General features: G+C 46.6%; 5 protein-coding genes, 1 long non-coding RNA gene and 1 other non-coding gene across 8 annotated transcripts in view; 4 read left to right on the plus strand and 3 right to left on the minus strand.

Annotated features, from left to right (window-relative positions):
* Nucleotides 1-13101: 13101 nt before the first annotated feature.
* trnai-uau (transfer RNA isoleucine (anticodon UAU)) lies at nt 13102-13195 on the minus strand. The gene is made up of 2 exons: nt 13158-13195; nt 13102-13137 (listed from the first exon to the last, which is right to left on the minus strand). It is a non-coding gene; the product is annotated as a tRNA-Ile (tRNA).
* A 2020-nt stretch (nt 13196-15215) lies between these two features.
* Nucleotides 15216-23215, minus strand: LOC137895958 (uncharacterized). The gene is made up of 5 exons (XR_011105566.1): nt 23059-23215; nt 17554-17718; nt 17245-17316; nt 17097-17162; nt 15216-15820 (listed from the first exon to the last, which is right to left on the minus strand). It is a non-coding gene; the product is annotated as an uncharacterized lncRNA (long non-coding RNA).
* Nucleotides 23216-31404: 8189 nt separating this feature from the next.
* On the minus strand, nt 31405-63247 carry haao (3-hydroxyanthranilate 3,4-dioxygenase). Its single transcript, XM_068741327.1, has 12 exons — nt 63119-63247; nt 59987-60126; nt 59730-59873; nt 59484-59562; nt 44429-44512; nt 42300-42406; nt 40450-40539; nt 40314-40357; nt 40083-40228; nt 38351-38419; nt 38177-38259; nt 31405-31827 (listed from the first exon to the last, which is right to left on the minus strand). Exons 3-12 carry the CDS (start codon nt 59816-59818, stop codon nt 31755-31757), a joined length of 864 nt encoding a protein of 287 aa, XP_068597428.1. The 5' UTR covers nt 59819-59873; nt 59987-60126; nt 63119-63247; the 3' UTR covers nt 31405-31754.
* Nucleotides 63248-64380: 1133 nt separating this feature from the next.
* Nucleotides 64381-82347, plus strand: papolg (poly(A) polymerase gamma). The gene is made up of 24 exons (XM_068740995.1): nt 64381-64406; nt 65482-65640; nt 66895-66961; nt 67057-67138; nt 68006-68115; nt 71403-71456; nt 72711-72822; nt 74095-74184; nt 74316-74454; nt 74578-74650; nt 76406-76526; nt 76700-76784; nt 77659-77712; nt 77809-77928; nt 78120-78229; nt 80050-80171; nt 80249-80406; nt 80475-80572; nt 80618-80817; nt 80895-80978; nt 81065-81124; nt 81202-81305; nt 81403-81503; nt 81583-82347. Exons 1-24 carry the CDS (start codon nt 64390-64392, stop codon nt 81747-81749), a joined length of 2487 nt encoding a protein of 828 aa, XP_068597096.1. The 5' UTR covers nt 64381-64389; the 3' UTR covers nt 81750-82347.
* Nucleotides 82348-87639: 5292 nt separating this feature from the next.
* rel (v-rel avian reticuloendotheliosis viral oncogene homolog) lies at nt 87640-109864 on the plus strand. The gene is made up of 10 exons (XM_068741176.1): nt 87640-87651; nt 88901-89040; nt 89405-89553; nt 89727-89818; nt 105750-105890; nt 107120-107224; nt 107340-107558; nt 107667-107732; nt 107840-107914; nt 108037-109864. Exons 1-10 carry the CDS (start codon nt 87645-87647, stop codon nt 108909-108911), a joined length of 1869 nt encoding a protein of 622 aa, XP_068597277.1. The 5' UTR covers nt 87640-87644; the 3' UTR covers nt 108912-109864.
* A 23776-nt stretch (nt 109865-133640) lies between these two features.
* pex13 (peroxisomal biogenesis factor 13) lies at nt 133641-138200 on the plus strand. Of its 2 annotated transcripts, none has more exons than XM_068741415.1 (4): nt 133641-133785; nt 134912-135624; nt 136869-136991; nt 137478-138200. In XM_068741415.1, the coding sequence occupies exons 1-4, from the start codon at nt 133712-133714 to the stop codon at nt 137825-137827; spliced, it is 1260 nt and encodes a 419-aa protein (XP_068597516.1). In that variant the 5' UTR covers nt 133641-133711; the 3' UTR covers nt 137828-138200. The 2 variants fall into 2 exon arrangements, with proteins under 2 accessions (XP_068597516.1, XP_068597517.1); XM_068741416.1 differs by having other exon boundaries at nt 137483-137721.
* Nucleotides 138201-141315: 3115 nt separating this feature from the next.
* The window catches only part of sanbr (SANT and BTB domain regulator of CSR), a 13539-nt gene continuing 11589 nt past the window's right edge, over nt 141316-143265 (plus strand). Inside the window, exons 1-3 of the mRNA XM_068741304.1 lie at nt 141316-141356; nt 141537-141775; nt 142507-142565. Of these exons, the coding sequence (XP_068597405.1) occupies nt 141544-141775; nt 142507-142565 (291 nt within the window). The 5' untranslated portion in view covers nt 141316-141356; nt 141537-141543. The remainder of the gene's footprint in view (nt 141357-141536; nt 141776-142506; nt 142566-143265) is intronic.

Consider the following 143265-nt stretch of genomic DNA (forward strand, 5'->3'; position numbering starts at 1 on the left):
TCACTAAATCTGTGGAGGTGTTTATTCAGGTATGCAGGGATTGAGGGGACTGAGGGCAGAGCTGCATTGACTATTTTAAATGCCAATCCCATTTTGAGTTGTTTAACCCTGTCTTCTACCCTGAGCCATTTTAGGCTAGCAAAATGTCCAGGAAGAAGGTGGGTCATGGCCCCACTTCCTTTCCACATTCTCTCCATCACTCTGCTCTGTTGACCCGAGGTACCTGAAGTCCTCTCCCTTCTTTACGTCTATTCCTTGTAGCTTCACTGTCCCCCCTGGGACCTTCTCATGTACACACATGTACTCTGTTTTACTCCTGCTCACCTTCATTCCTCTCTTTTCTAGAGCAGACCTCCACTTCTCTAGATTCTCCTCTTCCTGCTCCCTGCTCTCATGTTCACCTGAGTCGGATGACCTGCGTCTGTGGGCACAAAACCGCACAAACGAGCCAGCTCCCAGCATCTCGATGCAAGCATTAACCCCTCCGTGTCTCTCAGACACGGTGTTGCCTCACAATTCCGTTCAGCCAATGTTCGTTTGGAAATGAAGATATTCTATTTGATCTGCACACCTCGCTCCCATCTCTGGACAGAGGGAGACGCACGCTGTAAGTCAAAAAGACTTGAAAACCCTCTGAAACCCCTGTCGAGGCCCCGGGGCCCCATTACAGTTCATGACTCCATAGAAAGAGTTGTGGTGCTGAACACTGGGTGTCCCTGTATTCTCCACAATGTCCAAAGCGCTCCTTTACAGTAGAGAAGGGCTCTTTTCTATAAATGGTGGCTCAGGACTCAGAGAGGGGGATCTACTTTTTCACAAGCAGCCCTTTTCAATAGGGGCATCTGCAGTCTGTTGCATGCCCCCGGCCCGGCCCGGCCCGGCCCAGCCCCTTCTCCTCTCAGCTCCTTTTTATTACAAACCGGCTTCTAAACAAGGACAAATCAATGGTGAATTCCTCAGCGCCGGGCAGGCGCTGCCCCTTCCAGCAACGCAAAGCTCCCCTCTTCTTCTTTCCAACGCTCCCCTCCCTCTGAGCATTCTATTGCTGCTCCTGACTGACCAAGTCTGTCTCCCCCCCCCCAAAACAAAAACCAGAGGACCTTTTTCTAAGCTACCCTTATTTTGTTCCCCCACCCGCCTCATGTGCAGTTTTCAACTTCTTCCCACTCTCTCTGGGAGAGAAGACGATAATAAAGAATGGAAAAGGGCTAAGGAACAAAGATTAAAAAAAGAACTTTGCACAGAACTGGTGAATGGAATACATTTACAGATTAGACATTGGGAAGGCAACATTTTTGCCGACTGTGAACTTGAATCACATCAAAAACACGATGAACAGCAGCTTCATTATTACCTGTCATGAATGATTTGAAACAGGCTTTCTGGCTGTTTCTGTCTTTTATTCTTATCATCTATCGTTCTGTCCATCTAGGATGTTTTTAGGAGGACACCACAAAGGGATGTGTTTGGTGCCAGGTGTCCTGGGTTGAGGTGGAGAGAGGGTGGAGTAGGTTGCAGAGCTCTATCTCTGGGTGGAGGGAGGGAGAGAGAGTGAATTTACTTGTAATACTTGTTTAACAATCATTGCAAGTGCATAATATAAAGATCATATTCCTCTTTTTTTATTTACTTACCAGCCGGTCCACAAAACAATCGGTGGGGTGGAGTCTGGGGCTCAGCTCCCTCCTCACCATGACGGTGAAGAGAGCGCAGACACAGGGACGCACGCATGTGCACGCACATCTTGTGCACATTTGCCCCTCCTGATGTCAGAAGGGGAGGGATTTCTTCCAGACATGTTTCAGTAGGTGATTACAGACCTACCAAACTACGAAGGATTGACTGGATGGTTTGTTTTGCTGTTTTTGGGTTGATAAGGACCCAAAAACACCAGAGTAGAGTTTTTCATAATATGGGACCTTTAAGTCCAAATTTATTGGTTCTGTTAAAATTCTATTCTGTGGTGGTGGTTTTTATTTTTATTTGGTTTGTGTAAATAACACCTCTTCTGTTAACAAATATAATGAATATTAGAATACCGACTGTTGATATGCGCATAAGAGTTTTAGACACTTTAGAATCATAAAATGAATCATGCCACTTTTTGTCGGTACCACTATGAAGCTGGTCCGCATTAAGGCTTTCAGGCAAAGCCTCGTCCAGTTGAAGGAAGGAACTCTTGACACATGGAAAGACCACATGCACATGCCACTTGGACGTATTGGACACATTTAAGCCAAATTGGACACCTGCAGTAAATAAAGCTCTCACATTCACAGGACCCCCGTCCCACAAGCCTTCTGTCAAGGGCACTTTCATAAGCTTCTTCCCCCCCACTGTAAAGTCCGGGGGATCCAATCATCCACTTCTCTCTGCACATCTGCTGCGCTGGACAGCCAGGCTGGCAGATGAGGGTTGTATTTGGGGCCCCTCCGTCAGGGTTCTTGGCTTTAAAGGCTGTTGGTGGGTGAGTGGGGTGGTGGTGGAGGGGGGGTCTGGATGAAGAGATGCCTAAAAGCAGTGTGCAGACTTCCATGGAGATACAGTCTTCCAGAGTTTACCGCCTCCCAAAAGCATGTGACCTTGCCGCACCATCCCTCTATCCCTCCCCAGGCCCACTGTGTCCTTCTTGTAATGCAAATGTCAGGGGCTGGCAGGCTGATGAGTGTGTGTACGTGCAGTTGTGAGAGTGTGTATCTTCTTCTATGCCTACCCTCTATGGTGGTGCTTTGCTTTACGATGTAAGCTCTCTGCTTTATGACTTTCTCTACATTTTATTAGAGGCTCTGTTCATGCAGACCTGTTGCCTGTCAAATCTGCTGTTAGTGGCAGTGAAATTCCAATCAGCACCTATTAAAGTGTGTGGACAGGCCAGAGTGGTGTCCTGGCCCTGAGCAGTAGGCACCTGGTGCTGTCCATGCTCCCGCATGGACGCCAGGCCAAAAGCTGTTTGCCCAAGTCACGTGGTGCAGAACCAAGTCCTAAATTAGCGATGGATTCCTCGCTCCGGAGCATGCAACGGAATCCTACTGGAAATGCTGGCTGTATGGATAAGCCTGCTCATATATATGTTGGTGTTAAAGACGCCCAATTACACCAGGGAGACCAAGTGTCCCCCTTTGTGCCGAACTGCACAGCGGTTTCATTCATTCATTTCATCATCTTTCCACGTCCCGCCGATTGAGACACCGTCCCGCATTTTGATCAGCAGCTCTAATTTTCAAAAATCAAACCACTAAAGGACAGAAGCTGTGCATTGTTTAAAAATCTGGCTCTTTATGCCATTCAGTAACTTGTGACACACTGCGAAGACACAAACACGAGACTATGGATGTCGCAGTGTGCAGCCGGCGGGCTGATCCTTGCCTCTCATTCCCCTCACATCAGCCCGTGTACCTGGATCAGCCCGTGTACCTGCATCGGCCCGTGTACCCGCATCAGCCCGTGTACCTGGATCAGCCCGTGTACCTGCATCAGCCCGTGTACCTGGATCACCCCGTGTACCTGCCTCGGCCCGTGTACCTGCATCAGCCCGTGTACCTGCATCAGCCCGTGTACCCGCATCAGCCCGTGTACCTGGATCAGCCCGTGTACCTGCATCAGCCCGTGTACCTGGATCACCCCGTGTACCTGCCTCGGCCCGTGTACCTGCATCAGCCCGTGTACCTGCATCAGCCCGTGTACCTGCATCAGCCCGTGTACCTGGATCACCCCGTGTACCTGCCTCGGCCCGTGTACCTGCATCGGCCCGTGTACCTGCATCGGCCCGTGTACCTCCATCAGCCCGTGTACCTGGATCAGCCCGTGTACCTGCCTCAGCCTGTGTACCTGCCCGTGTACCTGCCTCAGCCCGTGTACCTGCATCAGCCCGTGTACCTGCATCAGTCCGTGTACCTGCATCAGCCCGTGTACCTGCCTCAGCCCGTGTACCTGCATCAGCCCGTGTACCTGCATCAGCCCGTGTACCTGCCTCAGCCCGTGTACCTGCCTCAGCCCGTGTACCTGCATCAGCCCGTGTACCTGCCTCAGCCCGTGTACCTGCCTCCTCTCTGACGTACGCTGTGGTTTCTCAACCAGCCCTGTGCTACGCTCACAGCAACAGAGAGGTGCTGTTTGTCTCACACCTATGGCTTCCTCATCGAGCCCACTCTTTAGCGAGTCCGGTTTTCTATTATTTTTTTCATAATTGAACAAGCTGTGAATCTTTCTTGCTGATATTTACTGCACAGGCAGATCTTGACACACAAATCCCTGCATGTCCTGACAGGCCACATCAAAACCTCCTGGAAATAAACACACAGCGACACCTGCCAGGAATGCTTCTTAGTTCTTACATAATCCAATCATGATGGCATCATTCTGCTGTCAGACAGGAAAACCGTCACTGGAAGTCAATCTTGCAGACAAATCTGTAGCCACACATTGTTCAGTAGCCTGGTGACTCATAGCCTCCTCTTTCCTTGCAGCTTTCACCTACAAACATTGAACCAGCATCTGAAAGTTCAAGCACAGTAAACATACTAGTCTTTTTGAAGAAGGTTTAGCAGTATAGCGTTCACGAGGAGAGTCTTCAGCATTACATGAACAACACAATGTGATGTGTTGTATGCTTTAATGCAATGATTCAACACTATTTCCCCATAGCGCTCCGTCCAGGAGTAACACAAGGGTGGACAGAGTACGTCTCGGTCGGAATGGAGACAGCTATGTTTGTTTACGTCCATGAGACATCATAGTTCATCTCTCTGCATTAGACACACACACACAGGCAGATCTCTGAGGCTTTGGTATACAGCCTCTTCTAACAGCAATCACAGACTCCTCTGCAGATGTACACAGTTTGGGTTTTGCTCCAGTCAGCAGAAAGTGCTCCTGACGGTTCTGTTATTCTGTCTCCATGACAGCCTGGACTCTCTTTCACGAGGTGTCATTTAACATTTTGGGTAATGTGACTGACTGTTTCTGATATAGAAGATTTGTCAGGAACCCGGCTGGAGCTTCCTGCTCTCCTCTGCCTGCAACACCTGTCATCAGCTCATCCACGTCACCTGTGTGTGTGTGTGTGTGTGTGTGTACATGTTTTGCAATGTATCTCGGTCTTTAAAGAAAATAAAACATAAACTTTTTACATTTTCCGTGTGATTTTAGGGTTAACTTTACAGTGTGTGTATGTCAATGGTGTTTGGGAGCTCTTTATGGTCGGGGCTGGGAGTGTGTACATCGTTGTAAATGTTTTTCTTCTTTTTTTCCCTCCTTTCTTTCTTTCTCTTTCTTTTTCTTCTAACTTGTCTGCATTCGTGCTCCACAGTGACAACGTACACAGTCTCTGCTAGAGTTCTGTGCTTTTTATTCTTATAGTGATTGTGACCGTCACCTGCCCTCTTGGCAGACTAGCCTATTCATATTTTATTGGTTTTATTACCTGCTTACCGCCGTAGAGGGCTGTGCACACCGCAGTGAACACACAACATGGACAAACACAAAGTGACAAATACACAGTGTTCTGAGAAGAGAGTGCAATGGATTTATTTGTGCTCCTTAATTCTACCCCTTCCATCCAATCATCACCAATAGTTGTCCCAATACACCAGATTCACATCAGCCTCTAGAGGAAAGTCTGGATCACCAAGTTCTCAGGAGATCTGTACTGTAATACATGCTACTGTGTGACTGTACTTGTACTCTAACATTCTATCTAATAAATATATTCATCATATATTCATCATCAGAAGAGGGAGAGCATAGTGAGAGCCACAAACACTGAACCAGCAACCTCCACTGACTCAGAGATCTGTGGGCGGAGTTAACTCTCTAATCGGGTTTTGATTGGTGCTGGAGTGGTGGATCTGGCATGCGTGAAACTTCCACCTAAGAACGGGGCAGCCATCCTGGACCCATCAACGGCAACATGAGCCCCCAGATCACCCCAAGCAGCCACAGCAACCCGAGAACGACCCCTGGGGCCCCCCCAGAGCCACACGCAGAAGAAACGGCCCAGGGCCAGGGAGCGACCCCTGGAGCCCCCCCAGAGCCACACGCAGAAGAACCAACCCAGGGCCAGGGAGCGACCCCCGGGGCCCCCCCAGAGCCACACGCAGAAGAACCAGCCCAGGGCCAGGGAGCAACCCCCGGGGCCCCCCCAGAGCCACACGCAGAAGAACCAGCCCAGGGCCAGGGAGCAACCCCCGGGGCCCCCCCAGAGCCACACGCAGAAGAACCAGCCCAGGGCCCGGGAACGACAGTTTCAGACACAGCCGACAAAACCAAGGCCAGCGCAGCGACACGGGGCACAGCGGGCCGGCCCGGCCCCCCACCAGCACCCAACACCACGCCCCCCCACAACCGCCCACCCCCCTCCTGGCACCCTACAGGCCTACACCCATCCTACTCACCTCAGCTCACGAGTGGCCCATAGACTGAAGCCCAAATCTTCCCTTACCTCCATCTTGTCTTCCTTTAGTCCCTTCGCCCATCTTTCTTTTCATTCTTTGTCTTTTTCCACATACTTTTCTTTTTTCCAGTGTTTGTTCCTTTTTTCACTTTGGTTTTTCTTGCACCCACGATGAGTTGGTGACACGTCAGGGGTGTACCCCGCCTCTCGTCCGTGGCCAGCTGGGATAGGCTCCAACTACACCTGTGACCCACAATGCAGTTAAGGCGGCTGCAGGTGCGACCGATGAGTCATCTCATCTGACAGTTGATGGATGGATGGATTCTGTAGGCAACAAGTTGTTAATGAGCTTTTAAAAAAGTTTGTTGTGGTCTTATTCACGTCAACAATCTGGATCACTGCTGCTTCTTTCATCCCGTACATACCCGAGTTCTTAGTGTCAGTGATTCTGTACCTACAGACGAGTGGCTTGTGAGGACAGCGGGTCTGTTGTCCTGGTCGCTGGTGTCGGGAGATGAAGCCTCATGCATACTGATGCTGTTTGAACTTCTCTCAAAGTGATTATTTATGCACAGCTAGACCTGCTTGTCCCACCCAGGATTAACTTCATCAAAATTCAAAAGGGCATGTAGGCAGGCGAAACGCACACACACACACACACACGCACACAAACACGTGCACACGATTGTGTGTTTCCTTGGCCCAGTGCCTTGCTTTCATCCAGAGACCCAGTCTCAGTGGTTTAAGGACAATGTACTACAAAGCCCCATGGAGCCTTCACACTAATGTCTCCATGGTGATGCCAAAGGGATCACCACTGTGTGTGTGTGGGTGTGTGGAAAGCACAAGATAGATGACTCGGCTATCTGTGGAGACATGCTATGCTCTGAGACCGTATTGCTGTCTCTCTGTATGTCACTTTTTTGTGATTATAATTTTTTCTTTTCTTTTTCTGTACAGAGAAAGGGGGGAAGAAGGGAGTCAGCACATACAAAAGGTAAACAGAAATGCAGTACATACATGTATTTATTCATTTTAAAAGGATCCCCATTAGTTGATACTGTGGCATCAGCTAGTCTTCCTGGGGTCTAATTAATATTAGACATGCAATGAAAGGTCATCTATTGGGTGATGATTTTAGACGGTGTCCAATATATTCTATTAACAATTTTGAATTGAGTCAGTCTAGTACTGATATTTCTTGACATATATTTAAGGCTACATAAAATATCATCCCACTGGGATTTATCCTTTTCCAATGTTTTTTAAGCGCAGTAGTGGAGCTAATATTCTCCAATAGTAACACATACTAAAATGACACTTCATGCCCTTTTCCCAAACGTGACAGACTTAATGTCGACATTTCGTCCTTTGGAGGAGGGGAGTGGTCTTTCAAAAGCGTTTTTAGTAGATTATAAATTTGTATATGGCAGTACTGATTTTCATGAAGTTTAAATTCATCAATTACTGTAATTGATTAAAGGGGACATATTAAAACAATACATTTCCCATGTTTCTACCAACCCAAAAACTGCTAAATTGAACCATCTAGTCAATCCTGCGTACTTTGCATAGTTCTGCAATCAAGTATTGAAACATGTCTGGCAGCACTCTCTCCACGTTGTGACGTCACAATGCAAAATAAGTTTATACAAAATCCTAACAAATGGAAATTATTTTTGAAATTTTAATCTCATGTTTCTGACAGCAAAATAAATGATATAAAGCTAACCTGCCATTGTAGTCGGGGTTCCCTTTAAGACTTCGTCTACTTGTTTCGCTGGGAGGGAGATCTTTTTTATTCACGTACACTTCTACAGTGTTGTAGGGAATTTACTTGTCTGTCATTGCCACGGTATATGGGTGCGTCTTTAATGTCCGGTCTTACTGTCGGACTAACTTTGGTAGTTGTGCTAAATGTCTGTGCTCTAGATGGATTAGCAAGATGGGGCTGTGAGCTATGGGGCTGTTGGCTGGCTAAGACGACCAGCTATGGACTTGCCTACCTGACTCCCCATTTCACCAATAAGTTTACGTAACTGGTGTGTGGTGTTTTCATTCAGATGTGTGGGTGTTGAACTCCGCAGTACATGTCAATGGGTAACACCATGTGACTCAAACAGCATTTTAGGAGGATTCAGATTCAGATTCAGATTCAGACAACTTTATTTATCCCAAGGGGCAATTCAGAGTAGGCCCTGGAGGTTCATTTCCAAATGTAAATAAACTTCTCCCTCTACCATCAGGTTTATGCGCCTTATTTCGAACGGTAAATGAACTGAAAAGTACCACAAAATAATGGCTGACTTGAAATAAAATTCACAATTGGCAAGTTCTTTTCGCTGTTACTGTAATATAGGAGCTGTATGATTCACTCATATGCTTAAAACCTCTCAAAATGGCGACAAATACAGAAGCTAACAGGATCCACTTGAAGACCGAAATGGACTCCGGGCGTCAGGAGCACAGCAGAACCTCGGCGACCAGCGGCGGCTAATCAAGGGATCCGGGTCATGGCACCAGTTTTATGTAGCGTGTGTCAAATGATCGCCATGTCCAGAGAGAGACACAGGACGCAAGATTCTGGAAACTGCAGATTTTATGCCAGGACAAGCCCTTTAAAACAGCGGCAGGAGGCGTGAGTAAGTGACAACAACCGTACAGCTCCCAGAACGCAGGCTGCTCATCTCAACTCAGGCAAGTTGGAACGGGTGAAGAAAAGTATCAGGTGTGCTATGTGATAGGAGAGAGGAAAAGACAGGAGGCGGAGCTAGAAGTGGAGGAGATGAAGATGCTGAGGTTCTCCTTGGGAGTGACCAGGTTGGACAGGATTAGAAATGAGACAATAAGAGGGACAGTGAAGGTTAGACGTTTTGGAGACGAGGTCAGAGAGACCAGACTTTGATGGTTTGGACAAGTTCCAGAGGAGATGAACGTAGCGAGGGAGGACATGAGAGTGGCTGGTGTTGGGGAGGACGATGCAAAGGACAGGGAGAAGTGGAGAACGCTGATTTGCTTTGGCGACCCCAGACTGGACAAGCAGAAAGTACAGCAGTAGTAGTAGTAGTAGTATTATCTGTATATTTTGCAATGTGACAGTCTCTGTGAACTCCTCCATGTCTTTGTGGTCGCCATGGGAAGCTGCTTGCTTGAAAATCTCCCAATCTGTTGTTTTAAAGCAGTCCTTGAGAGAAAAGGTGCCCCCCCCCCCCCTCAGGCCACACCCGGTACTTACCTTTGTGTGGGCCCAAAGGTTCTCACTCTAGGTCTGTATGCAAGTCTCATCATGAAATGTGATCTGAGAGGCCGAGGGGGTTGCCTTGCATGCCCCCTTGCTCCAATGTGTTGCCTCCTCTGGGTGGGATTTGATTTGGGTAGTGAGGCCTTTCGGTTTAGGTGCTTGACATCACCAGCTTAATGAGGAGGCCATCTGGATGCACTGTTTGTAATTCATTGATGGCCTGGTAGAGTTCATTTCGTGCCACTCTTTGATGAGGGGGTAATGTACAAAACAACAACCGCTCAGCAAGCGTATGGCTCAACACAGGAGAGCCAAGTCCTCAGGACAGGACTCAGCAGTCCACCTGCACCTGAAAGACACAGGACAGCGTCCCTCATTTCCGTCCCAAACCGCTCTGCCGGAAACGCTCTAAACTAGCGAGCACGCGCGCTACCATGGTAACCGCGAGGGACGTCTCAGCACACACAAAAACATTTTTGCCAATTTTTGCCGGAACATTACCACAAAAAAGTAACTTTATCCACTCTGCTCTTCTTCTTCGACTCATGCAGGAGAGAGGGAAAGGGTGTCTCTACCCCCCCCCCCCCACACACACACACTGTTTGTTATTTTGACCAAAGACTGGCTCAGATATTTCATATAAGTGTCTGAGAAATGCGTTAACTTGTGGAAAAAGGGTAGAATATGGGACCTTTAATCCTCCTCTGTTCAGAGATGGTTTCTACAGTTTAACATAAATGTCTTCTTTAACTCCTCTCATTAAATGTGCAGTCCATCTTTTAAAGTCTTCTCTATCACAGCAAACACGTACGCATCATCTACAGGTAGTCATGGGATGTGCAGTCGCACACAGCTCCTCAGAGGTAAACACACACTGGAGGGGTCTGGTGTTACTCCTGCTCCCGCTCCACGGAGCTGCTTCTGTGACCCCAGCCCTCATTCCTCTGGAGCCACATCAAGGAGGCCCGGCTTCCCAGCAAACACCGCCGGGTCCCACCAACCTAGAGAGCAGCAGGGGAGCCGTTCACCCCGCAGCAGTGTGGTTCACCAAAGCCAGTGTGTGCCGATGGAATGGAATCTGTGGCCGGCTGTCTCACGTGCTTTTTATGCAACTCTGGAGAGGAGAGAATAAAGAGGAGAAAATGTAGAAGGCCAGCGACAGGGTGAAACCAACCACTCACAATACTCGAGCCCCGCCCTACGAGCACCACGGAGGCACCAGAGTAAACGTAAAGTGTGGTTTGAAGAGTGGGAGATGAATCTGGGATCGTCGGTAGAGACCAGCAGGATGTTTTTCTCACAGCTGGACTGTAGCTGTTGGTTCAAAAAGTAGTGTGTTTGTGTGTGACCTGTCTGACAGGAATGTTGTCTCCTCGTGTTCGGTATTCGACTGCCCCCTAGTGGTGACGAGTTGCCCTCCTGTGCTGCTGCCCAGTAAGAGGAAAGGTATCCAACCACACAGGCATTTCTCTATTTCCCTTTTCTGTTGAGTAAGTAAGAACGAAAGTGAGCAGAGGGATCTGAACATTTCTGTTCAACAACAGTAACTCTGACGCCATTTGTCACTTTACTGTGGGACCCTTAAAGTCTGCAACATGAATTAATTGTCAGAACACCCTAATATTTTGTAAAATACGGTTTTAATGGAACCTTCTGACAAATTTGTCCAAAAAAACAAAACAAAAAAACCCATACATTTTAATATAAGTGTTCTGATTTATGTAATTTTTGCAAAATCCGGAAAAAAAGAAAACTTCTGAAGTAGAAGTCTCAAAATCCTGACGGGCCAATAAAGGGTTAAAAACTGAAACTGTAGGAAACAGCTGGACTCAGCTTACTTTACGAGCCGGTGTCGTTTTGATAGATTTAATTTTTTCTTTGAAAGACCCCCTCCCTCCAATAGTGTGTGTGTGTGTGGGGGGGGGGGGGGGGGGGTTAACCAGTGAGAGGTTTTTAGTCAGTTTGTCCGAATTCATGGGTGAAACAGAGCTAATAATGTAAATGTTCTTCACACACACACACACACAGTGCATGCACGTAACAGTAAAGTGCATGCCTATTGTAATTGTTATTGTTGTAACTTAGGCTTGAAGCCAGTCTCACCTATGGCCCCCGAAGGGGTTCCGCAAAGCTTACCGTACGGGGATCTTCGGATCCCCGTCATTGCAATGAGCATAACTTTAACATCATCTTTCCCTACGAACAGCGCTAACATGTATTAGCATTAATCGACACGTGTGCATGTTGAACGTAGACCTAACTACAGCTGCTCTTCTCTGTCGTGCTGTAAATCTGGAGGTCAGGACCTCTGGATTTAAATGGCTGAAAGAAGTTGTGTTCCATTAAATTCATATGATTTTTACTTTGAACTTAAACACATCAGAATCAGAATCAGAATCAGGATCAGGATCAGAATCAGAATCAGAATCAGAATCAGAATCAGAATCAGAATCAGAAGTGGTTTATTGTCAGTGAGGGTTCACAGACTAGGAATGTTTCTCGGTGAAGTCGTGCTACATGTAACAGTAATGACTAAATACACAAAACTAGTGTAATCACGCAGTGCAAATAGAACAGTGCAAGTTATCGGTTATGAATGTTCAGAGACATTAATTATTGTTCATGAGTCTTACAGCCGAGGGGAAGAAGCTGTTCTTGTGGCGGGAGGTTCTGGTCCGGATGGACCGTAGCCTCCTGCCTGAGGGGAGAGGGTCAAAGAGACCATGTCCAGGGTGGGAAGGGTCGGCTGTGATCCGACCTGCACTCCGAGTCCTGGAGACATACAGGTCCTGGAGCGATGGCAGCTTGCAGCCGATCACCTTCTCCGCAGCACGTACAATGCGCTGCATTTTACATTCCATATTTACAAATGTTACTCAGATAAGGATGTCTCCTTTCAATGTGTCCATCTGTGAACATTAACATACCTGGATGCACTTTGACCCTTACATGTGTGCGATGCCAACGGTACAGGGTGCCACAAAAACAACTGCTCGTTCAAACAGTGGACAACAGCGACATCTAGTGGTTGGATATTCACACGTTCTTTCATACGTGTTCTCAACATATTATGAAGTTGACATAGTTCTGTTTTGTTTAAGGTGATTTAAGCAATTAATTAGTCGAATTGTTAAAATTAGCCTCTTAGTAACTTTTCGAAGCAAAAAGTAAATAAAATAGGGGTGTTACTTTGAATTTGTTATACTGTATATGAAAATATGTATATTATGACTTGCATACATGACTTGTAGCAGTTTAAAATGATTGTTAGAAATCATGTGTATTTAACTGTGAATGGATATCAGTCCATGCAGGATCATTTGTTAAAGTTACAGAGTATTTAGTGTAGGTGTATTATTGCTGTCGGCAACGGGCCAGTTCGATCGCGTTGACAAATTTGTGACGTGATGTTGTGGTTTTTATGTTGGAAACGGAAAAAGAAGCTTTAAAGAATAATGAATTAAAAATCTGCTCCAGGTGAGGCTCGAACTCACAACCTCGGCATTGCTCTACATTGTACTGTCTTATAAGTACCGCGCGCTAACCGATTGCGCCACTGGAGCCCGCGCAGAGTAGCCGTCACTGAGCTATATGACGGTTGCCGTGGAATGATGACGTCATCACCGTTACGTTTGGATTAATCGGAGATCCGAGTTTACTCACTCCGAGATGGAAAACTTCTGAGTAGTATTCGGTTAAGAGTTCAATCAACTGTTCACTTTGTGCGTGCTCAGCAAAACCACCACGATAAAAAGCCGACATCGATTCACCATGGCAACCATTATTATAACTAAATAGAGAGATGAACTTCACCCCACTGGAGAGAACTTATGCAAGCTTTTGGCGAATTATTCATAATTTCTCATAGGCCACAGGACACTGTTATTAACATTTACATTGTCATCATTATTAAATAAAAATAATAATAATTGTAGAGTGACAGAGAATGTGGACAGGAAGTGAAGAATCGTGTGCAAGCAGGCTGGCCCATGAGTTTTATACGAATTTTTTATTTATTCAATAAATGCTATCTCAAGAATTTATTTCAAATTTTTGATTGTTAAAAATGCTGAAAAAAAGGTATTTTTTTTTATTTTTTTCATAGAAGCCACTTTTTTCAGTAAATAAGCCACCCAGTCCAAATGGAATTTGACCACGTTTGTGGTAGTACGTAGTAGCATACGTAGTCTCCCTCTGTGCTGCTGCGGGGCAATTTTTAATCTCTAACTTTACTGCTTCTGGACAGTAGTCCCTCGTTTATCGCGGGGGTTACGTTCTAAAAATAACCCACAATAGGCGAAATCCGCGAAGTAGTCAGCTTTATTGTGACAATTATTATACATGTTTTAAGGATGTAAACCCCCTCACCTTACACTTTAAAGCCAAAAGGGCTCCACCCCTGCGCCCTCTAATTGGCTCTCTCATTATTGCTTGGAATGTTTCTGGTCCCTTTCTTGAATGCTATTGGACACGTGAGCCCTCAACCGGTGCGTTTTTTTCTTCAGTCACAAAGTTTCAGTGAGAGTCCAGATGTTTAGCAAGTTAGAGAACAGCGTTAAAACATGCCCCAAATATCTAAAGACACGTAGCTCATTCATTGTCCCAACCGCTTAATCCGTTATCGGGTCGCGGGCCAAGCTGGAGCCGATCCCAGCAGTCAATGGGCGAGAGACACGTAGCTGTTATATTTATTCAGCCTGTTCTGTTTTGTGTGTGATGATGAATGATGAATATATTTATTAGATAGAATGATTGGGTACAAGTACAGTCACACAGTAGCATGTATTACAGTACAAGTACAGTCAAACATCCTGTCTAAGAGGAGCATTTCTTGCGGTCTTGTTTCCGTTGAAAGTCCTTCGTACATAAATCATCAACATTTAACAATACAAATTTAACAATACAAGTAAAAACCAAAACCAATATTAAATTACTCAATTGATGTAAAATAACAATAAAATAAAATAAATTACACCACAGATGCAAAATGACAATAAATTACAATAAATTACAAAGACAACGTAGGTGGACAAAAAAAGGGGGGGGGGGGGTTGATCCGGAGAGAGTCGTGATGACTATCTCCGTTTCTGCCCCCCTGAAAGGTGTATATTTAGGGCCGTTTTGAAGGAGGCCAAAGAGGTGCATGTTTTGAGGGCAGGAGTCAAACAGTTCCACCCTTGGGTGGCAGTATTGTAAAAAGATGATTTACCCATGTTAGTCCTGTAGGAGGGGGTAATCAGGCTGTTGTTTGAGCTCCCTCTAGTGTTGTGGCTGTGGGTGTCACTAAATCTGTGGAGGTGTTTATTCAGGTATGCAGGGATTGAGGGGACTGAGGGCAGAGCTGCATTGACTATTTTAAATGCCAATCCCATTTTGAGTTGTTTAACCCTGTCTTCTACCCTGAGCCATTTTAGGCTAGCAAAATGTCCAGGAAGAAGGTGGGTCATGGGCCCCAGATTGAGGAGTAGCCGCGTGTGCCATGCATGACACGCGCGTCTTCGGTTGCTGACCCCTGCTCTAAGGCTACAACTATTAATGTTAACACACACCTTCTTCCTGTCAAGAAAAACCCAACAGATTGGCTCAGGATTGGACTTTATTTCAGCTGTACATGACTTTTCAAGGGGCGGCTCGGTGGCGCAGTGGCGAGCACTGTTGCCTCACAGCGAGATGGTCGCGGGTTCGTCCCCGGCTTGTGGCCATTCTGTGAGGAGTTTGCAGGTTCTCCCCGTGTCTGCGTGGGTTCTCTCCGGGTTCTCCCGCCTCCAGAGACATGCAGCCTAGGCTGATTGGTGACACTAAATTGCCCGTAGGTGTGAGTGTGTGGCTGGTTGTCTGTCTCTGTGTTGCCCTGCGATGAACTGGCGGCTTGTCCAGGGTGTCCCCCGCCTCTTGCCCGTTGACTGCTGGGATTGGCTCCAGCTTGGCCCGCGACCCGATAGCGGAATAAGCGGTTAGAAAATGAAATGAAATGACTTTTCAATTTTCATTTAATCTTACAGAATGTGTTTGTGAACTTCCAAATTATTTGTTGCTGATTGAACTTTTTTTATTTTGAGCCCTTAAAGATGTAGGAAAAAAAACAACAGTAAATCTTTGACAGACTGAAGTTTTCAAAAGCAGCATCTGTAGTAGAACATCTCTGGACAGAGGTCAGCCAGTACGTTTTCTGAGCAGAAGATTTGCTCCTGTAAATACAGAAAAACAAAATGTCAGAGACACAAGAAGGAAATGAAACCGAATGTCTGAAAGAATGAAAGAAGGTGGGACTTCTCCGGAGAGTTGAGCTACACTCAAACCTGTCCTTTTCATTGTATGGCTGGAGAAAGACTCTTTCCTTGTCTTGTTTTTCTGAATATAATGTAAGACAGTCACATTGCTGTTGTTTCTATTGATATCTCATGCTTGTAACTTGAACAACAATGTAAATATGGACAACATTTCTTTAATCCGATCAGCGTTCAGAGTAAAATTGTGATCCGATGCGCCGTGTTCACGTACCCTAAAAATCAGATCCGATTAGGATTTGCGTGTTCATGCATCACACTTTTGATCGGAACAGAATATTCTGACATGCGCAGTTTGACCAAAAGCACCGGAAATGGTAGAAGAAGAAGCGTAGCGTAGCAACTTCCGCTGTAAACAAATCATCGCTCCGCGCTTTTCTGCGTGAAACGTCAGCGTTATTTCGCTCGTTTTCCCCGTTTGCGCTTTTAGTTTCCTCCTTTAGGGTCTCCGGAAACATGTTTGTCTCAGATATTGACCAGTTCTGTCTTAGTTCTGTCTTCCGCCCGCCGTGCTTTTCGCTCGCTCTGCTTCAGCTAGCTTCCGGCAATAGCAGTAGCGCTGTTAGCTGACGTCACAGACATGCGCAGTAAGGACGACTTGTACCGATACATCGGAATAAGTGTTTTCATGCGCCCTGACCGGGTCACAAATCGGTATAAACCACCTGGATCGGGTTAGACTATTCCGGTTAAGGTGTGTCCATGAAGCATTTTTATTCCGGACAGGATTTTAACCGGGTTAAATGTGTCCATGTCAACGCACCCATGAGTATTAAGTGAAGTGTCATAGGTAACATCTACATTTTTAAATGCTACAACACTAACTTCCCGATAGCAATCACCTATCAATCATCTCCTTGAAGAACTACAACTTAAACCAAGTAGTTTCAGTTTCAGTCAGTGAAGGACTTTTCACTGCTGTTTAAAAGGTGCACTATAGAGACGGTGAGATACGACACACAGCCAGGTTCACAAAGCACAAACACTCTTCTTGATACACACTTGTGATGCACCTGACTTTGGGATGTTTAGCTGACAAGAGGGAGTCACTCTAGTCTAAATGCACCAAAGAAGCCCCTTGGTTTGGGTACATTGGGTGGCAGTAAGAAAATGTTCTTCTTTAATTATCAATAAAAAAAACACTTTTGACAATTGAGCACAGAAGAGGAAGACTTGCCTGCAATCTCCTCTTTTTCTGCTGCAGTATAGACTTCATCACTGTCTTCCTCCTTGTTCAGTTCACCTGACAGCCAGAAAACATGTTAGTCATTCATCATCTATCTATCTATCTATCTATCTATCTATCATCTATCATCACGGCTGACCTGCATCAGCATGAATTTGCACAAAGATGAAGGAGCACAGCAGCAACAACAGGAGCATCTGCTTCATCTTGACTGTGGAGGATGTAGAGACACAAAGGAACAATGTTAGATCGTAAACACATTTGAGACCTGCCAGCCTCATGGTCAGAATGAACCTGGGATTATGTCCGTGAGGAACGTGGTTATGTTCACAAAACACTAAAAAAAGGAATCCTTGAAACTGATGCATCTAAACAACACAAGAGACGACTAAAGGAAACGGTCACCAGTGAAGCTGAGTGTTTAGAACACTCTCCACCAAGTACTGACCTGTATTTATGAACGCTCGTCAAAGTGACCAGGGAAGAAAGCCGTCCTGCCTGAATCAAGGTTTCACTGCAGTAGAATGTGACAGTCCGTCAGTTCCTCTCAATAAATACTTGCTGATCTCACCCTTTGGGGGGGAGGAGTGTGAGGAAGGTTCCAGAGACTGTCCTGGAAATAATAATTTGTGCAATTAAAACCAAATGAGCACAAAACTGTCAACGAAGAAAGTTTCCATGAAGGATGAATAGCTTTGACGTGTTAGAGCGATGATGTGCCTGTAGCATCCTAATGTCCCAGTTTGAGAGGAATAAAGTAAATATCTCCTATTAAATGCACCTTGTCAACAAATGTGGTGCAGTACTAAAGGTCAGCTAGTTCATTAAAATCACATTGTCATCCGCATAAAACACTTTGATCAAAATTGTTAATGGATATGATGAATAACAGGGGTCTCGAGACAGACCCCTGGAGTACGCCGGTCGCCGGATATATGATGGTAAAACCTCCTGCTTGTAAAAGGGAAATCTACATGATCAGAAAACTGAAATCATCCAGCAGTTTGTTCTGACAGTAATCTAAGTCCTAATTCACGATCCATGGTGTTGATGAGTCAATAAATAGAAATAATAATAATAAATAGAGCTGTATATTGTCGCTTGTTTAAAGGTCCCATATTATACCCTTTTCAACAAGTTAACGCAGTTCCCAAACACTTATATGAAATATCTGAGCCAGTCTTTGGTCAAAATAACAAACGGATGCTGCAGGACAGCGTCCCTCATTTCTGTCTCAAACAGATGCTGCAGGACAGCGTCCCTCATTCCTGTCTCAAACAGATGCTGCAGGACAGCGTCCCTCATTCCTGTCTCAAACAGGTGCTGCAGGACAGCGTCCCTCGTTTCTGTCTCAAACAGATGCTGCAGGACAGCGTCCCTCATTCCTGTCTCAAACAGATGCTGCAGGACAGCGTCCCTCATTTCTGTCTCAAACAGACGCTGCAGGACAGCGTCCCTCTTTTCTGTCTCAAACAGATGCTGCAGGACAGCGTCCCTCTTTTCTGTCTCAAACAGATGCTGCAGGACAGCGTCCCTCATTTCTGTCTCAAACAGATGCTGCAGGACAGCGTCCCTCGTTTCTGTCTCAAACAGATGCTGCAGGACAGCGTCCCTCATTTCTGTCTCAAACAGATGCTGCAGGACAGCGTCCCTCATTTCTGTCTCAAACAGATGCTGCAGGACAGCGTCCCTCTTTTCTGTCTCAAACCGCTCTGCCAGAAACGCTATAAACCCAGAAGCAAGTACGTTCATAGCGAACACGCGTGCAGCAGCGCTACTATGGTAAACCGTGAGGGACGTTTCAGCACACAATAATACATTTATAGATAGATAGATAGATCGATCGATAGATGTATGTTTGCCATTTTCCCACTGAGAGTACTGGTTTGACTGTTTTTGAACGCAGATCGACCCCCTATCAATCAGCGTTTGTCCCTTTCCCAGTGAGCAGAACGTCGTATATAAGTCGGACTTCCTCTGATCGCTGCCTCGTAGCGAACCGGCTTTCTAGTCGCCGGTTCGTGCATTCGCAAAGGAGTCTAATAAAACAATTTCTTTTAGAATTAAAGATTTGTCGGCGAGCCAGATGCAGCCATCAAAAGATCCACATCCGGCTCCCGAGCCATAGGTTCCTGACCCCTGCTGTAGAGCGTGGACCCGCAGAACGCAGACGCATGTACGCATGTGCACGCACATCTTGTGCACGTTTGCCCCGCCTGACGTCACGAGGGCCGCGATTTCTTCCAGACTCGTTTCAGCAGGTGGAAGAAACCTACGAAGGACTGACTGGATGGTTTGTTTTGCTGTTTTTGGGTTGATCAGGACCCAAAATCACCAGAATAGTGGAGAAACATGGTAAAAGTGACTTTTTCATAATATGGGACCTTAAATCAGTCACAACTGCATTACTCCTTCAAGGCTTCTGCAGCAATACTAGTGTTTTCTGAAACCTGCGTGAACAGTAAAATATTATCAGTAGATAAAAGCTCTTTTCATTCACACCGGACCGTTTGGAGACGGATTGATGTTGTTTCAGACCGTCAGGGAAGGACAAAGTCAGATTTCTACATCAGAGGAAATCATTAGTGTCAAAAGAAAGATTCAAGCAGTCAAATCAGCTGATAGCTCACAAACAAAGCTCTGGAATGTCAGGACCTGTGGAATTTGTTTTTAAATTAAAGGCCTGAGTTCTTTATAGACTTCAGACATATTGGAGATCTTTTTAGCTCTCAGAGTGAAACTAAATTGATGAGTAATCATTGCATGACTATCAGGTAAAAACGTGATGTTGACAGATATCAAACGAGAAACCCGACCCGAGTCACGGAAATGATTGTTCAAACAACGTCTTGCTGTTTCTGTTGACTGTCCTTTTTAAGTGGACAATGACTGGAATTAATGACGTAAAACCTCAGAGGAAGATCAGAGCCGGTCTTAAAAAGTTAAATGTGTAAAGAAGCACAAACGAGAACGTTGACGTCGTGTTTCCCGTACTCTTCAAAGTTTCCATTTCACATATTGTATAAATGAGAAGGTCCCAGGGGGGACAGTGAAGCTACAAGGAATAGACGTAAAGAAGGGAGAGGACTTCAGGTACCTCGGGTCAACAGTGCAGAGTGATGGAGAGAACGTGGAAAGGAGGTGAAGAATCGTGTGCAGGCAGGCTGGAACGGGGGAGGAAAGTATCAGGTGTGCTCTGTGATAGGACGAAGGGACAGGTCTACAAGACAGTGGTGAGGACAGCATGATGGACGGCTTAGAGACAGTGGTGAGGACAGCATGATGGACGGCTTAGAGACAGTGGTGAGGACAGCCATGATGGACGGCTTAGAGACAGTGGTGAGGACAGCCATGATGGACGGCTCAGAGACAGTGGTGAGGACAGCCATGATGGACGGCTTAGAGACAGTGGTGAGGACAGCCATGATGGACGGCTTAGAGACAGTGGTGAGGACAGCCATGATGGACGGCTCAGAGACAGTGGTGAGGACAGCATGATGGACGGCTCAGAGACAGTGGTGAGGACAGCCATGATGGACGACTTAGAGACAGTGGTGAGGACAGCCATGATGGACGGCTTAGAGACAGTGGTGAGGACAGCCATGATGGACGGCTTAGAGACAGTGGTGAGGACAGCCATGATGGACGGCTTAGAGACAGTGGTGAGGACAGCCATGATGGACGGCTCAGAGACAGTGGTGAGGACAGCCATGATGGACGGCTCAGACAGTGGTGAGGACAGCCATGATGGACGGCTTAGAGACAGTGGTGAGGACAGCCATGATGGACGGCTTAGAGACAGTGGTGAGGACAGCCATGATGGACGGCTCAGACAGTGGTGAGGACAGCCATGATGGACGGCTTAGAGACAGTGGTGAGGACAGCCATGATGGACGGCTTAGAGACAGTGGCTCTGAGCTAAAGACAGGAGGCGGAGCTAGAAGTGGAGGAGATGAAGATGCTGAGGTTCTCCTTGGGAGTGACCAGGTTGGACAAGATTAGAAATGAGGCAATAAGAGGGACAGTGAAGGTTAGATGTTTTGGAGACAAGGTCAGAGAGACCAGACTTTGATGGTTTGGACATGTCCAGAGGAGAGACAGGGACTATATCGGTAGAAGGATGCTGAGGATGGAACTGCCAGGGAACAGGACTAGAGGACGACCCAGGAGAAGAGACATGGACGTAGTGAGGGAGGACATGAGAGTGGCTGGTGTTGGGGAGGACGATGCAAAGGACAGGACTAGAGGACGACCCAGGAGAAGAGACATGGACGTAGTGAGGGAGGACATGAGAGTGGAAGGTGTCGGGGAGGACGATGCAAAGGACAGGGTGAAGTGGAGAACGTTGATTTGCTGTGGCGAGGGGACAAGAAAAAAGTACAGTAGTAGTAGTATTGCAGTAGTAGTAGTAATAATAATAATACATTTTATTTATATAGCGCTTTTTTGGAAACTCAAAGTCGCTTTACAGAGTACATAAGATAAAAACAGTAAAGTAATACAGACAATAAAAAGTGAACATGGTTTAAAATTCAATAAAATGTAAAAAGTACAATTATACAGTAAAAGCAATGTCAAACAGATATGTTTTAAGATGTTTTTTGAATGTATTTAGATCCGGGCAGGCTCGTAGCGGTTGTGGTAACGTGTTCCAGAGTGTGGGGGCAGCAATGGAGAAGGCTCTGTCACCCCAGGTTAGGAGCTTGGTCCTACAGGGGAGGGACAGGAGGTTGGCGTCTGCGGAGCGGAGGGAACGAGATGGGGTGTGATGATGGAGCAGATCTGTGAGGTAGGGGGGGGGGGGAGATTATGGAGCGCTTTGAAAGTGATGAGGAGGACTTTGAACTGTATTTGTTGGGGGACCGGGAGCCAGTGAAGGTTTTTAAGGACCTGGGTGATGTGTTCACGGGAGAGGGTGTGGGTGAGGAGGCAAGCAGCAGAGTTTTGGATGTATTGCCGTTTATGTAGTGTTTTTGATGGTGTACCATAGAGAGTACTACTGCAGTAGTCCATTCTGGAAGTGATGAAGGCATGGATCAGGGTTTCGGCGGCGGAGAAGGTGAGTGATGGACGGAGGCGAGCTCTGTTCTTGAGATGAAAGAATGCAGTCCGGGTTATTTGTCTTACATGTGTCGAATCGAGGAGGATGAGTGGGGACGGAGTGAGGGGGGTGTTCTCCATGTTGAGGCAAAACTGTTGGGTGGATTTTGTGATATTTTTGGAACCAATGAGGATAATGTCTGTTTTGTAGCCGTTCAGTTTGAGAAAATTGTATTTCATCCAAGTTTTGATGTCGGTTAAGCAGCTGGTGAGTGTGGAATGGACCTTGGAATCTATGGAATTAGTAGTAGTAGTAGTAGTACAGTAATAGTAGTATTGCAGCAGTAGTAGTAGTAGTACAGTAGTAGTAGTCGTATGGCATTGAATGAAATAACTAAGAGCAAATATATACATCCACTGAACAGAATAAACATATAAACACGTCGCTTGTTTACAGTCTCAACTCTCGCTCCACGCCGCTCCAGGCTGGCGGCGACGCTTCCCGTGTTCAGCCGGGTCGCGTTGGTGGTCATGCAGCCGGATCCGTCGCCCCCGTGGTTTGTGTTCCCAAAGAAAAACACCCTCTCAGAAATCAACAAAAAGGACTTCAGACTGGAACAGTGATGAGGGACGGTCCACAATGTCCAGTCCCCTCGTCTCACCAGCGTCTTTCAGGGAAATCCGGCTAAGACAGAACAGAGCACCGAACACCAACATTCTCATACCCCCCCCCCCCCCCCCCTCCTGGCTCTCTCACGTCCCACAATGGCACTGCCATCAGGTCACACTTCTGGAGACGGCATGGGTCACTGCTGTATTTGAAGTTGGGTGGAGTCAGTGTGAATACAAATGGAGTGCAGACAGTCCACTAGGGGGCCCCCCCATGCTGTCGGGGGCCCCACGCTGCCCTTACCTGTCCCGATGAAGGTGATCCAGGTCACTAAGGAGTTGTCCACCTGCCGCGTCCTCACTTAGCTAGCGCCATGTCAGCATTACTGCAGACGCTGCAGCGATCCGTCTGTCCATCGCCCAATCCATCCTTCCCTCACTCGTGAACAAGACCCGAGGTACTAAAAATACATACTATGTATATATATATATTTTAAGTTGACTTTTGACCTTTTGACCGCTGTGAAGGAATTTTCCTCCTGTGTGCTAACAGTGAGTTGGGAGGGGAGGAGGCATGCAGTGAGAGGGAGGAGTAAAGGAGAAGAGGAGAAGGTCAAGGGAGAATGCCAAGTGAATGGAGGAGGGGGCGTCGCCCTGAGGCGTTGTGTGGGGTCAGAGCCAAGGAATGTGTGGTCGGGGGGGTCAATGAGTTAAACCAGATCTCCCCCTGAGCCTCTGAGCAGCAGGGCTCCTCATATTTGACCACATCTCCATGACACTATTCCTCTGTGTTTGTCTTTCGTCTTCCTTCTGCAGTCCTCCTTGTGTCCTCATCTCATCATATCTCATCTCATCCTCTTCAAATCACCTTCCATCGCCATCGCCGAATTAAATACCGGTCAGAGTCGAGCAGAACTGAACGGTCCCGTCCTCAGATAAGACAGGCTTATAGAACAGACAGGATGAAATGAGAATCGACACAGACGATACGGAAAGGCTGTCCAGACAATGAAGAACCAAGAATCTCATCTCTGCCATCGTTCTTCCTCCCAGAGACAATGCAGAACGACCCGGATACGTTTTGACTATCTAAAGCAGTGGTCCCCAACCACCGGGCCGCGGCCCGGTACCGGTCCGTGAGGCAATTGTTACCGGGCCGCAAAGAAAGAACAACTAACGTACACAATTTCCGTTGTATCGATTATTAGCGTCTAAAAGGTGTTTTATTTTGAAAAACGACCAGATTTTCTCCAACGTAACAATCGCGTCTTGATACGTTGCGAAAAAAACCCCAGCCGTGAACTCGCGAAAATTAATAAAAAGAAACAAAAGTCTTTGGAGAGCTTCTTTGCCAAGGAAAAAAGTCCAACTGAGGAGGAAGAAGAGGAGGAAGAAGCGGAGGCGTTGACCTCCAAGAAGAGAAACCAGGACTAAGACTTAAAACTCGGGTTTCTCGGTAAAACAGCTGACTGGCTGACTGGCTTCGTGAACGAGCAATGAAGGGTTCAAAACTGCTTTGGGACATAGAGAACAAGAATCTGGATTAAAAGACAAGAACTCTGGATTAAAAAACAAGAATGTGGAATTTATGAAACAAAAAACCATGAAGGACAAGTAATTATTGGGACAACAATTTATGGTGAGTAGATGTTGTGTTATTGCAAGTGCATAATATAAAGTTTATTGGTAAGATTATATTCTTCTTTTTAAATGTAATTATACCCCCCCCCCCCCCCCCCTGGTCCGCGAAAAAAATTCACGGCATAAAACCGGTCCGTGGCAGGAAAAAGGTTGGGGACCGCTGATCTAAAGGACAGTTTCTGATTATCTGGTTTGAACACATTCCACCAGACATTGATTCTGATCAACAGACCTTGAATGCACGAGGAACAGAACATTCAGTTTTAACACACACGAGAATATGCAGAACCATATCTTTAAATGATCAGATTATACTAGTTCAGCAGTGAATGGACAGCGTCCCTCATTCCTGTCTCAAACAGATGCTGCAGGACAGCGTCCGTCATTTCTGTCTTCCCCGTCTGTGACATCACATGGGGCGGGGGATTTCTGCCAGACATGTTTCAGTAGGTTCAGCCCCTTTTTGACTATGCTAGCACCTCCTGGTATTCCAACATCAAAGTGTCCCTGAAAACCAGGTTCCAAACCTCCCAAAACAAACTGATTCGGCTACTCCTCAATCTGGGGCCCATGACCCACCTTCTCCTGGACATTTTGCTAGCCTAAAATGGTTCAGGGTAGAAGACAGGGTGAAACAACTCAAAATGGGATTGGCATTTAAAATAGTCAATGCAGCTCTGCCCTCAGTCCCCTCAATCCCTGCATACCTGAATAAACACCTCCAAAGATTTATGACACCCACAGCCACAACACTAGAGGGAGCTCAAACAACAACCTGATTACCCCCTCCTATAAGACTAACATGGGTAAATCATCTTTCTACAATACTGCCCCCCAAGGGTGGAACTGTTTGACTCCTGCCCTCAAAACATGCACCTCTTTGGCCTCCTTCAAAAAGGCCCTAAAAATACACCTTTTAGGGGGACAGAAACGGAGATAGTCATCACGACTCTCTCCGGATCAACCCCCCCCCCCCTTTTTTTTCTCCACCTATGTTGTAAATATTATGTATTTTTAATTTATTGTTATGTTGCATCTGTCGAGTAATTTAATATTAGTTTTATTTGTATTGTTAAATGTCGATGATTTATGTACGAAGGATTTTCAACGGAAACAAGACCGCAAGGGCTTTTAGAAATGCTCCTCTTAGACAGGATGTTTGACTGTACTTGTACTGTAATACTTACTATTGACAGTACTTGTACTGTAATACATACTATTGTTTGACTGTACTTGTACTGTAATACATACTACTGATTGAGTGTACTTGTACTCTAACATTCTATCTAATAAATATATTCATTCATTACAGAATGACGCAGGATTCGCTGTTTTTGGGTTGATAAGGACCCAAAACCACCATCATAGTGTAGAAAGTGAGTTTTTCATAATATGTCCCCTTTAAAGCATTATAATGTATATAATGATGAGTAAATATCTCAACACCTCAACTCATCTCATCATGTCACCTTATATCTTTATAGTCCAATTATGTGTCCTCATCAAATCACCTTTAATATTTATCAGCTAATTATGTGTCCTAATCTCTCTTATCGATTCAACGGCCACTTTTACCTTCAAATATTAAAAAATATTCTGCCAAGAAGGCTATAACAAAATGTTTGTGAAAGAGACAACCTCCCACAATTGAAAACATTAAACTTATGGAACTTATGACCTATACCTTACGGCATATACGTCAAACTCAGGCCCAAAAAGTTTTTATATTTGGCCCGCGAGATCATATCAAGTGTGTAGTAGAGCTGGCCCGCCGGTATTTAGCACATGCACCGCTAATACCACAAATCCCAGAATGCTTTGCTGGTGCATTGGTGCTTCAATTGAGACTGCCAAGCACCCCGTCCTCTTCTGTTGACATTAGCATTAGTCATTAGCAACCATGCTACCAGTCACCTTGGTCAAATTGAAACCAACCCTCCCCAAAAATGGCAAAACGAAAGATGGAAAACAGGAACTTTCAGGACAGCTGGGAGGCAGATTATCTGCTCACGAATGTAAAGGACAGACCTGTTTGTCTTGTGCGGAGCCAACGAAGCTGTAACGAAAGAACAGAACATGAGAAGACACTCTGGAACAAAACACCGTGGCTGAGCGTGCACGTGAGCTCGCCACCAAAACACGAACAGCTGATGGAAAAGGGAAAAGATTTCATCAGTCCTGAACCTTACTGTTGATGAGAGCGGCGACACATCTCATACTGCCCAGCTGCAATCTTGTCCTTGAGCAAGACGCTGAACCCCAAACTGCTCCCAGCGGGTCTGGCAGCAGTCGCCCACTGGAGGGTGAGTGTGTGCATGAATGGGTGTGTGAATGGGTGAATGTGTGCGTGAATGGGTGAATGTGTGTGTGAATGGGTGAATGTGAGGCTTAATTTTAAAGCACTTTGAGCACCGCAAAGGTGGAAAAAGCACTTTAGTGCAGAACGTTTCATCTTCATCCGTGGAGTGGACTCGAGTCTGTGGGGGACAGTGGATCAAGTCTGTGGGGGACAGTGGATCAAGTCTGTGGGGGACAGTGGATCAAGTCTGTGGGGGACATTGGACTCGAGTCTGTGGGGGACAGTGGACTCGCGTCTGTGGGGGGACAGTGCACTCGAGTCTGTGGGGGACAGTGGATCAAGTCTGTGGGGCACAGTGGACTCGAGTCTGTGGGGGACAGTGGATCGAGTCTGTGGGGGACAGTGGACTCGAGTCTGTGGGGGACAGTGGATCAAGTCTGTGGGGGACAGTGGATCAAGTCTGTGGGGGACATTGGACTCGAGTCTGTGGGGGACAGTGGACTCGCGTCTGTGGGGGGACAGTGCACTCGAGTCTGTGGGGGACAGTGTACTCGAGTCTGTGGGGCACAGTGGACTCGAGTCTGTGGGGGACAGTGGACTCGAGTCTGTGGGGGACAGTGGATCAAGTCTGTGGGGGACAGTGGATCAAGTCTGTGGGGGACATTGGACTCGAGTCTGTGGGGGACAGTGGACTCGCGTCTGTGGGGGGACAGTGCACTCGCGTCTGTGGGGGGAAAGTGCACTCGAGTCTGTGGGGGACAGTGCACTCGAGTCTGTGGGGGACACTGGATCGAGTCTGTGGGGCACAGTGGACTCGAGTCTGTGGGGGACAGTGGATCGAGTCTGTGGGGCACAGTGGACTCGAGTCTGTGGGGGACAGTGGACTCGAGTCTGTGGGGGACAGTGGACTCGAGTCTGTGGGGGACAGTGGATCAAGTCTGTGGGGGACATTGGACTCGAGTCTGTGGGGGACAGTGGACTCGCGTCTGTGGGGGACAGTGCACTCGAGTCTGTGGGGGGACAGTGGACTCGAGTCTGTGGGGGACAGTGCACTCGAGTCTGTGGGGGACACTGGACTCGAGTCTGTGGGGGGACAGTGGACTCGAGTCTGTGGGGGACAGTGGACTCGCGTCTGTGGGGGGACAGTGTACTCGAGTCTTTGGGGGACAGTGTACTCGAGTCTGTGGGGGACAGTGTACTCGAGTCTGTGGGGGACAGTGGACTCGAGTCTGTGGGGGACAGTGCACTCGAGTCTGTGGGGGACAGTGTACTCGAGTCTGTGGGGGACACTGGACTCGAGTCTGTGGGGGGACAGTGCACTCGAGTCTGTGGGGGGACAGTGCACTCGAGTCTGTGGGGGACAGTGCACTCGAGTCTGTGGGGGACAGAGGAACTTTTAGGATTAAAATCGATGGATGGCACAACCACAGGAAACTAAATCTTTGAAGAGGTTTCCAAATGTGTAGATGAAGTGATAAACTTTGGGTAAACTGCACAATCGCAGTGAATATTTCAATAAATATCGAGTCTGGCCCACGACTTTGTCCCCGTTTTTAATTTTGGCCCGCTATGAATTTGAGTTTGACGCCCCTGCCTTACGGCTTCAACAAGAACTAGGAGAAAGACGTTGGAGAAAATGGCTCGGCTTTCTGAACTGTGACGGGAACCCTGACCAAATCTATGTGGAAGGGAAATCTTTGACGTATTGTACTGGCCTGACCTCTTCCTACATATTTTTTGTTTGTTTATTGTACGTTGAGTACGTTTTCTTTGGTAACACTTGTTTAGACAGACACCGAGCCCACCTCACCGGTTTGTGGACAGAGCGACCTTTGATAGCGTTAAGGTCATTGACCTTCCCGCTCGGAGGGAGTTGTTTTCTGGCGTCTCTGGACTCTGACCCACAGATCAATCATTCGTCGAACTTCTCTATTGGAGGACACACAAAGCAAACACACAGCATGCAGCAGTGTCTCCACGAGGACCGACATTTGCTTTGAAAGAGCAAAAGAGCATAAACTGTCCAGTGGGGCTAAAAGGTGTTTGGCAGCCACCGATTGTGCAAGTTATTCCACTTAAAAAGACGAGAGTGGTCTGTAGTTTCCATCGCAGGTACACTGCAGCTGTGAGACAGAATGTGTACTTGTACTGAGATACTAGTGTCTTGTCTCATGTTCTTCTCTTGATGTCAGTCGTCCCTCGCTATAACGCGGTTCATCTTTCGCAGTTTCGCGGATATTTTTAATGCAATTTTTAATGTTTTTTTACAGTGCTTGAACGCGCATCGTGTTCTGCTGTAGCACAGCCACGTCAAATCAGGAGAATGGACCTTTCAACAGTAAAGATTAACAGTTAACGCAACTTATTATTGATACACACTGAATAAATAGAACAGCTACGTGTCTTTAGATATTTGGGGCTACTTTCATGTTTTAACGCCGTTCGCTAACTTAACAAACATCTGTCCTCTCACACAAACTTCGTGACGGAAGGAAATGACGCGTCGGGTTGAGGGTTTTGACTGACAGCTCACGTGTCCAATAGCATTCAAGAAAGGGACCGGAAACGTTCCAAGCGTTAATGAGAGAGCCAGTTAGAGGGCGCAGGGGTGGAGTCTTTTTGGCCTTAACGTGTACAATATAACGTCTGTGGTAAAAGATCTACACTCCAGCCTTAAAACATATCTAATAATTGTAAAAAAAATAAAGCTGACTACTTTGCGGATTTCACCTATTTTTAGAACGTAACCCCGCGATAAATGAGGGACCACTGTAAAGCCAACAGGATTCTTTCATGTGGACAAAAGGTTGATCCTACCCGATCTCTCTGTCTTTTCTACGTAGCTCTCTGCCTGGATGAGAAGTTAGCGCCATTAGCCTGCTCTGTGCTATCAGGAGCGCAGGGTTCCCCTCTACTGCTAGTTACGCACTTTTAGACTCAGTAGAGAGGACAATGGGATTTCTAGCAAGAAATATTGTGTTTCAAATGTACAGTGGAACCTCGGTTCTTGAACAACTTGGCAGTCGAACCAAGAAATGGTGTTTCAAATGCCTCAGAAGAGTTCAAACGCACGCGTGGAGCCGAGGCGAGCCGAAGACACGCGACAAAGGCGGAGCCTATATCAGAGTGGGCTCAGTTCGAGTCAACCTGCCGCAGGAGGAAGACCGTACAAAATATTTGCTTCATTCTCTTTAGCTCTTAGTCATGGATCCAAAGAAAGGCAGCAGTAAAACTACTGGAAGAGGACAGAGGAAAGCAGCGAGAACACCTGTTGAACTGAAGGAGGAAATGATCGCCAAATATAAAAATGGCGTCCGCGTCTCGTATCGACGATTTTGACTTTTCTTAACTCATTCAATACAGAAACTTATGCATACGTCCAAATAAATCCATACCTTGGCCTCCGTGGCTTATATATACGTCAAGAACGTTTTCTCACGGGGACAGGCGGACGGTTTGGCGCAGGTCTAGTGAGTACGGACCTACAAACCTGTTTGGGGGCAGTGTGGCTGCTTTTGGGTGGGTGATTACGATGTAATGGAAAGACGAAACAGGAAGGACGTAGAGAGGGGAAGGGAAAATGGCGGCGCGGGAGCGATCTGATAAGCATAAGCCGCTAACACGGAGAGTTTGACTCACGGTTCTAAGAAGGTTAATCAGAACGATGATGATCATGGTGAAATCACGTTTTCGCAGGTTCGTGTTGTAAACTGGTGATTTTGGTGATTTCTTCCTCTCTTCAACGGCCAATGTCTCTCGAACGAATAACGACAGGAATGCACAGAAGGGAATTTACGCTTTCATTTGTTAGGTTCCGTGTTTACATATCTAGCTTCCATTATTACCCTCGCCGAAGGGGAGGCGAGGGTATTGCAATTGGGTGCGTTTGTTTGTATGTTTGTCTGTTTGTCTGTCTGTCTGAGCGCATAACTCAAAAACTAGTAACCCAATCGACTTGAGATTTTTACACAAGCAAGGTTCTGTCCGTGGCTCGGTCCTCCCCGAGAATGGCGTTGATCCGGATCTGGATCCAGATTCTAGAATTATTTTCACATCTGGAATTGTGCCTGTGCTGTAAACTGTCACTTTAAGAGGGAGGGACACGAATGGCATGATGGGAAAAAGAGTCCAGAAGGAGTCTTGTAGTACGTTCCGGAGCAGCAAGCTAGAGCAGGTTTGGCCCCTCTGATCCGGAAGCCCTGTTTACTGTCTCACAAGATCCAATAGTCTTTTGGAGGCGGGGTCTGCAATCTCTGATTGTCGTTTTCTAGTTTCTTATGGGAAATATATTTTTTGGTTTCCCGAACAAATCGTTTTTTAAACAGCATCACGGTTCCTCTGTATTTATTTGTCTTCCAGCTCCACTATATTTGATAGGCAAAGCAGACACTCACTCCACAACTGAAAGGATATATAAATATAATACAGGGGAAATCATTTCAGATTTGTCTCTTTAACTCTAAACTACTGCAGCATAGACGACATGAAATGTATTGCTAGAATTAGCATTTATAGTTTTATATTCTATTTAAAGTGCTTGCTCTTGTGAGTCACGTTGGGTTCTGTTTTTCTCTGCTCCACCTGTAAAGTGCCTTGAGGTAACTTTCTGTTGTGATCTGCCGCGACACAAATAACATTGAATTGAAAACCTGATGTGTTAAAATATGATCAAAACACACATTTTAAGATTAAAATATGAATTTATTGATCTAAACCTTTTCGGCTGAAAAATCAGCCTTTCATTCATCACACACTGACTATTGCAAGATTCAGAGGCACAAGCACCAATCAGAGGCCACCTCGTGCCTCCACCTGAGCCACACATGTAGGCAAGTTTAAATTACAAGCACTCCATGGTCATAACCAAAAGTGCAGTTAACGTTTTCACATTTACAAACTGGAGATCATTAATATTCATAATGATCAACATTCATTCTGAAAGAGTTTATTTTCTTCTTTGGGTGACACAGAATCTATTTTTACACTTACAGAACACCTGTACAGAGTGCCGTAGATTCTGTGTGTGTGTGTGTGTGTGTGTGTGTGTTGGCTGGAGATGCTCAGGGTCTCTTCCGCTCTGGGTCTTGTACCACAAACAGGGCAACAGTCCTTTCATCTCTCTGCCACTGGTACCTAAAGAAGAATAAGCTGCGTTAGAGGTTTTAGGGTCAAAAGCTAAATGTCCAGAGTGACAGCTCATTTTTGTATTTACTACCTAGTGGTAACTAATGCAGGAAGAAAGCAAAGAAGAGTCAAACCACATTAGCAGTCGCTAAAAGGACAAACCAGAATTCGCCGTGAAGCAGCAGCAACATTCTGGTTCGTGGCGAGCCTTTTAATCACAAATGAGAAAACACTGTTTGTCTTCCTTTGAAAGTTTCCGACGGGTCTCGCTGAAACAGAAATGACTGGAGGAGACTTCTCGAACTGATCATGTCACTTGTTTCATGTGTTTCTGAAACTTTCTCATTGCAGCAAGATCCCATAGCAGAACAGCATATTTCTCATGACATGAGAGAGAGAGAAAGAGAGAGCGAGCGAGAGTGCTGGGTGAGCTGCATTTCTGCTCAAAAAGGAAAATAAAGGGAGCGAGAGAGAGAGAGAGCGAGAGAGGTCTAGGTCTAGGAAGAAAGTCTATTTCAAGGTTACAATAAAGAAGTGAGGCGGGAGTTCTAGACCTCGTCTGGTTAATGTTTTCTGGATTCGGGATTTCGAAGATTTGCTTTATTGTCATTCAGACACCATCCAACGGATACAGAGGATACATCGGCTTTCAATAAAGACAAGAAATATAAAAACATCTTAGCAGCTGTCAGAGCAATAAGTGAAATAGTACAACTGAAATGAAGCTATATAAATATAACAAGTAATACATAGAGAAGTGGTAAAATAATTGCACTAAAAGGTTATTCCTGAGAGAAGGAATTGTGGGTGCCTCATTTCAGAGATGTATTATTTTAAAGTCTGATGGTTGTTGGGAAGAAGCTCTCCCAGAACCACGCAGTCCTGGATCTCAGGCTGCGGTACCTTCTACCCGAGGGCAAGAGGAAGAACAAGGCTGTGGCTGGGCTGACAGGAGGTACCTTCTACCCGAGGGCAAGAGGAAGAACAAGGCTGTGGCTGGGCTGACAGGAGGTACCTTCTACCCGAGGGCAACAGGAAGAACAAGGCTGTGGCTGGGCTGAGAGGAGGTACCTTCTACCCGAGGGCAAGAGGAAGAACAAGGCTGTGGCTGGGCCGAGAGGAGGTACCTTCTACCCGAGGGCAAGAGGAAGAACAAGTCTGTGGCTGGGCTGACAGGAGGTACCTTCTACCCAAGGGCAACAGGAAGAACAAGGCTGTGGCTGGGCTGAGAGGAGGTACCTTCTACCCGAGGGCAAGAGGAAGAACAAGGCTGTGGCTGGGCTGAGAGGAGGTACCTTCTACCCGAGGACAAGAGGAAGAACAAGACTGTGGCTGGGCTGACAGGAGGTACCTTCTACCTGAGGGCAAGAGGAAGAACAAGTCTGTGGCTGGGCAGACAGGAGGTACCTTCTACCCAAGGGCAAGAGGAAGAACAAGACTGTGGCTGGGCTGAGAGGAGGTACCTTCTACCCGAGGACAAGAGGAAGAACAAGACTGTGGCTGGGCTGACAGGAGGTACCTTCTACCCGAGGGCAAGAGGAAGAACAAGACTGTGGCTGGGCTGAGAGGAGGTACCTTCTACCCGAGGGCAAGTGGAAGAACAAGGCTGTGGCTGGGCCGAGAGGAGGTACCTTCTACCCGAGGACAAGAGGAAGAACAAGACTGTGGCTGGGCTGACAGGAGGTACCTTCTACCCGAGGGCAAGAGGAAGAACAAGTCTGTGGCTGGGCTGAGAGGAGGTACCTTCTACCCGAGGGCAAGAGGAAGAACAAGTCTGTGGCTGGGCTGACAGGAGGTACCTTCTACCCGAGGGCAAGAGGAAGAACAAGGCTGTGGCTGGGCCGAGAGGAGGTACCTTCTACCCGAGGGCAAGAGGAAGAACAAGTCTGTGGCTGGGCTGACAGGAGGTACCTTCTACCCGAGGACAAGAGGAAGAACAAGACTGTGGCTGGGCTGACAGGAGGTACCTTCTACCCGAGGGAAAGAGGAAGAACAAGTCTGTGGCTGGGATCAGAGGAGGTACCTTCTACCCGAGGACAAGAGGAAGAACAAGACTGTGGCTGGGCTGACAGGAGGTACCTTCTACCCGAGGGCAAGAGGAAGAACAAGTCTGTGGCTGGGCTGAGAGGAGGTACCTTCTACCCGAGGGCAAGAGGAAGAACAAGTCTGTGGCTGGGCTGACAGGAGGTACCTTCTACCCGAGGGCAAGAGGAAGAACAAGGCTGTGGCTGGGCCGAGAGGAGGTACCTTCTACCCGAGGGCAAGAGGAAGAACAAGTCTGTGGCTGGGCTGACAGGAGGTACCTTCTACCCGAGGACAAGAGGAAGAACAAGACTGTGGCTGGGCTGACAGGAGGTACCTTCTACCCGAGGGAAAGAGGAAGAACAAGTCTGTGGCTGGGATCAGAGGAGGTACCTTCTACCCGAGGGCAAGAGGAAGAACAAGGCTGTGGCTGGGCCGAGAGGAGTCCTGGATCCTTGACAGGCAGCCTTGTTTTTCCAGGTCCTCAATAGTGTGTCCTCTCAGCAGATCTCAGCACTCTCAGAGCTCTTCTGTCAGCACCACGGCTGCTCTCACACCATAGAGAGGGGCTGCTGGAGGTGTGCCCTTTTCAGCCTCCTCAAAAAGTGCAGACGCTGGTGAGCAGACGCTGGTGAACCAGGTCAGGTTGTCCATCACATTGATGCCCCAGAATGCCATGTGCCGTACAGACTCCAGCGCAGTGTTGTTGATGTAGACCGGGGTGTGTGTGGGCCTCTTTTTTTAAGTTGATAACGAATCCCTTGAGTTTTTTCAACATTTGAAAAGGTTCTGGACGGGTCTTGATGACATTTTTAGAAAATGTTGGGAATGTTACCAGGAACAGATAACCCAATTTCGATCCAGAAGAGATCCTGGATTATGGATCGGTTTGAAATATTCTGTTACATTGCATTCAATGGAGTTTCAAAATGTGTTCCTCAATGTCTCGGTTGATTATTGACCAATGTTTATGGAACTGGACAGTCATGTAGAGCGGGGACCTCTATCTCACCACCAAATTTAATCTGGATCGGATCCAGAATGAAGTTAGGAAAAAAATATTACAGAAGGTGAAGATCCTAACGGGATGTGAACCCAAATCCAACACCTGTAACAAGATCAAGAACTGAAGACATTTTTTGCCCGTTTTGACACACTGGTCTTTACACCTGAGTGTGAAGCTTTGCTGGAACCCATCCCTCTCTCACTGCTAGGGATGCTCTGAAGCGCTTCACTTCATCAAACCGTAGATATTTTTCTACGGTTTGGTCGATCATCCACACAAAACCACATATTTCTGTCACTAAAAATTATGGTTTTTGAAAACTCTGGTTAAGAGTCTGCATCTGGACCCCGGTAAACAGTTTTAGGTTTCGTAACGTCTTGCCTGCTGTGTGCAACCTGCGTTTACGTTCAGAAACTTCAAAACGTATCACTTATTGCTTACTTGTTGACTTTATATTCCAAAACTACGTTTAGGAGCAATTCTGCCTCCTTGCCGGTCCACACGAACGAGCCTGGCGTTGCCTCATGTTTTGTAAACGGGACGACGAGAGCCGGAGTGTTCTGATTGGATAGGGTTTGGGGAACTACGCCGCCGACTGGTTTGGCATGCTTAGCAATGTGCTTAACAACGCACTTATGCGGTTACTTGTGGATGAAGTTATTTTTTTTTAATGAGGTTATGTGGACGCAATTTGTTTTCAAAGCAGAGGGGAAATCTTTTTTTTTTTTTTTACGTGTGTACATGGCCTAAGTCACTCCAGAACTTCTCCTTCTCCTCTAACCCACATCCTGCCTGTGGAGAGTACCCACTAGCAATACTCAACATGACACCCTCAATCCCCAGCTTTAGGTTCTGTTCAAGGTTTCTACCTGTTAAAGTGAACTCTTTCCTTGCCTCCATTGCCAAACTGCTTGCTCTTGTGGGTCAAGTTGGGTTCTGTCTTCCCCTGTTACACCTGTAAGGCAGTGTTTCCCAACCTTTGAGCCGCGGCACACTTTTTACATTTACAAAATCCTGCGGCACACCACGAACCAAAATGACACAAAATGACGTTCTAACACAGTACACATTATATTACATGAGCTTTATTATAATATATAGAGTTAATAATATAGTTTTTTAATGTATTTATACTTAGTGGGAAACCTGGGGCTGTTTTGATGAACACAAAATGGATATCCTGGCAGTAATGGTAGAAAGACACACACAAAGCTCTTCCTCATCAGCTCTCAGTCTCTCTCTGATTTTAGTTTTTATCGCCGTCGAGCTTGAGAAGCTCAGCTCACACAGATATGTGGTTGAAAATGGAAGCAATGTCAGAATAGCTTTGTTGGCTAGAACGGGGAACTCCTTGACAACAGATAACCAGAAACTGTCCAAAGGAAGATCAGCAAAGTTTAGCTTTAAACCACCATCTTGTTTCAGTTCAATGTAGTGATGGGAATTCCGGCTCTTTTAAGAGAACCGGCTCTTTTGGCTCCCAAGTGGCTCCTCAGATTTTTTGTTGACAAAATTAATTTAATACCAAATCATGTGCATTGTGTAAAATTAGCTACTAATGTAAAAACATGCAACATATCAAATGTTTATTAAATGTCTTTATTTAAATCCTCTTTGCACTGCTAGCTACAAAAACATATTATATAATATTAAATACAAAACCAAACCAAACACATCTCACAGAGAACAAGGTCAAATCTCTGCATGTAAATCTCAAACAACACAAGAAAAGATAAATTAAAAAGTACAAAAGATAAAGCAGCATCAGGTAACAGTTCTACTGTTTTACTGAAGATTGGCATCAAAGAAAACCAAGTGGCTCAGCTTGGAGGGGCTGATCCTTCTGTTATCATCTGTCCTGTTTTGGAGATTCTCTCTGAGGGGACAGTCTCCGTGCCATTGCGTGTGTGAGACGTGGGTAGACTGAACACCTGGACTCCCACAAGCTCAGTGGGTCTGCACTTCTTTGGATAAGCGGCTCCTCAAGATACGATCTTACTTTATTTTATTTTGCCTTTGTGTCAACCGCGTTAAAATGTGTCCAGATTTCTACATTTTCTATCACTCGTTTTTTCTCTCACCCTTTCTAGCGCGTCGATTGTCTCTGGTCTAAAGTTCTCTCTCCCTGCCTCCCTTTCGTTTCGTCTGCTCGCTGTGCTGCATGTGTGTAACCCCCCCCCCCCTCCCCCTGCTCGTTGTGGACACGCACACGCCCACACACACATCTCGACCAATCACGTTAGCATTTATCAGACTTTTTTTGGCTCACAATGACGGAAACCAGCTCCTGTCGTTCACTTCAAAGTCTGAAGCGCGATCTACGGGCGGCACACACGCTTTATTACAGCACGGACACCCGACAATGTTCATTAGGTGATATTAGAAAAATTAAAAATATTTTTTTTTTGGGTGATATTGGAAAATTTCTCACGGCACACCTGACGATCTCTCGCGGCACACCGGTTGGGAAACGCTGCTGTAAGGTGCCTTGCGATAACTTTGTTATGATCCGGCAGTATAGACAGGGGTGCACATAACCTTTTCAGAGAATTACTCAAGTGCGTAACAGGAGACGATGTGTGGTACTCACCCCATATGCAGCAAGGTCTTAATAAGTAAGTCTTCTTCACTGTCCTCTTACTGCATGGCAGATGATGATGATGCTGATGATGCTGCAGATGCACTCATTTTGTCTGCTAGATATTTGTGCACTAACTGTTAGCTTCAAGCCACTTCTCTGAAAGAACTCTTCTCTTTGTCTCCGGGCCAGACGCTGGTTGCCGTTTCTTTGTCGTTGGCGGAACACCGAAGAAGCTGCTCAGTGTCTGTCGTTTTATCGACATCTTGCTCAACAGTAGGTTTGCAGGCGTAACTGTGGCGTTGCCAAGCAAACTGTCAGGTACGCCCATGCGCGTCGAGGTACAGCCGGCGTTACGCGCTCCAAATGTTTGCCACCAGTTATGTGCACTCCTGACTATAGAAATAAAAATGAATTTTATTTTATTTAATTTGGCAATACTTTTTTATGCCGGATGCCATTCCTGACACAACCCTCTCCTTTTATCCGGGCTTGGGACCAGCTCAAGAGAGCTACGTCAGCTCCCGCTACAGCACTACCCATGAGGCTGCATTACGAAAGATTTTGATAAATATTCTAAATTAAGATTTAAATTCATGAATATTTTGACAGATGTCAGAATGTTATTTTCCCTCTTGACAGCTAAACCCATTCGAATAAGCATTGCAGAGCATCTTAAATTTCTTTCGATGTTAACCATAGCTATACGGTTACCGTCAACGTTAATAAAGCAACAGTAGATATGAACTCACTGGGTCTGTTCGGGAATGAGTAAACTGTCTCCAGCAGAAAGAGCAAACTCCTGCTGAGCCATCGTCAGGGTTGATGAGCCCTCCTGTGACACAGAGATTAGAAAGAGGTTGAATAATAATCAGCTGTAGATTATTGATTGGCTCCAGAAGGAAGGGCACATTTCGAGAGCCTACCATCTGCCAAATCCAGACTTCACTTTGGCGTACTGTAGCCTCTGTCTGCCCACAACCAAATATTATCACCTGTTACAGAGACAGGGCTTTAGAACATAGTACTTGTGCATTACCTCACACACGTTAATTCAAATCTGCACGTATAAATCTCCTTTTTTAAATCTCAAGTCAAGTGCTTTTATCTAGACCAGGCATGGGCAAACTAAGGCCCGGGGGCCATATGCGGCCCGTTGGGCTATTTGATCCGGCCCGCTGAACTTGTCTAAATTATATCATTAAATAAAATTGTATTATAATTAAACCTCATTCATTTGACCTTTTCCCTGTAATGCAACCTGTAAAAGGCCAAATCCTTTCATGTAATGGCTTTTTCATATCATTTATATTAGTTCACACAAACACTCCCTCCATCTGTTCCTGGCCCCGCCCCTCTGGATAATTTTAGAACCCATTGTGGCCCGCGAGTCAAAAAGTTTGCCCACCCCTGATCTAGACCATCATTTTTGTGACGTGCAGATTTGTTTTGTGGGTGCACCTTTTAATACTGACCTTTCTTACATGTTTTGTCATGGAAGCTTGTCTCTAAAAGAACATGCTTGAATGTACACACTAAAAAACAGTGGTAGGGTTAAAACTATGATTTTGTATTTGCAATAGGAATGAGCGTTGAGTCTCAAATAGATCACAAACAAATGGCTTCTTAAAGTCTTTCCATAAAAAGGTTTACATAGATTCAATTGGCGAGTTTGACCATTGACTAAAAGTATCATCCAATCGGCTACACAGGTAACTTACCCAATGTCCATGCGTTTGGGTAGTAACACATGAGTCAAGGGCATAGTTCAGGTAAACAATAGCGTCAATGGCAAAGCAACACGATGAGACATGGAAAAATCATCTGGGTGTCCTGCCAATCACAGTTTACAGGTCAAATGGAGTCTGTTTCTTAAAACTGGACATGAGAATACCAATTTTACTTCAGGCTTAATCTTTTTTTGTCAAAGTATCTTTGGGCAAGGTGCTGAACCCCAAATTGTCCTTCTGTTGTGTGAGCGATGGTGTGAATGGTGGCTTCTAAAGAGCAGGTGGTGCCCGGTGCGAATGCCACCACGCCGCTTTGTGCGAGAAGGGAAAGCAGCCTGGGTAAGTGCTGAGAGCAGTCAGCAGAGGTGTGGACTCGAGTTATGTGACTTGGTGTTTCCTCCCACCTCTGGTAGTCAGTGTTACTAGAAAGCCGCAACACAAGTCGAGTCTGTTTACGGAACGGCCTAATTTTCATTAAAAGACACTATAGTTCATAACTAATAAACATTCTACGGTCACATAGTCCTAATCAGTGTTGAACTAATGCGGTTCACCCGTTTGTGTTTCACTGTGGGCCCTGAGCCTGAACTCGATGGATTTTGCATGTGCTGGTTGGTTGACTCGGTGTATGTGATCTTTACGTGACTTTCCTTGTTGCTTCCTCCTCAAATTTGCTTCTTTTATCAGGAAATCTTTGTAAACAAGGTACATACTTAACGATATCTTGATTCAAACTAACTTGAATTGCACAAGAACATTTCCTGGGGAAAATCATCATGCATCTCATCAAATAAGGAGCAAACAAGTGTGTTTTTTATTTCTGAAGTCTGAGCAAGTATTCTGTGCCGGCTCAGTGTGCAAGAGATCTCAACACTTGTGCATCTAACATGGTTTCTTTGGTAGCAGACTAAAGGTTCATCAATGGTACCTCTGTCTCAAACTGAGCTCCGAACATGTCAATGGGCCCACCATTGGCCAAGGATGAGCTGTGTCTGTCCAGCCAGTCTTTGAAGGAGAAAGGTGACATCACATTCATACTGCTCATCTGGTAGGGAGCCCTTCGGTCAGATTCACCTGTTCATCCAAAGAAAGTCACGACACATGTTCAAAGTTAACAGGGGTTTGATTTGAGATGAAACAGGAGACACGAGAAACTCACCCGGGTCTGCGTTTCCTCTTTTGTCCTGCTTAAATGCCTTAAACCTACAAAGACAGTTAAAAAACATCGACCAACTGTTACAGTTGACAACCTGATGAGACAGCGACTCTATAAAAGGGAGATGAAGCTGTCTTACTCTTTAATGAGAGGCACCAGTTGGGTTCTGAGATCCTGGCAGTAAAACCACTTCTCAAACAGGACAGTCGTAGTGTTGTCCAAATAGAACCTGAAACACCCCACAAGCTGAGGTTAATGTCATTGTCAATGAGAGGAGAGGAGAGGAGAGGAGAGGAGGAAGCAGAAGAGGAGACCTTTTCTAAATATTCTGGTAAGCAATTGCAAAGCAGAGATAGTCGTCGACTTACGAGCGACGCGACTTGCGACAGTTCGACTTAACAACCGCGCTGGTCTGTTGACTGCCTGTTTACGACGTGTTTTTACGACACGCAGTGATTCCTCTCGTATCGATGTAGACGCATTCAAAGACCCAGCGTGAGATGGGAAAAATCGCAAAGTACAGGCAAGAGAGTTATTATATTATTTACGTATATATCCCCCCACTGTTACGAACTCAACCCTAGACTGTATTACCCTTTCCCCACACAACAATATTCACAGTAGAGTTGTATAATGGAAATATAAGACATTAATATCACAGATGAGGTGGCTCGGGCATTTAATTAGGATGCCCCCTGGACACGTCCCACCGGGGGGAGACCGAGGGGAAGACCCAGGACACGCTGGAGAGACAATGTCTCTCGGCTGGCTTGGGAATGCCTCGGGATCCCCCCGGAAGAGCTGGAAGAAGTGGCCGGGGAGAGGGAAGTCTGGACTTCCCTGCTTAGGCTGCTGCCCCCCCCCCCGCGACCCAGCCCCGGATAAGCGGCTGAAGATGAAATTGATATTAAATAAATGAAATACACGACCATGTAAAATACATTCTAGTTATGAATTGAATTCAATGTACATGCACGTCGCTGCTCTTCTCCTCTTCGCCGCCGCCGCGATCCTCCTGCGGTTTGACAGAAGCAATAGAATCGTACGGCTTCTTCGCCTTTTCTCGTATGATATCCGCGTCATTCTTATTTACAAACAATCATGGATCCATATTATAAAGCTTTTTCCATTTTTACCGACACCTTATTTCGTAATGTCAGAAGCTTTTTTGCCATTTTACTGAAGTTCACAGTGACTGTCCTCCTAATTTTAACTGTCTTTTTTAATGCATCGCACTGTAGACTCGTTTAAACCGTATTCACGTGCGAAAGACACATCATTTCTTCTTTCTTTCAACAAATCAAGTTTAACCTCCTCCGCTATAGTTACATCTTCCTACTTTGTTTGGGCTTCTTATCAGAAGTTGATGCATGGCATTTAGGAGGCATCTTCTTCTTCTTCCTCTTCCTCTTCCGGCTTGTCCCGTATGGGGTCGCCACAGCAAATCAACCTCCTAGTCAATCGCATGCTTAATTCTGGCAAAGTTTTACGCCGGATGCCATTCCTGCCGCACCTCTGCATCTGGACCGGCTCAAGGGAGACGCTACCTGTGCTACCTCTGAGGCTGCATAAATTAGGGTAAACTTTTTTACTAAACTTTCACCAAACACAAGAGCACAAACTTAGAGTAAGGCATTATTGCGCTACGCAGAGCGAAGTGAACGAGAGTGTGGCCGACAGACAAGGGGAGATGCTGAGAGGTGCTACGATCCACGGGCCAATCAGCGCGAGGAACAGAAGAGCACGCCCAACTAGCCAATAGTACACCGAGTACGCACGACTTTCCTACTGACGTACCATTGTCTGTCCTGTTAAACGGGAAAACAAAAGGGAAAACAAATACAGCTCTTACCTGATCATGTGAACAACAAGAACAGGGATTTGAAAACCCTTAAATTGTTTCCGCCACTCCTCTTGCTTACCAGAACCAGAAAAGACAGGACAGAAAAAGGGAAAGGAAAGGGAAGGGAAGGAAAGGAAAGGGTAAACCTCAGGCAGTCAAACTCAGTCAGCAACCGTCTCCTCTCTATCACCAGTCCCACAGTGTTGGCCTGTCTCTGGGGGGAGTGGGGGATACGAGCAGGCAGCAGCAATATCTACAAATGGGGGCAAACAGAAATTCAATTGAATTCCTGAACATCAGCTATTATGGCGCTCCTAAAGGAACATAAAGGGGGGGGAGGGATTCATTTCTGGTGCACGCAGAAAATAAATGTCGTATGAGCACAATAGAGTGTCAGGTGAAAAAATATTTGATCAAAAGAATGTTTCCCATGTACACAAAAAAGTACAATATATCTGGTGTGCACAGGCAACAATACATTTTGGTCCACTATGTCTCCGTGTGGGAATGACAGCAACGTAATTAAATGATGGGAGCATTTATTTTATCTTCATTTAGTTGGTTGAGGGGGCTTAATGCTGCCTCAGAAGTAGCACAGGTAGTGTCTCCCTTGAGCCGGTCCCAAGCCGGGATAAATGCAGCGGTTAGCGGCAGAGATGGCATCCGGCGTAAAACGTTGCCAGAATTAAGCATGCAATCGACTATAAGGTTGATTTCCTGTGGCCCTGACGGAACAAGCCGAAAGAGGAAGAAGAAGTTAGTTTATGATACAGACTACTACTGTACTTGTACTTTCTTCTTGTCCCGTGAGGGGTCGCCACAGCAAATCAACTTTCTCCACTTCACCCTGTCCTTTGCATCGTCCTCCCCAACACCAGCCACTCTCATGTCCTCCCTCACTACGTCCATGTCTCTTCTCCTGGGTCGTCCTCTAGTCCTGTTCCCTGGCAGTTCCGTCCTCAGCATCATTCTACCGATATAGTCCCTGTCTCTCCTCTGGACATGTCCAAACCATCAAAGTCTGGTCTCTCTGACCTTGTCTCCAAAACGTCTAACCTTCACTGTCCCTCTTATTGTCTCATTTCTAATCCTGTCCAAACTGGTCACTCCCAAGGAGAACCTCAGCGTCTTCATCTCCTCCACTTCTAGCTCCGCCTCCTGTCTTTTCCTCAGAGACACTGTCTCTAAGCCGTCCATCATGCTGTCCTCACCACTGTCTTGTAGACCTGTCCCTTCGTCCTATCACAGAGCACACCTGATACTTTCCTCCCCCCGTTCCAGCCTGCCTGCACACGATTCTTCACCTCCTTTCCACATTCTCTCCATCACTCTGCTCTGTTGACCCGAGGTACCTGAAGTCCTCGACCTTCTTTACGTCTATTCCTTATAGCTTCACTGTCCCCCCTGGGACCTTCTCATGTACACACATGTACTCTGTTTTACTCCTGCTCACCTTCATTCCTCTCTTTTCTAGAGCAGACCTCCACTTCTCTAGATTCTCCTCTACCTGCTCCCTGTCACCTCATCTGTGAGTCTATCCATCACCATGGCAAATAAAAAGGGGCTCAGAGCTGATCCCTGGTGCATCCCACCACTACACTAAACTCCCCTGTTACTCCTACTGCACACTTCACTGCTGTCATACATGTCCTGAACTACTCTGACATACTTCTCTGCCACTCCAGACTCCCTCATGCAGTACCACAGTTCCTCATGCAGTACCACAGTTCCTCTCTGGGCACCCTGTCATAGGCTTTCTCTTGATCTACAAAGACACAATGCAGCTCCTTCTGACCTTCCCTGTACTTCTCCATTGCTAGCCTCAATGCTAACATTGTGTCTGTGGTACTCTTCCTCGGCATGAAGCCATACTGCTGCTCACAAATACTTACTTCTGTCCTTAGTCTAGCCTCAACTATCTTTTCCCATAGCTTTATCGTATGACTCATTAGCTTTATCCCTCTATAGTTTCCCTTCCCAGAACCTTCAGTCCATTCTTTCACAACTCAAGTCCTCCAGGTAGACTGGGCACCACCTGATCCCGCCACTGTCCCACTAAAAGAGCCTTACTTTTTGCTCAGTTCACCAAGGTAGAGGAGGCTTGTCTCAATCGGGTATTATTCAATGTTCAGGGAAATTAAAATATCCAGATCCACTGCCCTTCTCTCCAGTAACAGTTTCATGTGCTCTACTGTATCCAGTGTGACCGTCATATAATAAATCTTATGCTAAACATAGCAGTAAAAACATTAGAGAAACATATGTTAGAGCTTACCTCTCCCTCCCGAATAAGCACATCCCTACGATTGCCATTTTCAATCACCTTTAGACACATGTCCCCCTTCAGTTGAAAGAACAACTATGAAATCAAAATGGAAGACAAGCGAAGAAATGTCAGGTAAACTTACAATGCACAGCACCTTAACTTCATTAATGATTTAAATCTCCAACACACCAATTTAATCTAATGTTAATGAATGTACTTTGGCAACTAATTAAACGTAATCTTATTCTGACATCTTCCTTGCAATAGATAAACAAATTAGAACGTAATTGATAATTATTTCTAACTACACTAGAGGAAACGTTGCTCCCATACAGAGAAGATATGCCACATATGCTTTCATTCCTAACACTAAAAACATTATACCCTTAATCAATGATCAGAGTTCACTTTGTTAATCGGGATGCAGTAATACCTCGATATACGAGTGCTTTGACACACGAGTGTTCCGAGACACGAGCAAACCTGCGATAAATATTTTTGCTTTGAGGCACGAGCAACTTCCAGATGGTGGCGCTAAATGGCAGAGCGCTCCGAGCGCACTTCACTTGTTCAGTTCAGGTATTCACCACCTTTCGTACTCAAATCCTGCGCGTCTCCCGTGTTGTGCTTCCATTAGGGATGGGAAAAACGACTTGTACCGATAAAAGGTTTTGCACATGCGCAATGCGAGTGCATCGGCAGCGTAGTGACGGATCGATTAATTTAAGGGACAGACTTTAGAGTACATCGGATTTCAGATTACTGTATTAGTTAATCGCGATATATAGCTTTAAGTGTATTTTTTCACAACTTTCCAAAAGTACGTACGTGCATAGACATCTTCCGCGGTGGATTATGTGAAGGGCCGTGAAGCAGCACAAAGCCTCCAGACACGACACAAAATAGCTTAAAAGCATTACATTTGACTTGCTGCTACCTACAGAAACCCTGGTTATGTTACCGTTAAAGGGGACATATTATGAAAAACGCACCCAAAACCAGCGAAATAAGCCATCCAGTCAATCCTTCGTAGTTTGCAAGTACAGAAATGCTTCTGGCATGGAGGAGATCACGGCAGTATTACGGCTGAATAAGGACAAATACCTAAAAAGATGGGCACCTGTGATTTCATATTTGGAGAAGTGATAACTATTCTTGCTCTTGTCTTTTGTTTTCTTTAGTTCCCTTTTTCAGGGTGCTTGCTATTTCTTTTTAATTGTGCCCATTAATATTTCAAGTTTGCAAATGATGTATATGTGCAAATGTCAAGGAATGTTTTGTTTTAATAAAGAGTTAAAAAAAAAAAAAAAAATGCTTCTGGAAGAAATCTCTCGGACTGTGACATCACGTTTTTGGTGGTAATGTTCTGGCGAAAATTGGCAGAAAAAAAAATGTGTGTGCTAAACACTTTGAGCCAGACTGCTTTAAGAACCTCGGACAATATAAGGCTGGACTAGCAATGAAACTTTATCTAAAAGACAGAGCGCAACCATCTGTCCGGTAGGAAAATGGAGACGAGGCATCACAAATATACAAGTGCCTGGGAACTGCATTAACTTGTGGAAAAAGGGTATAATATGTGATCTCTAACGACGGTAAACAGTTTTCTATTCGACCAGATTTGAACGTAGTTTTGAAAAATATAAAAATTTTTAAAATGCCTTGAATTTAATAAATTAGTAAACTTACTGAATTGCTTTATTCATTTCTATAAAATAACTACATTATTTGCTTGTATTAATATTGTTAAAAAGAAGATGGAAATGAGTGTAGAGTACATATAAACCTAAAAAACCTAAAATACTACAACCAACTGAATCACAAAATCTTGGGCAGGCAACGCTGAACCGAGATACATCGTGGGAAGGGACTAGTTCGTCAAATCGTATCGCATCAGAGGTTTTAACAGATGTATCTTGAATGAATCGGATCATGACAAGTGTATCGAGATAGAATCGGACAGAGACCAGAGATTCCCATACCTAGTTTCCATTATTTACATGATTTTTGGCAGTACCTGTGAGTATTCCTTATAAGTGATGGGTCTATTCTGGATCCGATCCGGATCCGGATCCCCCCCCCCCCCCCCCATACATGACTGTATCAAATTCCAAAAACATCGGTCAATAATCAACCGAGATACTGAGGAACGAATTTTCAAGCTCCGTTGACTCCAACGTTACCAAATAATTCTGCTCCATAATCCAGGATCTCTTCTGGATCATCATCACCTTGTAACACCCCCTACGATTCCTGAAAATGTCATCAAGATCCATCGAGAACTTCTTGAGTTTTCTTGCTAACGGCGCACGGATGGATGGACAAATGACCTTGGTCATATAACCACCATCTTGCCGGAGAAGAAGCTTTGAAGTATTAACAATGTTAAAGGTTAACAATGATGTGTGTTATAAGATGTATGCTTTTAAGTGTCAATGGTTTTAAACGCTTCCTTCAAGGTAACCCCTACTCCATTCCTCTTTAAATCTCCTCCATGATAAAATAACTTGGATCCTGCTCCTAAGCAGCTAGCGGTCATTGCTAACCTGGGCCTTGACCAATCCAGTACAACTTAGTGATTTGCATGTTCAATTTGGCCTATTTGTACGCCTTATGCCATTCCTGAAGTCTCTGAATTTATCCGGGTTTGAGACCGGCACAAGGGAGAAACTGCCAATACTACATTAGCTTCTGCTAACCGCATTACCCATACTACCCATGAGGCTCCAATATCTTGAAACTGTCTATTCCAGGGAGAAGACATGGCCCACCAATTTGTATCAACCTCATGCTTTTCTGACTCCATGACCATGGACAATGGAAAATGGTGTGTAATGAACTGGAAACATGCTGTAACATAACTTTGGCTTGGATACCGTGTACTCAGTTACATGGTTGGCAAAATTTCAGTTGGGAACACTATAAAGGGCAAGAAGACACTCATGTGCATGAAGTTATGTGGGCCAAATATAATGGGTTTTGGAGAAGAACCCTACCTTTCAAAGCCACTTGTCAGCAAACCATTTTGAGACGAGGTTTGTCCTGCAGAAATGGTATATTAGGAGATGTTGTGCAATATGTGGGAGACCCATACATCATGCTGGCAGAGGCGCAGGTCTTCAAGCAAAGCCTGTGTAAAGGTCAAGCAGTGGAAGGCTTTGACTGGATAGAAAGCAACACAATCTACACCAATATGACTTTTCAAGCTCCGGTGGATGAGTGGTTACGGTGTGGAGTAGGAAAAGACCAGCATGACTGCAGATGGTATGAACAAATAGCATCCATATCTGGGGACTTAGTGATTGAAACCTTCAAAGAAGCCACTGGAGTCATTGCAGACGTGGCAGGCTGGTCAGTTGTATATGGCCTTATTTAGCAACAAGCATCTTTGTGGGAGGTCTCTTGGTGCTCATGATTCTCCCCCGACTCCTCCCATCTGCAAACTGACAGAATGTGGCTTTGAGTCTTTTTTGCACCTACATCTTGGGACGATTTCATATCTCTTCTTCTGGATGGGGTTCTGGGATAATGGCAGGTCTAGTCACATGGTTGATTGTTGACGCAGCAATCATTGTTTACCATCCCCTAAGACCTGTCACTACTGCCATTGAAGCCTTTAACACCATTGCCCTGCTGACTTATGAGGTTATCATGATTGCTAATATAAAAGACAAAGGCCACCAATGGATGAAGAAGTAGATCACTCTCATCATTTGGGGTATCAGGTGGAGTGTCATATCTATATTAGCCTGGGCCCAAGTGGTTGACCAGCTCATGGTGTTAGTACGGTTCATGTCTTATGCCGCCTGGTTCCCCGATAGGATATCAACAGAGATAGAGGCCAGACCTCCAGTTCCTCTTTGTTCACCATGGCTGGCTGCCATGGCTAGACGACGGCAAAAATACAGAATAGATCAAATGCTACTGCCATTCATTTTGCTTTGCAATAATTGAGAAACCTATGTTTTATTGTGTAGGATGGAGCACAAAGCCAAAAGTGCTATATTGACAAAAGCAACATTCCTACATGCCCGGGGCATGTTCTGTTACAAGACTATGGAATCTCCCTGAATTACGTCCCAGTTCCAAATGATGAAATTGGAACACACAGCCACACATGTGAGATTTTATATCACCTGAATTCAAGGAAGAACCGGTTGCTCCCAAGAGATAAACCAGGCCTTGACAATGTCAGTGATATCTCCTGTGTACTCGGGAATCAGCTGGAGCTGAAACTAACAGGAATGGATGACCGGGTGGCCCTGCTGGAATCAGGAAGAGCAGGACATTCTGTTCCACAACATTACCAGTGGAGGGCCAAAAGGGGTGTCATCCCAGATAGAGCAACCAGCAAATTCATCAGAAACTATAGGAGCAGAGGCTAGCCGTAGAGGCGGACGAGATGGAGGGGACATTAAGATTCATTCCCTATAAAACAAACCTGACAAAAGGGAAGAAATGGTATGTTGGTCAGAAGAGTCCACCTGGTCCAAGCCATTAAAGCAAATTTACCAACATCCCCATCGCCATCATTGTTCCAGGAAATGGGATGGTGAGTGATTTCAAGGAGGGGGTGTCAATAAATACTAAATACTTTTTATTGATTTGTCCCTCGGAGGGCAATCTGGTTTACAGCAGTTACAGTCTAACTCAGGGGTGGGCAAACTTTTTGACTCGCGGGCGGGCCACAATAGGTTCTAAATTTTGACAGAGGGGCCGGACCAAGAACGGATGGATGGAGTTTGTGTGAGCTAATATAAATGACACAGGAAAGCTATTGCATGAAAGGATTTGGCCTTTTACAGGTAGCATTACAGGGAAAAGGTCAAATGAATGAGGTTTAATTATAATACAATTTTATTTAATGATGTAATTTAGACAAGTTTGGCGGGCTGGATTAAAAAGACCAACGGGCCGCATATGGCCCCCGGGCCTGGGTTTGCCCATGCCTGGTCTAACTGTAGTCTGCTGCCGGTTGCCGCGTGTGCAGGCGTCGAGGCAATGTGGGTGAAGTGTCTTGCCTAAGGACACAACAAGAGTGCACACATGTGCCTGAGCCGGGAATCAAACTGCCAACCTCTCGATCATAGGACAACCCTCTCAACCACTGCGCCACCATCGCCCCCCTAAAGAAATGCTGAAATCCCTTCACCCAGAGAAATAGGACTCCAGTTCTACATCACAAGCAGAAGAAACCAAGATCATAATGTTAAAGGTGACATATACCCTTTTTCCACAAGTTAACGCAGTTCTCATGAAATATCTGTGCTAGTCAAAATAGCAAACAGATGCTGCAGGACAGCGTCCGTCATTTCTGTCTCAAACCGCTCTGCCAGAAACGCCCTAAACCCAGAAGCAAAAGTACGTTCATAGCGAGCACACGCGGGTTACCATGAGGCGACCTTTCAGCACACACAACACATTTTTGGCCATTTTCACTGGAACATTACCACAACAAATAAACTTTATCCACTCTGCTCTCCTTCTTCAACTCCTGCAGGAGACAGGGAGATCGTTGATGTACGTAGCACAATCAAGGAAAGAGTGTATCTACAGACACACACACGTATAATGAATTGCTATGCTATGCTTGCCGATGCTATTCTTTGAAGCTGAAATAAATGTATTAAACTGAAGTTAAAGTATTTGAGTTTTGGTTCTATTAAGTTTCTCCTTTATGACTTTATTCACTTGTTTTCCTGTTTAACTCAAGCTTTAAATGTACATTTTTTATTTATGATTTTCTCCTAGTTTTTTTTTTTATTATAGATTTCATCAGAAATAATTTTTATTTTTATTTCCTTTTCCCCCGTTTATCCAAAGTTCAATATTTTCAGAAGCCGAAAGGGGTGGAACAAATTTTAAATGGTTCTTATAGGTTGCTCGAGTCAATGAAATTAAAACACCCTTGGGACCTACTGTCCAGAGGCCTCATCTATCAACCGTGCTTACGCACAAAAACCTTGCGTTCGTCCATTCTCACGTCAAAGTTCAGAGACAGGGAGGATTTACTGGCTCATCAGCCGCTTCAGGATCCTGCGGGTAATCCTCCTGGAACCGTGTGCAGAGCTGCGGCCGGCCTTGGAGCGCGACACAGCACTGACCCATGCACCGCCAGTACCGATACAGGTACTGACCACACGGGTTCCTCACAACCGGGGCATCCCAGAGGGAGCTGGCCAACCGATCGGGACTTGAAGGTACGACTTGAGATACGAGCCCAGTCCAGGAATGAATTATACTCATATGTCAAGGTATTACTGTACTTCTACTAATATGGAAAAAGCCCAAGTTTTAAGTATCTCTAGATCAATAGCACGATTTATGATATGAAGTACCGTATTTTTCGGACTATAAAGCACACCCGATTATAAGGCGCACCTGATTATAAGGCTCATGAAGTGAAACACAACAGTCAGATAAATCAAACTTTATTCAACTCATTCACAAGCTCAAACTCTCCTGCCGTCGCCTCCCTGTCTTGGTGAACGTGTGTTCACCTTCTGTCGTCCAACGCTCCCACGCAGCTCGCAGTTTAACTTGGAGCGGTTGGAGTTGGAGTTCTTTGGTTAATCCACCCGGGATGATGGCGAGCTCCGAGTTAGCTTGCTTCACTTGGGTTTTGACAGTATCGGGCGTGCACTGAGTCACAGAATATGACTTGGTGCAGGTCATCTTCTTGCTTCTTCCTCCACTTCCGTACCGTTGATTCATTAATTGTTGGATTCTCTCGCAGCTGCTCTATTCCCATGTTCTCTTAACAGATGGCATTTTGGGGTCCTTATACACAGACCATAATATAATGTTGCAGCACAACACCGGTACATGTCACTCCGTGAGGCGACTGACTGTATCTCCAGCTCTCGCTACCTCAGCAGAGCTACAAACATTGTCAGAGACTCCTCCCACCCTGGACACAACTTGTTCAACCTGTTGCCCTCGGGCCGGCGCTACAGGTTGCACAAGAGCAGGACCAACAGACTCAGAGACAGTTTTTTCCCGAGAGCCATCAGTACCCTGAACAACAGGTCCTTCTGTCCGTGGCGCTGCAGAACCTGGACCTGTGGCCTAAACGCTGATGTCCACGTCGCCAGCATTAGCATTTTTTTTTGTCTGCTCCTGCTCTGTCTCGCTATCACTTCCCTATCCATCTCGTTTTTGACTTGTCTCCGACCTGCCATTCTTTCTCTCTCTCTCTCTCGCTCTCTCTCTCAAACCAGCCGGCCAGACAGATGGCCGTCCACCATGAGCCTAGGTTCTGTCCAAGGTTTCTTCCCGTTAAAGCAGTGGTTCTCCCCCTAGGGGGCCGCGGTGCGATGTCAGGGGGGGTGCCTGTAACCGCGGAGAAAATGTTTTTTTGCCTGAGTAAAGTGTAATTGCACATCCAATCCAGTAGTTGGCAGTGGCGCCCTGATTGTCAGAGTGCGCGCAGGGAGGATTAGCAGAAGAAGAGCGGTTGTAAACAATATACGGTGGGAGAAGAAGAAAGACTTGACTTCCTCATTTTCTGTTGCAGACTAAAAAAAATGGTAATAAAGTTATTCTTTGTTGTAAGTTGATCTATATTTCTTTCTTTTTCATATTTCTTTGTATGTTAATAAGGATACAAGAGTGTTTTTATTTTCGGGGGGGGGGGGGGGCGCGAAACGAAAATAATTGAGAAGCACTGCGTTAAAGGGAAGTTTTTCCTTGCCTCCGTTGCTCTTGTGGGTCAAGTTGGGTTCTGTGTTTCCCTGCTAATCCTGTAATGTGCCTCGAGATGACTTTCTGTTGTGATCTGGAGCTATAGAAATAAAACTGAATTGAATTGAATTGAATTAAACAGGACAACTACTCACTATGTGCAATAACTAATGTGCAATAACTAAATGTGCAATAACTAATGTGCAATAACTAATGTGCAATAACTAATGTGCAATAACTAAATGTGCAATAACTAATGTGCAATAACTAAATGTGCAATAACTAATGTGCAATAACTAATGTGCAATAACTAAATGTGCAATAACTAATGTACTGTATTTCTTTATGCAAAGTACTGGCCAATCTCACTGCATGCACTGATCACTTTCAATTTGTGTCGTTTTTTTATTCTGCTTGAACCTACTTGTAAGTGTCCGTCTATGACGCATGACGTGTCACGTGACTGGGGCGACGCTGCAAGCCCCGGAACATGTATGGAACCGCGTATAAAGCCGGAAGAGTTCCGCCGGCGGGCGCGTGACGAACAGCTGGTCTCTGCAAACGCCGAGACAGGGACATGGTGCGCTAATAACCCGACGCCAAAGAAGAGCGCCAAACGATATTTTACGAGTTTGCACCCTTGGTATGCAGAGCGAGGTATGTCCGATACAATATGCTGTACCCTGCAATCTGACCGTTATGTCGAAACGCAGTATGCACTGACGAGTGGTTATGTTTTTTGTTTGATTATTTAGTTTCACGGTGTTTGAAGGTGCTTGAAGGTGCTTGAATAAAGTACGCAAAGCAACTACACCCGTTGGTGACTCTCTGCACTTATTTCGACGCCGGGGGCTGCAACAGTGAAACTCGCTGCAACAGCTGAGCCATCCACGACGCGGGTCCTGCGCCGTTCATCAACCACCTGGAAACCTGAGGCGAGCTACACGCTGTTCGGACGCCACGCCTGACTCAAAAGACTGTTGTCGCCTGGAGGCTAAAACTTGATGCAAGCCGCATATCTACACTGAAGAATGGGGTGGTAAGAGAAATAAACGTGATTCTCTGCTAATCCACCTCATATTGGACAATCAGTTTATATTTTCAATAAGGGTTTTGAATATTACTGATTGATTGTGTGAAGATATGGATTTATAGAGGCTGATGTGTGTTGTTAGAGCCTATTGTTTGTTAGAATACCTCCAGTTCTAAACCGTATGACGTTTTGAAAGAGATGACTGTCTGAAACATAAGAATATATTATTCCCAGCGTTTTGTCTATATATTCTTATCGTATATGCTCGCTCAGTGTTGTGTTCTGAAGGTGTAAATGTCTGAGGTTAGTGGTAACCGTATTGTTTAGAAGTAATAGTCACTACAGCTACTACCCGCTAAAACTCGATGCCAGATAGGACGAGATAGCAGAAATAGTTGCGAAAGAACCAAGATGCTATCATTAGCGGAAGAAACAGACAAACCCCTAGAGCCACAACAGGAGAGGTCCAGCTCTCGTGAGCGCCAGCTAACAGAAAAGGGCTTAGAATTGCATAAACAGAAGGCGCAGAAGTCTGAAAAGGCTTTCTACAAGGCCTATGAGTTCTGGAAGAAAACTGCCAAGGAAATTAGAAGAGGATTGAAGTCCTTCTGTTCAGCTGAAGACCTGGAAGAAAGCGAAAGGAGCATAAAATCCAGGCATGATACAGTATCCCAGCATTATGAGGCAATCCGCCGCAACCATACCTCCAACCCAGATGTTGTTAAGCGAATGGATGCATGTGGCACCCTGACCGCAGAGATTTGCGACCTCACCAGTAGGCGACTAGGGAGCGGAGCTGGAGAATTTAATGACCGACTTGAGAAGGAAAGAGTGCGGATGGTATTAAGTAAAGAGGAGTACGGGTCTGTATTTGGGACAACAGACACAGAAACCGTGCTTTCACGAGAGAATGGCAGCTCCAGACGTTCCAGCAGAGATGCAGATGCTAAAGCAGACCTTGTCGACAAACAAAAGCATGCAGAGGCAGTGAAAAGAGTGCATGCACAACAAGCGAAGGTTCATAAACTGGAGTGTGAATGGAAGCTCAAGGAAGCACAAATGAAGGCAGAAATCAAACAGGAAGAGGATGAGATTAAAGCGAGGCTGGCACAAGAAAAAACAATTTTACATCAGCTTGAAGTACACGAAGAGGGGTCTGATGGCGTTTTGAGTTATCCTGACCGCCATAACCCACAAGCAACGCCATTCCAGCCTCGCCCTGCACCTCCTGAAACGCCAATTGTTCAGGGTGCCAGCCTGGCACAAGCAATCGCAAGCGCATTAATATTGAGCCGCTTGCCTGTCCCAGAACCAGCAATATTTTCTGGTGACCCTTTAAAATTCATAGATTGGAAGGTATCCTTCAACGCCCTTATTGACCAGAAACCCCTCCCACTTAGTGAGAAAATGTTTTATTTAAAGAATTATCTTGCGGGCGAGGCACGGAAATCTGTGGAGGGATTTTTCTACCGCAACTCCAGTGCTGCATATCAGGGCGCCTGGGCAGTTCTAGAAGACAGGTATGGAAGTCCTTTTGTTGTCCAAAGGGCCTTCAGAGAGAAGCTCACGAAGTGGCCGAAGATACCGGCTAATGAACCGAGAGCAATCAGAGAGTTTGCTGATTTTCTTCAAGGGTGTGCTGAAGCCATTCCCCATGTTAAAGGACTGTCCATCCTGAACGACTGTGAGGAGAACCATAAACTCCTTAAGAAACTGCCTGAGTGGATGGTGCGCAGGTGGAGCCGTAGTGTTGTAGACGAGCTAGATAGATTCGGTGAATATCCCAGCTTTATACAGTTCACAGAGTTCATGCAGAAGGAAGCTCGAATAGCATGTAATCCCATTTCCTCCCCCCTCTTACTGAACATCAAACTAACAGATGAAAGGTTTCAGAGGAAAGCTAAAGCATTTAACACAGGGACTCAATTGAATAATCCTCCCCCAGAATCATTAGGATATTCACATCCTCGACCACCCTGTATAGTGATGGTCTTCCTTTGGTGGGTGGATGGGCAGTTGGAAACAGAACCTAAGGAGTGTAGGATGAGAGTACATCTCTTCGGTGCTGCCTCATCTCCTGGTTGTGCCAACTTTGGCCTCAAGTATTTAGCACAGCAGCATAAGGCCAGTCACCCTTTAGCTTCAGCCTTTGTGGAGAAGAATTTCTACGTGGATGATGGGTTAATTAGTGTTCCAACGGTGAAAGAGGCGCAGCAACTAATCATTGAGGCACAACAGCTTTGCAGGGTTGCGGGCCTCGGTCTACATAGATTCGACTCGAATAGAAAGGAAGTGCTCTCTTGTGTGGCGCCTTCCGAAAGAGCAGTGACAAGAGGCCCCCTTCACCTTAATCCAACTCCTGATAGTCGCACACTTGGCATCCAGTGGTCTCTAGAGAAGGACACCTTCACTTTCAGCATTGAGGCAAAAGACCACCCCCCTACACGCCGTGGCCTCCTGTCAGTTGTAGCTTCTCTGTATGATCCACTGGGGTTTGTAGCTCCCTTTACCCTGAGTGGTAAACGCATTCTGCAGGGATTGTGTCGAAGAGGTATTGGATGGGATGATCCAATTCCTAACGACTTGCGCTTACGGTGGGAGAAGTGGAAGGAGGGTCTCAAACAGTTAAAAGGTATCACAATACCCAGATGTTACCATCCTCAACATTTTGGTAACATAGTCAGGGTGGAACTGCACCACTTCGCAGATGCCAGCACTGCAGGATATGGCACATGCTCCTACCTAAGATATATGAATGATAAGAACAAAGTCCACTGCACTCTGGTGATGGCAAAAGCGAGGGTTGCACCCTCAAAGATCACAAGCGTCCCAAGATTGGAACTAGCAGCTGCAGTTACCTTAGCCAGAATGAGTGCCATGCTAAAGGTAGAACTCGAGATGAAGATTGACCAAGAATTCTTCTGGATTGACTCACGAGTAGTGCTAGCCTACATCAACAATGAGGCACGCAGGTTTCATGTTTTCGTTTCACACCGTGTTCAACTGATAAGGGAATGTACAGACCTGAATCAGTGGCACTATGTTGATACAAAGCAAAACCCAGCTGACCATGCTTCCAGAGGTCTTCATGCAGAAGACATCTCCTCAACAACCTGGCTGTCTGGACCCAAGTTCATATGGGAACAAGAGGTGCTCACACCACCTCAGTCCTCGACCGAGCTGCTCGTTGGGGATCCCGAGGTTAAAAACATCCAAGTACTAGCAACCCAGGTTGATGAGACGAACGATATGCTGAACCGTTTGAGCCGGTTCTCAACCTGGAAAACGCTTGTTAGAGTAGTTGCCAGAATCAAGAGACTAGGATCTAAGATGGACCCTCAGGGTGACGTTGTAACTGTTGATGAGCGTAGGAGTGCTACGGCGGTGTTGCTTAAGCTCGCCCAAAACGAGCCTTTTCCCAAGAACTGCGGAAACTTCAAGACAGTCGTAAAGACGTAGCTCTTACAAGATATAGTCCCCTCTTCCGTCTTGATCCAATTCTGGTTGGTGGACTTCTTTGTGTTGGTGGAAGACTGAAAGATTCAACCCTCAGTCAGGAAGTAAAGCATCCCATTATTCTTCCTAAGGCCAGCCATATCACCAAATTGATTATGTCTCACTACCATGCTCAGACCTGCCATCAGGGCCGGGGCCAGACGCTGATGGAACTTCGGGCAAATGGTTATTGGGCCATTGGAGGAAGCAAGACAGTTGCCAGATTAATACACACATGTGTTAAGTGTAGGAAGCTCAGACGACCAGCTGAGGAACAAAAAATGTCCGAGCTACCCAGAGAACGTTGTGACGCCTCAGCTCCCTTCACGTTCTGCGGTATGGACTGTTTTGGCCCGTTTCTCGTCAAGCGGGGTCGTAAGGAATGCAAAAGATACGGACTAATTTTCACATGCTTGTACTCTCGAGCGGTCCATATCGAAATGTTAGAGGATCTGTCCACAGATGCATTCATCAATGCGTTGAGGTGTTTTATTAGCCTTAGAGGAGCTGTTTACCAACTACGTTGCGACCAAGGCACGAACTTTGTAGGAGCCAAGAATGAGTTCAGGGAAGCCCTCAAGCAATGTGACACACAAGCGCTGGAAGCCTTTCTAGCAGATAATCAGTGCGAATTCGTCCTTAACGCTCCATCGGCAAGTCATGCTGGCGGTGTCTGGGAGCGACAGATCCGGACAATTCGGAATGTGTTGAATGTGTCCATCGCCCAATGCCCTGGTAGGCTGGATGATGCCTCGCTTAGAACACTGTTTTATGAAGCTATGGCCATTGTAAACAGTCGTCCACTGAATGTCGATGGAATCAACGATCCTAGATCACTGGAACCCTTGACCCCAAACCACCTAATTTTAATGAAATCTAAAGCTGCACTACCACCCCCGGGAAAGTTTGGGAAGGAGGAACTGTACGCTGCAAAAAGGTGGCGCAGGGTCCAGTATCTGGTTGAACAGTTCTGGAGCCGATGGAAAAAGGAGTACCTCCTAAACATCTCCTTAAGGCAGAAGTGGCATCTACCCCTGCGCAACCTGAAAGTTGATGACATAGTCATCATCAAGGAAGATGCACTACCTAGGAACGAGTGGCACCTTGGACGTGTAGTGGAAACCACAAAGGGAACCGATGGCTTAGTCCGTCGGGTCAAGGTACGAGTAGGGGAACGGAAATTAACAGGGAGAAGAGACCGTCCCTCTAAATATTCGATCATTGAACGGCCTGTCCAAAAACTTGTACTTCTCCTCGAAAATTAATTTATTTGCTGTCGTTTTGACGAAACACTGACCTCAGACATGTTGTTTATTTGTATGCATTGATGTGATTTTTCTTTATCGTTTTGCAAATCATGCATGATTCCTTCTTGTTTAACTGACGTTTACCTGAGTTCATTATAGCATGATTTGGTGGGAGTGTAAGTGTCCGTCTATGACGCATGACGTGTCACGTGACTGGGGCGACGCTGCAAGCCCCGGAACATGTATGGAACCGCGTATAAAGCCGGAAGAGTTCCGCCGGCGGGCGCGTGACGAACAGCTGGTCTCTGCAAACGCCGAGACAGGGACATGGTGCGCTAATAACCCGACGCCAAAGAAGAGCGCCAAACGATATTTTACGAGTTTGCACCCTTGGTATGCAGAGCGAGGTATGTCCGATACAATATGCTGTACCCTGCAATCTGACCGTTATGTCGAAACGCAGTATGCACTGACGAGTGGTTATGTTTTTTGTTTGATTATTTAGTTTCACGGTGTTTGAAGGTGCTTGAAGGTGCTTGAATAAAGTACGCAAAGCAACTACACCCGTTGGTGACTCTCTGCACTTATTTCGACGCCGGGGGCTGCAACACTACTTGAATTTTCTGTTACATTTACCTGCATTTTCTGATATTATTATTATTATGTTGTACTACGCACCGGACGGAGCCGCGCTCCTAATCTCTTTGCATAGCCACTATGCAAAGACAATAAAGGCTTTCGATTCTATTTCTAGTCGTAATGCTAAGACAGTCCATCAAGCGGTGCAGTTTCGTCGCTTACCAAAGTCGCACTAAAACATTTTGACTGATTTTTGAGCGCCACATAAAATCAGTTCGAGGTCAGTGAGCAAAACCAGAATTAATACATTAGACAGGTTATAAGGCGCACGGTCGATTTGTGTGAAAATTAAAGGATTTTAAGTGCGTTAAAAAATACGTATTATGAAAAGATGAAAAAGCAGAATTTTTTTTAATTCAAAGAGATTTAATTAATTTAAACATATGTGGGTTTTAAGTCCTAATATTTGTTGCAAAATAAGTCTGTATCATGTCGTGGTTAATGAGTGAACTGTTATACCTCATAAAATGACTACCCTCTGAATCCTGTGGCCTCTGGTGGCAGACTAAAGCCACTCCGGTCCAGGCAGCCACAGCTTTTGCGTAATCGTGCTCCTGTATTCTGAAGTTTAAGGTACATGCTTTGACGCGTTGTTTCGGTATAACTGGATATACCAGCTCCTGAAGCCTGACAACCAGATTTCTCTTTTTTGCGCAGCAAGAGGAAAAACATGTTAGCCATTGTGACAACAGGATAAAACAGATTTGCACCACGATTTATATCTATTCCTAACAGAACTCAACTTATGTGCAAATCATGTTTTAAATACTAACTTTTTATGTATTAAGGATAACTATCAAATAGTTATTTGCTATTATACTGTTCCTTTATCTATTTGTGTGAATTTGAAGTAATTCAGTCGAAAACAGAAAACAAATCAGGATTTTAGAGTTCCTCGAGACTGCATAAAAATAATCTGTGCAGGTGAGACGTGATAAACGATGAATGAATGAAGTGCTTTTCTTACCTCCTCTCCTTCCTCGATGTGATAGTCCTCCCTGGCGTTCGGCCCTCCGACAAACATGACATTCAACTGGGAAAAGTGCCTTATAGAAAGAGGATGAAATTACAATACTGTTCTCACTACATCTGTATTAAACATGAAGCTTATTGTACTTGTACGAGTTATTTATTGGGAAGCACACATGGAAGAATCCTCTGTAAGGACATGTACACCCACCAATGTGGCTAATTTCAAATTAAAGTTACTCACATGAGTTTGTTGCACACCGGAGGCAGAAAATAATTGTTGTTTTCTTCAATCCAGGAGTACACATTCACAACATCAGGCCTGCTACTCATTTTTGAACCTCAGCGGCTTTATGCTGCAGTCTGAAATCTGTGTGTGCACTCTGATCTGAATCGTTGAAATAAAGTGACTGACTCAAAGTCCAGAACACACAAATGGAGGAGGAGTATCATTCCGAACCAGGTGACAAGCTAACACAAAAAGAGCTCGACTCCACATACCTTCTCTAAGGGCGATCATTCCTCCTGCAATGTATACCTTTATTTTTGGACTTTAGATTGAAGATTGTCCCAGTCCAACTGATAAATGAGGCTATTAGCTCGTTAATCCATATTCCAGCCAGGTCGCCCAGCTGTGAGTCCTGTAGAGGAGAAACAAACACTAGTCTGTGCAAAGGTATTACAACACGTGTCTCTGTATGTGCGCCTTTAATATATTAAAGTTAAACATTACTTGTGCCCGTCTGCCGTGTGCAGAAACTAATGAAAGATTCACTGTCTGTCAAAAGGAAAAGACAGCCCCTTCCACTAATCATACCATTGTGTCATTGTTATTAGTGTCAGTGGATGGAACATACCATATAATATCAGCACAGGACTACAAACTGCTATTATGTTAGGGTGTTAGGGTGCGGTTCCCAGGCCGGCCACTAGTTGCGCGGGCCTTTAATGAGCACAAAAGTCTTGTTTCCGTTCACGAGCTGTGCTACCCGTGAGGCTGCATGATGTAAATTGTACAGAATTGTGTTAAATGAACTTTTATTATGCTTTTATTTTTCATACTATTCACACACGTACGTGTTATCTGTTGTTTAGATACACGTAATTACATATTAATATACCTGTAGGCATGTAAATGGTGCGTAGGAACGGATTAATCTAGTTTCCGTTAGTTCTTAGGGGAAATATATTTTAGGTTTTCGACCAATATCAGTTCGAGAATCGGGGGTTCCACTGTATAAAGAAAAACTCTGCGTTGAATAATTTGTAGAAGTTATCATTAAAGGAGACATATTCTACCCTTTTCCCACAAGTTAACGCAGTTCTCAGACATTTATATGAAATATCTGAGCCAGACTTTGGTCAAAATAGCAAACAGATGCTGCAGGACAGCGTCCCTCATTTCTGTCTCAAACAGATGCTGCAGGACAGCGTCCCTCATTTCTGTCTCAAACAGATGCTGCAGGACAGCGTCCCTCATTTCTGTCTCAAACAGATGCTGCAGGACAGCGTCCCTCATTTCTGTCTCAAACAGATGCTGCAGGACAGCGTCCCTCATTTCTGTCTCAAACAGATGCTGCAGGACAGCGTCCCTCATTTCTGTCTCAAACTGATGCTGCAGGACAGCGTCCCTCATTTCTGTCTCAAACAGATGCTGCAGGACAGCGTCCCTCTTTTCTGTCTCAAACAGATGCTGCAGGACAGCGTCCCTCTTTTCTGTCTCAAACAGATGCTGCAGGACAGCGTCCCTCATTTCTGTCTCAAACAGATGCTGCAGGACAGCGTCCCCCATTTCTGTCTCAAACAGATGCTGCAGGACAGCGTCCCTCATTTCTGTCTCAAACAGATGCTGCAGGACAGCGTCCCTCATTTCTGTCTCAAACAGATGCTGCAGGACAGCGTCCCTCATTTCTGTCGCGGGGGCAGCAGCCGAAGAGGAGCGGAGATCTCGGCGCTCTGAGGGAGCGTCTCACCCCGTCTCTGAGGGAGCGTCTCATCCCGTCTCTGAGGGAGCGTCTCACCCCGTCTCTGAGGGAGCGTCTCACCCCGTCTCTGAGGGAGCGTCTCACCCCGTCTCTGAGGGAGCGTCTCACCCCGTCTCTGAGGGAGCGTCTCACCCCGTCTGAGGGAGCGTCTCACCCCGTCTCTGAGGGAGCGTCTCATCCCGTCTCTGAGGGAGCGTCTCACCCCGTCTCTGAGGGAGCGTCTCACCCCGTCTCTGAGGGAGCGTCTCACCCCGTCTCTGAGGGAGCGTCTCACCCCGTCTCTGAGGGAGCGTCCAGCCCCCCCACGGAGGAAGCTCATTTCAGCCGCTTGTACCAGCGACCTCGTTCTTTGGTCTCGACCCAAAGCTCGTGACCACAGGTGAGGGTAGGAACCAGCTCAGCTCAGCTTCCTGGTCACCATGACGATGAAAAGAGCGCAGACACAGGGACGCACGCACCCACGTGCACGTTCTCCCAGCTTGACGTCAAGCCGGGAGGGATTTCTTCCAGACGCGTTTCAGGAGGTGATTACAGACCGACCCAAACTACAAAGGATCGACTGGATGGTTTGTTTTGCTGTTTTTGGGTTGATAAGGACCCAAAAACACCAGAATAGTGTCGAAACATGGGAAAGAGAGTTTTTATAATATGGGACCTTTAAGCCATATTGGGAGTCAGAGAACAGCGGAAAGCTCAACGTGATAAATCCATCACATCCATTCAGTGGCTCATAAAGTAAACGTAAAGGAACACAAACACGTCTTCACCTCTTCACTCACTAGTAAAACGAACAGTTTTACCTCGTTTTGTGTGTTTTTTATTAAATTCCTCTCCAGCTGTTCTCGCCATTGGGCCTGAGCAACATGCCATCCATCTGACGCACAGTGTGCACAACGAGGACGTTCCTCTCCAGCAGAAATGTTCCAAACATGATGAACATTTGCTGGAGGTTAGTCTACAGTCAAAGGATCAGTCCTTCAAGTTCTGCTGTTGATCTGGATCAGCGTCCCAATCACAACGTTTTTAAGGGATTATTTATCATTTTGGGACAATTACTGGGTTTTATCTTCTAACAGAAGTTAGACAAACTTAATGCTTACAATGATTGGACAATGGCATCCCCATCAGTTGTAGCACACATCCATCTGAATTCTAGGTCTGGTAATCCAGAACGTTTTAATAAGACCACAGAACACGCTCTAGTTTAAGTAACAGTGACCCTGACTGACCTGAGATCAGATTCAAACCGGTTCCTGATCATGACCATGTCCAGAGTCTGTAAATGCGCCCTTGATGCTGCCGTTTCGTGCTCATTGTTTTTAATATGCCTGCATTGTTTTTGTCCGAGTCTATTCTTGCCGTGATTTCTTGCTTCTCGTTGGCACCGAGAAGGATTCCTGGTTTGTGAATCATCTTCACTGACAGCGGTAATAAAAATCTATTCTGAGTCTGAGTCCAGTTCATGTCCTAAAGTTCCTGCTTTAAACCCTGAAGAAGAAGAAAGGTGATTTTGTTTCTGTAATGTAACGATCTTAAGTGTGTTGTGGAAGCTACGCCGCCGCTGCAGCCACTGAGGTGATGCACCTGGTTCACGAAGCTGCTGCTAACTATGGCGCCCGCTGAGAGTGCCTGAACGCTTGACACAAACCTGCATTTGAACATTCGGTCCGTTTATTTCCATGAAAAACGCTCCGCCGGTTTGAACAGCATCTCACGTGTCTCCATAGAAGTCCACATGTTTTTACAAATCCATTTTCCGTAGCACCTGCTTTAGCGGGTGAAGCCGGCTCACTCCTTCCGGGTGGAACACCCGACCCACGTAAGAATGGTTCCTACTACACATTATGACCCCGAAATAACCCACGACGCGGACATTAGCCTTGCTCCTATGTATCCTGTGAATAACATTTTCGTAAATAAGCCGGAAACATTAGCACACAACACATTAGCAAACTAATTCATCCGTTTATTGAATGGCAATAGTCATTTCAATCGTCCACTGGGTTCTTTCTCGGGCTAGAGGCCGAAACAAGGCCGTCCATGCAGCTATATAAACCATAGCTATCCTGACGCTAGCTGCCTCACGACGGCAGTGCGCATGCGTCAAGAGCGCCGCCATATTGGGACGGTGCTGTTGCAGACAGTCACGGGATGCCACAGTTCTGTGCGGCTCATGGGTGTTCAGGCAGACGAACAATTGAAACAAGGGAACAGGGAGTCACTTTTTACAAGTAAGTATATTATCAGGAGGATGTCAACACTTTTGTAAAAACTTGCCAGAAAATAAACTCTAAATAAACTACTCTATAAAAACATAATTTCTACTTGCCCTTTTTAAAACTACTCTGGTGGCCAAAGACAAGAATTCCAAAAAGTATATTAATGTTTGACTTGACCAGAAACCTTGGTGCAATATGTGCTGCTGTTTACTTTCATCACTCCAACACTTAGTCATGGCGCCATGGTGAACACGTCGGTGGGCGTGTTAACGGATAGGAGTGGCCATTGAGTTCAGTGGCGCCAGGTCTAGGTCACGTGATTAGTGACCTCAGCGAGAAGCTGCATCCTAACTGGTTCTGGCTGGTCAGCGTGCTGCCTTTAGGCGCTGTTTCGACCGAACTTACAAATGTAGTTTTGAAGATTGTAAAAAAAAAAAAAAAAAAATGGCTTAACAGCAGTTAAATTGTGGTTAGCTGGTCTCATTCAAAAATACCGGCTTTATTTTGTAAAATAAGTAATACTTTTCTGTCGTCTGGTACCTTAGCTTAAGAAGTGCTTCCGGTTCAGGGGGCAGGTTTGAAGCGCTCGTGAGAAGTGACCATTGTTGTAATCAGGACGAGGCTGTTCGCGTTCTCACTTTGACTTGACTAGTTTTTACGCGTCTGGAGCTGATAGACGGGACAAGTTTCTGATAGTGACATGAAAGAAATGTCAAGGTGAGTCGTGCAAGTGGCGCATTCTGCTTTTGGCGAACATTTCTGTTCGCATTAAAGACAGTCTTGAAGAAAAGGCTAAATGCTAACGTTAGCTAACTGTCATAACAACCAAACAAGGCCTTCATCCATCGCGTATTGGCTAACTAGGTAGTTAGTTGTTCTACAACTACAGTGAGATATTCATTACCTGACATAAGTAACACATTTTCTCGTGTTTTTAAGATGCAAACAGTTATCTCTGTCTAACGGGAGCACGAGTGCACACATTTAAACAATTTGAACGTAGATTGTACTAGCTAACTTGTTAGCGCTATGCCCAAATGTTTGTTAGATTAGCATTAGCCTGTCGTAGAACAACATTGGATTATCGGTTATTCACTTTTCAGAATTTGGTTTAAAGAAAACTACGGAGACTTGGATAAATGAACACGTTGTTGTCGGAATGTGCTAGTTAGCTAAATTGCTCAGTGTTTACATAAGAGAGCAGCACAAATCGGTCCCGAACTGCTTTCAGTAGTTCACACATCGGTGACCTGTTTGGGCAGCATTTGATCTTAAGGTGTTGTTGATGCCGTTTTTGGTTCCATCTCTAGTAACAAACGTGGTTTCAGTATTAAGAAACAAAAGGTGTCACTAAAGGTAACTTATCACATCACATGAACAAAGACACGTCTTCATCGTCCCAAAGGAAATTGTCTTTGTTTTGGGGATTTTTCCTGCATTTGTTGTGGTTTCAATTCTTCACCACAAGATTCAGCGTGAAGCTAAAACTGTATCGTAAAGCCCAGTTAACCTTAACGTTTCAATGAATGTAATGCTTAAATTAGAATTCAATTATCATCTAAGCTAATGTCATCCAGAATAGCAAGTATCGTCCACTTAACTTACTCTAACCCACTAATTAATTGCTTGTGGAACAAGTTGTCTTTGCCGGCTTTCTCTGCTACCCTTACTGCGTTGAGAGCTGTTTGCATTGAGATTTGCAAGGTCCCCACTGCCCGACCTTGACCATGACGTGACAAATGTGATATGAACAGTGGCGTTGGCTCTTATTCCGTGTATTGTTTCACCGCAGCGCCATGCCTGGGGGGCAGCAGCCTCAGAAACACTATGGCATCACCTCCGCCATTAGCCTTGCACCCGCACGAGAAGTAGACCACCAGTACACCAAGAAGCTCTGTGATGCTATGAAACCTTTCGGGGTGTTTGAGGATGAAGAGGAATTGAACCATAGGTAAGAAACGGCATGTTGTGGTGGACGCGTCACCAAAGTTGGTAATTTAACACTTGCTATGTGCAGCGACATGTTTCTGGAAGCTTCAACGGAGACGCAGGCTTGCAAGAGGTCACCCTGTGTTTTCTGTCTCGATAATACATGCCCTTGTGCTTGATGGCATATTTTTATAATGGTTGTACTTGTGATTACCGTATTTTCACAACCTTATGACGCACCTGGTGATTCGCCGCAGTCTCATTAACAGCTGATTTTTCGGTATTTTAAACGTACAAACGGCGCGCGGCTCAAAAGGCGCCGGCATGATAGGTGCGCAAAATAAAGCAGGGGCAAAACTGAGTTTGGTACTCGCATCTTTAATCGTCATCAATCAAACAAGCATACTAGTGCGCATTTTCAAAAATAGAGCCGGAGCAAAACAGAGTTTGGTACACAGTGTTTTTAATCGTCATTAATCAAAGTCCTCATCCTCTGTTTCTGAATTGAACAGCTGCGCTAGATCTCCGTCAAACATGCCGGCCTCTTTCTTCACTGTCACTGTCTCTTTCCGTGCCGTGCGGCGCCTCGGAAATGAAGCCGGCTTCTGCGAAGGCTCGAACAACAATGCTAGCAGACAGTTAGCCGAAGCTACAATCCAGTCACACTGTGGCGCTGCGCTGCCTTCCACTCTGAGTGGAACTGTGTTCTCCGTCTGTCGTCCAGCGCTCCCACGCAGCCCGCAGTTTAACGTTGCGCGGTTGGAGTTCTTTGGTTAATCCACCGGGGATGACGATGATAAGCTAGTTTGCTAGTTAGCCCGTTAGCGCGTTAGCTTGCTTCACTCCGGTTTAGACCGTATCGGTGAGATCGGCCCGCACGGAGTCGCCGATCGCAGGAGCCGAGTTGCTGCAGGTCGTCTTCTTGCTTCCTCCTCTTCCTCCATTGATTCATTAATGCTGGATTTTCTCTCCGCTGCTCTATTCCCGTGTTCTGCTGCGGGACCGACAGCCTCGGCAGCCACTTCCGTCAGCACGCCATAATAGTTTACTATGGTGAAGCGCATCGGCACGTATCACTCCGCGAGGCGCCTGGCTGAGTCCGCCTTACAACAACAAATAGGGCGCGCGGACCAATGGGCGCGCGGCACATTTTGAAAAAAATCTAAGACTTTTAGGCGCGTCCTATGGGTGTGAAAATACGGTACATGTTTTATTTGCTCCATTCTTAGTTCAGTGAAGTATCACAAAAAACCTGAAACTTGTGTCTTCTTTTTAGACTTGCTGTTCTGGGGAAGTTGAATAATTTTGTTAAGGAGTGGATTGCTGAGATCAGTGAATTAAAGGTGGGTTCTTTAAAAAGTTGTGATTTATTATGTGTTATTAAGCATTCTGTAAAGAAATGACATTTCATAACATGGCCTGTGATTCTCGTCAACAGAACATTCCACCATCAGCTATCAGCTGTGTTGGAGGCAAGATATTTACGTTTGGGTCGTACCGACTTGGAGTACACACGAAAGGTAATGGCTAATATTTTGGTTTCTCTTCCTCTTCTGTTGAAAGTTTAAGACGCGTGTTGAGGTGTGAAAGCAGCATTACCGGTATTTACTCCCGAATGTGGGATGGGTGCCTCCTTGTTTTTAGCACAAGTGAGATGGAGAAAATAAAAATCCTTTGTTATAAAAGCTAGTTCAGTTTCAAGATACTTGCTTTACAAGGTAAAGACATGACTTGATTAGAAAAACATAGCATCTATTCAGAATAGGGTTGGGCCATCATTATTATACATTCTTCCAATGATAAGAAAATGGCTTGTATATAAATTATAATTTAAGACGGCAAAAATCAGAGTTGGTTGCGTGTTTCTCTGCTACTGCGCGCTGCTAATTCTTAATTTGGTGGTTGTGGTGTTCTGTTCATTAAGTGGTTTTTACCGCAAGTTCAGTTTGATGTCTTCGCATCACAAATTAAAAGCTGTTCGTTTCAGTTTGATGTCTTCGCGTCACAAATTAAAAGCTGCTCGTGTCAGTTCGAAGACGGAAGCTTTTAAAGGCTGGCATTTTCCAAAATGGAAATGAACCAATACTGGTTTTTCTTCCAGATGCTAGTTCCAATATACCAATTCTAACATTGCTATTATTAAATGTATTTATTTTTAAGAGGCTAAGGAGTGCTGTCAGGTAGATTCAGAGACTAAGCCATACTTCTGGAACAGTGGCTGATCTTTACTTCAGCCACTCTTCATGGTGTGGCGTTCTGTTCTATATCCTTACTGGTCCTCTTCAGCTTTGAATGCAGGCACTTTTAAAAAAGAATGAAGTTACCAGCCATTTAAGCTATTGGACAGCGCAGATGACGCGCTGCTTTACTGCTGCTATTTCTTGCAGGTGCTGATATCGATGCCTTATGTGTGGCACCACGACACGTAGAGAGGAGTGACTTTTTCCAGTCGTTCTTTGACAAATTGAAACAGCATGAGGAGATCAAAGACCTGAGGGTAGGTTTCTCTCAATAAAACCGTTGTACACACCTCTCTGACAATGAGACGTTTTTGTAAGTTCACTGCTGCTGAGGCAAACATTCACCACCGGAGCATATGTCAAAGAATGCAGAACTGTTGAATCCATTGTGTTGAAGGATCGTATAATCGGGATAATCTAGGCGTCTCTGGATCTAGAACTCTCTGCGATGAGCAGCAGAAGGGTTCTCTGGTCACCTGCATGAATGTCCCCTGATGTTCTGTGTGAACATTACTCTGCATCAGAGTGCATATGACCCTTTAGTTTGTCTGTTGTGATCAGAGCAATGGCGTTGTGACATTATTTTGTAGCAAAGACACATTCGCAGACCTACAAAATCTCAAGCAGTAGTCGGTATGGTTTCAGAACCCATCACTGGGTTAACATGGAGCTCAGGCTAAAAGATCCAGCCGATGGTTTCAGAGGGATGATCCAACACTGGGCAGCCGCGTGGAATGTGGGAAGCGTGTTCATTGGAAAAACGTTAAATGTCGGATTAGTTGTGGGGTCCCGCAGGGGTCAGTTCTTGGACTAAAACTATTCCTTGTTCTTTATTGTAAATTATTTTGTTACCGTCTCAACACTGAAGTGTATAATATTAGTAACAGTCACATACAAATTACATAAGTGAAGATGTCTAAATTAATCTCGTATATCTGACCTGCTGTGTGGAAGTCTGGGAGAAAACTTGTACCCAGTCTGTTCACATTTTATGAATAGAAGGGCCATCAAATCATTATTTATTCAGTTAAAATGTCATGATTTGGTCGATTACGGTATTGAACAAATGATGTGTAACACGTACTTTGAAAAAAGGGAAAGCCGTTATAACTTCAGAACCTCGTTAATGGATTACTGATCAAAGTCAAAGGACCCATTTGTGAAGCGCATAGTTAATAAAAATGAACGGTTTATTCTGTTTCATCTTCTTATTGTCACTAATATTGTGACTTTCATGTGAATAGAGGTAGGATATTGGGATGTGACAGTCTGTTGGAATGAGCTGATTTGTATAAACGTGATGATTGTAAGGATCAATGTAAAATCAATATAAAAAATATCATGGTTTGTATTTTCCAACCAATTTGGATCATGAAGGAATTGTGTTCATTTTTTAACAGCAGTTATTCCTAATCATTGGTGCGGCAGCTCGGCTCCGCCTCCACAGATCTGGCCTGCGCGTCTTCCCTGGATAATTGTCCGTATTTTAACTAGAAGGGTGAGAGAAGTTCCACGGCTGCTTCTACTTTATAATTGTCTAAAGCTCTGAGCGGCACGACTGAGAAGATGAGTAAAGAGCAGGTCAGTTACGTGAATGTAGCAAAGTTTAAAACGGAGTTGGTAGAGCAATTGCTTTTAAGGAGCCCTTTTTATAAAATCCTTTGATGCGTTGGGCTTTTTGTGCTCGAGTTGTTCGGGATGGAATAGTCAGTGACACCCTGAAGTGGGCACCGATTGGCTGTCGTTCTTTTTAAGAAGGAGTTTGTTCACCACCGAAGTTCAACATCAACACAAAGCACCGAGTGCAGCCACAGCTAACGTTAGCAGCTTAGCGAGCCGCAGCGAAGCTCTTCCCCAAACTAAACTGGAGGAGACGCCGCTATGAGCAAGTCTGGGACCGACACGCTGACAGACGTACTCGCCAGGTGGACAGGATACACGTAGTGGAAGACGAGGGGTTAACAGGCGTAGCAACCTGCGTCCAGTGACGCGTCAGACGAGCCTCCGAGCAGGAAACCAGGGATGACCAAAACCAGAAAGAACAAAGACATTCTGTAGACGCAGCAGAATGGAAGCTACCTCTGGGATTAATAAAGTTTTCTGACTCAAGTCAAACAAGAATTGATTTTTAAAGCTACGGTTTGTTCTATATTCATCTTTTGATCTGCCACAATAACGTGATGAATTTAAATGGAAATACTTCGAGTTGAGGGCTTGCCTCTACAATTTTTCGGTGAGATTAATTAATTAATGTTGATAAATAATTGATCAAATGTTTTTTGATTGACACCACTAATTAGAGTTACGTGAAGCATCAAGGAAAAGTATTAAACTTGATTACATACTTACACAGGTTCTGTTTAATCCGTTATCCAGTCCCTAGAAGAAACATTTAGCAACGGGGATCGCTGTTCGTGTGAACCATCCTGCCTCTATCCTGAGAACCGAGGAAAAAAAGTATCTTAGCGATTTAGGGCTAAAAGAACATCTTACAATTTAGACTCTTTGAATTATATTTTTGTTTTTTTTAAAGAATCTCTTCTGGATCATCACCAAAATCTAATCATCTGTTCCTGGTAGCATTCCCTGAACGTCATCCCTATAACGTTTTGCGTTGCGTCGCTAGCAGACAGACAAACGAACCATTCCTGGTGATCACATAAATGGATCATGTGATCTGGTGGGAACCACGGATTGTGTAACGCACTGCGCCTTCAGTGTGTGTTTATGCTCACTGCAGGATCGTTATTGATTAAAGCCTCTGCTGGATGTGCCCGTCCTTAAGCTGGTTTGGTTGCATGTGGACTAACGTTAATCCCGTCCTTAAACTGGTTTAGTTGCGTGTGGACTAACGTTATGCCCGTCCTTAAGCTGGTTTAGTTGCATGTGGACTAACGTTATGCCCGTCCTTAAACTGGTTTAGTTGCATGTGGACTAACGTTATGCCCGTCCTTAAGCTGGTTTAGTTGCATGTGGACTAACGTTATGCCCGTCCTTAAGCTGGTTTAGTTGCATGTGGACTAACGTTATGCCCGTCCTTAAGCTGGTTTAGTTGCATGTGGACTAACGTTGTGCCCGTCCTTAAGCTGGTTTAGTTGCATGTGGACTAACGTTATGCCCGTCCTTAAGCTGGTTTAGTTGCATGTGGACTAACGTTATGCCCGTCCTTAAGCTGGTTTAGTTGCATGTGGACTAACGTTATGCCCGTCCTTAAGCTGGTTTAGTTGCATGTGGACTAACGTTATGCCCATCCTTAAGCTGGTTTAGTTGCATGTGGACTAACGTTACGCCACATGGTGGTGCACGAGAGGCGGCTTGTATGCAGTGACTCTGATCACAGTGCTCAGGAGCTCATCCCACAGCTGAGCTACTGAGCTGCGTGTAATACTCGCTGTGTTTTACTTCATGTCAGATAATCGATCGGTCGTCACCTTGCTCTGCTCTGCTCTATCGGTGACATTCTGTTGCGTTATCATTGTGTCTGTGTTAGTCTCAGTCCTGTGTCTCTGGACTGATGGTGATCATTTCTCTTGTTTCTTTCAAGGCTGTTGAGGATGCTTTTGTACCTGTGATAAAATTCAAATTTGATGGAATAGAGGTGAGTGGCTTTAGTTTATCTGCTCCACATAAGGGATATTGGTGAATAATCAGATCATTGTGGTTTTGTCAAAGCTTTCATTTTTGTTTGTCTGACACTGATTCTCAAAATTGCTTCTCTTCATCTCTAACCATCTGCGAGAATAACTGTTTTGAAATCTGAACTGCATGACAATGGTTGGTTCGATGAAGATGAGTTAAAAAAAAAAAAAAACTTTATTAATCAGTAGGGATGGGACGAGAGCAAAATGGCGCGAGATGGCTCTTCCTTGCGGTAAACAATATTTGGATAACTTTTTCTTTTTTTACTTTGTCGCATTCAGTATATAGTATAGAGTATACTGTTGTTGTGCAATAATCCCCCCCCTCAACACCACCACCACTAGGGGGCAACAGCGGGCAAAGTGCCCTCCTTATCTGCATGCTTGCGTACGGCACAGACGTGTGGAAGTCGAGTGCGAGAGAGAAAAGCAACAGTATGTGGGAGAAATCAGGATGCGTCGACATTTTAAATCCCCTGTAAAGATTAGATTGCTCTCAGAATACTTGTCAGGAGCGATCCACCAATGTGTGCGCCATTTGTTAGCCTTAAAAAGAAAGCGTTTTATTTTGTTAAACCATTCCGTTCAAGCATTTTATTTTGTTAAACTTTTCCGTTTATTCTCCATTGTTACTGCAGCGGAATTTCAAGAATGAGCCTGTAACAAAAGTTACTCCTGTTCATGTTAACATTTTACATTTTTTAGATTGTTAATGTTGTCTGCTCTATAAAATAAAATGTATATTGAATACTTTTCGTGTAATATTACTCAAATTTATTTAAAGTCTCGTGGAATTTGTCTCGTCCCACCCCTATTAATCAGTTAATAGATCTAGTTGGCCATGACTGTGATGTTTATTATTTCAGTAATTTGTCGGGTATATATATATATTTTAAGAAAAAAAGAAACCTTTTGAATCATTAAATGTAAGGATCTGTTACCTTTTAATTTGCAAGTATCCCGACCATTAGGTCTGTAAAATGTATCTACATTTTGACCCTAGAGCCATGTATGTACATTTGTTGTGATGAAATTCTTTAAATAAATAGCAGATGTAATGGCTTGTTCTGCTGAAAAGTGATCCTGCTGCTCGGTCCCTGTTTTTGGCCGACGGATGCATTGTAGTAGATGCTGCTTGTGTTCGACTGAGTTTAAAATGGCAGCTTTCTACTCAGCACTGCTTTCTTACCTTTTTTCTGTGTGATTTGGTGTAGATTGACCTGCTTTTTGCCAGACTGGCCTTACAATCCATTCCAGACAACCTGGACCTAAGGGGAGACTCAATCCTGAGAAACCTGGACATCCGGTGTATCCGCAGTCTTAATGGTATACTACAGACCACCTGTTGGGTTATTCACATCCCAAAATTAGGCGTGTTGAAGGGATTCAGTGGCTTAGGATAAAAATATTAGGATTGATTACATGCGTTTGCCGCTTATCCGGGTCGTGGGACCAACAGTCGAAGCAAAGATTTCCGTCACCCAGCTCTTCAGGGGGGACCCGGAAGCATTCACAGGCCAGCAAAGAGACAGCCTCTCCAGCATATCCTGGGTCTTCCCCGAGGCCTCTTCCTGGAGGTACGTGCCTGGGACACCTCCCCAGGGAGGCGTCCAGGAGTTATCTGTAATGGATGCCCCGGCCGCCTCGGCTGACTCCTCTCGATGTGGAGGAGGTCATGACTCGAGGCTCATGGCCAGAGGCGAGAGTAGGAACGTAGATTGACCAGTAATTCCAGAGCTTGGCCTTTCGGCTCAGCTCCTCCTTAACCACAACAGACCCCCCATCGACCCGGAGAGGACAGACCACATTTATCCGGTCAAGAACCATGGTCTCAGATTTGGAGGTGCTGATTCTTATCCCATCCGCTTCACATTCCGCTGTAAACTGCCTCTGGCTGCGGCGAGAAGTTCTGTCCATAAAGATTCTGAACAGAACCGGTGGTAAAGGGCAGCCCTGCCGGTGTCCAGCATGCACCTTGAACAGGTTTGGGCTTACTGCCGGCAATGCAAACCAAGACCTGACTTCGATCGGCAAAGGACGCCAGACCCCCATACTCCCGAAGCACCCCCCCCCCCCCCCCCACTGGAATAGACTTTTCCCGGGAGGCTGAGTTGGCGTGGTCCCTCTGTAGTCGGAGCTCACCCTCCGGTCCCCGCTCTGCCAGTTCAGAGGCGCTGTCCCTGACTACCATGCAATGTTAGAGACGGGTCAACTGAGACAGTCCCTGCACATCCAGAGGCTTAAAATACTCTGGGTGAATCGTATCCCCCCCCCTCCCCGGTGCCCTACCACCGAGGAGCTTGACGACCACCTTGTGACTTCAGTCTGGGTGATGGACAAGTCCACCTCTGAGATCTCTGCCTCTGCGTCCTCCATAGAAGACATGGTGACGGGATTGAGGAGATCCGCAAAGTATTCTTTCCACTGCCCGACAATATCGCCAGTCGAGGTCGGCAGCCCCCCGCCTGGGGATTCAGTTATCTGTGAACCTATTTTTCGCTTTGCCCTGTAAAGAGGAGTTAATGGTGAATGTAGGTTGCTTTGTTTTATTGTTAGCAAAAGGAAACTGTCGTCTTCAGCTTACTCTTGTTCATGCAGGCTGTCGAGTGACTGATGAAATTTTGTACCTGGTACCAAACAAAGAGAACTTCAGGCTGACTTTACGAGCCATCAAACTGTGGGCGAAACGTAAGTGGCTTCAGACCCGTTGTGTTCGTGGCCGTTTCTGAATTGAATTAAACAAATGAACCTCCTACTGATGCCCTCACTGCTCAAGTGTTTGGAAGCTGCTATCTGGTTGTGCGTCCCCCTGTCTGCAGGCCGGGGGATCTACTCGAACATGCTGGGCTTTCTGGGTGGCGTGTCATGGGCCATGCTGGTGGCGAGGACCTGCCAGCTCTATCCAAACGCCGTGGCAGCCACGCTTGTCCATAAGTTTTTCTTGGTGTTTTCTAAATGGTGAGGCTAAAACGTGTGCCATAATGTCACGCCTCGCCTGCTCCACTTAATGACAGTGTTCTGCACTTTTGTTCATTGTCAGTATTCACACCTTTAACCTGATGTGTCCATTCTGTCCCACAGGGAGTGGCCGAATCCTGTGCTATTGAAACAGCCTGAGGACAGTAATTTGAATTTACCCGTGTGGGATCCTAGAGTGAGTTTAAAACCAGTATTTTCCTTCTTCATATTCGAACTTGGGAAACACTGTTTAGAAGGATTTGTTTGATTGGTGAGCTGTGAAAAGTTCTTCCTTTTTAAGTTAGCTTAATAGTTAATAATAAAGGTGCATTACGTTCTCTAATTTCATGTCTACTTATTCCTCATCTGACTCGAGTGATTCTACTCTCTTTGACTTCCAACCCCTTTGAGGCTGCTTTGACGGCGTTCCCCAGCAGCTTGAAGGGGGAAACGTTTCTACGCTTCTCTTCGATAGAAGCAGCAGGTTGTCCTTTAGTGGAGATGTAATGATCATTTATTTTCCAAGTCTTACAGACATTCTAGCTTCACGAATGATTACGTATGGATCACTCATAATCAGTAGTTGTAATTCATTTTGTATTTTTTTAAATCTAGCCCAGTTGTTTTGGTCACCTCTGCTTCTAACAGTTCCCTAGAAACATTTTGTAATTGAAATGGTGCTGCATCCCTAGATGTGATGCTTGTTGCTATTTTAGCTTAGCAAGCAAAGCTTCTGATGTTTGCGCTCTTTCGGCATCGGTCAATGTTTTGGATCGATCGGCGTGTGTCGTTCCATAATGCCGACTCAAATTATAATCTTTACATTCTGCAATCTGCTGTCTGCAAACTAAACGTAGCCTTAGCTTTGACTTCAGTAAATAAATACTTGGCAGTCCATGCTTTGTTAAACTCTGCATTCTTCATCAACCTTTCTTTTTTTTATAATGATAATAATGCGTTGGTTTTATATAGTGCTTTTCTGGACACTCACAAAGACTCTTTACATCTGCGTGGGGCAGATACAGCTGCCCTGGGGCAGACACAGCTGCCCTGGGGCAGACGCAGCTGCCCTGGGGCAGACGCAGCTGCCCTGGGGCAGACGCAGCTGCCCTGGGGCAGACGCAGCTGCCCTGGGGCAGACGCAGCTGCCCTGGGGCAGACGCAGCTGCCCTGGGGCAGACGCAGCTGCCCTGGGGCAGACGCAGCTGCCCTGGGGCAGACGCAGCTGCCCTGGGGCAGACGCAGCTGCCCTGGGGCAGACGCAGCTGCCCTGGGGCAGACGCAGCTGCCCTGGGGCAGACGCAGCTGCCCTGGGGCAGACGCAGCTGCCCTGGGGCAGACTGACAGGAGCGAGGCTGCCAATTCACGCCATCGGCCCTCCTGACCAGCACCGACATTCACTCGCTCACTGCATTCACACAGGCAATGTGGGTGAAGTGCCTTGCCCAAGGACACAACAGTGTGCACATGTGCTGGAACTGGGAATTGAACCGCCGATACTCTGGATGACAGAAGGACCCGCTCGAGCACCTGCACCACCGTCCCCTCTGTTTTCAGCGTGACTGGACGGGGGAGCGTCTTGTGACCCGCTTAAAACGACTTGCATTCTATTTAGTGCACTTATTGGTAAACTTTACGTGTCGCGTCTGTGTACGTGACAAAAACAAGTTCAAAGTAAGAGTAATTCAGATTTAGTCCATACATGTAGTAAAATTAGAGTACATTTATTTTCTAATTTCTAAAAAAAGAAAACTTCTGGGGGCCGGTCAGTCAACCAAAAGGGCTGTATGTGGCGGGGGGGGGGGGGGGGGGAACAATGAGTACGACTTTAGTTATACTCTGTTATGATGCGACTAATCTGTGTGTCTGCTCGTTCGGTTTGGTAGACCCTATGACGAAGCCTTTCCTTTACGCACTGAAGTCAGTCTTGGTCATTGTTGGCCCTTTCCAGGTCAACCCGTCTGATAGGTACCACCTGATGCCCATCATCACACCTGCTTATCCCCAGCAGAACTCCACGTACAACGTCTCCACGTCAACACGCACCATCATGAGCGAGGAGTTTAAATACGGTAGGACCGATGCGATCGAATCTGCTCGTGTTTCATTGGACCTGTCGCCCTGCTCGGGTCCAGCTCACCGCTGAGGCACTTTAAATCACTCAGTTTTGTGCTTTGCCTTTGAGTTGAGCTGCTAACCTCTGCCTGTGTCTCGCCCATAAATGTACCTGCGGGGACGTGAATAGGACTCAGTGTCACGGATGAGATTCTTCAGGGAAAAGCCGAATGGTCCAAACTCTTTGAGCCACCCAGCTTTTTCCAGAAGTACAAGTGAGTGTTTCTTTTGTCGTCTAAACGATGTATGGCAGGTGCACAGTGTCTAAGTCTAGGCTGGACCGAAGCGGCCCTCCTAACGTTGACTTTGTATGCGGTGACGTATTGTGAAAAGGGTCTAATGTCTGGCTTGGTGTGACGAGCAGTAAGTCGGTCTGTATTTGTACAAGCTAAAGCTTCATGATTGCAATCGGTGTTACTCTGTTTTTGATTGTGTTTGGATAATCCGATCTCGTGATCGGAAATATGGCCCGATCAATAGCTTGCGGGCTCGATCGGGATCGGACGTTAGCTCCCGATCAGGACTCGGATATATACGGATCGTTAGTCATTACTTTTGATCAGATCTGGAGTTACGCTGTTACACAGAGTGAGACCTCTCTACTAGACAGAGATGGTAACGCGTGCGGCGTGACATCACTTCCTGTCTGTGACGCTATTGGCTGAATGCTGGCTAAACGGGGAAGCAGCTTGAAGCTCGTCGTGCGAGTGTCTGCGGTGAGGAAGTATTCTGAAGTGGATGAGAAAAACCTTGTGTTCATTTTATTTTAAATATTCGTATTTAATATTTCCTGTTGAACTAGTTCAAGTCCAAAGTTTAAAAAAGAATTTCATTTATTACTGGAATGTTTAAGCGAAGTTTAAGAGTTAAATGTTAAAATAAGATGATTAAAATAAAAAAATAAGGGACATCCTGGATCCGTTTTTCCGTTGTTTTTTTATGTATTAATGAAGTATCGGGTCGGGACTCGGTATTGGTTCAAAATCAAATAACTCTGACTCGGGGTCAAACAAACCTGATCGGGACGTCCCTCGTGTTTGTTGTGTTCAGTGTCATTTCATTGAGTCTTATGAACATTCTTCTTCACAGACATTATATCGTTCTCACTGCCAGTGCGTCCACGGAAGAAAACCACTTGGAATGGTGAGTGGGTTCCGTGAACTGTGCGTGTCGCTGTTTGAATGGTGCGTTGGAACCGCTGGCAGAGATAACCTGAGAAGATGCTCTGTTCCCACTCAGGATCGGCTTAGTGGAGTCAAAGATCCGTGTTCTGGTGGGAAACCTTGAGAGGAATGAGTACATTACGCTCGCTCACGTCAACCCCCAGTCATTCCCTGGCTCCAAAGATAACCGCAACGAGTAGGTCCACATTTCCCCTTCGCTCAGAAACAGTCAAACGTCGTCAACGTTGAGAGGTTAAATCAATGTTGACTACCGTCTGATCAATTTCTGGCCCAGTGATTGGTTCAAACATGTTGAGCACCGAGAGCACAGACGTCGACTTGAGATTAGCCAAAGCCAAGTGTTGTTTAAATGTGTTTCTGAAACAGGAATGACTTTGTGTCCATGTGGTTCATTGGAATCATCTTCAAGAAAGTGGAGAACACAGAGAGTGTGAACATCGACCTGACGTACGACATCCAGTCCTTCACAGACACGGGTAGGACTCTGAGACTCGCGGTTACGAGGGATTCTTGTCTGTTTCGTTTGGTGCAGGTCTGGCAGTAGGGCCTTGGGAGTCGGGGCTGTGCTGTCAGCGGTTTTGCGGCGCAGCGGTGCGCCGTGGCCCTCATCACCCCCGCCTGGCCTGCCTTCCGCTTTTAGTCTCGGTGAACTTGGTGAACATCCTGTGGTGGAATGGCAGAGACGCACAGGTGGAGGTGTTTCTGCGCTAGAGCAGAGGTGGCGAGGCTTGTTGGTACTTGGATCGCTCTGGGCTGAGAGGCTTTGGTGATTGACGTGGTACCCCCCCCCCCCCCTTTCACTGCGTGGGTTGGCCTGAGGTGGCGTCTGATGGGTCCTTGGGGGCGGGCTTGCTGTGGTAAGGTTGGACCTACAGTCCACCTCACTGACGGCAGACAAGACGTTCTGATTAAGATTAGCTTTCATTGTCGTTATATTTTTACACTGCAAACACAACTTGATTCTGTTTGCCCCCGAGTACAGGGGTGGGCAAACCTTGTGACTCGCGGGACACAATGGCTTCTAAGATTTGGCAGAGGGGGCGGGCCCGGATCGGATGGATATCTGTGAGAGCTCATATAAACGGCGTGTTAAACCGTTGCATGAAGGGATTTGGCTTTTTACCGCTAGCATTACAGGGAAAAGCTGAAATGAATGAGGTTTAATTATAATATTTTATTTTTATTTCATGAGATAATTTGGACAAGTTCTGCGGGCTGGATTAAAAAGGCGAAGGGGCCATATATGGCCCCCGGGCCTTAGTTTGCCCATGCCTGTCCTAGTACAAGGACCCCTTGCAAAAACGCCACACTCGGCAGTGCTCTGGGGGTAAAGCTGCCCCCCCCCCCGCCCCCCCAGCACACGATCCTCACTTCGTCTGCTTCCCAGCTCCGTACAACGACACCCAACCTCCGGTACATTCTAGTCAGTCCTGCTGTCACTAGGTGCGTTTACATGGACAAAATGTCTTTATTCCGATCAGAGTTCAGAGTAAACTTGTGATCCGATGCGCCGTGTTCATGGACCCTAAAAATCCGATCCGATTAGGATTTGCGTGTTCATGCATCACACTTTTGATCGGAACAGAATATTCTGACATGCGCAGTTTGACCAAAAGCACCGGAAATGGTAGAAGAAGAAGCGTAGCGTAGCAACTTCCGCTGTAAACAAATCATCGCTCCGCGCTTTTCTGCGTGAAACGTCAGCGTTGTTTCGCTCCTTTTCCCCGTTTGCGCTTTTAGTTTCCTCCTTTAGTGTCTCCGGAAACATGTTTGTCTCAGATATTGACCAGTTCTGTCTTCCGCCCGCCGTGCTTTTCGCTCGCTCTGCTTCAGCTAGCTTCCGGCAATAGCAGCAGCGCGTGTAGCTGACGTCACAGACATGCGCAGTAAGGACGACTTGTACCGAAACATCGGAATAAGTGTTTTCATGCGCCCTGACCGGGTCACAAATCGGTATAAACCACCTGGATCGGGTTAGACTATTCCGGTTAAGATGTGTCCATGAAGCATTTTTATTCCGATCAGGATATTAACCGGGTTAAATGTGTCCATGTAAACGCACCTACTGAGGTCATCAGCTGTGCAGTCGGAGACGTGATGAAATGAGGGTAAACAAATATTAAGTGTAAAAATAGTAATAATATTTAATGGTGTATTTTCTCTGTTCTGGTTTTTGCTAATCCAGCTCACACCCTCCTGTGCTTTGTAGAGTGTGAGCGCTGCGCTCATTTAAGATGGCTGGGGCGTGTTAAATGATGAACTTTACGTAAACGTGATGAACCTTCACTGCTCACAGTCTACAGGCAAGCCAACAACATCAACATGCTGAAAGACGGGATGAAGATCGAAGCGACGCACGTGAAGAAGAAGCAGCTGCACCAGTACCTCCCACCCGAGCTGGTGCAGAAGAAGAAGAGGGTGAGACGCGTCCCCGTCCCTGTCCTTTCCCGTCTCCGTTTGGGTGTTGATCTCCCTCCACCTCGTCTCCTGTGCAGAGTATGGCTGATCTGAACCGCAGCACGAACGGGGGGAGCGCCAAGCGCATGTCTCTGGACAGCAGCCACCTGGACAGCTCCAGAGACACGGACTCGGGGACCCCCTTCAGCTCCCCCGCCAGTAAACCCTCCAACCCGGTGCTGGACACCGACGACAGGTATGCTACGCCGCGCGCCGCGCTGTTTCGGCTTCCTGCGCGTGTGTTTCAGCTCTCTGTGGTTGCAGCGTCGGCCCCCCCAAGGAGCTTTTTACGGAGGGCTCCTCGCCCAGTCCGGCGCCTGCTGCTCAGGACCAGGGCATGTCCATCCCCGTGATCGGCTCCAGTGAGTAGCTCGACCCGTGGGCGTGCCCGTGTCCTTCTCATGAAGACCCCCCCCCCCGGTTAAAGCAAGGCCTCCTCCCCCCCCCCCCCCCAGCCAGCGGCTCCCTCGCCTCTGCACCGAGTGGGGACGCGGCGCCTAACGCCGCCAGCAGCCCCAAGGACGAGTCCAACGGCCTGGAGGACGACGTCAACGGAGCGCCTGCCAAGACGGACGAGGAAGCAGCCAGGAAGCACAGAGACCCAGAGGTTTGTTCTCGCTGGAACCGGCGTGGGGCGCGTCTTCTTGGGCGGAACCTTTAACGTGGTGCGTTTGCGTTCTGAAGGCGCTGTCCGACCCCGACGCTGCGTTTAAGGAGCCGTATCCACCGGCGTCGGACGGCTGTCCCGATGGAGACGGAGCTCACGCCGTAGGTGTCCCTCATTCCGGAGCGTCTTTATTCGGGTGAAGAAAACGCATCGACTTCTCTCTCTCTCTCTCTCCATTGATCTTTAGGTCTCTCTCTCTGGATCCAAAGCTAAGCCCATTCCAACGATCGATACCTCGAGGACACTGGTAGGAGCCGTTTCACGTCCGACGGGTTTGTTTCCCGTCCGATCGAGGTCGTGTGTGTGACGTTGCCTTTCCCTCAGCGGCTTCCCAGCATGGAGCTCCCCGACGCCTCCTCCCCGCTGCCTGCCAGCAACGCCTGCCGCGTCGTGAAGAACTCCATCAAGCTGGCGCTCAACCGCCACAAGTGAGCTCCGTCCGGCGCCTTGGCCCGGTCGGGGACATTTTGTTCTCGTCTCCTACGGCCTAATCCTTTTCCCTCTGCCTGTTTCAACCTCCTGCAGCATCACCCCCCCCAAGCCCCCGGCGTTCGAGGCCAACCATACCACCGATGCTCCTCCTGCCAATGAAGAGAAGGGCATGTCCATTCCTGTCATTGGCTCGAGTGAGTTGGAGACGAAGTTCTCGCCGTCGCCGTGGTGATGCCACGGCGCTCAGGCTGTTGGTCTTCTGTCTTTCTGTAGAGCACACCTCATCCAAACACGCCGTTGGCAGCTCCATCCCTACGCTAGTGAGCCGAGGAGCCGACCCGCTGAACGGAGCCCCCCCCAAGCGGCCCCACTCCCCCTCTGTGGAGGAACAGGCCAAGAGGCTGAAAGAGACCGAGAAGGCCAGGATTCACACGGCCTGATCTCGGCGTGAGCGTGGAAGAGGACTTTACAGTGTGCAGCGGCAGCGGGCCGGTCGCCTCGCCTCGCATCTCTGGAGGTTGTACATGTGGGCTGTGACTCGTTTGAACCCGCTGCCCCCCCCCCCCAGTCATACTCGGCACATTTAACACAACAGTCGAGAGAACTGAAGTGACGGGTTTGACTTGTCCTGTGTTCCGTTGTTCCCACGATGCAGCTGGAATCTGTTCCGCTCTTTCCTGTCCTTCCCAGTAAACGTGTTTTAGAACATTGATCGGTGATTTTGCTCTCAGACGATTGAGTTTGTTTCCTTACGAGAAACGTGTACAGAAAATGTCGATGTACATAACTTTGTCTTCAAAAAAAGAAAAAAAAAACTGCAAAAGATCTCTGTTAAATCTTTTGGCTCTTGTAGTTTTACCTAAAAAGTACAAAAAAAAAAGTGGTTTTTTTTTTATTATTTTCCTCTATTGTTTGTCTGAAATTGTCTCCAGCCCTGGATATTTTTGGTAAACACTGTAGATATTTGGATGCGGAGGAGAGGCTTCATTGAGGGTTCGCGTGGAGCCACAACTGTTCAGACCAAGATGGTGCCAGAAAGAGGACTCCAGGTTCGTATGGAGGGGGGGGGGGGGGTCTAACTGGTCTCAGATTCCCAGTCTCACCGGTGCTGCACAGCTGCTGGTAAGGGGAGGAAACCTTCCCTGGACCAACGGGAGACGATGCGTATGTTCTGGAGGGGATGGGCCGGGGGAACCGAGCCGCCATGTTTGTGACTCCTTCTGTTCAGCATAGCTTCAGTAAATCTAAAGTTCTTCGCTTGTTGTGGGCCGTTGTGTCCCGGAGAGGTTCAGTGTGTCCCAGACCCGACTTCACAAGTTGTCACACCGACACTGAACCTGAGGCGGGCTAAACGAGAGACATGAGGGTTTGTGGTGCTCAGTGAGAATTGGTTAAACTTCAGTTTGTGTGTGTGTGTGTGTGTGTGTGTGTGTGTGTGTGTGTGTGTGTGTGCGTGTGCGTGCGTGCATTAGATGGTTGTGTTTATGGAGAGAGACAGAATTCCCTTGATCTTGGGTGTTAACCCTCTGCACCTCCTGTGGAGGTTCTTAAAGACGTCTCTTGGGACCACTAATGAGCCTCGATCCTCCATCTTTACGTTGTGAAGCTGGTGGCTGGATGCAGGTGCACGTACAGAGTGAGGTGGCGCCTCCGTGGAGCAGGTAGCGGTGTTGGCCAGCACCAGTTTCCCCAACAAATGTACAGACGACCGGTTTATCAGGCAAATCCATCATTATTGGGGGTTTTCTTAACACTTTATTTATATTTGCATATTTGTACCATATGATCATTTTTTTAATAGCATTCATAGCAGGTCGAGCTCTTTGATATCTGCCACACTTAGTTTCATACGACTCATGTTTTGCTGTTGGGAAACGTTTAACAGAAAAGGCCATCTAGATGTTTGTTTCTAAAATGTATTGGAAGGGTATTTTTGTATGTGTTTATCACTTCCTTTAATTCTGTACACCCATTAAACCCCTAAAAACGACTCCGGTGTCTGTTGTCTGTGTTCACTAAGTTGTGGCTGGTGGTTTCATGCACTGAACGTCGAGTCACCAGGACTCTGGCTGGCTACACGCTCTCCTACCACGACCTTAGTCACCAACCTCCTTTAAACTGCTCCGTCTACACAGGATGTCGTCCACCTGTGTGCTCCTCGCTCCACTCTTGCAGGTCACCCTACGTTCTGATTTTTGTAAGTGGATTTCTTGTAGGAGGCAAATGTCTGCTCAATTTAGAGAGATGGTCTAAAATTGTAATTATTTTTGCCTGTGAGCAAATGCCGCACGCGTCTACACACAGTCTAGCCTCAACTACTTTCCCCATATGACTCGTGTGACGCCCAGGGTAAATGTGTGGCTTATTAAAGATCTCAAGCTGTAGTTTAGACAGCAAGTTGCAGATCTGGAATGAGCTTGTTGATGAATTAAAAATGTCACACCCCATTTCTGTCTTGAATAAATAATTAAAAGTGCTACTCTTAACTACACATGGCTCAATTACTGGTTATTTTTATGCATTGGCCCGTGACGCCAGCATCATCTGCTATATATTTGCTGTTTCTGTGTTTTGCTTCGTGCTCCCGCTTTATTTGTGGGAAAAGGGGCCCCCTGCTAAAAGCTTTAAATGGCTTCCTTGGGGTCACCCTTTTTGCACATCCACTCACAATGTAAATCTACTGTACATATGTATGCGTATGTGTATCTGATACATATGCATAGATATACATATGTACAGTAACACGCATCACGGCCACACTGTAACGTGTTGTGTAACAGGCGTCACGGGGCCACGCTGTGTAACGTGTTGTGTAACAGGCATCACGGGGCCACACACTAACGTGTTGTGTAACAGGCATCACGGGGCCACACACTAACGTGTTGTGTAACAGGCATCACGGTGCCACAGTGTAACGTGTTGTGTAACACGCATCACGGGCCACACACTAACGTGTTGTGTAACAGGCATTGTGGGGCCACACTGTGTAACGTGTTGTGTAACACGCATCATGGGGCCACACTGTAACGTGTTGTGTAACACGCATCACAGGGCCACACTGAGTATCGTGTTGTGTAACAGGCATTGCGGGGCCACACTAACATGTTGTGTAACACGCATCACGGGGCCACACTAATGCATTGTGTAACAGGCATCACGGGGCCACACTAACGTGTTGTGTAACACGCACCACGGGGCCACACTGTAACGTGTTGTGTAACATGCATCACGGGGCCACACTGTAACGTGTTGTGTAACAGGCATCACAGGGCCACACTAATGCATTGTGTAACAGGCATCACGGGGCCACACTAACGTGTTGTGTAACACGCACCACGGGGCCACACTGTAACGTGTTGTGTAACAGGCATCACGGGGCCACACTAATGCATTGTGTAACATGCATCACGGGGCCGCACTGTAACGTGTTGTGTATCACGGGGCCGCGCTGTAACGTGTTGTGTAACAGGCATCACGGGGCCACACTGTGTAACGTGTTGTGTAACACGCATCACGGGGCCACACTGTAACGTGTTGTGTAACACGCATTGCGGGGCCACACTGTGTAACATGTTGTGTAACAGGCATCACGGGGCCACACTAATGCATTGTGTAACATGCATCACGGGGCCACACTGTAACGTGTTGTGTAACACGGATCACGGGGCCACACTGTAACGTGTTGTGTAACAGGCATCACGGGGCCACACTGTGTAACGCATTGTGTAACTAACACGCGTCACGGGGCCACACCGTGTAACGTGTTGTGTAACAGGCATCGCGGTGCCACACTGTGTAACGTGTTGTGTAACACGCATCACAGGGCCACACTGTGTAACGTGTTGTGTAACACGCATCACGGGGCCACACTGTGTAACGCGTTGTGTAACACGCATCACGGGGCCACACTGTAACGTGTTGTGTAACACGCATCGCGGGGCCACACTGTAACGCATTGTGTAACAGGCATTGCGGGGCCACACTGTAACGCGTTGTGTAACACGCATCACGGGGCCACACTGTGTAACGCGTTGTGTAACACGCATCACGGGGCCAAACTGAGTAACGTGTTGTGTAACAGGCATCGCGGGGCCACACTGTGTAACGTGTTGTGTAACACGCATCACGGGGCCACACTAACGTGTTGTGTAACACGCATCACGGGCCACACTGTGTAACGTGTTGTGTAACACGCATCACGGGGCCACACTGTGTAACGTGTTGTGTAACACGCATCACGGGGCCACACTGTGTAACGTGTTGTGTAACACGCATCACGGGGCCACACTGTGTAACGTGTTGTGTAACACGCATCACAGGGCCACACTAACGTGTTGTGTAACACGCATCACGGGGCCACACTGTGTAACGCGTTGTGTAACACGCATCACGGGGCCAAACTGAGTAACGTGTTGTGTAACAGGCATTGCGGGGCCACACTGTGTAACGTGTTGTGTAACACGCATCACGGGGCCACACTAACGTGTTGTGTAACACGCATCACGGGGCCACACTGTGTAACGTGTTGTGTAACACGCATCACGGGGCCACACTGTGTAACGTGTTGTGTAACACGCATCACGGGGCCACACTGTGTAACGTGTTGTGTAACACGCATCACGGGGCCACACTGTGTAACGTGTTGTGTAACACGCATCACGGGGCCACACTGTGTAACGTGTTGTGTAACACGCATCACAGGGCCACACTAACGTGTTGTGTAACACGCATCACGGGGCCAATGAGACTTTGATAGGCCTGGTTGAAATGCAGCTGGCGTGGCTCGACTCGGGGCCGACTGGCAGAGTCTCCATGGTGGCCCTGCTGCCTCTGGGACGCCCAGGTTGGGAGGGACCCCAGTGTGGCCGTGGCTCCTGGCTGTGATGCGCTCCAGGGCCAGCCAATGGCTCTGCGCACAGTTCCAGGATGATGAGCCAGTTGTCGCCGTGTGCCAGTAGATCCTCCGTCTCTGAACACATGATCTCATGTTGCATCAGTTTCAAGGTTTCTGATGCTGCTATAGCAGCCATTGTTTTTCAGTTTTCTTTTTTTGCACCACTTTGCGCATGCCTTTATAAAACTCGTGTAATTGTAGACCCGTGGATGGGTTCATTACCCTCGCCGAAGAGGAGGCGAGGGTAATGCAATTGGGTCCGTTTGTTTGTCTGTCTGTTTGTCTGTTTGTTTGTCTGTCCGAGCGCATAACTCAAAAACTAGTAACCCAATCGACTTGAAATTTTTACACAAGCAAGGTTCTGTCCGTGGCTCGGTCCTCCCCGAGAATGGCGTTGATCCGGATCTGGATCCAGATTCTAGAATTATCTTTACATCTGGAATTGTGCCTCTGCTGTAAACTGCCACTTTAAGAGGGAGGGACACGAATGGCATGATGGGAAAAAGAGTCCAGAAGGAGTCTTGTAGTACGTTCCGGAGCAGCAAGCTAGAGCAGGTTTGGCCCCTCTGATCCGGAAGCCCTGTTTACTGTCTCACAAGATCCAATAGTCTATTGGAGGCGGAGTCTGCAATCTCTGATTGTCTTTCTAGTTGTTCTTGTGTCTCTGATGTGCACATCACTCAGTCTGAGCACTAATTCACTTTTATTTATAGAAACCGCTTCCCAGCCTCACCTCTAAGTGTCGCCAAAGGACCTGTAGAAACAGGCGCATGGCAGCCATGAAGTTGGCGCGAGGAAATGCACATTTCCACGGTCAAGAGCATCGGCCCGGTTTTTGTGCCCTTTTTACCGTTTGTACACGAGGCCCCTGGCCTTTTGCAGGGCCACACCCACTCTTCCTTCCTCCCTGCCGCTCTCAAGCTGCTGGCAGAGGATGCATTCATGAGATTGTTTTTGTACCTGCATGTCAAGATGACACTAACTACAGTAGTCCCTCATTTTCCGCGGGGGTTACATTCCAAAAACAACCTGCAATAAGTGAAATCCGCAATGTAGTCATCTTTATTTTTTTTCAATTATTATACATGTACATAAATGTTTTAGGCTGTAAAACCCCTCACCACACACTTTATACACGTTTAACAGGCAGGCATTAATCTAAATAGATTGTTTCAGTATTGTAGAATGAAACCAAAGATCAGAACCTGTATGTTCTCCTTGGAACCCAGTCCGAGAGGCCCAGCGAACCACAAGGTTCCCTCACACAAGGCCTCTAGAAGTGGCTGCTCTTCTGGGAGTCCCGCAGCTCCCATTGGCCGGCTCAGCTGCAGTGGGCGGTACCAGAGGGGAATTCCCCCAGCTGGTCTCCTTGAACAGAACCAACTCTTCCGGTGTGCTGTCATTCATTGAGCTTGAGCTGCGATCGGGAAGAGAAGCCATCATGGACCGTGAGTATAGAACCTTTTGCTAATGATTCGTGAAGCGGCTAAACGCTAAGGAAGCAGGTCGGTGGGATTCAAACAAACAAGCTTGGGCTCTATCCTTGTCACTTTGGGTACTGTGAATACTTTTAAATGAAGGTTTTGGACGTGGGATACATCCGTACTTGGTCCTAGGTACTGCGGTTGTGTGGAGACAGAGCCCCTTCGCCTGTTGGGAGGGTTTTCAGTGTTTTGGAGTCGGTAATGATTAGACAGCAGCAGCGACTGGGCAGCGAAACACCACAAACCAGTTTGAAGTCCAGCGATGTCTCCGATCTGCGTGTATAAATACGTGTCCTTTCTTCCTCAGTTCTATTGCCCTCTTTGCTGGAGGACGAGCGTAACTTCAGTAAGTCCACTTCATGTCTGCTTGTCTCTACAAGTCACCGCTTCGCCGTGTGACGGAATTGCAGTTTCTTTCACTTCCTCCTTTAGAGTTCTTCCCATCGCAGCGTGAATTTAAAGGAGAACTTGCTTGTTTATGCAGTTTGTGTTTCTATTTTGTGTGTGTGTAATTGTATCTGCCTTCTGTTTGGAGCTAAAGTATGCATATTGTGGGGGGAGGGGGGGGGTATCGGACGTGTTTCATATAGTATCAGTGTGTCAGCGCTGCTTATCCTTATCCTGTCATCACATTTTATGTTTTCAAATTCGACACAGTTCCCAGATCAGTGAAAGCCCCCTCCCCCCCTCCCTCCCAGGGGTCATGTAGGGTCAGTGCTGTTTCCATGCTTAGCTCTAAATGCCTCTAGCGATGATTTTAAAACACCTTCACACCCAGTCATGATAGACGTCAAGCTCACACTCGATTCCATTTCCGTGACGACTTGAGAGTCCGAGTCAACAAGTCAGCAGCTGCCTGTCGGAGGCAGGTTCCACTTTTACATTTTAGACATGCAGCGTCTCCAAAGCGAGAAGAAAAGTACCGCATTAACTCTGGAACTGATCCTCAACCATTTCCGGACCCTACATTCAGCGTTAACTGAGGTACTAAATGTCATAAAATGGGCCGTGGCTGTAGTCCTCACTACTGACTATATGACCCTTTGACTCTTTAGGATCCATGCTTGGCAAATCCGTGGGACGTATTCATGGCGTAATGACCTGAAACCACAGATTTGTCTCGCTTGTCAACGACTTCAACGTTGCTCTGCATGTTCTTGGCCTCTACGTTTTCACGTCGCTGCTGACCGTTACCGTCTCTTGTGTTCCTCAGTGGCTGAGCCAGAGGCCCAGATTTTCGAGCAGCCCAAGCAGAGGGGGATGCGCTTCAGGTACAAGTGTGAGGGTCGCTCGGCTGGAAGCATCCCCGGCGAGAACAGCTCTGACAACAACAGGACCTACCCCAGTCTGCAGGTCAGCGAGCAGGCCTAGAATTCAATTCAGTTAAATATTATTTATACAGCGCCAGATCACTACAGGAAGTCATCTCAAGGGACGCTACAGGAGTAGCAGGGAAAGACAGAACCCAGCTTGACCCAGAAACGCAAGCACTTTGGAGACGGAGGCAAGGAAAAACTTCCCTTTAACAGGCAGAAACCTTGGACAGAACCTAAGACTCTGTCCAAGAATCTTTTCAAAGGATTATATCTCAAGGGAATCAGCTCAGTTGATGCAATTGAAGAATATGATTTTCATTGTCTCTGCATGTGTCTTCTTGGCCGTCTCTTTGGCCGTCTATCGGTGTGTGCCCATAAAGCAGCCTCCTCTGCCCCAACAGATCCTGAATTACAGTGACAAAGGGAAAGTGTGTGTTTACTTGGTGACCAAGAATGAGCCATACAGACCACATCCTCATGACCTGGTCGGGAAAGACTGCAAAGATGGATTCTATGAAATGGAGTTTGGACCGGACCGGAGAGTGATAGCGTGAGTCCCCTTCCCGAGTATCGGGTGATTTCTCGGATCAGTCTCGGCTCAGTTGCAGATCGTGGCTGTGTTTCACACCGAGGTCTGCATACTTTGCTGAAGTGAGGCTTTCAGTGGTCAGAGTGCTGCTTTGCAGTTTTATACAGTCCTCTGTCATATTATCATTGATACAGTTTCCAGAATCTCGGTATCCGGTGTGTGAGAAGGAGGGAAGTGAAAGATGCAATCATGCAGAGGATTGCCAGAGGGATCAACCCCTTCAGTGGTAAGTCCTTCCGTGCTCGGTCGTCATAGTCTCTGTTCCTGTTTTCACTTGTTGCAGGGGAGCAGACATGCAAACTGACAGCAGAGTAGCTTGATTCACATAGTAGATCCCAGCTGTAGATCCCAGCTGTAGATCCCAGCTGTAGATCCTAGCTGTAGATCCTAGCTGCAGATCCCAGCTGTAGATCCCAGCTGTAGATCCCAGCTGTAGATCCCAGCTGTAGATCCCAGCTGTAGATCCCAGCTGTAGATCCCAGCTGCAGATCCCAGCTGTAGATCCCAGCTGTAGATCCCAGCTGTAGATCCCAGCTGTAGATCCTAGCTGTAGATCCCAGCTGTAGATCCCAGCTGTAGATCCCAGCTGTAGATCCCAGCTGTAGATCCCAGCTGTAGATCCCAGCTGTAGATCCCAGCTGTAGATCCTAGCTGTAGATCCCAGCTGTAGATCCCAGCTGTAGATCCCAGCTGTAGATCCCAGCTGTAGATCCCAGCTGTAGATCCCAGCTGTAGATCCCAGCTGTAGATCCTAGCTGTAGATCCTAGCTGTAGATCCCAGCTGTAGATCCCAGCTGCAGATCCCAGCTGCAGATCCCAGCTGCAGATCCCAGCTGCAGATCCCAGCTGCAGATCCCAGCTGTAGATCCCAGCTGTAGATCCTAGCTGCAGATCCTAGCTGTAGATCCCAGCTGTAGATCCCAGCTGTAGATGCTAGCTGTAGATCCCAGCTGTAGATCCTAGCTGCAGATCCCAGCTGTAGATCCCAGCTGTAGATCCCAGCTGCAGATCCCAGCTGCAGATCCCAGCTGCAGATCCCAGCTGCAGATCCTAGCTGCAGATCCCAGCTGTAGATCCCAGCTGTAGATCCTAGCTGTAGATCCCAGCTGTAGATCCCAGCTGTAGATCCCAGCTGTAGATGCTAGCTGTAGATCCCAGCTGTAGATCCCAGCTGCAGATCCCAGCTGTAAATCCTAGCTGTAGATCCTAGCTGTAGATCCCAGCTGTAGATCCCAGCTGTAGATCCTAATCCAAACACCTAAAGAAAGAAAACAAATGGTCAACTGAAGTAAAAGTTAGAATATTACTGGACTGAAGCAGGAAAACCAAGAGTCAAAGATACTAGCGTTGTAGTTCTCTAGATCGGTTTTGGTCTCGGTCTCGGACTCGGACTCGAAGGCATTTTTACTCGGTCTTGTCTCGGACAGGGCTGACTCAGGATTTTTGATCAAGACCGTTTGAGACCAGCTTGTTTTTGCTGATCAGGAATATTAATACTAAAAAGAACATCGTCTGCCGTTCTCTGTTCTGGTGAAAGTTCTGTGTTGTGAAAGTTCATGGCTGTGCACCTAAGTTGGCTGGCAAAGTTAAAGAAAAGTATTTTAAAATTGCATTGCTGAAAACAAATGTCAGGGTTATTTTCACTCCATTTAATTTAAGCCTTATTCCGGATTTTTCCTTCACATTTTCTGGCTTGTCAGGACAATTCAGTTTTAATAAGTATGATTGCAAAATTTGTAGAAGAAGTGAAACAAATTTGATTAGATTTGAGATTCGTTTCATTCTGTTGGTTCAAAAACAACATGGCAGAATTAGTTTTAGTTGCAAACGTAATGAAAAAAGATACTGGTTATTCTGTTCTGTCTTGTTGGGATTTTTCATTGATATTTACAGTCTCGGTCTCGGTCTCGACCTCCAAGTGTCTCGATCTCGATACGCTCTAGTCTCGATAATGTCTCGGTCTCGATACGCTCTAGTCTCGATAATGTCTCGGTCTCGATACTCTCTCGTCTCGATAATGTCTCGGTCTCGATACGCTCTAGTCTCGATAATGTCTCGGTCTCGATACTCTCTCGTCTCGATAATGTCTCGGTCTCGATACGCTCTAGTCTCGATAATGTCTCGGTCTCGATACTCTCTCGTCTCGATAATGTCTCGGTCTCGATACTCTCTAGTCTCGATAATGTCTCGGTCTCGATACGCTCTAGTCTCGATAATGTCTCGGTCTCGATACTCTCTCGTCTCGATAATGTCTCGGTCTCGATACTCTCTAGTCTCGATAATGTCTCGGTCTCGGTTGGTGTTGTCTTGACTGCAACACTAAAAGACACCAAAGTGAACTAAATGACACCACAGATATTTAATGTTTGTGCATCCCACCAAAAAGTACTGAAAGCACTAAATATAAAACGTTTGTTTTGTAAACGATGGTCCCCTTTAGAGTCAAGTTTGCAACACGTTTTAAGCACAACTTTCAGCACAGTGTTAGCCTATTAGCTAAAGTAGCTACTGTAATCATCGGTACATTGCAGATCAGCCACTTAACGCTCGATCTTCTGCATTCCTGCCATCGTTGTTCGCCGTGATGGCGTTCGTGCTCAGGCTCACAGTGGCCTTCTCCTTCCACCGAGCTAAGCAAGGGTAGATCTGCAGTCACTAGTGCATGATGGGACATTTCATCATCTGTGCTGGTAGCATCTCAGCCATACATGCTAAGAGGCAGTAAGAATGGGCCTGCTCTGTCCACGTCTTCTCCTTGTGCTTAATGCCAGATGGTTGCCCGTCCGACGAGCCGATCTACGGCGTGTTTCAGGCCACGCAGCTTCATATTGCTTTGGTTTGAAACTGGCCGGTCGCTGACAGAGGGAACCCAAAAGCACGACAGGAGAACGGAGTCCAGTAACGTAACTTTAAGTGGTCGGCCTTAACCAGCAGACGAAACGGCATTCGGGTCAGGCGAACGGGCAGAGTTTACAATCCAGGTGATCGATCCAATCAGGCGAGAGACAATGAGACTAGCAGGGTGAGCACACGCAAGTCAGAACTGGAACAGAAGCACTGGGGAGCGGGAACAAGTCGCCAACAAGCTGGCACAGGAATGAGCACTGAGCAGAGTCTACGCAGAGAGAGGCTGCCGAAGAGACGAGCAGCAGGTGTCCCGAGCAGCACAGGGGACGGACGTGGGTGAAGTGATGGCAAGAGGACGAGGATCTGGGAAGACGGGGGAGGGTAGTGCTGACCATGGCTCATGTACGGACCCAACAACTGGATGCTACACGCTCGGACGCGTCTCCACGGAGTGCTCAAGTACCTCTGACTCATCTCGATCTAAAGTTCCAAGGATTATGTTGGTTGTCCATCTGTCCAGGCAGGACGGGCAGGACGGGCCAGACCTCCCGTCTCCTGCTGCGCTCCCGATCGTAATGCCACGTCCTCGTTGGACCTCTTCATTCTGCTGTGCTGCAGCGCAGACAGGCGGAAGCGCTCGTGTGCAAACAGGCACCGAGCTGCTTCCCCATTCTTGGTCACAGTTGCTCAATTGAGCAGAGTGCATGGTGCCACGTGAGAGATGGGGGGGGGGGGGTCGGCGGGGGGGTCCCCGGCGCTCAGAGAGGGTGGACGTCGGGCACGGCGCTTTGCATCACTGGAGCAGCATGGAGAAAATGAAGAGTGCCTCTTCAGTTTTTGGGGTTTGGTACTGATCTAATATTACATTTCAAATAATGAACCTTAAAATGAGATCAGCATTAATAACTATAATTCAGTCGAGTCCATTCAGCTAATGAACATTCCCCAAGCGTTCCGTGTTAGCCTGTTAGCAATGGTCTGCGCACAAGACCCAGCTGAGGTGCTTCTTAATGCTCTAAAGAGACTTCAGTGAATATTAGTAATCAGAGATGGATTAAGAAGCGTCTGATGGATCATCAGAGGTCGTCCTGCGCTTGTCTTTTCCTTTCGCTTATATCGCATAGACGGGTGGACTGAAAATGTCCTTAAATCGACAGCTAAATATTATAATTTAATGCTGTTAATCTCAGAGGGGCTCCAGATTAAGGGAAAATGGAGAACCGTTAGTCACCACAGGCAACACGGCAACACCATGCATGCCGGCTTTGGTCCAGAGTTTCAGTCGGTCCTCGGTGAATGAGGAACCGCGAGACGCGATCTGAGGGACGTGGACCGATCTGTGTCGGTCTCTGGCTAAAGATGAGCAGGTTTGGGCGACATTGGTCACCTGCTGTTTGACCCCTAACGCCGATGGCGCTGCTCAACCAGTTAAACCATCGTGTTGAAGTGCAGGTGCCCACTGGGGCTGGTTGCCAGCGGCGACGGGACGACGGCCATGTTGGTGTGTTTTTGTTCAAACTTCTCTTTAGCTCACTTCTGCTTTGAAACTCGACCACTTCCTGTGTCAGAGGAAGATACGCCTTCACCCCCCCCCCCTCCTCATCGGAGCCCCTTCACACCCATCACACAACCACCTTAAACACTATGACATGCACACAACCCCTGACCTCCACTCATGACATGGTGGTGTGTGTGTGTGTGTGTGTGCGCATGTGGAGCACTGATGCCCGACAGGAACAAGAGTCCTCAAACAAAGCTGAGGACCTTCTGTGTTGAGTTAGCAGGGGGGGGGGGGGGGCAGCCTCAGGCCGATGGACTGCGTGGGAAAGTGAAACTACACGATTGCGTGTGAAAGCAGAGCGGCTGCTTGTGGAGCAAGCGAAGGCTGTTTGTGCGTTCGGGTGAGAGGAGGGACGGAGGGACGGAGGGACGGAGGTAAAAGTAGTGGTGAGACTAGAAGGTGCTGCAACTGTGAAGAGGCTTCAGCCCCCGCTGGCCGGTTAGGGTGGCTGGTTAGGGTGGTCGGTTAGGGTGGCCGGTTAGGGTGGCCGGTTAGGGTGGTCGGTTAGGGTGGTCGGTTAGGGTGGTCGGTTAGGGTGGCCGGTTAGGGTGGTCGGTTAGGGTGGTCGGTTAGGGTGGCCGGTTAGAGTGGTCGGTTAGGGTGGCCGGTTAGGGTGGCCGGTTAGGGTGGTCGGTTAGGGTGGTCGGTTAGGGTGGTCGGTTAGGGTGGCCGGTTAGGGTGGTCGGTTAGGGTGGCCGGTTAGGGTGGCCGGTTAGACCAAAGACTGTCAGATATTTCATACAAGTGTCTGAGAACTGCGTTAACTTGTGTAAAAAGTTCTAGAAGAATCTGTGTCCTGGATGATGATGATGATGAATATATTTATTAGATATAATGTTAGAGTACAAGTACAGTCACACAGTAGCATGTATTACAGTACAAATAAAGTCAAACATCCTGTCTAAGAGGAGCATTTCTAAAAAGCCCTTGCGGTCTTGTTTCCGTTGAAAGTCCTTCGTACATAAATCATCCACAATTAACAATACAAATAAAAATAAAACCAATATTAAATTACTCAATTGATGCAAAGTAACATTAGAAAAACAAAAATAAAATGATTTTACACCGCCAGTGCAAACTAACAATTAATCCAAAATAAATTACACCACAGATGCAAAATGACAATAAATAACTTACATAAATAACAATAAATTACTAAGGCAATTAATATGTGCAACGTAGGTGGACAAAAAAAAGGAGGGGGGGTTGATCTGGAGAGAGTCGTGATGACTATCTCCGTTTCTGTCCCCCTGAAAGGTGTATTTTTAGGGCCGTTTTGAAGGAGGCCAAAGAGGTGCATGTTTTGAGGGCAGGAGTCAAACAGTTCCACCCTTAGGTGGCAGTATTGTAGAAAGATGATTTACCCATGTTAGTCCTGTGGGAGGGGGTAATCAGGTTGTTGTTTGAGCTCCCTCTAGTGTTGTGGCTGTGGGTGTCACTAAATCTGTGGAGGTGTTTATTCAGGTATGCAGGGATTGAGGGGACTGAGGGCAGAGCTGCATTGACTATTTTAAATGCCAATCCCATTTTGAGTTGTTTAACCCTGTCTTCTACCCTGAGCCATTTTAGGCTAGCAAAATGTCCAGGAAGAAGGTGGGTCATGGGCCCCAGATTGAGGAGTAGCCGAATCAGTTTGTTTTGGGAGGTTTGGAACCTGGTTTTCAGGGACATTTTGATGTTTTATATATTTATTAATTTCACACAGAGAATAACAAACAGACATACAGACAATACAAAGAATAAAAATAGAAATAAAGAAAACAAATAAAATAAAAACAATGTAAATAAATCCCACCCAAACCCACCCCTGTTCACTGTCAATCAAACAACATATTACATTTCACATCAATACAAAATAAGACCTATTGTACTTGAGTCAGCACAAATATGCTAGATCGAACAAACGGTCACTCCTGGACCTGCGTAGAAGGTTGGTCAAAAAATATTAGAAAAGGCTTCCATACTTTATAAAATTCTTTTTCAGAACCCCTCAAAACAAATCTGATCTTCTCTAGTTTGAGTTAAAATAATATCTTTAATCCACTGTGACACAGTGGGTGGCGCTGCATCCTTCCACTTCAAAAGAATTAATCGTTGTGCCAGTAGTGTCGAGAAGGCAATTAATTTCTGACCCCCTGCCGGAAGTGAAAAACCTTCAGTGTCAACCCCAAACAAAAATAATAATGGATTATGTGTTATCCTGATGCTGAATATGGAAGAAAATATATCACAGACACCCCCCCGAAATTGTTGTATCCTGGGACAGAGCCAAAACGTGTGGATCAAAGTGGCATCTGCCGATTTACATCTTTCACAAGTTGGGTCAATTTGAGGGTAGATCTTAACCAGTTTTGCTTTGCTAAGATGTGCCCTGTGTACCACTTTAAACGGAATAAGGCAGTGTCTTGCACACATGGAGGATGAATGAATATTCCTTAAAAAAATTTCCCAGTCTACGTCAGAAATACCTTTTTGGAGATCCTGTTCCCAGGACCGCTTGATAACAGCCATTGATGTGGAACTCAAGCGTGAAATCAAAACAAGCATTGCAGAAACAGCCTTTTTCTTGATCGGGTTAAAACACATGATCTCATCAAGTGTATCATTTGGAGGTTTAGTAGGGAATCCTGAAATGGAGCCTGAAATAAAATTTCGAATCTGTAAATATCTGAAAAAATGAGAGGCGGGTAAATTATATTTATTGGTCAACTGTTCAAAAGAGGCAAATGTGTTTTCAATGAATAAGTCTTTTAAAATTGTCAGCCCTCGTCTCTGCCAGCCATAAAATGTAGCATCATGTAATGAAGGTGAAAAACAATAATTAAGTGCAATTGGGCTTTCTAAACTCATCTTCAAAAGACCAAAATGTTTACAAAACAAAGCAAATTTTGATAGAATTATGGACTATGGGATTGTCAGTTGTCCAGCTTTTTGATAATGGAATTAATGCACCAGCAACAGACGACAATGAAACAGAACCAAAAGAGAGCTTTTCCATCTCTACCCATGCAGGTCCGTTGTTGTCATGTTGATGGTGCATCCAGAAAGACAAACATCAATTTGAAGCCCAGTAATAATTCTGAAAATTTGGCAAAGATAGGCCTCCATCTTGTTTTGATTTCTGCAAATGTTCTTTACGCGTGGCTTCCTACGGTTCCAAAGAAATGATGAAATTATAGAATCCAACTTCTTGAAATAGGTATTAGGAATGTACACAGGAAGGCTTTGAAACAAGTAGAGATATCTGGGTAATACAGACATCTTAATCACGTTTACTCTTCCAGCTAGCGAGAGGGGGAGAGGTAACCATTTTGACAGATCTTGTTGCGTGTTAAGTTGTAGTTTGGAAAAGTTTTCTTTAAAGAGATCACAACATTTTTTAGTCACAGTTATGCCAAGATAAACAAAACTGTGTACAGCAATCTGAAAAGGAACTGTGATTGTGGCTAGTTTAGAGTCAGACATATTTAAAGGCAGTAATTCACTTTTGTAGAGATTTAGTTTATAGCCTGACACAGGACCAAATTTATTTAAAAGTTTCAGAATAGAAGGAATTGTTACCTCCGCCCTCGATACGAACAGCAGGAGATCATCGGCATATAGAGATAGTTTATGTTCATTACCAAAACGTGAAATGCCATGAATAGATTGATGGTTCCTAATAGCTATCGCCAAGGGCTCGATAGCTAGCACAAAAAGGAGAGGGCTGAGTGGACAGCCCTGACGAGTTCCACGGTGAAGGTTGAATGGTTTTGAATAATGGTTATTAGTAAGCACCATGGCTGTGGGGCAGGCATATAATAATTTCACCCAGGACAGGAATGAAGGTCCAACTCCAGACCTACGCAAGGTCTCAAACAGGTAATCCCACTCTACTCTATCGAAGGCCTTCTCCGCGTCCACAGAGAGAAGACACTCGGAGTCTGCTTGGCTAGGTGTATACAGTACATTAAAGAGACGGCGAATACTAAAAAAAGAACGTCTATTCTTAACAAAACCAGTCTGATCAGGGGAAACAATGTTAGGCAGAACTCTTTCCAGTCGATTGGCTAAAACCTTTGCTAATATTTTATAGTCCGAATTTAAAAGGGAGATCGGCCTATATGACCCGCATTCTAGAAGATTCTTATCCTTTTTGGGAAGAAGTGTTATGCAAGCTTGATTTAGACTATTGGGAAGAATACCTTTGTCAAGTGAATCTGTATATAGTGTAGCTAAAACAAGGGTTAATTTTTCAGCAAATCTGGCATAAAACTCACTCGGCAGGCCATCAGGGCCTGGTGAACGGCGAGATTGCAATGATTTAATTGCTGTCATGATCTCCTGCTGTTGTAAAGGTGCATCCAAGGCAGAAATCCCACCCGCTGACATAGTCGGCATTTTTAGGTCTCTGAAAAAATCAGAAATATGATTAGGATCATTGGCACTATCAGAGCTATACAAATTATAATAGTAACGTCGGAAGACATCATTTATCCCTTGCTGGTCCATAACAGTCTCCCCATCTTGGGATGTAACCCCCTTAATAGTTTGTTTGGCCCTTGCACATTTCAACTGTCTTGCCAGAGCCTCCCCAGCTTTATCTCCATGCTCATAAGTGTCACTTCGGTTCTTTAACAGTAAATATTCTATAGAATGTGAAGTTAATCTGTCATATTCTGCACCAAGCTTTAAACGTTCTTTATACAAGTCCTGGGATGGGTTCTGAGAGAACCTGATATCTAGATCTGCTATTTGTTTTTCTAAATCCTTTTGTTTCAAAATAGAGACACGTTTCTTATTAGCGGCAAAGGATATCACCTGGCCACGAAGATAAGCCTTAAGAGCTTACCATACTGTTGAAACTGAAACATCAGGTGTCATATTAATTTCTAAAAATAAGGAGATTTGTTCAGAAATGAATTCTATAAAATTTTCATCGCTCAACAAAAGAGAGTTAAATCTCCAAAGTCTTCGTGGAAACGTCACACCAGGTATGTGGGTCAGATATAACAATAGGTTGGTAATCACATAACTTAACATGAGAAGTTAATTTGTTGTCAGTAAAGAAATAATCAATTCTGCTATAGGTTTGATGGGGATTTGAAAAAAAAGAATACCGTCTATCCTGTGGGTGCAAGAAACGCCAGATATCTGAAATGCCATAAGTCGAAAGAAAAGACTGTAAACATGAGGCCGATTTTGTAATTGAATATCCCGTTCTTACAGATGACCTATCCATCCCAGGGTCTAAACATAAGTTAAAATCACCCCCCATAATTAACAAGTGAAAATTCAGACTTGGCAGAAGACCAAAAACGCGTGAAAAAAAGTTGGGGTCATCACAATTTGGGGCATATATGTTAGCCAATATGACTTTAAAATTAAAAAGTGAACCAGTTACTATAATATATTGGCCATTAGGGTCAGCTATGGTTGATGAGGGATTGAAATGGACCTTCTTGTTAACCAGTATTGCAACACCTCTAGCTTTCCCTGCAAAAGTTGAATGGAAGAGCTGCCCCACCCAACCACGTTTCAAACGGGTATTATCTGCAGTTTTAAGAATGGTTTCTTGAATAAAGGCTATGCCAGCACTCATATTTTTCAGGTGAGTGAGAACCTTTTTTCTTTTAACAGGATGGTTCAGGCCTTTAACATTCCAGGTGACCAGATCAACGGAGGTAGCCATTGTGATGTACAATAGAGAATATAGTTTTAATATTTGGACAAAGGCTCTCCAAAGCAGTATTTGTCATCTCAATTTGTGACTGACTGCTCCAATAGGATAAAATAAAGCAAAACATTGGTCTCATAGCAATGACAGTTGAACACAAAAACCCTCCCATAAACCCTCTAAACCCCCAGGCGACACTAGCTGTCAAAACAAACAGCACACCTACCCTATCTAACTGAAGAACCTCCTTAATTATCATACCTTAAACTCCTTAAACCCGCATAGTAAAGTAAAATAACAACAAAAACACAGGAGTCAAGTAAACCCGTCATTCAAAATAAGTGCAAATACTTATATCGTCTTATAGCCACATGGATGTACAGTACATCGAGTTTGGACAGTTAGTCGATATAGATGTATAATGTTATTTACTATCAAATATTGTCCCACGCTTCTTCAAAGTGGTTCAGTCTGCCTTGAAACCTTCCATGAACTTCTCTGCCTCTGCCGCAGAGCCGAACGAGTGGCGCACGCCATTGGCTTTAGTGATGCGTAGCCGCGCCGGGTAGAGCAACGAAGGTTTCAGGCCCATCTCGTATAAGTCAGACATGACCGACCTGTACTCTCTCCGTTGGTTAACCACCTCGGGGCTGTAGTCTTCGTAGATTCGGAATGTTTTATCCATGTACTTCAGTTCATTTCTCCTCCTGGCCTCCCGTATCAGCAGCTCCTTGTTTTGGTAGCGGTGAAAACAAACAATGGCAGGCCGAGGCCTGCCTCCAGGAGCTGGTTTGGGGGCAGGGACATTTTGATGTTTGAATAGCAGGAGGTGCTAGCATAGTCAAAGAGGGGCTGAACGAGGGCTCCAGCAAGCGTCCGGAGAGCACTTTTGTTGACAAAAGCAGACATCCTGCCCAAAAATCTTGTTCTTTGATTGACTTTTTTGATCACCTTAGTTGCCATAATATCACCAGACAGGTATTTGTCAAGAACACAGCCCAAATAGGTAATCTCTTCTTTGCTGGAGATGACTGTATTATGGAGCGATCAATGATTACAAGGGCTTTTAGCCAAAAGACATTCAAAGGGCAGCCGTACCCGCGTCTGTGCGGCTGGCTGCCCTCATGACTGAGGACATGCTGGAGACATGAGACAATAACTTAAACTTGGCGGCGCACAGGTTGGCATCAAGGAGCGACACACGAGAGTCGTAGTTCGGGGAAGACGAGAGACAAAGCAACAATACGGTGACTGGAGATCTGGACCGCAGTGATTTTAACGCAGTCAGATGATGAGGGTGGGTCGCAGGTGTGTCTGCTCCGAACAGCCAATCTGTCCTGCCACGCCCATTAGAGAGAGAGAGAGAGAGAGAGAGAGAGAGAGAGAGAGAGACGAACCAAAACCAAACCCTGACATGATTAATACTGTTCCCTGAAGCTGCACTTAATTATAAAACTAACTACTATTTTGAATGTTTATAGTACATTCATATTTACATATTATACAATGTTATCGTGAAATAGGAGCATGGAACGGGTACCGAGCCGTCTTGTTTCGGGTAACTGGGTGTTTTTGGAAACGGGCACTGATGGTGAGTCCCTGGATTCCTGCTTCAAATCCTCCACCATTGATCCTGTCCCCAAGAAGCCAAGGTCACCTGAAGACCCTCACCGCCCCCCCTCCTGGACCCGCTGCAGTTCGCCTACCGAGCCAACAGGTCTGCGGACGACGCAGCCAATCTGGTCCTCCACGTCAGCCTGCAGCACCTGGACTCCCCAGGAACCTACGCCAGGATCCTGTTTGTGGACTTCAGCTCAGCGTTCAACACCATCCTCCCGGGACTGCTCCAGGACAAGCTGCTCCAGCTCGACGTGCCCGACTCCCTCTGCTGGTGGATCACTGACTTCCTGACGGAGCGGAGGCAGCGTGTGCGGCTGGGGACTATGGACTCGGACTATCAGCACCGGATCCCCCCCAGGGCTGTGTACTTTCCCCCTGGCTCTTCTCCCTGTACACCAACTGCTGCACCTCCAGCCATCAGTCCGTCAAACTGATTAAGCTTGCGGACGACACCACCCTCATCGGGCTCATCTCGGACGGTGATGAGTCTGCCTACAGGAGGGAGGTGGACCGGCTGGAGTCCTGGTGTAGCAGCAACAACCTCGAGCGGAACAGCCAGAAAACAGTGGAGATGAACGTCGACTTCAGGAAAGTCACAGCCCCACCGCCCCCCCTCGCCCTCACAGACTCCCCTACCCCCATCTCCATCGTGGACTCTTTCTGCTTCCTGGGCACCACCATCACCCGGGACCTCCAGAGGGAGCCGAGCATCAGCTCCTGCCGGTTCCTGCCGCTGTTCTATTCGCACTGTGTGATTTGGATCGATTTTACTGCTGCTGATCTGTGGATCCATCTTGATGCAGCTGTTTTTGAGGTTGGTTTTTGTAGTCCTATTTTTATTGTATGTACTGTCATTTTATTTGTAGTTATTTCATGTTTCATGTTGCACGCTTGCACCGGGGGACAATTCCTAGTTTGTGAATCCTTTCACTGGCAATGGTGAATAAATAGATTCTGATTCTGATGCTGGTGTGTATGCTACATGTAGCATTGTTGTAGCATACACACCAAGCTGACTAAGTGTCCGGGATTTTAATGTTTTGTTTTCGTCAAATAAATGATAAAAACAAGGTGTCACTTGGAGTTGGATGTGACTTATGCTTACGGTGGCGCAGGTGGTTGAGAGGGTCGTCCTACGATCGAGAGGTTGGCGGTTCGATTCATGGCTCCGGCACATGTGTACACTGTCGTGCCCTTAGGCAAGGCACTTCACCCACATGGCCTGTGTGAGCGAGTGAATGTCGGTGGGGTCAGGAGGGCTGATGGATCGGATTGGCAGCCTCGCCCATCTTATGAATGAATAATGCACATACAATCTAAAGCGTCTTTGAGTATCTAGAAAAGCGCTAAATGAAATCAATGCGTTATTATTATTATGCAAGCTCGTGATCGGAAATCGGACCCAATCACGAGCTTGCGGACTCGATCGGAATCGGACGTTAGCTCCCGATCAGGATTCTGATATTTATGGGTAGTTATTGTCATTACTTTTTAATCAGATCTGGAGTTACGCTGTGGCACAGAGTGAGCCCTCTCTATTCCAACAGAAACGCCAGCGTGCGGCGTGATGTCACTTCCTGTGTTGAATGCTGCTAAACACGGAAGCAGCTTGAAGCTTGTCGTGCGAGTGTGTCTGCGGCGTGGAAGTATTCTGAAGTGGACGACAACAACCTGTCGATGGAGCTGCTGTTCATTTTATTTTAAATGTTCGTATTTAATTAATATTTCCTGTTGCACTAGCCCAAGTCCAAAGTAAAAAAAGTATTTTATTTATTACTGGAATGTTCGAGCGATGCCACAGAAGTGCTCTGTTTAAGAGTTAAATGTTGAAATAAGATGATTAAAATAGAAAATAAGGGACATCCTGGATCCGTTTCTTTATTTTTTTTTAAATGTATTATAGAAGTATCGGATCGGGACTCAGTATCGGTTCAAAATCAAATAACTCGGACTCGGGGGAAAGAAAAACCTGATCGGGACGTCCCTACTTCAGAAAAGGAATGCAAATGTAACCATTAAACCTTATGTTAGAAGGTTTAGTGGTTGTAACTCGGATAGTACCTGTATACTATGTTGGACATAGAAATATCCATACATGTTCATGTACATACATTTTATTCTAATCTTCCAAATAATATTTCTTGTACATTTTTTAAAGCACTGACAGAAATACTACTGTCCATTTGTTGTAGTGATGCGTGAATGTACTTCAGATATCGCCATCATGCTCGCAGCGCTAGTTCTGTCTGCGCGCCACAGGAAATGAAACCTTCTCAAAAACCAAACGCCATTCGTGGAAATTTCACTCGTGCTTATCGGGTTTCTAAACAGCTTTCAGCACATTTGAATATCTGATTGTCTCGTGAGTCTGGTCACATTCACCAGGTTAGGGTCTGTGCACGGCAGCTGCGTGTTTAGGTGAAGGGTCATTTACCTGCTTGTAGCTTGTTGCCACTCTCAGTAACATGTTAAATACGGTTAGCTTAGCATGAAGACTGGGTACAGTGGGAACAGTTAGCATGGCTAACTTATAATATACCACCTATAATATCCCTTCTGATCTGTAGCTGCTGCGCTGACGGCCGTGAGAAGAAAGCAGAACTGTGTGTCTTTGCTTTTGTTGTGTATTATATAAACATGGTGCGTGTGGACAACTATAAAACAAAAATAACTTGTATAACTTGTATGCGTTAATATAACAGACTCGTAAACGGCGTTTAGGATTTGACTTCACTTTCTTGTCTTGTTTCACCACTTTCACACACGTCGCTCGTGCATCTGTGTCAGCCACACACACACACACACACACACACACACACAGGCACACACACAGGCACACACATGTTTTTCTGCCCTGAGGTGAAGTCCTCAGTATATCACAGAGGTGTGACGTACTGTAGGCAGGGATAGGAGAATGAAACTTGTGTGGGTGTTTCCCAGTAGAAGAGCTCTATAACTTGTGTGAGTGTTTTGTGTGGGGCTTTATTATTTTATTATGGAATACTTTATTGTCATTAACAGCACAGTACAAGTACGACAATGAAAATATGTTCGATGAGTGAGCATCGGGCCGCTGCAATCTCTCGCGCCGCCAACGACTCTCTTCTTCGAGAAGTTGCCGAAATCAGAGAGAAATGCGCGTGTGTGTGTGTGTGCGTGTGGATCAGGGGTCTGCAACCTTTTTCATGACGCCTGTCACAATATACTCTGGCCCGACGTACCAACACTTCCCTTTAATGAAATAATTTGTAAATCATCTGAGTTTTTTGCAGTATTTAAACACGTTTACTGGACTACCAGGTGCCTTAGTTGACCGTTTCTCGCGTTTTGTCTCAAAATGCCGCGAACGCTCGATGTCCTACGCTCCACACTTTCACAGCAGAGGGCGCATATCGCCCGCTCTCCTGTTGAGATAAATCCAGACTCCCTTCTGCAACTATGTTGAACAGAACAACTGGAACTTGGTTTACCCGCCATGCTAACAACGCTGCTAAGCTAGCCGACTGAACTCCCAAGAGCCTCGCGGTGACGCGCTGAATCAAGGACGTGCGTGATCACATCCGCGCACTCGCAGCGTAATAATTTACACTACGTACTACTAGTAGTACTTTCAGCTTGTCCCGTGAGGGTTTGTTACAATATTTAAGAACATTACATTACGTTACATTTTGTTTTTGTCTGCTCTCTGTCTCCATCGCTTCCCAATCCATCTCCTTGTTTTTGACTCTCCTCCAACCTCCACGCTCGCTCGCTCTCTCTCTCTCTCCCCTTCTCAACCCAGCCGGTCAGACAGATGGCCGGCCACCATGAGCCTTAGGTTCTGTCCAAGGTTTCTGCCTGTTAAATGGAAGTTTTTTCTTGCCTCCGTCTCCAAAGTTCTTGCTCTTGTGGGTCAAGTTGGGTTCTGTGTTTCCCTGTTAATCCTGTAAAGTGCCTTGAGATGACTTCCTGTCGATCTGGTGCGATAGAAATAAAACTGAATTGAATTGAACAGTAGTCTGCTCCAGTTCTTGTGAGGTGTTAAATATAATAAAATACAATATTTTTTGCCTCTAAATATTTCCTGCGTGTCTCTCTCTCTCGCTATATATATATATATATATAATTTTTATTTTTATATTGTTTACTCATTTAATGTATTCAATAATACTTTAAGTGTACTAAGGTACTAAGAGGGTAAGTATTCAAAGCAGATATGAAAAACTTAGCCGGTGCGTTTTCATAAACACACAAATGTCTTTTTGTTTAAAGATAATCCAGATATAATCTTGTCCCCATTTCACTGGGTCTAATTGTCAGTAGAATGTAGTTCCAGTGAAAATTCTTTCCACTTAAATCTTGATTGGAAATGATTCTCACTGTTTCATCCTTTCCATTGTTTGCTAGTTGTGTGTCTACGTGCTGTGATAATAAGTGAGCTCCTGCATTTGCTGACCCCTTGGCGTGTTTGTGTGTTTGCATGTGTAACCTCAGTGCCACGTGAGAAGCTGTTGCAGACGGAGGAGTACGACTTGAATGTGGTTCGTTTGTGCATCCAGGTTTTCCTGCAAGACAAGAACGGCCAGTACACCCGAACGCTCAAGCCCATCGTCACCAACCCCATCTATGACAACAGTGAGTGGCCGAGCTCCGCTTGCTCCAGCTGGCACCATGTTGGGAAATCACAACAGAGAACGCTAGAGGAAATTGTGACGTTCATGTCTGGTGAATTCATCACAGCCAGAGCTACAATCTTATGAACCTCACAGTGGAGCTTATTCGCTGTTTGATTGGCAGCAGTCGACTGGTTAAATAAAAAACCGGCATTCTTTACACATACAAAGTGTAGCGCACAATAAAAAGGGCATTTAATTAAAAAAAAGTCAGGATGGTCTTTGCTTTACTTATAAATGCAGTTCACTCCCAGCCAGCACTTGACTTGCTAGCTGTGGATCATAGCCAGCCATAACTTACTCTGTAGCTCGGGGGGCAAACCTTTTTACTCGCGGGCCACAGTGGGTTCTAACATTTGCCAGAGGGGCGGGGCCAGGAACAGTGTTTGTGAGGACTAATATAAATGACATGTAAAAGACATTAGATGACATTATTTACAACATTGCTTTTATAGGCAGCATTACAGGGAAAAGGTCAAATTAATTAGGTTTAATTATAATAAAATTTAGACAAATTCGGCGGGCCAGATTATAAAGCCCAACGGGCCGTATATGGCCCCCGAGCCGTAGTTTGCCCATGCCTGCTGTAGCCAATGAATCGCAAATCGAATCCCTGGGACCACAGCGCCTCCTGCCATGAAACATGAAAACTGCGTGCCTCCTCTCGTTCCTCTTTTTCTGCTGTTTTGCGATTACTCAGCTCAGGAGACACGCTACATATACACAAAACACCAGTTCACATTCATCAGCTTAGTTCATTCGCTGCAGAGCGTATCGGCAGAGTTAGCCTAGTCACCGCCCAATCCACGGTGAGGCACAGCCGGCTGGTGCGTACGGGCCACACAGCAGGCGCCACCTGCTGCCACGTGGCCCGCGGTGAACGACCTGTGTTCCTCACACAGAATGAGAAAGAGGAAGTTCTTTACACACGCTAACCCTGAAACAACACCGTTACCATGGAGCACTTCCTCTTCTGACAGCAGGCGTCTGACATGGGGCTCGGTTTGAGAGGCATCCAATTGTAAACTGCCACACACACACACACACACACACACATTACTGAATCACTTCTGCCGGCTTGGACCGAAGTTGAGCTGAGAGAGATCCTGGCATTGTCACTTTGTTACGCTCTGATGCGTTGGATCGGTTGGAGCTGGGGGATTACATGTTAACCACATTGTGCACCGTCAGGAGCTCCAAACACAGCTGAGCTGAGGATCTGTCGGGTCAACAGGAACAGTGGCAGTGTGAAGGGAGAGGACGAAGTCTTCTTGCTGTGTGATAAAGTACAGAAAGGTACATCCCACCCATGCTCCATTCCATTCATTCATTCATTCATTCATTCATTCACAGCCGCGGTGCCCTCCGCGTCACACGTGGGTTCAGTTTTACATTCTACTATTTCCTCTAGATGACATTGAAGTGCGCTTCTTCTCCTCTGACGGCTGGGAGGCCAAAGGCTCCTTCTCCCAAGCCGATGTTCATCGCCAAGTTGCCATTGTCTTCAAGACTCCGCCCTATTATAACACCTCCATAATGGAGTCAGTCACTGTGCACATGCAGTTGCGCCGACCTTCTGATCAGGAAGTCAGTGAAGCGATGGACTTCAGATACCTGCCCGATGACAAAGGTACCAAACTAGCACTGCTGCCCTGCTGCTGCGTGTGATGGAAGTCAAGGGGGCCCAGTCCCCAGGCAGGTTTGGGTGTCACATGGTAACGTTTTATGTTTGCTATAGATCCGTATGGCTACAATGTGAAGAAGCGAAAAAGAGAGAACCTGATGAGGATGTCAGAATTGTCAGGTGAGATGTGGCATAAGATATGACATCGATGCCAATGAGACTCCATATGAGCGTGTCCTTTGTATTTCAGTGTGCATCAGTAGATTACTTTTCTGGCTTGTCTTCAGGTGGTCAATTTAGTTTCCTGCCAATGAGCAGACCAAAAGCAGGACCACCGAGTAGCGTGGGCCACATGCGGAAAGGTAACAGCTTTAACTTTCCCTTCAAATAGCCACGATGAGATTTGAATCAAATTAAACTATTACCTTCAGATCATTATAATATTGCCCTGCTACACAGGTAAAGGTCACCATGTGTTTTTCAGACCTCGGCAACATGTACCTGGGGCAACACCCAACAACTGTAATGCAGCAACAACCAACTGCATCCAGCCAGCCCTACCAACACACACAGGGTCCTACCATACCGGTCAGCCATTCCTGGGTAGTGCCCAACCCAGCACTCTCAATGGACGTTGCCACCATGAACCCACCTGGTGCCATGAGCCATCTACCAAGTCTTCATAGATCCAGGCAACTGCAGCCGAACCGTGGGCCAGGGTACTCTCGCAGAGTGGAACACAACAAATTTGAGAATAATGTACTTCCTCAGCTCTCCATGAGGGACTTGCAGTGCTTGGACGCTGCCCCCCAGGCCCATGGAATGAGCCAGTCTGAGTCTCAACCATTGTTCCACCTACAGCACCAAAGGGAAGAGATTACTCCTGAGGCCCAGCCCCAGAACAATCAAGAGAAACAGAACCAGGGTCTCCAGACTGTGTGGCCCAATTTCAATACTTTAAATCAGATACAAAATACTTTTAATGGACCAGTACCTGGAGGTGGAGGGGGGGCACAGGCGATTAATTCTTTCCCTTTCCTAGACAGAATGGAAGGAGATGATTTTCTGAAGGGTCTCGTGGGAGGTGGGGCTCAGACCGGCTTCCAGTTCAAGCAGGAACCCCAGATGTCTATAGGACAAGAGACCAATGCTACAATGGAGGCCCCAAGGGAAAGCCAAGGAAATACTTACACTAACTTGCTTCCTCTTTCTATGAGCAATGGCGCCAACATGGATCCAATGAGGCAAGATGGTAGCAGCAACGCCCAGGCACAGCCTTGCTCAAACAACAGCAAGGCCTCAGAAGGACACTATCCAACTTTGGCCGACTGGATCAAAGCAACTCGGCAAAATGACTAAAAGGAATACGGTTCCAAGCAAAGTGCTGGTCTTCCTCAACCCTGCAAAGCAAGAAAACTTGCATCAGCCATTGCGAGCGGTGACCATCAGTGGACATTTGCTTTAGTCATCACGTGCTGATCAGACAATGGATTGGCTTCCAGCTGTTCCAAATGACTGTGGTTTATTTCCTTGTTTAATAGAGACATTGCCCAGAATGCCTTCTATACCTGTCTGACCAAATGGGGCACTGTCATCGGTCGTTGCTTGGATTTATTCACCTGGAAAGACCGGCCCAACCCAGGATACCACGTTGCATCATTGGTCTCATCTCCGGTCCTCATCGGCTGGCTTTCTGGTGTTGTGGACCAACAATAGATCTTCTCCATTCCAGTCACTGAAACTGAGCTGAGACCTGCTGGCCTCTCGACGATGAAAACATGCATGTGGGTGATCTGTGGTCTCATGATAACCTCAGTGAGATGATGGTGGTTTCTGAAATCAGATTTATGAACACGTGAGACTAGAGTTGTCTTTGCATGTTTTTCTCAGCATATTGCATAGTAATCAATATTTACAGTTTTTTTTTTATCTTATCAGGGATATTGAAAGTACAGAAGAAAATAATATAATAAGGGCTTACTTTTTACTGCTTTGGAAATAATCCAGATCTGTTGTACTGTTTTACATTCGTTCATCTTCTTGAAGATGAGATTATCGTAATTGTCTCGTCTTCGGTCGCTCATCCGAATCCGGTTCACGCCCATCCCAGCTGAGGAGCGAATGAGGATCTGGGTAAATGACTTGCTTGAGGAGCAGTGGACAAACCCTTTCTCCTGTGTGCGCTCACATTTAGCCCAGCCCACCCAAACATCTTTTTTATTCACTTTCAGAAGCGTTTTCATTTTAAACGACAATATTTTTTGTTAGATTAATATTTTTGTTCAGTTCTGAATAAATTGAGTCTGATTTAATCTGTCATTGAATTTTGTACGTGTGTGCGTGTGTGTGTGCGTGTGTATTTAAATATATATACAAATATCACCCATCTGCTTTCCAACAGTTAGCAGCGAGTGAGTGAACAGAAATTTGTGTTTGATTGCTGTTTTTTTGCTTTTGGGTCAAATCTGCCCTGGATCATGGGAAAAACGTTTAAAAATATGCATTGAAGCTTTGGTCTCCGGTTTTAACCCATAGTGCGCCATGAAAGATCATAGCCCTGGTGTTCCATCTTATCTTTAATCACAGTGACAGGAAGAGTCAAACGGAAGAAGCATCATAACCTGCCCGCAAGGAGTCCGGAACTCCGTTATCTTTGCACCACAGTTTCATGTTTACAACAATGTTGTTTGCATTTATTTTTTTTCACAATTAAGTAGTGAATGTCATTTGGTGATGACCTGAAATGTCTTTGTCGTTATCGAGACTACACACGTGTGTGTAGCTATGAGAAACCGGAGAACCCTGGTTCCGTTGGCTTAATAATCATACTGGGGTTCTTAGAGCCAACTTCTTTCTAACATGAAAATGCTCTTCCAGTCCCAAAATGTTCAGAAATGCATTTATGTCCACTGGCAGTGCAGTGGTTCTGGGTTCAGATCCACCAGTGGTTCTGGGTTCAGATCCACCTGTGGTTCTGGGACTTTTCTGTCCCGTCTTGATGTTCTCCCTCGTCTGCGATAGTTCTCTCAGGTTCCATTCAGTGCTGCTGGAAGCAACAAAAGCATGGACAGCAACAGATCAAAGGTTGTCAAATGTGTAAAGACTGTGTGTGTGTGTGTGTGTGAGAGAGAGAGAGAGGGAGAGAGAGAGTTAACGTTTGCCTGCTGCAGTCTCTCTCTTTCAGTTATTTCCTAACCATGTCCAGGAAAAGGCGCGCTCGACCTGTTTAGCTACCTACTTCCAGTAAAGCCCCGCCTTCACGGCTTCGTCTCCACCCTTTTTCTCAGCCCCTCCTCCCCGCACTCCACCCGCCCCCCGCCCCTCTCTCTCTCTCTCTCCCTCTCTCTCTCTCTTTCAAGCTTGCAAAACCTGCCAACACAAAAGGTTGCTGACATCAAAGTGCATCCGTTCACGCTCCACCCAATATTATCTCACCCAAACAAAACGTGCGCGGCTGGATCCAATAACGCCGATATAAAAATGGATTAGAATCGTATTGATATTATCATTCATACGATTTTGGTGTTCATTTATCAGTTGGCATTGCTGATTTTGGGATCTGACCTTCGTCAGCGTGTGTTGGAATATCCAGCCTCCTCTCATGTTATTTACTAAATGAGTTTTAGAACTGGTGAAGGATGTTCTGACTTTCAGACGTCAAGCTTCAATGCAGTTAGAAAAGCTTCTGCAGAGTCTGGTCCCGTGCATCAACTCGTGGAACGATGCCGTAATCGCACCTCCAAAATTTCCCCCTGGAAGATCACTGAGCAAAGAGCCTCTATGAAATATGCAGAACAGTTATTGCTTCCATTTCCCCAACCTACAATTTGAAACTTCCTACAGCACACTTTAATTATAGATACTGTCCCTTATACGTAGCTGGAAAGGCTCCTCGTGCAAGACCCAACTCATTTTCACATTGGGGGGGGGGGGAATCCCACCAAGCCGAGTGTGTTCTGTAACTGACGGCCTCTGTTGCTTCAGACCTGATTCTAATAGTGGCTAGTAGCATAGCACGCGTTGCTACACGCCGCCGTGGTAGAATGGAAAGAAGTTCATGGAAATATCGAACAATCCGTTCTGAAGGCCCGACATCTCATCAATCGTTAGTCCACATTCATTAGGAGGCAGCTAAAGGTAACCATAAAACACGTCCATAGTTACACGTCCATAGCAACACTGCAGACATCTTTAACCCTTTATTGCCATTGGATACACGTGGCCTTTCAGGATTTTGAGACTTCTACTTCAGAAGTTCGTTTGCCCGAGCACTCGTATAAAAAGTTGTGTTTTTTTGTTTTGTTTTTTTGGACAAATTTGTCTGAAGGTTCCATTAAGATCTTATTTTCCAAAGAGTAGAGTGTTCTTCATAGGGCGGGCTTTAAAGGGTCAAAAGCCTCGGTTCTTCAAATACGCATGAAAAACTCTGAAATGCCCTAAAAAACATGAACAAAATGAAGGATTTATAAATCATGACTATTAAGTGCTTCACAAACCGACCGTCCGGCATCCGACCGTCCGGCGTCCGACCGTCCGGCTGAGCGCGTTCTAAAACCCGATACTGCCGAGTCGACCCCCGAGCCGCTCACGCCCGTCAGCTACTACTTCCTCATTTCACAATCAGCTCTGAATACACGTGACACATAATCTGAACACACACACAGAGTAAACACTGGTTACTAACCAGTGTTTGTGAAGTGTACACACACACACACACACACACACACTCGTCTCTATCTTGCCAATCCAACGTGCTGCCCAACAAAAACAAGCCTTTGTGATCATTTAGGAACTGGAATTTCAGAGCGCATGGGATGCAGTGATGTCATTCGTGGAGTCGGAGCAGCTGACTCTGTTTGGGTCAAACATTCGCTGATGACAATACTACGGTGGCCCTGAAGTGCAAAACACAACAACAAATCGTAGCGCACACAATAAAGAAGGAATCGCGCAAACAAGAAAAAAACACACACACAAATAAGAAATCACGCAAACAAGAAAAAACACACACACAAATAATAAATCACGCAAACAAGAATAGAAAACACACAAACAAGAATCGAAATCACGCAAACAAGAAATGAAATCACGCAAACAAGAAATGAAATCACGCAAACAATTGCAGTGGTTCCCGGCAACCACTGCAATAGTTCGGCCGTTCTTCTTCGGGTAACTTTTTACCACAATGACGGCAAAACATATTTTTGTATCTCACGCTGTTCTCTTACCTACTACTCAATTGCTACTAATTGCTGCTCAATTACGGGAAACCTGGAGCGAAAGTCAGAATGATTGACAGTGCTTCTGTCCAATCAGCAACCAGACCCCTCATGTCCGATATTTAGCATTTCCGGTTTGGGCATGTCCGATATTTAGCATTTCCGGTTTGGAGCTTTCTTGTTTGCGTGATTTCGATTCTTGTTTGCGTGATTTCGATTCTTGTTTGCGTGATTTCATTTCTTGTTTGCGTGATTTCGATTCTTGTTTGCGTGATTTCATTTCTTGTTTGCGTGATTTCGATTCTTGTTTGCGTGATTTCGATTCTTGTTTGTGTGTTTTGTATTCTTGTTTGCGTGATTCCTTATTTGTGTGTGTGTTTTTTTCTTGTTTGCGCGATTCCTTATTTGTGTGTGTGTTTTTTTCTTGTTTGCGCGATTCCTTCTTTATTGTGTGCAATACGATTTGTTGTTGTGATTTGCACTTCAGGGCCACCGTACAACGCGCTGTGGTCGTGTTATTATTAACACAGAAGTAGCATGCACGCTACCACGGTAAAGAGCGTCTCACCTGGCTGCACGCAAGCAGAAGAGGGTAGAACGCACACACACAGACACTGCGCGCAGCCCGGCGTGTGTGTGCGTGTGTGCGTGTGTGTGCGTGTGCCACACACTGAGCGAGTCCGTCGTCGACACTTCAAGTTGAAGTTTCCGGCGTTAGTTGCAGTTTCTACCAGACTGTGTACTTTAATTCTAAATACGTCGCACTGATCTCGTTTGTTCAACACTCTCCGTATTTCAGTTTGTTACCAATAAATCAATAAATGTGCTTTACAATTTGAGACAATTGCATTTCATTCTCGGGGTTAAGCCTGAAGCGGCGTCGGAGCATCCTGGGCTTCGGTAACGCCTCAACAGATCGATCCCCTCATGATGCAGGAATCATGAATGAACACATTGATCAGGGCTTTGCCTTGACTGGATTATAAATCATTTCACTCATATTTTGAAATCCCGAAAAAAAAAAATCTTCATATATCTAACATGTGATTGTTTTCAATTAATACAAAAATGGGCTGCAATATTTCATCAGTTCGTATTTATTTCACTGTTTGAATGACATTTTGTGAAAACGGAACTCTATTTTGTGCATTTTGAAGCAGCTTCTAAAGGATTAACTGTTAAACCGTCCCTCGGGGGTGTGGCTTCTGTCTCTTTTGTCCCCAGACTGGACCAGAGTGCCGTGTCTTCAGAGGCAGCCATAAATGGGCCGGTGTGAGGGCGTCCCAGAGGCCCGCCTGAACCAATCACACGCCACCACCAGCAGGACGGACGGACGGACGGTTGTACAGACGGGATGGACTGAAGAGTCGTCTTTTCAGCATTTGTTTATAAACTGTTGTTTATGAGGTGATGAGATAGTAATGTTGCTATAGTAACAAGAAATGATTGTATGAATAAAATATGTTATAAAAACAAAGCCGTGTGCAGAAACCAGATCAATCAGCGAATCTGATCAATGACCAGCCGCTCGGTTGCTACCTGTGGACCCATCCTGCAGACAATCACCATTCCCAGCTGCTGATTGGTTCCCGGTATAAACTAATCCCAGCTGCTGATTGGTTCCCGGTATAAACTAATCACAGCTGCTGATTGGTTCCTGGTATAAACCAATCCCAGCTGCTGATTGGTTCCCGGTATAAACCAATCCCAGCTGCTGATCGGTTCCCAGTATAAACCAATCCCAGCTGCTGATTGGTTCCCGGTATAAACCAATCCCAGCTGCTGATTGGTTCCCGGTATAAACCAATCCCAGCTGCTGATTGGTTCCCGGTATAAACTAATCACAGCTGCTGATTGGTTCCCGGTATAAACTAATCCCAGCTGCTGATTGGTTCACAGTATAAACCGGCGTTAAACATTTGGAGGTTTCATGTTTTTCTTGAAGCCTGGACGGAGCTCTTGCTCGTGTGTCTCTGTGCTTTAGTCCCTGCTGATAATGTCCCCTGAGTGGACGCATCAGCCTCATCGCTCACAACGACCACTGTTTTCGTACCTATGGAGCTGTCCAGTGCTGAAGCTCAATTTCAGAATCAGCACTGGACAGCTCCATAGCTAGCCAGCTAGCTATGGAGCTGTCCAGTGCTGATCCTGAGCTCCATATGTCGTCAGGATCAACATTTCAGCACAAACAAAAAAGTTCAAATAACTTTCAATAGTCACCGCCAGCAAATTATTCATTTCCTGACTGCAGCGTGTTGCTATTGTTATTGCCATGTTGCTGAATGTTTCTGTTTGATCAGTTCACTACTTAAGTTACAAACATTGCATATTCATTTGTATACAGTAGTCCCTCGATACAATGCGGTTCATCTTCCGTGACTTCGCGGAGTTTTAATGCAATTTTTCAGATTTTTTTTTGCACTTGAACGCGCCTTGAAACGGCGCAAGGACGAAGGCGTGGTCGGAGGAACTGTGAAATACGCGCAAGTCGCTATTAATAACCTCTCATGTGTTCAACCTCGTAGGTTGATCATTAAAATTAAATTCGTTATTTCTAAAAGCTATCATGTTTATTTGTTAAGCGTTTGTTTAATGGCGCTCTCATTCTCTGTGTAAAAAGAGGCTTTTATTTTGTAGGAGCATAAACGTCACGTCCCTTTTGGGTTTTGTTTCTTCCTGTTGATATATGTAGCCGCTGCCGTTCCGCTGTGCTAAGCTATCCAATAAAGCAGCATGAGAGGCTAGACAGCATGAGTAGAATATTTGTTCTTCTGCACTCCAAGCGGCTCTTTCCTCGACCTGCACGCCTTAACATTATTAACAGGAAAACGTTTACTGTACGTACTATATATTTTTATTTCTCAAACAAATGTTTAGTTCTGAAAAGGTTCTGATCTTTGGTTTCATTCTATAATACTGAAACAATCTATTTAGATTAATGCCTGACTGTTAAACGTGTATAAAGTGTGTGGTGAGGGCTTATACAGCAATGGAGTGATGGAAGTAGAGATACGACTGTTACTCTTGATAGTTACTTGGATAGCTTCACCCCCATTAACTTGCAGCAACTAAGGGTGGCTGTTGCCTCATCTAAACCGTGCACTTGTCTCCTAGACCCGGTCCCAACTAAGCTACTTAAAGAAGTCTTCCCCTCAATTAGAATAGCTTTACTAATACGATTAATCTATCTTTACTCACAGGCCATGTACCCAAGTCTTTTAAAACAGCAGTCATTAAACCGCTTCTGAAAAAACCAACATTGGATCCTGATGTCTCGGCTAACTATCGGCCAATTTCAAACCTTCCATTCCTGTCAAAGCTTCTAGAGAAAAAAGTTTCCAGTCAGCTGTGTGAATTCTTACAAGACAATCAGTTATTTGAGGTTTTTCAGTCGGGTTTCAGAGCTCATCATAGCACAGAGACAGCATTAGTTAAATTCACCAATGACCTTTAATAGCGTCTGATAATGGACTTGTCTCTGTGCAGCTTTTGATACAACAGAATGGATAGCTGCACCTTTTTAGACTGTCAATGATTTACCATGGTGTCATATTAAAATACTGTCAAGTGAAACATTTCGAAGTATATCATTTATAGACTTTTAAACACTGGAGTTCACTTTGAGTTTTCCTAACAAAACATTTTAAAAATGTTTACTTGTACAATCAGTAACTTTCTAACTAAAATTCTTGATAGAGGGCAGAAGAAAACAGGTAATAAATAAAATAGAATGAATACACAGTCGAGTCGCGAAAAGTGCTAATTTTGTGATGATTATAAAAAGGAAAAAGGGGGTCATGCATCACCAAAAAGTTCTCAACAGTAACTAACTGCCGTAATAATGCAGGTCTGTAAATTGTCCACTAGAGGGCGCCGTGCTGCTTCACTGTGAAAACTAGGGACGGTCCTGAGTCCTCCAGCAGAGGGCAGTGGTTTGGACTGGTTTTGTCCCACTGCAGTGTTCAGAGTCCTCCAGCAGAGGGCAGTGGTTTGGACTGGTTTGAACACTGCACTGAGGAGAGGCAGTGGGACAAGAGTCCTCCAGTAGAGGGCAGTGGTTTGTCTGGTTCTGTCCCACTGCAGTGTTCAGAGTCCTCCAGCAGAGGGCAGTGGTTTGGACTGGTTTTGTCCCATTGCAGTGTTCAGAGTCCTCCGGTAGAGGGCAGTGTTTTGGACTGGTTTTGTCTCACTGCAGTGTTCAGAGTCCTCCAGTAGAGGGCAGTGGTTTGGTCTGGTTTTGGCCCACTGCAGTGTTCAGAGTCCTCCAGTAGAGGGCAGTGGTTTGGACTGGTTTGAACACTGCACTGAGGAGAGGGAGTGGGACAAGAGTCCTCCAGCAGAGGGCAGTGGTTTGGTCTGGTTTTGGCCCACTGCAGTGTTCAGAGTCCTCCAGTAGAGGGCAGTGGTTTGGACTGGTTTTGTCCCACTGCAGTGTTCAGAGTCCTCCAGTAGAGGGCAGTGGTTTGTCTGGTTTTGTCCCACTGCAGTGTTCAGAGTCCTCCAGTAGAGGGCAGTGGTTCGGACTGGTTTTGTCCCACTGCCTCGCCTCAGTGCAGTGTCCAGAGTCCTCCAGTAGAGGGCAGTGGTTTGGACTGGTTTTGTCCCACTGCCTCGCCTCAGTGCAGTGTCCAGAGTCCTCCAGTAGAGGGCAGTGGTTTGGACTGGTTTTGTCCCACTGCAGTGTTCAGAGTCCTCCAGTAGAGGGCAGTGGTTTGTCTGGTTTTGTCCCACTGCAGTGTTCAGAGTCCTCCAGCAGAGGGCAGTGGTTTGGACTGGTTTTGTCCCACTGCAGTGTTCAGAGTCCTCCAGTAGAGGGCAGTGGTTTGGACTGGTTTTGTCCCACTCCAGTGTTCAGAGTCCTCCAGTAGAGGGCAGTGGTTTGGACTGGCTTGAACACTGCACTGAGGAGAGGCAGTGGGACAAGAGTCCTCCAGTAGAGGGCAGTGGTTTGGACTGGTTTTGTCCCACTGCAGTGTTCAGAGTCCTCCAGCAGAGGGCAGTGGTTTGGACTGGTTTTGTCCCACTGCAGTGTTCAGAGACCTCCAGCAGAGGGCAGTGGTTTGTCTGGTTTTGTCCCACTGCAGTGTTCAGAGTCCTCCAGCAGAGGGCAGTGGTTTGGACTGGTTTTGTCCCACTGCAGTGTTCAGAGACCTCCAGCAGAGGGCAGTGGTTTGTCTGGTTTTGTCCCACTGCAGTGTTCAGAGTCCTCCAGCAGAGGGCAGTGGTTTGGACTGGTTTTGTCCCACTGCAGTGCTCAGAGACCTCCAGCAGAGGGCAGTGGTTTGGACTGGTTTTGTCACACTGCAGTGTTCAGAGTCCTCCAGTAGAGGGCAGTGGTTTGGAATGGTTTTGTCCCACTGCAGTGTTCAGAGTCCTCCAGTAGAGGGCAGTGTTTTGGACTGGTTTTGTCACACTGCAGTGTTCAGAGTCCTCCAGTAGAGGGCAGTGGTTTGGACTGGTTTTGTCCCACTGCCTCGCCTCAGTGCAGTGTCCAGAGTCCTCCAGTAGAGGGCAGTGGTTTGGACTGGTTTTGTCCCACTGCCTCGCCTCAGTGCAGTGTCCAGAGTCCTCCAGTAGAGGGCAGTGGTTTGGACTGGTTTTGTCCCACTGCCTCGCCTCAGTGCAGTGTCCAGAGTCCTCCAGTAGAGGGCAGTGGTTTGGACTGGTTTTGTCCCACTGCAGTGTTCAGAGTCCTCCAGCAGAGGGCAGTGGTTTGTCTGGTTTTGTCCCACTGCAGTGTTCAGAGTCCTCCAGCAGAGGGCAGTGGTTTGGACTGGTTTTGTCCCACTGCAGTGTTCAGAGACCTCCAGCAGAGGGCAGTGGTTTGTCTGGTTTTGTCCCACTGCAGTGTTCAGAGTCCTCCAGCAGAGGGCAGTGGTTTGGACTGGTTTTGTCCCACTGCAGTGCTCAGAGACCTCCAGCAGAGGGCAGTGGTTTGGACTGGTTTTGTCACACTGCAGTGTTCAGAGTCCTCCAGTAGAGGGCAGTGGTTTGGAATGGTTTTGTCCCACTGCAGTGTTCAGAGTCCTCCAGTAGAGGGCAGTGTTTTGGACTGGTTTTGTCACACTGCAGTGTTCAGAGTCCTCCAGTAGAGGGCAGTGGTTTGGACTGGTTTTGTCCCACTGCCTCGCCTCAGTGCAGTGTCCAGAGTCCTCCAGTAGAGGGCAGTGGTTTGGACTGGTTTTGTCCCACTGCCTCGCCTCAGTGCAGTGTCCAGAGTCCTCCAGTAGAGGGCAGTGGTTTGGACTGGTTTTGTCCCACTGCCTCGCCTCAGTGCAGTGTCCAGAGTCCTCCAGTAGAGGGCAGTGGTTTGGACTGGTTTTGTCCCACTGCAGTGTTCAGAGTCCTCCAGTAGAGGGCAGTGGTTTGTCTGGTTTTGTCCCACTGCAGTGTTCAGAGTCCTCCAGCAGAGGGCAGTGGTTTGGACTGGTTTTGTCCCACTGCAGTGTTCAGAGTCCTCCAGTAGAGGGCAGTGGTTTGGACTGGTTTTGTCCCACTCCAGTGTTCAGAGTCCTCCAGTAGAGGGCAGTGGTTTGGACTGGCTTGAACACTGCACTGAGGAGAGGCAGTGGGACAAGAGTCCTCCAGTAGAGGGCAGTGGTTTGGACTGGTTTTGTCCCACTGCAGTGTTCAGAGTCCTCCAGCAGAGGGCAGTGGTTTGGACTGGTTTTGTCCCACTGCAGTGTTCAGAGACCTCCAGCAGAGGGCAGTGGTTTGTCTGGTTTTGTCCCACTGCAGTGTTCAGAGCCCTCCAGCAGAGGGCAGTGGTTTGGACTGGTTTTGTCCCACTGCAGTGTTCAGAGACCTCCAGCAGAGGGCAGTGGTTTGTCTGGTTTTGTCCCACTGCAGTGTTCAGAGTCCTCCAGCAGAGGGCAGTGGTTTGGACTGGTTTTGTCCCACTGCAGTGCTCAGAGACCTCCAGCAGAGGGCAGTGGTTTGGACTGGTTTTGTCACACTGCAGTGTTCAGAGTCCTCCAGTAGAGGGCAGTGGTTTGGAATGGTTTTGTCCCACTGCAGTGTTCAGAGTCCTCCAGTAGAGGGCAGTGTTTTGGACTGGTTTTGTCACACTGCAGTGTTCAGAGTCCTCCAGTAGAGGGCAGTGGTTTGGACTGGTTTTGTCCCACTGCAGTGTCCAGAGTCCTCCGGTAGAGGGCAGTGGTTTGGACTGGTTTTGTCCCACTGCCTCGCCTCAGTGCAGTGTCCAGAGTCCTCCAGCAGGGGGCAGTGGTTTGGACTGGTTTTGTCCCACTGCCTCGCCTCAGTGCAGTGTCCAGAGTCCTCCAGTAGAGGGCAGTGGTTTGACTGGTTTTGCCCCACTGCCTCGCCTCAGTGCAGTGTTCAGAGTCCTCCAGTAGAGGGCAGTGGTTTGGACTGGTTTTTTTCCCACTGCCTCGCCCCAGTGCAGTGTCCAGAGTCCTCCAGCGGAGGGCAGTGGTTTGTCTGGTTTTGTCCCACTGCAGTGTTCAGAGTCCTCCAGTAGAGGGAAGTAGTTCGGACAGACTTCCGATGGCTCCCCGGTGTGATCTTTTCGGTGACTGTGCGCTCCTCCCTCGGCGCCTCCTGCTGGCCTGTAGCAGAGTCATTAAGTGCTGGTTAAAGGACGATGCAGAATATTATATCAGATAAAAACGCTGCACAGCCCTCTAAATATCATTTAGCAATATATCCATGATGATTTATTTATCAACCGCAATTGGAATTTTGCGTTTTACCAGTGTGCAAAGAGTGAGCAGCAGATCAGATTACTATCCGTGTTGGGGGGGGGGGGGGGGGGTCCTACCTGCAGTCACAGCTCCCCCTGCAGGACATTGGGATCCATTCAATGTTCCATCAGACTGACCTCAGCTCCCAGATTCCTGATCCTGTGGAGTAGAGCAGCAAACAGATCTGAGTGTGTGTGTGTGTGTGTGTGTGTGTGTGTGACAACGCACCACATGGAGGAAGAGAGGAAGCGGGTCATCCGTGCACCACAGGAAGTCGCCGTGGAGCACAGGCTTGACTTCCTGTACGGCTCCCCAAACGTCTTCTGGACGACGACGTTTGTCTGACGGGGTGAAGCTGCTGCTGAACGAAGACACGGACTTTCAGGAACACAATAAAACACTTTCAACATTTATAATCTTCCAAGTTACACTTCAATATAAGAGAACTGAAGAACTGAAGTTTTGTTTTTAAATCCAACAAAACCATTTCTAACATTGCAGCTCCAGGAGTGGGATGCGACCCGGGGCCAGGCGCTCCTGTCAGGCGATAATCAGGGAACAATTAGCGTGAGCCTTATCCTGCACCTGCTGCCTTCACCTGGGGTTTTATCAGACATCAACATCAGAAGAAGAATCTGGATGAGATTCCCGCTCATCACCTGATCTGTTGACGCGTCTCCACGGCGACACAAAGCAGGAAACAATCTGTTGACGCGTCTCAGGACAGAGAAGAAGCAACCGTTCACATCCAGGCTGGATCACAGGCGATCAATGACGCTGTCCGACGGATGAAGTTAATGAAGGACGCAGATGTGACCCGCTTCTCCTCTCCCAGGACCGACATCCATGCAGGCCAGAACTTCCTGCAGGAGAAAAGGGGAGGAGCTTCAGAGGAACACCTGCTCAGGTTATTAGTAGCACTTTAGAAGGTGGAAAGACTTTCTGTAATGAAGTAACTGGTTTCAAAGAACCAGATCTACACGCAGGGTGTGTGCGTGTGTGTGCGTGTGTGCGTGTGTGCGCGTGAGGACACTCACCTTCAAAGTGTTAAGAGTCCCGTCTGCCTTTAGATGGAGAGTTAGGCGGGTCTGGGATCACGCCAGCATCATCTGGTAACCCTGGAAACAGAAACCTGGCAACAACTCACTGTTCTGAGCAAAGCAACTCGTGTAGCTATAATAATAGTAATAATCGTGTGAGGAACTACATTTGGGGGGGAAAGGGAACATTTGAAAAGTGTTCTGAAACAGAAAACCTCCCAACTAAATTTGAGTTTTCACAAAACTCCGACTTAAAATGTAGAAGACGAAGAAGAGACGCATTCTGTTTCCAGGCATGAACGGGTTAAATATAATAAAGAAGCATCAAAGGAACATTGTGTCGTCTCCCAGGCCCAGCTGAGCATCACTGAGAGCCGAACCCGTTTCTGCTCGATGACTTTTGGTTGAACTTTATGCAGAATGTAGTTCATGGAGCTGCAGGAGAGTTGAACTCACAACCGGCCGTCTGCCTCTGCTGCCTGGCTCGTCACCGACCGGTTGGGGGGAACGATCCGACCACCTTCAGTGCTGCGGTCCAGTGTCCACTGAGCGGGCCCTCCGGGGATAGAACCCCCCCCCCGAAGGAGGGGAGGAGCTAAATAACCTCCGCTGTGTTGCAGCTGAATGAGTTTGTGCTGACCTTAAAGGTGACCCAGAACAACAGAGCCACGAAATGAGGACATTTGAACTCTAAAAAGGAAAGGACGAGTAAATATGGCTGCGCAACGTGTAAAAATACTGCATGTAGACGTGTGTAATGTGTATAAATACTGACAGAAGACACGCTGGACACCGAACGACCTGGACCCTGACAGAAGACACCGAAAGACCTGGACCCTGACAGAAGACAGGCTGGACACCAAACGACCTGGACCCTGACAGAAGACAGGCTGGACACCGAACGACCTGGACCCTGACAGAAGACAGGCTGGACACCGAACGACCTGGACCCTGACAGAAGACAGGCTGGATAATAACAACAATAATAACGTCTTCTGTCTTGTCATGTGATGAATGTCCCGCATTAACGTCAGATTGAATTAAACATTTCTCAGGACTTTGAAATAAAAGAATTTCTGATGTTGCCTCAGTTCAACAAACAGAATGTCCCGTTTAGGGACACGTGTCGAGTGCGTATTTAGAAGTACTCTGAAGGGCCCTTCATAATACACGCCGTACTGGGAGCCGACAACAGCGTCGCCATGGCGCCGAGCGTCCAACTACTGTCCCGCGTACTTCTTACCTCCTGGAGAGACACGAAGGAGCAGCGACGGTTCGCATCGCTCACTCCGTGATGCAGGACAACAAACCTTCTGTTCCGGGACAGACAAAGCGGTCCACAGTCGTCCTTAAAGGACATCTACCTGGCCCCCACGCTGCCCGTCAGCGGGACACCGAGGCTGAGCTCAAAGAGGAACAAACAGCATTAATACTGTCATCAGAGGTAGTCTTCTTCAGAAAGGAAGAGGAAGACATCATTAGAAAAAGGAACAAGAGGGCCAAGTGGGGGAAGAGGAAGAGCAAGAAAAAGAGGAGGAGGAGAAGAGAATGAAAAAAGGGATGAAGGTCAATGGGAGCGGGGGGGGCGATCAAGTTGGTGAGAAGGGCGAAAGGGAGGGAGAAGAGAATGAAAAGGGATGAAGGTCAATGGGAGCGGGGGTGGGGGGTCAAGTTGGTAAGAAGGGGAAAGGGGAGGGAGGTGGAGAAGAGAATGAAAAGGGATGAAGGGAGAGGAGGGAGAGGAAGGTATGGAAGACAGGGAGGAGGAGGGAGAGGAAGGTATGGAAGACAGGGAGGAGGAGGAGGGAGAGGAAGGTATGGAAGACAGGGAGGAGGAGGAGGGAGAGGAAGGTATGGAAGACAGGGAGGAGGAGGAGGGAGAGGAAGGTATGGAAGACAGGGAGGAGGAGGAGGGAGAGGAAGGTATGGAAGACGGGGAGTAGGAGGGAAAGGAGGAGGAGGATATGGGAGATGGGGAGGAGGAGGGAGAGGAAGGTATGGAAGACGGGGAGGAGGAGGAGGGAGAGGAAGGTATGGAAGACAGGGAGGAGGAGGAGGGAGAGGAAGGTACGGAAGACAGGGAGGAGGAGGAGGGAGAGGAAGGTACGGAAGACAGGGAGTAGGAGGGAGGTGGAGGTGGAGAAGAAAAGGGGATGAAGGGAGAGGAGCGTATGGGAAACATGGAGGAGGGAGAGTAGGGTATAGGAGACGGGGAGTAGGAGGGAGAGGAGGAGGAGGATATGGGAGATGGGGAGGAGGAGGGAGAGGAGGAGGATGAAATTGTGATGAATCGGGAAGAAGGTGGAGAAGAAAATGAAAAAGGGATCAAAGGAGAGGAACGTATGGGAAACAAGGAGGAGGGTATGGGAGACGGGGAGTAGGAGGGAGACGGGGAGTAGGAGGGAGAGGAGGAGTAGGAGGGAGACGGGGAGTAGGAGGGAGAGGAGGAGGACAAAATTGTGATGAATTGGGAAGAAGGTGGAGGGGAGGGAGGTGAAGGTGGAGAAGAAAATGAAAAAGGGATGAAAGGAGAGGAAGAGGGAGAGGAGGATGACAATATATCAGCAGAGTCTTGGGGGGACCTGCAAGAAAAGTTGGAGCAAGAGGAGTCAAGAGAAATGGGGGAGGAGGGGTCAGGTGGGGAAGAGGAGCGGTCGGGGGGCTCGAAGGGGAGCGGCCCGACCGGAACCCTCCTCCAGATCACTCTCAGGGTGCCGGGCCGGCTCGGGCTGGGAATGGAAAACAGTTTCCAAACGCAGCGCTGAAAAATAAGAAGCCAGAAACAAGTTAAAATATCTGCAGGGGGTGAGAAACACACTATTATTATTCATTTACTCAAAAAACCAACAACAACACACATTATTATCTATTTACTAAACAAACACCATAGCAACACAGCATTATTATCTATTTACTAAACAAACACCACAGCAACACACATTATTAACTATTTACTCAACAAACACAGCATTATTATCTATTTACTAAACAAACACAGCATTATTATCTATTTACTAAACAAACACCATAGCAACACAGCATTATTATCTATTTACTAAACAAACACCATAGCAACACAGCATTATTATCTATTTACTAAACAAACACCATAGCAACACACATTATTATCTATTTACTAAAACACCATAGCAACACACATTATTATCTATTTACTAAACAAACACAGCATTATTATCTATTTACTAAACAAACACCATAGCAACACAGCATTATTATCTATTTACTAAACAAACACAGCATTATTATCTATTTACTAAACAAACACCATAATTATCTATTTACTAAACAAACACAACATTATTATCTATTTACTAAACAAACACCATAGCAACACACATTATTATCTATTTACTAAACAAACACCATAGCAACACAGCATTATTATCTATTTACTAAACAAACACAGCATTATTATCTATTTACTAAACAAACACAGCATTATTATCTATTTACTAAACAAACACAGCATTATTATCTATTTACTAAACAAACACCATAGCAACACAGTATTATTATCTATTTACTAAACAAACACCATAGCAACACACATTATTATCTATTTACTAAACAAACACAGCATTATTATCTATTTACTAAACAAACACCATAGCAACACAGCATTATTATCTATTTACTAAACAAACACCATAGCAACACAGCATTATTACCTATTTACTAAACAAACACAGCATTATTATCCATTTACTAAACAAACACCATAGCAACACAGCATTATTATCTATTTACTAAACAAACACCATAGCAACACAGCATTATTATCTATTTACTCAACACCATAGCAACACAGCATTATTATCTATTTACTCAACAAACACCATAGCAACACAGCATTATTATCTATTTACTAAACAAACACCATAGCAACACAGCATTATTATCTATTTACTCAACAAACACCATAGCAACACAGCATTATTATCTATTTACTAAACAAACACCATAGCAACACAGCATTATTATCTATTTACTAAACAAACACCATAGCAACACACAATTATTATCTATTTACTAAACAAACACCATAGCAACACAGCATTATTATCTATTTACTAAACAAACACAGCATTATTATCTATTTACTAAACAAACACAGCATTATTATCTATTTACTAAACAAACACCATAGCAACACAGTATTATTATCTATTTACTAAACAAACACCATAGCAACACAGTATTATTATCTATTTACTAAACAAACACCATAGCAACACAGCATTATTATCTATTTACTAAACAAACACCATAGCAACACAGCATTATTATCTATTTACTCAACAAACACCATAGCAACACAGCATTATTATCTATTTACTAAACAAACACCATAGCAACACAGCATTATTATCTATTTACTAAACAAACACCATAGCAACACACAATTATTATCTATTTACTAAACAAACACCATAGCAACACACATTATTATCTATTTACTAAACAAACACCATAGCAACACAGCATTATTATCTATTTACTAAACAAACACCATAGCAACACAGCATTATTATCTATTTACTCAACAAACACCATAGCAACACAGCACTATTATCTATTTACTAAACAAACACCATAGCAACACAGCATTATTATCTATTTACTAAACAAACACCATAGCAACACAGCATTATTATCTATTTACTAAACAAACACAGCATTATTATCTATTTACTAAACAAACACCATAGCAACACAGCATTATTATCTATTTACTAAACAAACACAGCATTATTATCTATTTACTAAACAAACACAGCATTATTATCTATTTACTAAACAAACACCATAGCAACACAGTATTATTATCTATTTACTAAACAAACACCATAGCAACACACATTATTATCTATTTACTAAACAAACACAGCATTATTATCTATTTACTAAACAAACACAGCATTATTATCTATTTACTAAACAAACACCATAGCAACACAGTATTATTATCTATTTACTAAACAAACACCATAGCAACACACATTATTATCTATTTACTAAACAAACACCATAGCAACACACATTATTATCTATTTACTAAACAAACACCATAGCAACACAGCATTATTATCTATTTACTAAACAAACACCATAGCAACACAGCATTATTATCTATTTACTCAACAAACACCATAGCAACACAGCATTATTATCTATTTACTAAACAAACACCATAGCAACACAGCATTATTATCTATTTACTAAACAAACACCATAGCAACACACATTATTATCTATTTACTAAACAAACACCATAGCAACACAGCATTATTATCTATTTACTAAACAAACACCATAGCAACACACATTATTATCTATTTACTAAACAAACACAACATTATTATCTATTTACTAAACAAACACCATAGCAACACAGCATTATTAACTATTTACTAAACACACACCATAGCAACACAGCATTATTATCTATTTACTAAACAAACACCATAGCAACACAGCATTATTATCTATTTACTAAACAAACACCATAGCAACACAGCATTATTATCTATTTACTAAACAAACACCATAGCAACACACATTATTATCTATTTACTCAACAAACCCCATAGCAACACACATTATTATCTATTTACTAAACAAACACAACATTATTATCTATTTACTAAACAAACACCATAGCAACACAGCATTATTATCTATTTACTAAACAAACACCATAGCAACACACATTATTATCTATTTACTAAACAAACACCATAGCAACACACATTATTATCTATTTACTAAACAAACACCATAGCAACACACATTATTATCTATTTACTAAACAAACACCATAGCAACACACATTATTATCTATTTACTAAACAAACACCATAGCAACACACATTATTATCTATTTACTAAACAAACACCATAGCAACACACATTATTATCTATTTACTAAACAAACACCATAGCAACACACATTATTATCTATTTACTCAACAAACACCATAGCAACACACATTATTATCTATTTACTCAACAAACACCATAGCAACACACATTATTATCTATTTACTAAACAAACACAGCATTATTATCTATTTACTAAACAAACACCATAGCAACACAGCATTATTATCTATTTACTAAACAAACACCATAGCAACACAGCACTATTATCTATTTACTAAACAAACACCATAGCAACACAGCACTATTATCTATTTACTAAACAAACACCATAGCAACACACATTATTATCTATTTACTAAACAAACACCATAGCAACACAGCATTATTATCTATTTACTAAACAAACACCATAGCAACACAGCATTATTATCTATTTACTAAACAAACACCATAGCAACACAGCATTATTATCTATTTACTAAACAAACACCATAGCAACACAGCATTATTATCTATTTACTAAACAAACACCATAGCAACACACATTATTATCTATTTACTAAACAAACACCATAGCAACACAGCATTATTATCTATTTACTAAACAAACACCATCCCTGACTGCTGATAGGTCAATGACTCATCCTGAGTTTATAACTACAATAAATATAAACATTCATATTTAAAGAGCGCGTCTATTTGAATCTGTTCTACGCATGTATAACGTGAAAACAAAGACAATGAGGCCAAATCAAAACAACAACGTTGTTGTTGTTATATACGAGTGGGTTCGTGGGTTCGAGCAGGAAAATACTCTCCAACGTCGCTAAAGAGATTCTCTGTCCCGTGATTTTTAACAGAAACAGAAACTGTCTGCTTCATTTCAACAGTTCGAGCTAAAGATTTCTACAGAGACAGAAGATTCTCTAGCGCAGGGGTCCCCAAACTACGGCCCGTGGGCCAGATAAGGCCCGCCTCCACATTTGGCCCGGCCCCCTGAACATTACCAATCAGTGCCCCTATCTGCCCCCCCCCCCCACCTGTCAGAGAGAACGGAATCATGACGAAAAGGTTAGGTAAGAGAAAGATTGATTCAGAATGCAGGGTATTTAACCTGCAGTGGACAAACAATTATCTTTTGTTCAATGCAAAGAAAAGGCTGTTTGTCTCATCTGTCAAGATGCGGTGGCAGTATTTAAAGAATACAATCTGAGCCGACACTATAAATCCCGTCACAAAGACTATGACAGCTGGCAAGGCCAAATGCGAGCGGAGAAACTCTCAAAGCTAAAAAATGGACCGTTAGCGCAGCAGAATACGTTTGTACGCCAAGCTCAGCGGAACCAGGCATTCGTTCGGGCCAGCTTTCGGGTTGCTCAACTGGTGGCAAGCAGCGGTAAACCTTTCACTGATGGAGAGTTTGTAAAAAAATGTATCGACGCTGTCGCGGAGGAGGCGTGTCCCGAGAAGAACGACGTCTTTAATGCCGCGAGTCTGTCAGCGAGTACGATCACCAGGCGCATTGAAGAAATCGGGGCTAATGTTTACGGCCAGCCGCAGCAGAAGACGAACGAATTGTACTTTTTTTCATTAGCGCTGGATGAGAGCACGGACCTGCAGGACACAGCGCAGCTGCTCATTTTTATTCGTGGAGTTAACGCTAACTTTGAGACGTGCGAGGAGCCTGCAGCCCTCCGAAGTCTCAAAGGGACTACGACGGGGGAGGATATTTTTGGCAAAATGTGCCAAACCATGGAAGAGTTGGACCTGGACTGGTCGAAGCTGGCCAGCGTCACAACTGACGGGTCTCCGGGTGTGGTGGGCGTGTCTCGAGGTCTAATAGGACGCATGAAGCGGGAGACGGAAGAACGGCGTCTCACCGCTCCGCTACAAGTCCACTGCCTAATTCACCAGGAAGCTGTGCTGCGTTTCGACCAATTGGTAGTAAGCTAATACTGCAATTTTGAGTTTAAAAGCCCAGTTTAATAGCAACTAATTACAGTATTGGTTAGCTAAATCGGAAAGAACGGATTATAAGGAATGAACACAAGAACTTTGAGTGGCTGCTCACATGAGTAGTACAAGTCAGAGATTCCGCCCCGACAACCAAGCTGAAGTTTTCCGGTTAAGATTGTGCACAGCACGACAGAAAGTTCCATGGAGGGTTATTTGGTTATGTGTGGCTGGAAAGGTTTTACGTGACGCACCACAAACTGACCCCGGCCCCCAATCAGAGAAGGGAAAAGTTATTTGGCCCTCACAGGAAAAGGTTTGGGGACCCCCGCCTTAGCGTCTCATGATAACAGCCTCAATGACAGTTGCTGCTTTAACAGCACAAACTAAAACACTCCGCTTAGCTTTCCTGGACTGGAAGATTTTTTTCTAAATTATTGTACGTTGACCAGACTCTTAATTCACATTAAACACAGCAGATTAGATTGGCATCACCTTTAATCCACACAATATCTGAACTTATTCACACGTTACTGACTCAACTGCCGAGGCCAAACTGCAGTTTTAGCTTTAGCATCAGCATTAGCTCCTCTACAGCAAGCATTTTCACAAATTACATTTGATTCAATTGAAACTTACCATCTTTGCAGATTGTCTTCGTGAGAAGTTGTCTTCAAGAAGAAAAAAATCTCTGATATTCTGAAGAAAAGTGCTCGATAAAGGCTTCCAGTCGCTGCGGTCTGCAGGAGAGGTCGCTGCGGGTCCGTTTACCGCGTCAAACAGCAAACGAATGAGCGCCCCCCCTCGGGGAGGCGGCTTATATAGTCTCAGACGACGTCACAACTTCCGGGGCGAACCCAGCGTTGGCATTAGGCTAATTAGCTCGCTAGCTGTGAACTGTGTGGAGATAAAACAACGTGAAAATGTCCCGTCTCCTGCCGGATCAATGGATGTTTAAATGGTTCCGTTTAGGTTCGATCGTGTCCCCGTCATTAGACTTTAATGTGAGGAGACGGAGACTCTGGCTGGCTCGGATCGACACGCTAGCATTAGCATCACGCTAGCATTAGCTCGGAGCTCTTCGTGCTGGTGTGGATCCTGTTTGTTGACAGACGTAATTCCCTCGGGAGGCTGCCGTCTGGTGTCGCTGTTTTAAAATGTGATTTCTCGTAAGACAGACGATCGATTAGCGGCTCGACTGCAGCCTCGGACGCTGCAGGAAGCGGTGGAAGCTAGCCGAGCAGCTAAACAATCCTTCGGTCTGAATAACAGAACGCTAAAAACAGTGAAAACCACGCAGGCAGAATGAATATCTCGTGTTTATGAGCTGGTAGTTTGTGACTGTCACGGTTTAGATTGTTTTTTTGTATACAGTAACTAACGCGTCTGCGCGGTGCCCAATGGAAAGCTTTGGATGGAGTTCTGCGCGCACGCAGGTTCACAGCAGGAGGACATTCCGTCATTGCTTCTGCTTTTAGCTTCAGGAGGACAAATTAAACTTCACGGATCCTCCTTCGTCGCGGCGACCGAGTTCCACGCTCGGATGTGCGTCACTCCTGCCGAACCGGATCAGAACCGGGATTTAATGCTGCCACAAGCGGCGTCAACAACCGGGACGCATTCGGTGCTTTCACAGGTACGAAAAAGTTAACTCGATGTTCTGTTTATTCTCAGCCACAAGTCTCGTCGGGTTCTTGCTAACTCTGTAAAGCGGGGGGGGGGGGGGTGCCGGGTCTTTGCTCAGGAAGTTACCGGCGCGGCGCGGCGCGGCGCGTTCTGCTCGCGCTCGGCGTGCTGCGTTCAGGGACGCGTGCTGCGTTCAGGGACGCGGACACACGGTTTGCTAGCCGCTGTTACACTTCGCAGCGTGAATGAAAGCTAATTCTGGGCGCGCGCCGACCTTCTGATGTTGCAGTAGCGCGAGCCCCAGAAACGCGGTGTTTGACTTTTAAAAAACAACAACAATACGCTTATTATTACTTTTATTATCACGAACCAATCAGATAAGCCCTTTTGCAGTACAAGTACAGTCAAACAGTTGCATGTATTACAGTACAAGTACAGTCAAACAGTAGCATGTATTACAGTACAAGTACAGTCACACAGTAGCATGTATTACAGTACAAGTACGGTCACACAGTAGCATGTATTACAGTACAAGTACAGTCAAACAATAGCATGTATTACAGTACAAGTACAGTCAAACAGTAAGTAGCATGTATTACAGTACAAGTACAGTCAAACAGTAGCATGTATTACAGTACAAGTACAGTCAAACAGTAAGTAGCATGTATTACAGTACAAGTACAGTCAAACAGTAGCATGTATTACAGTACAAGTACAGTCAAACATCCTGTCTAAGAGGAGCATTTCTTGCGGTCTTGTTTCCGTTGAAAGTCCTTCGTACATAAATCGACATTTAACAATACCAATAAAAATAAAATAAATTACTCCATTGATTCAAAATAATAATAATCAGAGATCATGTAATCACCGGTTTCTGTCTGTCCGTCCGTCTGTTAGCACGATAACTCAAAAGTTTCTGGATGGATCTGGAGGAAATCTACAGGAAATGTTGGGAACATTTCCAGGAACAGAGGATTTGATTTTGGTGACGATCCAGAAGCGATCCTGGATTTTGGGTCACTTTGTAATTTTTGTTAACATTGCAGTGAACGGAGCTTCAGAATGTGTTCCTCGATATCTCGGTTGATTATTTATCGATGTCTGTGGAATCTGGCACCAGTCGACCTCGAACTTCCTCCGGATCAGATAGTTCTAACACAGATTTAAGCCGATGCGTTCATTAGAAACAAAACTGAATGACTTTTGTTGACTGAAGAGAAACTTTTGAGAAAATGGAGTGACATAAATAATGGGTCACTTTTTAGTAGACAGATTGTGTGTGTGTGTGGCCTAAAACTAATAAATGATTGATTTTTTAATTATTATAGCCGCGCCTCTAAAATTGGAGTGGTAAATTTGCCCTATCCAGTTGTTCCTGAGTCTATTGTGATCTTTATCTTTGAGGTGAGTCTCCTGAAGGAGACCAATATCTGTTCCCAGTTTCTCTAGACGTGAGAGAATATGACCTCTCTTCACAGGTCCAGGAAACTATTTTAACTGTATTTTGTGACATACCTGTTAGTGACTGATAAGATCTTCAAACACGACCCCACCCCCCCAGGAGGTATGTGTGTGTGTGTGTGTGGGGGGGGGAATAACAAGGCAAAACAAAACACAGCAACAAGAGAACATTGTATATCAAATGCATCCTGGCCTACGGCCCAGAACACGAGAACCCTCTCAGTCTTTCCCCAACTGGAAGACATACCGAGCTGTAAAGACAAGGGGGGGGCAAGCGCTGGCTCCTCCCACATTGCACTCTTCCCCTATGGTTCCCTCGGCAGGTGGTGAGTCCACCGTAGGTCGGGCCCACGTTGTCTTTTCAAGTTGCGCCCGGCCGAGCGCCTTTGGCAGAGGCCCGGTGCTCAAATAGCTGCATAAGAGCCCCGACCACACGGGTGGGGCCCCGGTTGAGCCGTACCGGGCGATGTCACGGTCCTAGATTTAGTTTTTCTCGTAGGCGTTTATGGACTGCTCTTAGTCTGGCCCGTCACCCAGGGCCTGTTTGCCATGGGAGGTCCTACCAGGAGCATTAATAGCCCCTGGGATCATTCGGGCGCTCAAAACTCCCCCGCCACGATAAGGTGGCAGTTCAAAGGGGGATTGTGGTTGATGTTAAATGGTGGAATACTAATTATAATGACTGTCACTGGGGGGGAACTCCTCCCCCGTCTTGTTGTTGGTTTTAAATCAGGAGCGTCTTTTCTGATAAGTCCACAGCGTTCTCTGCTGGACAGGAGCGAGACACCGCACCCAGGCGTCCTCGTTGGACATTTGAACACGCGTAACCGATGTAAAGGATTTTAGCAGATGACTCCAGCTGTAACGAATATAAATAAAGTATTGTTACCGCTACAAATATTCAAGTCTTTAGATAAACCGAGTTGCCTGAACTCAACATGTCTGTAAGGCGTTCTGGTTGAGCGCTGGTGCGTTCAGGGCCTCGGAGGTTGTCGGGGCGTTTGAATGCACACTAATGTTACGGATGCCGCGTGAACATGAAAAACTAACTTGTCTGTGCGTTCTGAATACATTGTTTATTGTTTATCGTGGATCCCTTTCGTGCCGTGGATCCCTTCCTTGCTGATGAGAGGTGATTTTACTTTGGGAAATTACGAGCAGCGCTGGAAGGCAGCAGGAGAGCCGGGCTGGCAGACGGTCCTCGGCACATAGCGGGTGTTTCTGAAAGTAATCTGTGAATATTCTATGTCGTGATGGACCCTCAGCCTCCACAGAAGCCGTGGGAGAGGTGGATTCACGGCGCGTCGAGTGCACCCACGAACTACAGGTAAACGGGCGTTAGCCGTTAGCTTCCACGAGAGCGTTAGCCGTCAGCTCCCACGAACTACAGGTAAACGAGCGTTAGCCGTTAGCTTCAACGAGAGCGTTAGCCGTTAGCTTCCACGAACTACAGGTAAACGAGCGTTAGCCGTTAGCTTCAACGAGAGCGTTAGCCGTTAGCTTCCACGAACTACGGGTGAACGAGCGTTAGCTTCCACGAGCTACAGGTAAACGAGCGTTAGCCGTTAGCTTCAACGAGAGCGTTAGCCGTTAGCTTCCACGAACTACAGGTAAACGAGCGTTAGCCGTTAGCTAGCGCGTCGTCGTGAGGCTTAATGTTTATCGACGAGGCCTTGTTGTTAAACATCGGATGTCTTTCCGTGGCGATGAAAGAGTGTTCTGTTAAAATGTCCTCATTTCCTGTATCAGACATGTTTCTTTAATTTTACACTTAAAACCACACAATCGTAGTCGGAGACATGCTAGGCAGGTAGGCCTGCCTGCTGTCTGTCCCTCGTCTCATCGCTGTCGTCCTGCTGTCTGTCCCTCGTCTCATCGCTATCGTCCTACTGTCTGTCCCTCGTTCCATTGCTGTCTGTCCCTCGACTCGTCGCTGTCTTCCTGCTGTCTCTTCCTTGTCTCATCGCTGTCGTCCTACTGTCTGTCCCTCGTCTCATCGCTGTCGTCCTGCTGTCTGTCCCTCGTCTCATTGCTATCGTCCTACTGTCTGTCCCTCGTCTCATCGCTGTCGTCCTACTGTCTGTCCCTCGTCTCATCGCTGTCGTCCTACTGTCTGTCCCTCGTCTCATCTCTGTCGTCCTGCTCTCTGTCTCTCGTCTCATCGCTGTCGTCCTACTGTCTGTCCCTCGTCTCATCGCTGTCTTCCTGTCATCTGTCCCTCGTCTCATCGCTGTCGTCCTGCTCTCTGTCTCTCGTCTCATCGCTGTCGTCCTGCTGTCTGTCCCTCGTCTCATCGCTGTCTTCCTGCTCTCTGTCCCTCGTCTCATCGCTGTCTTCCTGCTCTCTGTCTCTCGTCTCATCGCTGTCGTCCTGCTGTCTGTCCCTCGTCTCATCAGGTGCAGGTGCAACGTAAACCTCTCATCCTGTCTTCTTGTGATCTTCTCTCTACACAGGTCGCCAACCCTTGGGCCGTACGCCGGCCCCTCTGCAGCCCCCCCTGTCCTCACCAGGCTGGCACCCCAAGTGCCCCCTCGTCCTGTCCAGCAGGCCTACCGGCCGTCCTACAGCCCGTTCGCCTCCTCTTACAGCCCCTATGGGAGCGCCGGCTACGGGGGGTACAGCCCCTACGGCTACGGCGGGGGCTACGGCGGGGGCTACGGCGGGGGCTACGGCCGCCCCTCCCTCGCGGAAGACGTTGCACCGAGCCGGTTCGTGCAGCAGGCGGAGGAGAGCAGCCGGGGGGCCTTCCAGTCCATCGAGAGCGTTGTCCACGCCTTCTCCTCCGTCAGCATGATGATGGACGCCACGTTCTCGGCCGTGTACAACAGCTTCCGCGCCGTGCTGGACGTGGCCAACCACCTGACGCGGCTGCGCGCGCACCTGACCCGGGTCCTGTCCGCCTTTGCCCTGGTGCGCACCCTGCGCTACCTGTACCGCCGCTTTCAGAGACTCCTGGGGGGGCGGGCGGACTCTGAGGTTGAGGACTTGTGGGCGGACAGCGCTGGTGACGGCCTGGTTACGACCGCGTCCGGGACGGGGACGGGGACGGGGACGGAGGGCCGGGCTGTGAAGTCCTGGCCGATCGTTCTCTTTTTCGCTGTGGTCTTGGGGGGGCCGTACCTCATCTGGCACCTGCTGAGCTCCGGCTCTGGCTCGGAAGGAAATGGTGAGATTTACAGACGACACTTTATATCTGGCAAATGAGATGACAAACTTCAAACAATAACCCACGTGCAGGGGCTGGCCCCCGATGTGTGTCCTGCAGACCCTTAGGGGACCCTTAGGGGGCCCTTAGTGGACCCTTAGGGGACCCTTAGGGGGCCCTTAGTGGACCCTTAGGGGACCCTTAGTGGACCTGTACGGTCTGCGTTTGGGGATTTCTTCACGCCGAGCATCCAGCAGCACAGCCGACGTTTGTTTATTCGTGTGTTTACGGTTACTGCTAGCTTAAACGTGGTTCTGCGTATGGAACCTGATCCGCGCTGCGGCCCGGAGAACCACCGCTTTAGATCCGATTCGCCACCAACGCTCCACGTTTCTCCATCCATTGATCTTTTCCGCTTATCCGGGGATTTTCAGACTTCCGTTTCCCGAGACAACTCCTCTCTCCATAGTCTCTCCAGCGTGTCTTCCCCGAGGTCTCCTCTCGGTGGGACATGCCATAACAAGATGTTATGTTGGATTCTAAATATTTAACAATATTCAACAGCCTGTCGGGGTTCCCGGCTAGCCTGTCGGGGGTTCCCGGCTAGCCTGTCGGGGGTTCCCGGCTAGCCTGTCGGGGGTTCCCGGCTAGCCTGACGGGGGTTCCCGGCTAGCCTGTCGGGGGTTCCCGGCTAGCCTGTCGGGGGCTCCCGGCTAGCCTGTCGGGGGCTCCCGGCTAGCCTGTCGGGGGCTCCCGGCTAGCCTGTCGGGGGCTCCCGGCTAGCCTGTCGGGGGCTCCCGGCTAGCCTGTCGGGGGCTCCCGGCTAGCCTGTCGGGGGCTCCCGGCTAGCCTGTCGGGGGCTCCCGGCTAGCCTGTCGGGGGTTCCCGGCTAGCCTGTCGGGGGTTCCCGGCTAGCCTGTCGGGGCTCCCGGCTAGCCTGTCTGGGTTCCCGGCTAGCCTGTCTGGGGTTCCCGGCTAGCCTGTCTGGGGTTCCCGGCTAGCCTGTCGGGGGTTCCCGGCTAGCCTGTCGGGGGTTCCCGGCTAGCCTGTCGGGGGTTCCCGGCTAGCCTGTCGGGGGTTCCCGGCTAGCCTGTCTGGGGTTCCCGGCTAGCCTGTCTGGGGTTCCCGGCTAGCCTGTCTGGGGTTCCCGGCTAGCCTGTCTGGGGTTCCCGGCTAGCCTGTCTGGGGTTCCCGGCTAGCCTGTCGGGGTTCCCAGCTCGCCTCTTGCTAACTGTTAACCATGTGATGCGTGTCTCTTCATGCAGCCAGTGTCTGGGCCACCGGAGAGGACGACCACGTGGTGGCCAGAGCAGAGTTTGATTTCTCCGCTGCGTCTGAGGAGGAAGTTCCCCTTCGGGCTGGAGAAATGATCATCCTGGCCCCAAAAGGTGAGGCTGGACGACGTCGGCTGAACTTTATCTTCTCACGTTTACCTCGTGCATAAAAAGTTATTGAATCCGGAGCGCTTTGAAGGCATGTTTAACAGTGTTATTGAATGTGTCCGTTTCATATCGGTTTTTGCTGTTGGTTATTTTTATAGAGGGGCAGTGTAATATTAACATTAACCACTAAGGGGCGGTGCATTGCACCAGGTCATAGCAGGAATGCTCATTTCCACCTGTCGTCCCTGACCTACAGGTGAGGGCTGATCTGTGTTTACAATAATAAGAGGTTCAAAGACCGACCGAGATCGACCTCGGTACACGTCGTTCTCAGACATGGGTCATCCTCAGCTAATGGGTTAGCGTTAGCTAATGGAAGAACCTTTAATCCTGTTTGAAGATAGAAAATATCGTTTTATAAATTATTTTATAAAATATAGACGAGATAAAGCCGCTCATGAAGGCGTCCCGTGCCGTCTCTCTTGTGTCCAGAGCAGCAGCCCCGGGTGCGAGGCTGGCTCCTGGCCAGCGTGGACGGACACATCACAGGACTCATCCCGGCCAATCACGTCAAGATCCTCGGCAAGAGAAAGGGCCGTAAGCATGCGGCAATGGAGCGGCCTGCCCGGGTCCAGCCAGGGAGCGCACTCGCCCATGCTGCATGCCCACAGTCAAGCTCCGCCCACGGCCGCGTGCCGGGCCTGGGCTTGGACAATGTCTCCGCCTCCACAGAGGAGCTACTGGAGGCGGTGGACACGGAAACGCCAGCGCTCACTCAGGGAACGCCCGACATCGGCTTACTGACTAGCGCAGCGCCAGAGATCTCTCAGGCGGACGTGTGACGCGTGTGCGCCGCGTGTGCGACGCGTGTGCGCCGCGTGTTTGTGCTTCTGTCGTTTGTTTCGAGCCACTGAGCCATTCACAAAGCAGTTCCCTGGTTGATCTCTAATGATTACATTTGGTCTCTACTGTTCTATTAGGAACTTAAAAGTAGGATGTTGCAGGATTTTACATTTACGAAGTTTTGCGTGTTCTCTGTGTTCTCTGCGCTGCGCTGATGTCATGTCTGGGGTGATTTAATTGGGTCTTGTCTGCAGGGCTTTGATTCGCTCACGCTGAGACGGGCTTCATTTTGAACAAATGAAAGCTTAGAAATATTTAAAATGATAATTTTGAAAATAAAATTCTAAAATCTGTTTACGTCTGTTGTATAAAACTGAGTGGAATATTTAATATTTAAATTATGTATGTAATGATTAACATAAAATTTAAGGCCACAAACCCACGTTGTTTTATTTAGTAATATTATTTCTATACAGTAGCAGCAGTGAGTATTTTAGTAATATTATTGTTATACAGTAGCAGCAGTGAGTATTTTAGTAATATTATTTCTATACAGTAGCAGCAGTGAGTATTTTAGTAATATTATTGTTATACAGTAGCAGCAGTGAGTATTTTAGTAATATTATTTCTATACAGTAGCAGCACTGAGTATTTTAGTAATATTGTTATACAGTAGCAGCAGTGAATATTTTAGTAATATTATTTCTATACAGTAGCAGCAGTGAGTATTTTAGTAATATTATTTCTATACAGTAGCAGCAGTGAGTATTTTAGTAATTTCTATACAGTAGCAGCAGTGAGTATTTTAGTAATATTATTTCTATACAGTAGCAGCAGTGAGTATTTTAGTAATATTATTTCTATACAGTAGCAGCAGTGAGCATTTTAGTAATATTGTTATACAGTAGCAGCAGTGAGTATTTTAGTAATATTGTTATACAGTAGCAGCAGTGAGTATTTTAGTAATGTTGTTATACAGTAGCAGCAGTGAGTATTTTAGTAATATTATTTCTATACAGTAGCAGCACTGAGTATTTGAGTAATATTATTTCTATACAGTACCAGCAGTGAGTATTTTAGTAATATTATTTCTATACAGTAGCAGCAGTGAGTATTTTAGTAATATTATTTCTATACAGTAGCAGCAGTGAGTATTTTAGTAATATTTCTATACAGTAGCAGCAGTGAGTATTTTAGTAATATTATTTCTATACAGTAGCAGCAGTGACTATTTTAGTAATATTGTTATACAGTAGCAGCAGTGAGTATTTTAGTAATATTATTTCTATACAGTAGCAGCAGTGACTATTTTAGTAATATTGTTATACAGTAGCAGCAGTGAGTATTTTAGTAATATTATTTCTATACAGTAGCAGCAGTGACTATTTTAGTAATATTGTTATACAGTAGCAGCAGTGAGTATTTTAGTAATATTATTTCTATACAGTAGCAGCACTGAGTATTTGAGTAATATTTCTATACAGTAGCAGCAGTGAGTATTTTAGTAATATTATTTCTATACAGTAGCAGCACTGAGTATTTGAGTAATATTATTTCTATACAGTACCAGCACTGAGTATTTTCCTCTGTTTTCTATGTTGTAAAACTGAAGAGGATTTCTAGCAGACAGGCTCGATTTACGGTACAGTCGCTGTGTCCTAGCAACATGCCGCCGTGTCCTAGCAACAGGCCGCTGTCCGCAGTGCGACGGTGGGGGTCGGGTTACTCTCACCTCATTGGACACCGCTGGATCCCTGGTGTTCGCACGCGCGTGCGTGCAGCTTGACGAGGGGTACGTGAAGGCAGCAGCTGCTGCACCGTAAAGTTAGCTAGCGTTAGCAATGCTAGCTGTTAGCCACTAGGTGAAGCGCAGCACGAGCATCTGTTCAGTGACGTCAGACGGGCCGGCGGCTGCATGTGTGGTGCGACGCGGCGAGCAGAAACACTGATTCCAGATCAGTTAATGTTTGTATTCTAGAGACGCAGGGGGAACCCGCGTTAGCATCACTGCTAAGGCTACTGAGGCTAATACTTAGCATGTGCGCCTTCATCGACGCGTGCACGCGGAATTAATGAAGGATATGACGTAGTACATGGTTAATGTGGTTAGACCAGATAGCATTGAGCCGATAGTATCAGTGGATCGATCAATAATCAGTTTAAATCACCAAGACCTCAGGAAGTCAAAAAGCTGCAGATATCCGGATTAAGCTCCCGATTATTGATTAATGATCCTGATCTTGGTTTCTCTAGAGATGAGTCGCTCTTCCGTAGAAAACAACAACGTTCCCGACGACAACACCCTCCTGGTGTTGGACATGGTGCTGGGCTCTCTCCGGGGGGGCCCCCCGCCCCTAAACTGGGACAACGTGTCCAGACTAGTGCCGGGATTCACCCCCAAACAGGTAAAGGGGATGCGTCTCCCATCATTCAGTCCCCGCTGATCAATAATCAATAACACCGATGGGGTCCGCAGTGTGCCCGACGCTTCGAGGAGCTGAAACTCCCGGGGGCCGCTCCTCACCCGGGGGCCTCTCCTCACCCGGGGGCCTCTCCTCACCCGGGGGCCTCTCCTCACCCGGGGGCTTCTCCTCACCCGGGGGCCGCTCCTCACCCGGGGGCTTCTCCTCACCCGGGGGCTTCTCCTCACCCGGGGGCCGCTCCTCACCCGGGGGCCTCTCCTCACCCGGGGGCCGCTCCTCACCCGGGGGCCTCTCCTCACCCGGGGGCCGCTCCTCACCCGGGGGCCTCTCCTCACCCGGGGGCCGCTCCTCACCCGGGGGCCTCTCCTCACCCGGGGGCCTCTCCTCACCCGGGGGCCGCTCCTCACCCGGGGGCCTCTCCTCACCTGGACTACCGATGCAACGCGGTGACGGTGGGACGCACAGCGTCTCCAGATGGTTTGTCCTCGCTGTACAAGCCTGGGGAGACGGGGACAGCCGGAGACGCCCAGAGCAGCAGAGCTCCAGGTACCCCCCCCCCAGTAGCACTGATGAGGCTCCAGGTACCCCCCCCCCCCCCCCAGTAGCACTGATGAGGCTCCAGGTACCCCCCCCCCCCCCCCCCCCACGTGAGGGACAGTTCCACGTTAAACCGCTAAAGGACCGTTAAGCGTAGATGTCTTTGCTCCTGATTTTAGGCTGTCAGGAGTTATTGATCGACTCGTACAGTAAAGCCTGGGGGGGGTTAGAGTTGGGGGGGGTCCAGCAGTGTACTCTCAGACAGGAATAGAAATCTCTTCATACTTTTTTTTCCCAAAAAGCTTATTTTCATTGACTTGAACATCATGGAGTCCTGAACGTGTCCCGTGTCCCGTGTCCCCTTTGTGATTAGAATGAGAGTGTCCCGTGTCCCCGTTGTGATTAGAATGAGCGTGTCCCGTGTCCCCGTTGTGATTAGAATGTCCGTGTCCCGTGTCCTCATTGTGATTAGAAATGTTCCCAGTCGTCTCCGTCTCCTTCTGTCAGCAGGTTCCAGGTTCATGCAGGCAGGAAGCGCCGTTTCAGGCGAGGACAAGGACAATGCTCAGTAAGTTCTGAGAGGCCGGTCGGTCTTTGGGACACTTATGACGCTCTACCTTGGTCGAGTAGTACTCGTATGTAGTAGTACTCGTATGTAGTAGTACGTGTCGCTCTCTGGACGTTTGTGTGAAATGTATTTGCTGCCGTCGGATCGTTTCTCATGAGGGACTTGTCCTTGTCCCAACAGTCCCTACATGGTCATCCGTGTCTGTGACGAGAGCAAACACTTGGAGCAGGACTTCGCGTGTCCCCGAGACCTGCTGGTGAAGGAGATGCGCTACTTCGCCGAGTATCTGTCAGCGGAGCCCCCGAGCTGGGAGGACGTGGACATCTCTGTCCACTGCGACGTGCACATCTTTGACTGGCTCATGAGCTACGTGAGGAGGAACTCTGCCCGGGAGGGGGGCAGGGACAAGCCCCGGCTCGGTAGTGTGTGTGCGTGTGTGTGTGTGTGTGTGTGTGTGCGAGTGTGTGTGTGTGTGTGTGCGTGTGTGTGTGTGTGCGAGTGTGTGTGTGTGTGTGTGCGTGTGTGTGTGTGTGTGTGTGTGTGCGTGTGTGCGCGTGTGTGTGCGTGTGTGTGTGTGTGCGAGTGTGTGCGTGTGTGTGTGTGTGCGTGTGTGTGTGTGTGCGCGTGTGTGTGTGTGTGCATGCGTGTGTGTGTGTGTGTGTGTGCATGTGTGTGTGTGTGTGTGTGCGCGTGTGTGTGCGTGTGTGCGTGTGTGTGTGTGTGCGAGTGTGTGTGTGTGTGTGCGAGTGTGTGTGCGTGTGTGTGTGCATGCGTGCGTGTGTGTGTGTGTGCGAGTGTGTGTGTGTGTGTGTGTGCGTGCGTGTGTGTGCGTGTGTGTGTGTGCGTGTGTGTGTGTGCGTGTGTGTGTGTGTGCGTGTGTGTGTGTGCGTGCGTGTGTGTGCGTGCGCGTGTGTGTGCGTGTGCGTGTGTGTGTGCGTGTGCGTGTGTGTGTGCGTGTGCGTGCGCGTGTGCGTGCGTGCGTGCGTGTGTGTGTGCGTGTGCATCTGTGTGCGTGTGTGTGTGTGTGTGCATGTGCGTGTGTTTGTGCGTGTGCGTGTGTGTGTGTGTGTGCGCGTGTGCGTGCGTGTGTGTGTGTGTGTGTGAGACTCGACTCGCTGCTGATTGGCCGTCTCCTCTCTGTCGGTTTCAGAGCCCAGCAACGTGATCTCCATCCTGATCTCCTCCGAGTTCTTGAAGATGGAAACGTTAGTAAGTGAGGTGAAGCGCTTCAGGTCTTTAGTTCCAGAGGTCGGCCCGGAAGCAACGCGTTTATTGATCCGCTGCGTGTCTCCCGCGGCGTGTCTCCCGCGGCGTGTCTCCCGCGGCGTGTCTCCCGCTGCGTGTCTCTCGCTGCGTGTCTCCCGCTACGTGTCTCCCGCTGCGTGTCTCCCGCTGCGTGTCTCCCGCTGCGTGTCTCCCGCTACGTGTCTCCCGCTGCGTGTCTCCCGCTGCGTGTCTCTCGCTGCGTGTCTCCCGCTACGTGTCTCCCGCTGCGTGTCTCCCGCTGCGTGTCTCCCGCTACGTGTCTCCCGCTACGTGTCTCCCGCTGCGTGTCTCCCGCTACGTGTCTCCCGCTGCGTGTCTCCCGCTGCGTGTCTCCCGCTGCGTGTCTCCCGCGGCGTGTCTCCCGCGGCGTGTCTCCCGCTGCGTGTCTCTCGCTGCGTGTCTCCCGCTACGTGTCTCCCGCTGCGTGTCTCCCGCTGCGTGTCTCCCGCTGCGTGTCTCCCGCTGCGTGTCTCCCGCTACGTGTCTCCCGCTGCGTGTCTCCCGCTGCGTGTCTCTCGCTGCGTGTCTCCCGCTACGTGTCTCCCGCTGCGTGTCTCCCGCTGCGTGTCTCCCGCTACGTGTCTCCCGCTACGTGTCTCCCGCTGCGTGTCTCCCGCTACGTGTCTCCCGCTGCGTGTCTCCC

The sequence above is a fragment of the Brachionichthys hirsutus genome, chromosome 7 (genome assembly GCF_040956055.1).
Source record: "Brachionichthys hirsutus isolate HB-005 chromosome 7, CSIRO-AGI_Bhir_v1, whole genome shotgun sequence".
NCBI classification, from domain to species: Eukaryota; Metazoa; Chordata; class Actinopteri; order Lophiiformes; family Brachionichthyidae; genus Brachionichthys; species Brachionichthys hirsutus.

Bases quoted from the DNA above. Each gene is read 5' to 3' on its own strand.
- haao (XM_068741327.1), bottom strand. From the start codon at position 59,818: ATGAGTAGCAGGCCTGATGTTGTGAATGTGTACTCCTGGATTGAAGAA. The intron at 42,407-44,428 runs GTAAGCTCTAAC...CCCCATTTGTAG, and splicing joins TGCTTATTCGGGAGGGAGAG to ATATTGCTGCTGCCTGCTCG. The intron at 40,540-42,299 runs GTTTACCCTTTC...GGGGTGTTTCAG, and splicing joins ACTGAGTTTGACTGCCTGAG to GTTCTATTTGGACAACACTA.
- papolg (XM_068740995.1), top strand. The intron at 65,641-66,894 runs GTAAGAAACGGC...TCTTCTTTTTAG, and splicing joins GAAGAGGAATTGAACCATAG to ACTTGCTGTTCTGGGGAAGT. The intron at 74,651-76,405 runs GTGAGTTTAAAA...GGCCCTTTCCAG, and splicing joins TACCCGTGTGGGATCCTAGA to GTCAACCCGTCTGATAGGTA.
- rel (XM_068741176.1), top strand. The intron at 107,733-107,839 runs GTGAGATGTGGC...GCTTGTCTTCAG, and splicing joins GAGGATGTCAGAATTGTCAG to GTGGTCAATTTAGTTTCCTG. The intron at 107,915-108,036 runs GTAACAGCTTTA...TGTGTTTTTCAG, and splicing joins CGTGGGCCACATGCGGAAAG to ACCTCGGCAACATGTACCTG.
- pex13 (XM_068741415.1), top strand. From the start codon at position 133,712: ATGGACCCTCAGCCTCCACAGAAGCCGTGGGAGAGGTGGATTCACGGC. The intron at 133,786-134,911 runs GTAAACGGGCGT...CTCTCTACACAG, and splicing joins AGTGCACCCACGAACTACAG to GTCGCCAACCCTTGGGCCGT. The intron at 136,992-137,477 runs GTGAGGCTGGAC...TCTTGTGTCCAG, and splicing joins GATCATCCTGGCCCCAAAAG to AGCAGCAGCCCCGGGTGCGA.